A 123,226-nucleotide genomic window follows, 5' to 3' on the forward strand; every position below is an offset into this window, starting at 1 on the left:
CCATACAACCACCCAGAGACAAACTTACTCTAGAATGAATAATATAAAGCCTACTGTAAACCTGAAACATCTGGAGGGTTTTTGGGAAGATCAAAGCATCCAATACTAAAGATTAAAAGTCGGTAGATTTACCATACTTTGAGTACTCGTGTCATTCAATGCTAGCATAAAAGTATTGGTTAACTGCCAAAATACATGCCTCTCTCTCCATGGCTAACCGTATGCTACAATGTTTGTTTGACTGCATACTCAGAATGACATTCTATCTGTTAATAAAGTGCAGTTTTGATCATTAGAAAGCTGTCATTCTAACCCACCGAACCTTTACAAAAGACTATGCTAACTGCATGATGCTACATGTCTTTGTTAGCGTACTAATTCCACATTCCAGTCCCTGCATCTCATATCTCTATATTAGCCTTATCTCTGCACAACTACCTTACCTGATAGCACGCAAACTCCAGTATCCATTGACTGCCCCCTCACAGTGTTGAAAGGCTGTGTCTCCCAGATATTGCTAGGAGCATGCCCCGACTGTTTCTCATTGTGTGCTACACTTACAGCACACTCCACTGCACCTGGTAAAGATCTGTTGTAGGCCTACCCCCAGGCTCTATATTTTTGATTTGCCTCAAATCAGAGGGAGTTTACCGGTGAATGCTGAATGACCGAATGCCAGTGGAATTATCTATGAGGTCCATCATCGTGACACATACTAACTCCCTGTCTTCATCATACAATGAGGTAGTGTAACAAATGGGGCGGGAAACATGTGTTCCTCTGTCACCTGAGGATTGAAAGAACCTTTCATGTCACCATATAGGTTAGATCAATTCAGATGGATGAGATGTTATATACTCAGGCCCCCAGTGTCTGGTCTGGAAGTTACAAGCTCTGCTGGTCGGCTGCTGCATAGCAACCTGGCGGTGCCAAAATACCTGGTCTGCCCTAGAAAGCCTATGTAAATTAGAATTGCTCGAACAGCCCCCCAAAATGTGTAGATGCACGTTTTTCAGCTCTACAATTGGTGTATTATGACGAAGTTTGATTGCCACAGTGAATCATTTTAAAGTTCACTACAAATCAAGCTATTTAATTAAATAGTGATCCATTCTGACTACTACATTGGTCATCACACAGAACCACGTGCTGACACAGACCAATCATGGGCCGGCAGGGGGGTGTGGTATCAACAAGCCTGTCAAGTGGAGATGGAGGGGCTGACCAATGTCTATATGGCTGACAGAGGACGACAGAGCGGAGAACAGAGCATGGATATGAAGATTGCAATCCTCAATCACATCATGTTTGAAATATCAATTTAGTGTGCAATTATAATTGAATGCATTTTGAATTCCAAACTACATTTTATGTCTGAGTTTTTTTTAATGAGAAGTAATGCAATTACACAAATGATAAAGACAGATAGTCTACAATCATATAAAAACACAGAATCGAGATAAAATAATTGTATAATTTATATATAGTCCCCTTTTTTCTCATAGGGTAATCCAATCTAGCCTAACCGAGTTGTGATCGGTTGATGTGATGGTAGCCCATTAACTTTTGGGTCATATGATATCTAGACTAGATAGGGTACTCCCGCACACTTAACTTTGCGCCAATTTGAATTTGATTTTACATAGAGAGTCACCATCCTCTGTATTTAACTGTACTAATCATCACTCGAAAGAGTCCGGTAAATCAGTCGTAATTCGGATTATCATAGTTCATATTTGCTGTCCATTTTGTTTTCCTATGTTGACCTGGCTATGTTCTAGGTAATGCTGAGCTTTCAAGTTAACATTCAAATCAAATCAAAGTTATTTGTCACATGCACCAAATACAACAGGTGTAGTGTTAACACCTTAGTGTTAAGTAAAAAAAATAAAATTATAAAAGTAACAAATAATTAAACAGCAGCAGTAAAATAACAATAACGAGGCTATATACAGGTGGTACCGGTACAGTCAATGTGCGGGGCACCGGTTAGTCGAGGTAATTGAGGTAATATGTACGTGTTGGTAGAGTTAAAGTGACTATGCATAGATAATAAACAGAGAGTAGCAGCAGCGTAAAAGAGGGGTCTGGGTAGCCCTTTGATTAGCTGTTCAGGAGTCTTATGGCTTGGGGGTACAATTTGTGGCTTGGGTGAAGAAGCCTTTTGGTACCGCTTGCCTTGCGGTAGCAGAGAGAACAGTCTATGACTAGGGTGGCTGGAGTCTTTGACCATTTTTAGGGCCTTCCTCTGACACCGCCTAGTATAGAGGTCCAGGATGGCAGGAAGCTTGGGCCCCAGTGATGTATTGAGCCGTATGCACTACCCTCTGTAGTGCCTTGCGGTCGGAGTCCGAGCAGTTGCCATACCGGGCAGTGATGCAACCAGTCAGGATGCTCTCGATGGTACAGTTGTATAACTTTTTGAGGATCTGAGGACCCATGCTAAATCCTTTGTCTCCTGAGGGGGAATAGGCTTTGTCATGCCCTCTTCACCACTGTCTTAGTGTGTTTGGACCATAATAGTTTGTTGGTGATGTGGACACCAAGGAACTTGGCTCTCAACTTGCTCCACTGCAGCCCCGTCAATGTGAATGGATGCGTGTTCAGACCTCCTTTTCCTGTAGTCCATAATAATCTCTTTGTCTTGATCACATTGAGGGAGAGGTTGTTGTCCTGGCACAAAACGGCCAGTTCTCTGACCTCCTCCCTATAGGCTGTCTCATCGTTGTTGGTGATCAGACCTACCACTGTTGTGTCATCTGCACATTTGATGTTGATTTTAGAGTTGTGTTCCTGGCCATGCTGTCATGAGTGAACAGGGAGTACAGGAGGGGACTGAGCATGTACCCATGAGGGGCCCCCGTGTTGAGGATCAGTGTGGCGGATCAGTTGTTACCTACCCTTACCACCTGGGGTGGCCTGTTAGGAAGTCCAGGATCTAGTTGCAGAGGGAGGTGTTTAGTCCCAGGGTCCTTAGCTTAGTGATGAGCTTTGAATGCACTATGGTGTTGAACTCTGAGCTGTAACCCTTACCCTAACCCTTGTGAGTGTTGACCTGTTTAAAGGTCTTTCTCACATCGGTTACAAAGTATGTGATCACACAGTCGTCCGGAACAGCTGATGTTCTCATGCATGCTTCAGTGTTACTTGCCTCGAAGCGAGCATAGAAGTAATTTAGCTCATCTGGTAGGCTTGTGTCACTGGGCAGCTCGAGGCTGTGCTTCCCTTTGTAGTCTGTAATAGTTTGTAAGCCCTGCCACATCCAATGAGCGTCGGAGCCTTGTGTCACTGGGCAGCTCGCGGCTGTGCTCCCCTTTGTAGTCTGTAATAGTTTGGAAGCCCTGCCACATCCGATGAGTGTCAGAGCCGCTGCAAAGGTTTAAAATAGCAAGCATCAGGATCATAGACATTAAAACCAGGTTGACTTTCTCAGGCAGGATAAAAACAACTACATCAAAGATGTTCCTTTGCTAGTTATGGACACTTTCACCATGATCCTTAGCAATTTTGTTGTGCCATTCAGCAATATGGCATGCTTCAAATTTAAATACTTCCAGCTTCATGCACCATCTGAAGTTTTCCATAGGAATATGTGTACAGCGTATTTGGAAAATATTCAGACCCCTTGACCTTTTCCATATTTTTTTACGTTACATATATTTTTCTTAATCAGTCAAAACACAAAACCCATAATGACAAAGCAAAAACAGGTTTTTAGAAATGTTTCAGACCGTTTACGCAGTACTTCGGTGGGTATTACGCTACAAGCTGGGCACACCTGTATTTTCAGAATTTCTCCCATTCTTGTCTGCAGATCCTCTCAAGCTCTGTCAGGATGGATGGGGAGTGTCATTGCACAGCTATTTTCTGGTCTGTCCAGAGATGTCCAATCGGGTTCAAGTCCAGGCTCTCGCTGGGTCACTTAAGGACATTCAGAGTCCCAATGTCACGCCCTGACCTTAGAGAGCTTTTATGTCTCTATTTTGGGTTTGGTCAGGGTGTGATTTGGGGTGGGCATTCTATGTTCTATTTTTTATTTCTTTGTTTTGGCCGGGTATGGTTCTCAATCAGGGACAGCTGTCTATTGTTGTCTCTGATTGGGAACCATACTTAGGTATCCCTTTTCCCTCCTTTCTTTGTGGGAAGTTAACTTTGTTTGTGGCACATAGCCCTTAAGCTTCACGGTTGTTTTGTATTGTTTATTGGGGTTTTTTGCCGCTTTGGTCCAGTTCTTTCGACGGACGTGACACCCAAAGCCACTCCTGCATTGTCTCTCCCCAGTCTGAGGTCCTGAGTGCTCTGGAGCAGGTTTGCATCAAGGATTTCTATGTACTTTGCTCCGTTCATCTTTCCCTCTGTCCTGACTAGTCTCCCAGTCACTGCCGCTGAAAAACATAGCCATAGCATGATGCTGCCACCAACATGTTTCATCATAGGGATGGTGCCAGGTTTCTGCCAGATATGACGCTTGGTATTCAGGCCAAAGAGTTCAATCTTGGGTTCATCACATCAGAGAATCTTGTTTCTCATGGTCTGAGAGCCAAGCAGGCGGTCATGTGCATGTGCCTTTTACTGAGGAGTCTGGCCACTCAACCATAAAGGCCTGATTGGTGGAGTACTGCAAAGATGGTTGTCCTTCTGGAAGGTTCTCCTATCTCCACAGAGAAACTCTGGAGCTCTGTCAGAGTGACCATCGGGTTCTTGGTCACTTCAATCAATCAATCAAGTTTATTTTATATAGCCCTTCGTACATCAGCTAATATCTCGAAGTGCTGTACAGAGACCCAGCCTAAAACCCCAAACAGCTAGAATGCAGGTGAAGAAGCACGGTGGCTAGGAAAAACTCCCTAGAAAGGCCAAAACCTAGGAAGAAACCTAGAGAGGAACCAGGCTATGAGGGGTGGCCAGTCCTCTTCTGGCTGTGCCGGGTGGAGATTATAACAGAACTATGCCAAAATGTTCAAAAAAAACTTCCCTGACCAAGGCTCTTCTCCCCTGATTGCTCAGTTTGTCCACGAGGTCAGCTCTAGGATGAGTCTTGGTTGTTCCAAACTTTTTCCATTTAAGAATGATGTGTGATCTTGGGGACCTTCAATAATGCAGACATTTTTTGGTACCCTTCCCCAGATCTGTGCCTCGACACAATCCTGTCTCGGAGCTCTATGGACAATTCCTTCGACCTCATGGCTTGGTTTTTGCTCTGGCATGCACTGTCAACTGTGGGACCTTATATAGACAGGTGTGTGCCTTTCCAAATCATGTCCAATCAATTGAATTTCCCACAGGTGGACTTCAATCAAGTTTCAGAAACATCTCAAGGATGATCAATGGAAACAGGATGCACCTGAGCTCAATTTCAAGTCTCATAGCAACGTGCCTGAATACTTATGCAAATAAGGTATTTTACATTTTTTATACATACATTTGCAAAGAAAATCCAAAAACCTGTGCTCGCTTTGTCATTATGGGGTATTGTGTGTAGATTGATGAGAAAAACATATTTAATCCATTTTAGAATAAGGCTGTAACGGTATAATGAGCTGTATATACTCTGAGGGCATGCCAAAGTGTCCATATCTTACTCAAGGTCGATGATGCCTTTAGCCAGAATGTTCATTTCCCTTTTGCTTCTGCAGCAAGTTCTAGGGAAATGTGGGCAGTGCAACCAGGAAGTGACTGATGGGAGAAAACCATGAAAAGAGAGGAAAGTAAATTAAAATCTTTCATAGATTCACCAATAATTTATGTTCCAGGGAAAGTCAGTCGTTTTATGATGATGCCATGAAATGTTTCCATAAACTGCAGCACTGAGCTGAATATAAATATACATCTGAAGAGCTCTCAGTGATGTCAGTTCCTGCCACAAAATTGTTGGCTTTATCTCCAGGAAGCCACAGTAAACAGTGAGCAATTCCTAGTGATGTTGACATTCTTACCCGCTGTAAGTATATGATATTATCACTTGACTGTGACAAGCTCTATGGTTTCCCTCTCAAGGCCATACTCAACAACGAATGGCTTATTGCAGTGTGAGAGTGGGAATAAAATTGTTAGGCATATAAAAACAGGGTGGGAAAAAAACTTGATATCAAGACATGTCAGCCTTCATATAGCCTTCAGGAGCAGGCAAAGAATGAAGAGATATGATCATATTTCTACAGATATTCTTTAACCCTTAAGAGTCTAAGCCCTGTCTAAGCCGAGGAGTGGTTCTACTAAGCTATATGGAATTGTTTTAAGAAGGTCATGCCATTAGTCATTTTGTTATTTGATTTTGAATTTTAAGACCCCTTGAAGTATCAATTATGAATAATTGTTTATGAATAATTGTTTATAATTGTTTGAATAATTGTTGGCCCATACAATCGCATTGAATAACAGATTCACTACATGGGACAGATAGTTCCCCCCAAAAAATCTAAAGGAGGTTTGTTCTGAAGTGTCTGTCCTATATCTGAGAGAACATTTTTTTTTTTTTTTTTTTAGACATGTATTTAACACCTTATTTTTGGCACTAAACAGTCTCCATACAGTGCATTCGGAAAGTTTTCAGCTCTCTTGACTTCTACCTTTGTTACATTGCAGCTTTATTCTATAATTGATTAAATTAAACATTTTAATCAATCTACACACAATACCCCATAATGACAAAGTGAAAACAGGTTTAGAACTTCTTGAAAAAAAAAAAAAAAAAAGAAATACCTTAATTACATACTGTAAGTATTCAGACCCATTGCTATGAGACTCGAAATTGAGCTCAGGTGTATCCTGTTTCCATTAATCATCCTTGAGAGGTTTCTACAACTTGATTGAAGTCCACCTGTGGGAAATTCAATTGATTGGGAATGATTTGGAAAGGCACACACCTGTCTATGTAAGGTCCCACAGTTGGCAGTGCATGTCAGAGCATAAACCAAGTCATGAGGTCAAAGGAATTGTCCATAGATCTCCGAGACAAGATTGTGTCAAGGCAGCCCATAACAAAGAGGAAGACAACGCAGAGATAATATAACAATAACAAAAATAACAAAAATATATTTATTAAATACAGGAAACTATATACAAGTAATAATTGTGTGTGTAGTCAGTAGTGTAAGTGAGTGGATGCATGCATAGATAGTGATAATGAGGGGTGTTGAGAGGTGCCAAAGAAAAACGAACAAAAAGAAGCCACAAAATGCCACAACGGAAACAATACAGTGTGTCTGCGTGGTGAGTCTCCTCGATCCTCGATGTATGGGGGGGGGGGGACCCCGGAAACATACTTCCCTGGTTAAAGATACCCCACTCCCTAGCCAGCCTCGTCCTCCCCAGACCTTAGCAACCTTTGTGCACAGGAAGCAACCTTTTAAGAGGAGAGAAAAAAACGAGGACAGCAGGGAACAGATGACAGAAGGAACAGGACAACACAAAACCACAAAAAATAAACAGTGGCCGGTCACATCGACACGCATACGTCACAAAACTTGGGGACAACTCGCATGATAAAACACGTGTCCACCGATCAATAGGACCAGACGCGTTCAGGAACAGGGCGCACGAGAGAGAGTGTCAGCAATGACACTATCAGCCCCTCGGATGTGCCTGTAAGAACAAACACCATCTCATTATCCTCTGGTTAGGATACATCATAGACCTCAAGAAGGTGAGTGGGTTATGGTCGGTGTAGACCACAATAGGTACTAAACCCGTCTAACAGGCCTCTCAACACCGGACGCATCTGCTTGCAGCAGGACTGCCCCTGCCCCCACGTGACTTGCATCCACCTGCAAGGTGAATGACAAATCAACTTGAGGAGCAGCAAGCACCGGAGTAGAGGTAAGCAACTTCTTTGCATCATCAAAAGCCTGCTGACAGAGAGGAGACCAGACATAAACTGCCTTAGCTTTCAGAAAATCTGTCAGGGGAACGACTACGGTAGAGAAGTTCCTACAGAAACTACAATAACCAATCATTCCCAAGAAATGCATCAGTTATTTATTTAGTGGTTGGTCGTGGAAATTCACTGATAGCTGACCAAGATACAGGGAGAAGCCCAGCTGGAGAAAGAAGGCAATATCATTCTCCAGCATGTACCTGATCTCAGCATCCAGATGGCTAAGTTTCTCTGAAGAAGCTCTATACAACTGCTGACGGATGGGGTCAGCATCCCCAACGTCAATATCGTGTTCTATTAAGTTTGTATGTGTAGGTGTATCAGAAAACAAAACTGGAAAACTCAGAATTAGACCGACCAACTCATCTCGCCTATCAGCAGGTAGATGAGCGAGAAGGCTATCCAAAACATCCAGTGACTCTGAATTTGTCAATCTACCATGCAGTACACAATCGTCGGGACCAGGGAATCCTCCTCACCATGCATGGACACAGCATGACAAAAAGAAGAACCCAGCGATGTAACATTACAGGCCAAAACAACAAGTTTAACGTCCTCTGCGGACTCACACTGTTCAGCCCCAGAGGAATGTGCGCAATAGGGTTTTAGAAGATTTACATAGCACAGTTTGTGCACTTTCCTCCATTCCGGAGTGGCTAAACTAAATAGTTTTGCTCAGTGCACTGGCACACAGCCATATATGGACCTTGAAACTTGGCTTGAAATGGAGAACCAACAATTGGTAGCAGAGCAAGAACCTGGTCACCTGGACTAAAGTGACGACGCTCAGCTCGCCGATCAAATATTCCTTTCATCCTCCCGTGAAGACTACAGCTTCTCTTTAGCCAAATCACACACATAAGATAACAGGGACTAAGGTGGCTTAGGAGACTTCCAGTCATCCTGGAGCACTGCTAGAAGCCCACACACACTATGTCTGAATACTAGGTAATTCGGACTGAAACCTGTGCTCTCCTGTGAAACCTTCCTGGCGGCTAACAGTAACCATGGCAACCCCTCCTCCCAATCCTAATCCATCTCCGTACAATAAGCTCTCATCAAAGACGTAAGTGTTTGATGGAAACGTTCCAGGGTTCCGTGACTCTGTGCGTGATAGGGGCTAGCCAAATAGTGTTTAATAAGGAACTGTTGGAGAACCTGACCAAACAGATTAGAGGTGAAATTAGAACCTTTGTCACTCTGAATAACCTTAGGGATTCCAAACACTGAGACAAACTGAGTCAAAGCTTTTAGCAGGGACTTAGTTGTGATAGACCGGAGAGGATAGGCAGCAGGAAACCTGGCGGTCTGACATCACAGTGAACAGGTTACTACTACCATTCTTAGACTGGGACTTTGGGACTTTCACATGCACCTGGGCATGAGACGTGGTGACAGGAGTGAATGGATATGGGACAGGAGCTGCTAACGCAGTAGGTTAAGGTTTAACGTTAGCGCGAGTACTAAACTTACCTTTAGTACAGAACAGGACATTCATTTTTCCAATGACCTGAACCCTGACAGTAGTGAAACTCTTGAATGAAGTCAGCTTTGCCACGGGAGACAGGCTCAACCCTAGAAACTCTGCCATGAAGCAGAGTTTCCCAAATCTCTCCGAAAACCACCACTCACTCTGAATACGGGGCTCTGCAAAGCCACTTTGGTGAGTCAAAACATACTCGTCCACCAAAATCGCAACTTCACAGACCGTCTTCACTTTTCATTCGTTAATGTACGTGGCTATTCGGTCAGGGATTCTGTCCTTAAATTGCTCTATAATAATGATCAGATCACACAGCCCCTGGACAGTCTTAAGCGCAAAGGTGGAACACCAGCGATTAAACCGTGAAGATAATTCTCGCGCAAACTCAGTATGAATCTGTTTATCAGCCCATTTTAAAGTTGTAAATTGTTGGCGGTATTCTTTGTGAACCAATTCGTAAATCTGTAACACAGTCATTTTAACCTTAGCATAGCTGACTCTGTCGGCTACAGCAAGAGCTGAATATGCAACGAAAAGAACATCTCAGGGTCCTATCAAATGTGTCTGGGGCACGACCGAGTGAAGAGCGACCCCTAGGTAAAATCAGGGTCACCTTCCCTAAGCAAACTCTCCCCCAAGAGCTTTCCATCCCTAACCAATTCTAGACGCAGCTTGATTTAAGCGCACTCCAAATCCTTGTTAAATTCCAATTCCTTTTCATACTTAACACGATCATACTCTAGCTTAACACGGTCGTGCTCTAGCTGTAACAGAAGCAGTTATTTTTGCTGTTCAAAAGGAAGACTACTAGGGCTAACAGACGTAGCTGGTGGGGGCGACGAGTCCTCGGCAGAGGCTGCCGCAGTGGTAACTACCAGTATACCACTCTCCATCAGATTGGCCTTCAAGATCAACAGAATTTTTAAGACGATTATCACTCATTTTAACCTGGTAGTGTTCAACAATCTTCAACAGCTGTTCCTTAGTACATAATTCAAACAGTTCCTCCGATGGACCGCGAATGAACTCATCTACATTAGACAAAATAGTAAAAAATATCTGCAAATAACATCTTGCCCCTTTACCTAGTTAGAGACAGTTTGTGCTGTTCTGTGAAGGGAGTAGTACACAGCGTTGTACGAGATCTTCAGTTTCTTGTCAATTTCTCGCATGGAATGGCCTTCATTTTCTAAGAACAAGAATAGACTGAGGAGTTTCAGAAGAAAGTTCTTTGTTTCTGTCCATTTTGAGCCTGTAATTAAACCCACAAGCGGTGGTGCTCCAGATACTCAACTAGTCTAAAGAAGTTCAGTTTTATTGCTTCTTTAATCAGGACAACAGTTCTCAGCTGTGCTATCATAATTGCAAAAGGTTTTTCTATTGATCAATTACACAACATGCCATTGGAACACAGGAGTGATGGTTGCTGATAATAGGCCTCTGTACGCCTATGTAGATATTCCATAAAAAAAATCTGCACTTTCCAGCTAAAATAGTCATTTACAACATTAACAATGTCTACACTGTATTTCTGATCAATTTGATGTTATTTTCGGTGAAAAACAAGGACAATTCTAAGTGACCCCAACATTTTGAATGGTAGTGTATATAAGGAACTTCCCCGAATCCTACAGTAGCTCAACCATAGTCTTTGCGGCTTCACAGTGGGTAATTACGCACTGTAGACCCCTGCCCCTAGCATGGACCCCTCCAGCACGGCAGATACACACCCCCCCCCCCCCCCCCCCCCCCCCCCCCCCGAGCCAGGGATGTGCCCCCCAGACAACTGCTCTGTCCACGGACACCACACAAAAGTAACTAACAAAATAACCATTCCCAACGTATTCCAAAGTGGAACACACCGCTAAGCCTAAGAGGGGGAAAAAGAGACTATAGGTCCGTGTAGCAAATGACACTACCCTACCCAAATCTCCCACTGAGGTACACCGCAGATTGTACTCACCTCAGACCGATGTCCCAACAACGAGTTTCCATCCTGGGCAGGGGCCTGGAAACGAACCAATCTTCCTCACTCCATCGCAGCACATAACCACTGTCCGCTGCAGAAAACATCAACAAAAGGCAACCAACACTGGGCCTACCAAACAACGCAACTCAAAAAAGCTGTAACAAAAGATGCAAACAAAGCACCCACAGAATTTATCTATACACTAACTCCACATTTTCTCCCAAACAGAATACACTTACCAGTTAGCTTAGCGACACTAGTATTAGGCCTACTGGCATACTTTTCCAGGCAATGCACCTATTTGATGACATCACCGGACAACCAAAATCACTGATATGTCTCTAAGGCACTATACCAACAAGACTAGGCAGTGAATACCAACCAAAGCACATCCTAATTGGCATTAACCCATCGTAATGCAAAGAAATACTATGCGCCAAAATGTTAAGGAACCAACCTTATGTCCCAGACGAGCCCCCACTTGTTATGAACTGGCTCGTAGCCCGTAATAAAGAGGGAGACAACGCGGAGATCAAAGAATAACAAAAATATATTTATTCAATAAAGTTAACTATATACAGGTTGCAATGGTGTGTGTGTAGTCAGTAGTGTACGTGAGTGGATGCGTGCATAGACGCTGATAATGAGAGGTGTTGAGAGGTGCCAAAATAAACGAACGAAAAGAAGCCCTAAAATGCCACAACGAAAAAACAACAGTGTGTCTGCGTGGAGAGAGTCTCCTCAATGTATGGGAGGAAGGTATATTTATCCCCGGGACACACCCAACCCCAGATGTGTCCCATTTTGCTGACGACCCTCCCAGCTCCACCCACCGATATCCTATTAAGGAAAACAATAGCAGAGAGAAACAATTTGGCAGACATAGTGGGAGTGTCACGCCCTGACCTTAGAGAGACTTTTTATTTCTCTATTTGGTTAGGTCAGGGTGTGATTTGGGTGGGCATTCTAGTTTGTCTATTTCTTTGTTGGCCGGGTATGGATCCAAATCAGAGGCAGCTGTCTATCCTTGTCTCTGATTGGGGATCATACTTAGGCAGCCCTTTTTCCCACCTTCAGTTGTGGGATCTTGTTTGTGTGTAGTTTGCTTTCTGCACTGCATATAGCTTTACGTTCGTTTTTTGTATTTTGTTGTTTTTCGGCGTAATTTTTAATAAAGAAAAAATGTATGCCTACCACGCTGCACCTTGGTCTCCTTCCGACAACGAGTTTAACAGGGAGGGTCGTCACTGATACCAACACATTTATGCAGCATTGAAGGTCACCAAGAACACAGTGGCCTCCATAATTCTTAAATGAAAGAAGATTGGAACCACCAAGACCCAAACTGAGCAGTCGGGGGAGAAGGGGAGGTGACCAAGAACCTGATGGTCACTCTGACAGAGCTCCAGAGATCCTCTGTGGAGATGGGAGAAACTTGCAGAAGGACAACCATCTATGCCGCACACAACCAATCAGGCCTTTATGGTAGAGTGGCCAGACGGAAGCCACTCCTCCGTAAAAGGCATTTGGCAGCCCGCTTAGAGTTTGCCAAAAGGCACCTAAAGGACTCTCAGAGCATAAGAAGCCAGATTCTCTGGTCTGATGAAACCAAGATTGAACTCTTCTGCCTGAATGACAAGTGTCACATCTGGAGATATGTCACTCGCTGTGGAAGTCAAAAACAGCGTCCTCTGGCAACGGGGGCTTCTACCTTGGGTTCACATCCTCAGAGCTCCCATCCTCATCAGACCGTGAGGCTGTCTGAGACTCTGGCACATTCATCATCCATGATGTATACTACAGCTGGCTCGGGTGCATCGGGCCCCATTGCCCTTTAGTCCTCGAGGGGTTTGCAAAGAATGTCAGGACCTCCTCAGCCATTGCACCAGCTGTCATCATCGGCAGTTCGACACCTTCTGGAAACAAAGATTCTCTACAGGAATGACAGAGTCCATCCAAATGATCTTGGCTTCAGGACATGCATTTCAAGGCTGCGTTGAGACAATGACTTATCAATGACCCAAGACCAGCTCAGTTAATCCCTACCATTGTGTCACTGAGTTGTCATAATGCTGCAGCAAATGTACATCATCCCAGGGGACACAATGTAATTAACTTAATTTATGTCCCATTAACTGCTCTGGTAAAACATTGTCTGCATTAACATACGTATATAGCCTAAGAAACAAGGTTCATGAAATGAATAACTTGCTAGTTATAGATGATTCATATTCTGACATTATATATCTGAAACGCACATAGATAATACCTTTGATGATACAGTGGTAGCTGTATTGGTTATAACATCTACAGAAAAGATAGAAATGCCAATGGGGGTGGTGTTGCGGTCTATATTCAGAACCACATTCATGTAAGGCTTAGAGAGGATCTCATGTTAAATACTGTTGAAGTAATATGGCTACAGGTTAATCTGCCTCATCTAAAGCCCATTCTTGTGGGAAGCCGCTATACACCACCAAGTGCTAACAGTCAGTATCTGGATAATATGTGTGAAATGCTTGATAATGTATGTGATATCAACAGAGAGGTATATTTTTGGGGTGATTTTAATATTGACTGGCTGTCGTCAAGCTGCCCACAAAGCTTCAAACTGTAACCAGTGCCTGCAACCTGGTTCAGGTTATCAGTCAACCTATCAGGGTAGTTACAAACAGAACAGGAATTAAATCATCAACATGTATTGATACAACATCTTTACTAATGCTGCAGAAATGTGCTTTAAAAGGATTGGATCCTTTTTTTAAATTTTCACCTAAAATGACATACCCAATTCTAACTGCCTGTAGCTCAGGCATTGAAGCAAGGATATGCATATTATTGACACCATTTGAAAGGAAACACTTTGAAGTTTGTGAAAATGTGAAATGAATGAAGGAGAATATAACACATTAGATTTGGTCAAATTAAATATTAAGAAAAAAACAACCGTTTGTCACGCCCTGACCGTAGAGAGCTTTTTATGTCTCTATTTTAGTTTGGTCAGGGTGTGATTTGGGTGGGCATTCTATGTTCCCTTTTCTATGATTTGTATTTCTTTGTGTTTGGCCGGGTGTGGTTCTCTGATTGAGAACCTCTGATTGAGAACCATACTTAGGTAGCCTTTTTCCCACCTGTATTTGTGGGCAGTTGTCCATGTATAGTTGCCTGTGAGCACTACGTTGGCGTCACGTTTTCGTTTTGATGTTTATTGTTTTGTTGGCGACATCTTATAATAAAGAAGTATGTACCCTCACCACGCTGCACCTTGGTCTACTGTTTCCACCTTAGACGATCGTGACACCGTTTTATTTTTATTTTTTTGTAGTGTTAAGGCTCTCGTCGGAATGCGTAGACCAAAGCGCAGCGTGGAAAGTGTTCATGATTTTATTGATCAAAGAAACACTCGAACAAAGTAACAAAACGAAAGCGAACAGTTCTGTCCGGTAAACAGATACTAAACAGAAAATAACTACCCACAAAACACGGTTGGGAATAAGGCTGCCTAAGTATCATTCCCAATCAGAGACAACGATAGACAGCTGCCTCTGATTGGGAACCACACCACAGATGGGGATAATGTGATAACGGGATAAAGCGTTGCTATACCTTCTTAACAGCACTATCAACAAGGCAGTTCAAACAGGCTCTAGTTTTGTCGCACCTAGACTACTGTTCAGTCGTGTGGTCAGGTGCCACAAAGAGGGACTTGCAATTGGCTCAGAACAGGGAATCATGGCTGGCCCTTGGATGTACACAGAGAGCAAACATGAATAAAATGCATGTACATCTCTCCTGGCTCAAAGTAGAGGAGAGATTGAGAGATAGAGCCATGACCACAGAGATAGAGCCATGACCACATGAAACTCTATTCCACGTCAGGTAACTGATGCAAGCAGTAGAATCAGATTTAAATGGAACAACAGGGGATTGTGAAGCAACACAAACATAGGCACAGGCACATGCATACACACATGATAACGTACGCACTTTACACACACGTAGACATGGATTTTGTGTTGTAGATATGTGGTAGTGGAGTATGGGCCACTACCACATATCTCATTATGTAATGAATGTATTGTAATGTTTTTAAAATGGTATAACTGCCTTAATTTTGCCGAACCCCAGGAAGAGTATAGGGATCCATAATAAATACAAATCTAATTTCATGTAAAAGTCCATAATGAAACTGACATTAAATGTGGAGAAGGATACATTTGTGATAGAGCTGTGGCCATGATCACAATCTATAACTTCCAATTTAATTAACTAAACATGGTCATTAATAAGTGTATAATAACACAAGGCTAAAACAACAAACTCATGTTATAGGCTATTTATGGAATCTGTTTTCCAGCTACAGGTAGGCTACACAAGTGGCACAAATTGATTTGCAATGTCTCCAGCGATATCGTAATTTCAACATATTTACTGTATCAAATGGTATGCTACAGTAGCCTACAATGGCATAAAAATATGTGGCCTGCTTTAATGCCAGGGAGTTCCATAACTCGAACTCCATTTCAAATTTCCACTTGTGCAGTGCTGGAGACCCAAGGTTTCCCAGTTGACATTAGAATGCAGTTGACTCTAAACCACCTCTGAGCTCATTTATCTAAAGTGCTCTAGTGCACCCTAAGTTGTTTCCCAGTGCTTTGTCGACATGATATCAGTTCTAGCACGTGAATATGTTTCATGGAAAAAGGGTTGGAAATAGGTGTCTCCATAATTACCACTCTAAATAGCCTACCTACACTGATAAAATGTGGTCACAGTGTGTGTGCATGCTGCTCTGTCACCGTGATTCAGCTGCCAGCTGCAGCGCTCTCTCAACCAGTGCTCTCAACACACACACACCCCTCCGGCCCTCCCCTACACCACTCACTCACTCAGTAACAGCCTGCTCACTGCCTCCTAGTCAGCAGCAACAGGTCACAGTGAAATATATATTTTTAAACGAGAAATGCCATGGCGGCCACAGTGCAATTTAGAAGGAGCCCAAAAACCCACAACTAATACATTTTTACCTGCAACCTCATTTTCAAAGTAGCCCAATTTGCGTGACAACGACAGACATGGCAACCTTGCCCCCGTGCCTTTCATTAGCCAACCACACTCTTTGGAGGGTAGTAACCCATTTACTATTTGTTCATTCAAACCATAACCCTCTTTAGAATTAATATGATTGATTATTCGGAATAATAACGTTTCCAATGCACCACAATGGGGATTGTTTTATTGTGCTAATTCGATTTCCGCAGGGGCGCAGACATAGACCCTTAGGGGTTTCAATGTCCAGCTTCTCTTCTTATTTGGATGTGCCTAAATCAAAGGCTGACCAATTATCATGGGAGAATTACCATCTATCATAGATTGGTTAGGCGAAGACGTGGGCAAAAGGCTTCTTGGTGGTAGGGAGTTATGCCTCATACAACAGCAGAGACGACAGAGATTAGACTTGATTTCCTGTTCTGGACCTTGAATCTGTGATTGGCTCAGTGAGGTCTCACTATCAACCCACCGTATAAAACCTCAATGAGACAAGAAGAAGATGAGAAGGACAAGGGGCTTGGTTTATTGCACTAGGAGGATATGACAAACTGAGCTCTGCGAAATTGAACGGAACCTGCTGAGGTGATTGTTGATAAATGCCCAGGGTCAGCTGGGTTCAGACATAACAAGTGTGTTGATGCTAGGTCAGAGGTCGCATAAGCTGGAACCAATGGAATTTGAATTGGTATACTGAATCATTGCTCAACTATCAATAAAATTATTTTTTCACAGCTGAGGAAAGAGGCAGAAATACTAGTTGATATCACATATACATTTCTAGACCAGAGTATACAACTAATGACTTTGCAGCTGGCTAGATTAGTTTCTGGAGTGTATAACTAATGACTTTGCAGCTGGCTAGATGAGTATCTGGACTATACAACTAATGACCTTGCAGCTGGCTAGATGAGTTTCTAGAGTATACAACTTATGACTTTGCAGCTGGCTAGATGAGTATCTAGAGTATACAACTAATGACCTTGTAGCTGGCTAGATGAGTTTCTGGACTATACAACTTGTGACTTTGCAGCTGGCTAGATGAGTATCTAGAGTATACAACTTATGACTTTGCAGCTGGCTAGATGAGTATCTAGAGTATACAACTAATGACCTTGTAGCTGGCTAGATGAGTTTCTGGAATATAAAACTAATGACCTTGCAGCTGGCTAGATGAGTTTCTGGACTATACAACTTATGACTTTGCAGCTGGCTAGATGAGTATCTAGAGTATACAACTAATGACCTTGTAGCTGGCTAGATGAGTTTCTGGAATATAAAACTAATGACCTTGCAGCTGGCTAGATGAGTTTCTGGACTATACAACTTATGACCTTGCACCTGGCTAGATGAGTTTCTGGACTATACAACTTATGACCTTGCAGCTGGCTAGATGAGTTTCTGGACTATACAACTTATGACTTTGCAGCTGGTTAGATGAGTTTCTGGAGTATACAACTTATGACTTTGCAGTTGGTTAGGTGAGTTTCTGGAGTATACAACGTATGACTTTGCAGCTGGCTAGAGCAGTGTCTAGTGTATATAACTAATGATTACATAGCTAGATGTGGTATGACAGTGTTTTGATACACACGAATTTGGACATTATTGATCGATAGTCCCTATGGAAAGAGGGGGGGGGGGGGTCAGTGTAATAGTCCTGTGGCCATTTGATTAGTTGTTCAGCAGTCTTATGGCTTGGGGGTAGAAGCTGTTAAGGAGCCATTTGGTCCTAGACTTGGCGCTCCAATACCGCTTGCTGTGCGGTAGCAGAGCAAACTGTCTATGACTTGTGGTGACTAGAGTTTCTGACAATTTTATGGGCTTTCTTCTGACACCACACAGTATATAGGTCCTGGATTGTAGAAAACTTGGCCCCAGTGATGTACTGGGCCGTACGCACTACCCTCTGTAGCGCCTTACGGACAGATGCTGAGCAGTTGTCATACCAGGCGGTGATGCAACCTGTCAAGATGCTCTCAATGGGGCAGCTGTAAAACTTTTTGAGTTTTGGGACCCAGGCCAAATCTTTTCAGTCACATTAGGGGGAAAAGGCATTGTCGTGCACTCTTCACAAATTTCTTGGTGTGTTTGGACGATGATGGTTTGTTGGTGATGTAGACAACAAGGGACTTCCAACTCTCGACCTATTCCACTACAGCCCCATCGATGTGAATGGGGGCATGTTCGGCCCTCCTTTTCCTGTAGTCCACGATCATCTCCTTTGTGTTGCTCACATTGAGGGTCAGGTTGTTGTCCTGGCACCACACTGCCAGGTCTCTGACCTCCTTCCATTAGGCTCTCATCATTGTTGGTGATGAGGCCTACCAACGTTGTGCTGTCAGAAAACTTAATGATGGTGTTGGAGTAGTGCTTGGCCACGCAGTCGTGGGCAAACAGGGAGTACAGGAGGGAACTAAGCACGCACCCCTGAGGGGCTCCCATTTTGAGGATCAGCATGGCAGATGTGTTGTTGCCTACCCTTCACCACCTGGGGGCAGCCCGTCAGGAAGTCCATGATCCAGTTGCAGAGGGAGGTGTTTAGTCCCAGGGTCTTTAGCTTAGTGATGAGCTTTATGGACACTATGGTGTTGAAAGCTGAGCTGTAGTCAATGAACAGCATTCTCACATATGTGTTCCTTTTGTCCAGGTGGGAAAGGGCAGTGTGGCGTGCGATTGAGAATGTGTCATATGTGGATCTGTTGAGTCGGTATGCGAATTGGAGTGGGTCTAGGGTTTCCGGGATGATGGTGTTGATGTGAGCGACGACCAGTCTTTCAAAGCACTTCATGGCTACCGACATGAGTTCTACGGGGCGGTAGTCATTTAGGCAGGTTACCTTCACTATATTGGGCACAGACTACGGTGGTCTGCTTGAAACATGTTAGTATTACAGATTCGGTCAGGGAGAGGTTGAGAATGTCAGTGAAGACACTTGCCAGTTGGTCCGTGCATGCTCTGAGTACACATCCTGGTAATCTGTCTGGCCCTGCGGCCTTGTGAATGTTGACCTGTTTAAAGGTCTTGGTGACATTGGCTACGGAGAGCGTAATCACACAGTTGTCCAGAACAGCTGGTGCTCTCATGCATGCTTCAGTGTTGCTTGCCTCGAAGTGAGCATTAAAGGCATTTAGCCCGTCTGGTAGGCTCGCGTCTATGGGTGGGTTTCCCCTTGTAGTCCGTAATAGTTTGCATGCCCGGCCACATCCGACGAGCATCAGAGCTGTTGTTGTAGGATTCAATCTTAGTCCTGTATTGATGCTTTGCCTGTTTGATGGTTCGTCTGAGGGCATAGCGGGATTCCTTATAAGCATCTGGATTAGTGTCCCAGTCCTTGAAAGCGGAAGCTCTAGCCTTTAGCTTGGTGCATATGTTGCCTTTAATCCATGGCTTCTGGTTGGGATATGTACGTACAGTCACTGTGGGGACGACGTCCTCGATGCACTTATTGATAAAGCCAGTGACTGATGGGGTGTACTCCTCAATGCCATCAGAAGAATCCCGGAACATATTCCAGTCTGTGCTAGCAAAGCAGTCCTGTAGTTCAGCATCTGCTTCATCTGATCACTTTTTCATAGACCGAGTCACTGGTGCTTCCACAGTGTGAAACTGCAACAAACACAAAGTACATGTTTTCAGTTACAGTAGTACAGAATGTCTTACACAATAACTGCACCCACTGTATGAAATAAGGAATACAAGTACTCAATCTAGAGTCAAATATAAAATAAAGTTATTAGAATGCAATTGTATGCTTGATATTGCTAAGCTAGGTGTCCCTAGGGAGAAATAGCACTGAAGCTAATTGCAAAGTAGCTAACAGCTAACTCAATCGTTTACAGAAACATGAAAATGATAAACATTTATCTTGTATTAATAAACAAATGTATTTCCAGACATTGCGTCTTACAAAGCTTATGGAGAAGGATGTCACACTTGCACATCTTACACAAAGCTTCACTTCTGAAATGGCTTCCTGTCACATGACACAAACAGGTAAATTCTACTTTGTTGCACTTAAACTACCACTAGGGGGTGCTAAACAACTAACAGGTCCAGAACAGATATCCAGAAGCTCTTATAGGTCATAAGAGACGATAGCATTAACATTGTGTACAAAATAAGTTACAAACAATGTGAAAAAACACACAAAATAGCACAATTGGTTAGGAGTCCGTAAAACGGCAGCCATCCCCTCCAGCGCCATTATCAACTGCGAGCGAGTTCTCGTGAGTAATAGGCTGTTTTAAAACTCTGGAGCTGCAATTTTAAAAAAGTACCATCTTTACAATTTAAATAACAAGGTGACCCCCGGAAGCCAGATGGCGATGGGTAAATTAGACGCGCATTCGGTCTTTATATTACTGTAACATAGGCTATGTTGCAGCAAACATAGGCCATGATGAGATGATAGGTCTACTTGCATTGTGAGCTGTGCTCCATACTGAGATGGGCTGTCTGTCCCCACCCTGAGCATTGATTCATCATGCAGAGACCATAGAGACGCCAGATTTCGACATCTCATATATACTGAAATATATACAAATATACAAAAATATAAATGCAACATGCAAAAATTAACGGTTTTAACCAGTTACATTTCATGTAAGGAAATCAGTCAATTGAAATAAATTCATTAGGCTCTAATCTATGGATTTCACATGACTGGGCAGGGGTGCAGCACATGCCCACCCACTGGGGAGCCAGGCCCAGCCAATCAGAATTAGTTTTTCCCCACAAAAGGGCTTAATTACAGATATAAATACTCCTCAGTTTCATCAGCTATCCGGTTGGCTGGTCTCAGATGATCCCGCAGGTAAAGAAGCCGGATGTGGAGGTCCTGGGCTGGTGTGGTTACACATGGTCTGCGGTTGTGAGGCCGGTGGGGCGTACTACCAAATTCTCTAAAAATGAAGTTGGAGGCGGCTTGCGGTAGAGAAATTGACATTCAATTCTCTGGCAACAGTTCTGGTGGACATTCCTGTAGTCAGCATGCCAATTGCATGCTCCCTCAAAACTTGAGACATCTGTGGCATTGTGTTGTGTGACAAAACTGCACATTTTAGAGTGGTCTTATATTGTCCCCAGCACAAAGGTCTTCTTGATATGCCATACCTGTCAGGTGGATGGATTATCATGGCAAAGGAGAAATGCTCACTAACAGGGATGTAAACAAATGTTTGCACAACATTTTTGAGAAATAAGCTTTTTGTGCGTATGGAACATTTCTGGGATCTTATATTTCAGCTCATGAAACATGGGACCAACACTTTACATGTTGGGTTTATATTTTTGTTCAGTATAATTTAACAGTTCCTTTTCACGCCATGCTGTTCAAATAAATAATGTATTATAATTTACCGGTTTATTTATCCTGGGAAAGGGGAGTGGTTTTGGGTACTAAATCCCGGTAAATCTCGGTAACCGGGTTCCCGCCATTCATCCCTAGTGCTCATTCATCAGGGCAATGAATAGAGCCACATGACAAACATCAGCAGACACCATTTATCAACCACAATACCAGGCTGATAAAGTCCCTGGGACAAGCGGGAGAACTCAAACCAACCACATTAAAATATGGAGGAAGAGAAGAAGAGGAGGACACTGGATACCCAGCAGAACGAATGTCTGACCTAAGACATATTGGAACAAATCACTGCAGTCATCCCACTGCTAAACTGACTCTGGGGCCAGAAGCAGATATATGGATTAGGAGTATAGCTTTTCCATGACCACAGAAGCCCCCTGCTCATCAAATCGTTCAGGAGGGGAAACTGTTTAGACAGAAATGTTATCAAGGCATTCATTTACTGTCTTAAAAAACAAGCTGCATTTCCCTAAGGCCAGGCTGTCTTTAACTCAGATTTTTGCACGCCCTTTCTATAAATAAGTAACATATTATATATTAGCCACACACAGAGAAACTGTCTTTTATTATAAATGAAGGGTTTCTTTGTGGCCTTCTAAGGCTTAATTCAGTAACTGGGGTGTTATCTTTTGCTACCTGAAGCGCTTCTAAATTGTTCCTTCCTTGCATGCATTTTAAACTAATACTTAAAAGCTGTACTTCTATTTTTGCCTGGTAAGGTATTTCATCCTCCAGTCAGATTTACATACGAATATGCAGGCACAAAACAAAAGAAGCCAGTGAGTAATGAGTATGCTGAAGATATACAATACACTTCCTGATTCGGTAGTTCTGCCTATAGGGCAGATCCAGACAGCTTCCTTAGAGGACAATAGAGAGATTTACACACTGTTTACTTTTCTGGCTCTCTGCCCACCTCTGAATGGCTTCAGGGGCTCGGATTTAGAATCAAAGATAAAGCAAGAGAAAGGGGGGTAAATAGATAGAACTATAATTAGGTGAGAAAGAGTGAAAGAGAGAGAGAGTGAAAGAGAGAGGAAATTGGTATTGGGTGCACGGGAAAGGGAGAGAGAGAGAGTTATCTAACACGAAGAGTTATCTATCAAAAATGGAGATGTATTGGTAAACCACTTCTCCAATCGTTTTGGCTCTATAACAAGGAACAAACAGTAAAAACATATACAGTACATAATCAAATACAAATATTAAAATCAAATATTAAAGACTACCAGAACCCACAGTATTCTTCAACAAACTACAAACCCTCCCACCCCAAAAGGCCTGTGGTGTTGACAGTATCCTAGATAAGAATGTGTTATTTAACTGACTTGCCTAGTTAAATAAAGGTTAAAATTAAAATAAAATATATATATATTTAAATTGACAAACAAACCAACCAAAATGAAGGCAAACTCTTCTCATTCTTTGTTGATTTCAAAAAAGCTTTTGAATAATTTTGGTATGAGGGTCTGCTATGCAAATAGGTGGAACGTGGTGTTGGGGGGAAAAATACAACATTATCAAATCTATGTACACAAACAACTAGTCTGGGGTAAAAAATACACACAGGGCTGTGAGGTGAGACAGGGATGCAGCTTGAGCCCCACCCTCTTCAACATATACAGTGCATAAGGAAAGTATTCAGACCCCTTGACTTTTTCCTCATTTTGTTACGTTACTGCCTTATTCTAAAATTGAGTAAATCGTTTTTTTCCCTCATCAATCTTCACACAATACCCCATAATGACATCACAATACCCCATAATGACATCACAATACCCCTTGATGACATCACAATAGCCCATAATGACAAAGCAAAAAACTGTGTTTAGAATTTTTTGTGAATGTATTAAAAATATAAAATGAACATATTACATTTACATACAGTATATCAACGAACTGGTGAGGGCACTAGAACAGTCCGCAGAAACCTACTAAGAATCTGAAGTGAAATGTCTACTGTTTGCTGATGATCTGTTGCTTCTGTCCCCAACCAAGGAGGGCCTACAGCAGAAGCTAGATTGTCTGCACAGATTCTGTCAGACGTGGGCCCTAACAGTAAATCTTAGTAACACAAAAATAATGGTGTTCCAAAAAAGGTCCAATTGCCAGGATCACAAATTCCCTCTAGACACCGTTGCCCTAGAGTTCACAAAAAACTTTTGACTGATAGTGTAGTTTGGACACACCTTCTCATTCAAGGGTTTTTCTTTATTTTTACTATTTTCTACATTGTATAATAAGAGTGAAGACATTAAAAAACTATGAAATAACACATGAAATCATGTAGTAACATGATTGTTAAACAAATCAAAATATATGTGAGATTTGAGATTCATCAACAGAAGATAGCTCTATTTGGTAAAAGACCAAGACCATATTATGTCAAGAACAGATCAAATAAGCAAAGTGAAACAATAGTCCATCATTACTTTAAGACAAGAACTTTGAAAGTTTCTTCAAGTGCAGTCGCAAAAACCGTCAAGCGCTATGATGAAACTGGCTCTCATGAGGACCACCACAGCAATGGAAGACCCAGAGTTACCTCTGCTGCAGAGGATTAGTTCATTAGAGTTACCAGCCTCAGAAATTGCAGCCAAAATAAATGCTTCACAGAGTTCAAGTAACAGACACATCTCACCATCAACTGTTCAGAGGAGACTGTGTGAATCCGGCCTTCATGGTAGAATTCCTGCCGAGAAACCACTACTAAAGGACACCAATAATAAGAAGAAACTTGCTTGGGCCAAGAAACACGAGCAATGGACATTAGACCGGTGGAAAGCTGTCATTTGGATTTTTGTTTCCAACCGCTGTGTCTTTGTGAGACGCAGAGTAGGTGAACGGATGATCTTCGCATGTGTGGTTCCTAACGTGAAGCATGGAGGGTGAGGTGTGATGGTGTTGGGGTGCTTTGTTCGTGACACTGTCTGTGATTTATTTAGAATTCAGGGCATACTTAACTAGCATGGCTACCACACCATTCTGCAGCGATACGCCATCACATCTGGTTTGGGCTTAGTGGGACTATCATTTGTTTTTTAACAGGACAATGACCCAACACACCTCCAGGCTATGTGAGGGCTATTTGACAAGAAGGAGAGTGATGGAGTGCTGCATCAGATGACCTGGTCTCCACAATCCCCCGAACTCAACCCAATTGAGATGGTTAGGGATGAGTTGGACCACAGAGTGAAGGAAAAGCAGCCAAAAAGTGCTCAGCATTGATGGGAACTCCTTCAAGACTGTTGGAAAAGCATTCCGGGTGAAGCTGGTTGAAAGAATGTGTGCAAAGCTGTCATCAAGGCAAAGGGTGGCTGCTTTGAAGAATCGAAAATCGGAAATATATTTTGATTTGTTTAACACTTTTTTGGTTACTACATGATTCCATATGTTATTTCGTAGTTTTGATGTCTTCACTATTATTCTAGAATGTAAAAAATAAAGATAAACCCTTGAATGAGTAGGTGTGTCCAAACTCTTGATTTATACTGTATTTCCCTCAGATTACACAGACCCACAAATAATTCAAAAACAAATCCAATTTTGATAATCTCCCATATCTATTGGGTGAAATACCACAGTGTGCCATCACAGCAGCAATATTTGTGACTTGTTGTCAAAAGAAAAGGGCAACCAGTGAAGAACAAACACCATTGTAAATACAACCCATATTTATTCATTTTCCCTTTTGTACCTTAACTATTTGCACAATATTGCCACACTGTATATAGCCATGACTTGAAATGTCTCTATTCCTTTGGAAATTTTGTGAGTGTAATGTTCACTACTCATTTTTCATTGTTTATTTCACTATTATTTATTATCTATTTCACTTGCTTTGGCAATGTAAACATATGTTTCCCATGCCAATAAAGCCCTCTGAATTGAAGAGAGAGAGAGAATTCAAGAGAGAGAGAGCAAATAAGAGAGGAGGATCAAGGGGGGATGAGATTAGCAACCACCAATGAAAGTGTGGGGAGGGACTGTAACACTGGGCCAGATAAAAGGGTGCAGGGTTAACCCAAGCACCAAGTGCCCCCCCCCCCCCTCAATTGGCCACACATGCTTTTCATGGGTTAGTGGTGGGGGGGGGGGGGGGGGGGGGGGGGGGGGGGGATCTAGAGAGCGAAAGCTCACAAATGTTGAAATCCCTATGCATGTTGACCGCAGACATGTTACAGGGGCCAATGGCTTCACGACTGTACACACACACAACGACCAATGAGCGTGGTGCCAGCTGTTGCTGCCCATGTAACCACAGTCCTCTCTTGGGATTGAATACGCACACTAGCATATGCTATGGGTGTATGGATGCCTGCATGTGTGTATCTGTACGCCTAGCATGGCTAGCTAAGTATATGCATTGCACTTTGGTTTTGTTCACAATACTGTATGCATGAGTGTGTGTCCATACATGCGTACATGCATGCTGATGCTATATGTACTGTGCTTAATACCCTATACTTCTACACATATATGGGATGACACTGTATAGTTTAGCTGCCAATGTCACGAGAACTATGCACACGCTTCAATGGGGCAGAAGGCTCTGTGTTGTTGTGATTCTGGATGGCCAGATAGCTAGCAATAGCAATGACAAAAAGCTGCCATGTGGGGAATTGTAGGTGACTCATTTCAGCTAGTTTTATCTTGTTCTTGACACCATGTCTTGTGTTGAGGTGTTTCCGACTGATGTCACGTCTATGCTAGAATTCGCTGGCTAGCTAACCAACAACTGTAACGATGCAATTGAGAGACACCAAGGGCTCATTGTCCAAATGTATACATGTTTTTTCCGTAAACATTGGAGACGAAATCTAGTTTCCATGTTGTGAACAATCTAAGCCAATCCTGTCTGTTTTGCCCCATAGTTGCGAACGCGCCGGCTTTGTTGCTTAACAACCAACCCATCTATTTAGATATGGTTGGGATTGTGATGGGTGGGAGTGTGTCGGCTATGTGAGCATGTGTGTATATAGTGGGCCTGGGTAGTCTCCAGGCAGCAGTCCCAGCTAGCCTCATTAACTGTGGTCTCTGGCAGGGAGCTGTGCTCATTGCACTCTGGGTGTGGTGACAGGGAGAGAGCTAGGGTTTCAGCCATGATGCCATTCTCAGCTGTGAATGATCCCATAACCATATGCTAGCTCCCTCCGAAAACACGTACACCCAGGCTCCTATAACCAAACATACATGGGCCAGCTCTTTCCACAATGTGCCTGCTTACGGCTACTCTCAGATACGGCACATATACTGTAGGTCTATGCGCACACACACGCGCGCTCACACACAAATACAGGCATTCGAAAATTCACTGCCCTGAAAACCTGGACACTGACCCAGAAATATAAAAAACCATGCCAAGGCTATTTAAAGCCGGGTGTCTCACAAACGCATGGCAAAAAGGAAAATATGTAACACAATTCTTTCCCTAGTGTTGTTTCCCAGGTGGAGACATTCAAAACCCCTCTCTTCTACTCTCCTCCCTCGTTACTCCATCCTTCCCTTCTCCCAGGGTCGTTCCACCTCAAAAAGCACATGACACAGGATTTCAGATTGTTCTGAAATCATTTCTGTAGTTAGTAACAGAAACGATTAGCATTCCTGAAACATTATTTTGCTAAAATAATATTTTGAAATTCAACTAATTGATTGCACCTAAATGGATATTTACTGATTACCTGAATCCTATAATTGAAAATACCCAATTTTGGTGCAATCAATAAGCTTAATTTCTTAGAGATAAAATTACATTTCAACAAAATAATGTTTCAGGAATGCCAATCAGTTTTATAACTACAGAAAGATTTTCAGAACAATCCGAGATTGGTGTCATGGCTTGCTAAAATGACACGGAATGGCCAGTTCACCTCAGTTCAGGGGAAGTTGTATTTCGAGCGTAAGTGCAGAGACTGCCATTGTGGCGCTATTTGTTGGGATCGTTTGACAAAACGGAGCGCCCGTGGGTTGAGAGAGCTGTGATGAAGCAGCAGCATACAAAACACATCACCCTGTCACTGCAACCCACACGCACGCACGCACACGCGCAGGGTGGATGCAATTACAGAGAGCTTTGACAGGAGGAGCTCAAGATAAACTCTGACAATTTTTGTGGTGGAAAAAGTCACGCCTTTCATCTTTGAGTGGCTCCCTGCTATTTGAGAGAGACACGGAAGTTTCTTGTTTGAGTTGGTGATATCCTCTGTGACATAAAGCTCCTAAGTGTGGGAGGAGAGATGGGTGTCTGGGAGAGGATGATGAGAAGAAGTGAGGGAATTTAACACACCTGTAAAAATCTCTCAAGGTCAATGGAAGCCCATTGCTTTTACAGTGACCTCTTGGTTTGAGAGTGAGGGAGGAAGAGAAAGCAGGATAGTGTGTAAGCACGGTATGCTGTACCGTATGCTGTGTACTTTATAGGTGGACAGTATCCTTACTGGAAGTGCAGCTCAGTGTGTACCGGACTTGATGAAACGTCTAATTTAAATAGACTATGTTCTGCTATAAACTAAAGTAAATATTCATACATTTAAATGTGTATCCATTTAAAGCCAATGATGTGTAATCATGGCACCATCACCACCATGTGCACCAGGGCTTATTGAAAACATACATTGTCCAGGTGTTCCCAGTTGACACATGGTGATAATACCATGTATGCCTAATAGACAGACCTTTGCAGAGGAGAATAGGGGTTAGCCTGCCTAGATGGAGGCCTTCATTAAAGGAAAGGTTCACCCATTTTTAATGTTATATTGTTTTTGTGCATCTCTGAGTGATGTTCTATCGATTCCTTGGGTCATTTCATGTTTTCATGTGTATCTGAGTTATTGGCGATGAAGTAGACAGAAATCCGGACGGTATGATGTGATAAAGTCGCCGTCGCTACACTGGAAGTTAATAGGAATACAACTTTTAGATGGCGAAAACGTCTATCATACATGTCAGACTTCAATACTGACCGATGCCATAACTCGGGAGGATGTCTTCTCTCGAATGAGCCATTGATCATATTCCTACCTCGAGAAATGTGTAATTTAACGGAGGGTTTACAAAAATTTTCCTATTTATCTGCCTCTTTAGTCCAGGGTGACTTGCATGGTGCCATTGCCAGAGATATTATAGGAAGGAGATAGGAATCCAATGAATGAAGGAACGTATGATGCCCAGGCCAATCGCGTTCACATTGTCATGGTGTGTCACATGGTTGCTAAAATAATCTTCACGCAATACCTTCTCAAAGTCAGTGTATATGTTGAGAATGTGCCTATTTTCCTCTAAAGTACATAATGTAACGATTCCAAAACAATACAATATTACAGATAGCAAGTTAATTATCTCACATCTCAGAAAAGATTTGTAATGTTGTACTTCTTTTTGGCGAAATCCGTAAAGAGAGCATTGCATTGTGGGTTTTGTTGTCGACTTCAGCTGCAACAGATTTCCAGAATTGTTCAGAATGGACTGCGCGTTTCCCATCTCCTTAAAAGTATATCTGCTGTTGCAATTGTCAGACTCCACTCTGTGAGTCACATTGATCTGCTGGTTGAACATGGGCAGATTGTAGATTAAATTGATAGTGTAGTTTCTTTAGGCGATTTTACAGCTAACTAGCTACTTCACATGCTGATATTGTCTTTGCTATTATTGTGTGTAGCTACGTTTTCTTGCTTGCTGGCTAGCTAGCCAGTCTGCCCATAAACCCATAAGAGAGCTTTGCGTTGTGGATTTTGTAGTCGACTTCAGCTGCAAAATATTTCCATGTTGCTAGCAACCTTATTATAACACCATAATTAAACATTTGTTCACAAAAAATATTGTTCTCACATGTGAGTTATGTATTTAACACTGTAAATTAAAGGGATGAGTGGGTTTTGGGTGGATTTTTCCTTTAACACCTAGCTAACAACATTCTGCTTCCTCTCAGAGCAAAGAAATCCATGGCTTTGGTAACTATGTTGACCCCTGACCTGGCGCTCTCCATAGTTCTAGGCATCTGAATACATTTGAGACCGCCATTTGCTCTCAGCTCTTCAACAAGCACATCATGAACCAATAGAGGAAAACAGAGATAGAGGGTGAAGAAAAAAGGTGTCACAGTATCCTAAGGGCATGCTCATTCATCACTGGCCCCATCCCGAGGAATGGTTGCGGAGTGAATAGTCCTTGATAGAACCAGATAGATGTCGCCCCAATTTCCAGTCCAATTTCCAGCCTTCTTAAGTTCCCTCTTTCATTCTGCCGATCCATGGGATGGATAGATCTAAGGGCTAGTTAAAGAGGCTGCAGGGCGAGCACCCTATAAAGAGTGGCCTACATTGACACCCAGATGTTGTCTGTATCATGTGCGGTTGGAGGAGGCATGTATAATGTATAAGAGCTGTATAATCCATTGGTTGATGTATGGAGAATTGTAAAACACACTCAATTACTTTAATTTGCAGTATGGAAATCATAAAAATATATATTTATGGCTGATATATTCACATACCGGTATACTGTAAGTTACGGGTCATTGTTTTTTTTGGTTTAGGATAAGGGAAAAGTTGAGCACACAAGGGAAAAGTAAGGGATGATGCTTTTGGATAGGAATCCATGATATTTCCATATGTACTGTGGGTGGAATCATAACCTTTGGCCCTGCGTAAATTGAAGTTACGAATGCAAGACCTCAAGTCAGAATTGTGCCCTCATTGCCCTGTAAGCAGAGGAAGTAAAAGTACCAAAGCATAGTGTATCAATCATCTCGTATGGTCTTCATAACATCGCATGATGTACTGAACTATTCCACGTTCATAAAGTTGGTCTTCACTTAACCTTCAGGTCATTAATCACTTTTGTGAGTCAAGCTTCACTGTTTGTCTATTGGTCTCTGTAGACCTGCCTGTATGTAGCTCTAAGTTTTCTCACGGTAATTTAATAGTGCAGGTCACTCGATCACAACGAGACCACATTTACCGGCCCTGAAGAGGTAACAACGATAACAGTTAACGTTATCCTCACGCGCTTTGTTAGCCAATTTAGGCAAATGAAATCAATCTTAGTGCTCTTCTGAGTTTTGCTGTCTGTGTCGCACTGTATGACAACCACGTCTTATAAAAGAAAGGGGTCAAACAAATGGATTTTCATCAAATGATTAGGATTAAGATGGAAAAGGGTAAAACAGATAGATTTTCGTCCATTGTTTAGGATTAAAGAGTATTTCCAATAGGTAGAGGGATTATGTGTGCTGCAGATTTATATGATTGCCGGGAAACTAGATAAATGATGTCATTAATAGACGATTCAGCTCATTACCGTGGCTGTGTCTAATCCAGGGTTCCAGTAATGAAGTCATAACTATTTTGATTGCTTGTTTTTAATTACTAATGACAGAACGCCACAGCCACAATAGCAATGGAGACGCAATAGAGGACTGCATGACAACTCACATTCAATATCCAAGTCCACATTATGAAAAATCAAATCAAATATATTACAAGAGAAGACAGGGTTCATAAAACGACATGTGCTCACTCTCGCTCACACTGTCAACACGTTTCCCATTGTGGAGAAAAGTCTCATGGAGAAATAGAAATGAAATAGGAGAGAATTCTATAATGAGATAGGGAGACAGTGGAGAGAGAAAGAGACAGAGAGAGAGAGAGAGCTTGTGGGGAGAAAGTCACGCTGTTCTTTGTGGTGGTTGTGAAAGAGGAGCGGAGTGACATGCCGGGTCTGGAGATGATGCCTTCATGGTCCATGGGGTGAACTAGCTAGCTAGAGATCGCAGCGGGGGGTAGGGTTCATTGGAGCGCCTCAATGTGCCTGCCTGCTCACAGATGTGCTTCAAAAGACGACAGGGGGGAAGGAAGGAAGGAACGTCACATTCTGCAAAGCTATCTCTAAATCTCCACCCGCAGCTGCTGCTACCAACCAACATTTCTCTACCCCCCCCCCCCCCCCCATCTGTCCCACATAAAGTCATTGGAATCATTTGTCATGTGTGAAACATAGCCTTGATGTGGTTGGAACAAACAAAGCACGGGACAAAAGTTCCTTGCGGATCCAAAAATGCCCCCCACTCCCTTTGTATACCCACTGCACGCACAACTATGCACACACATACACGCACACACACAGACCCCCCCCCCCCCCTTCCCACACATACACACACTAACATTAACTTTCCCCATTGGCCACATGTGCTGTTTATTAGCACTGCTGGGATAAGCATCAAATCCCCAAAATCTTTCCACTGACACCTCTAACCTTTGACCCCTAACCCGTGTTTAACAGGCAAAGGAGTAACAAAAATGGTAAACCACCTGCAGACTCAGACTGTATCCACTTTATCACATAATAGGTGACTTACTGTGTCCCAGGCTGTGTACACAGATGGCATGGACTAATAGACTACTTTTGACCAGGGCACATTTAGGTAATAGGGTGACATTTGGGACACATCCATTGACATCCCGGTCAGTCCTCTACTATAACCTGAACTAAGTACCAATGACATGCTCTATCTGTTTGAGCAGCTCTGAAGAAACAAGGTTATATACATATATATATAACAATTTGAAGTGTTTCAAAGTACACTACACAAAAGTATATGGACACCAGCTCATCGAAAATCTCATTCCAAAATCATGGGCATTAATATGGAGTTGTCCCCCATTTGCTGCTATAACTGCCTACACTCTTCTGGGAAGGCTTTACACTTTATGTTGGAACATTGCTGTGGGGACTTGCTTCCATTCAGCCACAAGACCATTAGGGAGGTCGCGCACTAACATTGGGCGATTTGGCCTGACTTGCAGTCGACGCTCCAATTCATCCCAAAGGTGTTCGATGGGGTTGAGGTCAGGGCTCTATGCAGGCCAGTCAAGTTCTTCCAAACCGATCTCGACAAACCATTCCTGTATGGACCTCGCTTTGTGAACAGGGGCATTGTCATGTTGAAACAGGAAAGGTTCTTCCTGAAACTGTTGCCATAAATTTGGAAGCACAGAATCGTCTAGAATGTCATTGTATGCTGTAGCATTAAGATTTCCCCTTCACTGGAACTAAGGGGCCGAGCCTGAAACATGAAAAACAGCCCCAGACCATTATTTCTCTTCCACCAAACTTTACAGTTGGCACTATGCATTGGGTTAAGTAGCGTTCTCTTGGCATCCACCAAACCCAGATTTGTCTGTCGGACTGCCTGATGGTGAAGCGTGATTCATCACTCCAGAGAACGCTTTTCCACTGCGTTTCCACTGCTCCAGAGCCACCCAACGCTTGGCATTGCGCATGGTAAGCTAAGGCATGTGAGTGGCTGCTCAGTCATGGAAACCCAACTCATGAAACTCCCGACGAACAGTTCTTGTGCGGATGTTGCTTCCAGACCAGTTTGGAAGTCGATAGTGAGGACATACGATTTTTATGCACTACAGGCATCTGCACTCGTCGGCCCCGTTCTGTGAGCATGTGTGGCCTACCACTTCGCAGCTGAGCCGTTGTTGCTCCAAAATGTTTTTACTTCACAATAACAACACTTACAGTTGACCAGGGCAGCTCTAGAAGGGCAGAATTTTGATGAACTAACTTGTTGGAAAGGTGGCAGCAATGTTTGTCTACGGAGATTGCATGGCTGTGTGCTCGATTTTATACACTTGTCAGCAACGGGTGTGGCTGAAATAGCTGAATTCACATACTTTTGGCCATATAGTGTATGTCAAATCATAGTAAGTACTGCATGTGTTCAAATTTGTACTAATCACATAGTGTTATTTCTCATCATGAACTGTAAGTATGGAGAATATACACTGAGTGTGCAAAACATTAAGAACACCTTTGTAATATTAAGTTGCACCCCCCCCTCCCCTTTTGCCCTCAGAACATCCTCAATACGTAGGGGCATGGACTGTAAAAGGTGTCGAAAGCGTTCCACAGGGATGCTGGCCCATGTTGACTCCAATGCTTCCCACGGTTGTGTCAAGTTGGCTGGGTGTCCTTTCGGTGGTGGAACCATTCTTGATACACACAAAAAACAGTTGAGCTTGAAAAACGCAGCAGCGTTGCAGTTCTTGACACTAACCGGTGCACCTGGCACCTACTACCATACCCCATTCAAAGGCACTTAAAACGTTTGTCTTGCCCATTCACCCTCTGAATGGCACACATACACAATCCATGTCAGACTTGTCCCAAGGCTTAAGAATGCTTCTTTAACCTGTTTCCTCCCCTTCATCTACACTGATTGAAGTGGATTTAGTGACATCAATAAGGGAATATAGGCTGACCAGGTCAATCCAGGTGAAAGCTATGTCATGGAAAGAGCATTTGTTCTTCTTTTTTTGTGCACTCAGTGTACATGTACAGTGAATATGGAAAGTATTCACACCCCTTGACTTTTTCCACATTGTGTTACGCTACAGCCTTATTCTAAAATTGATTAAATCGTTTCCCCCCCTCAATCTACACACAATACCCCATAATGACAAAGCAAAAACAGGTTTGTAGAAAAACAAAACTAAAATATTACATTCACATAACTATTCAGACCATTTACTCAGTACTTTGTTGAAGCACCTTTGGCAGTGATTACAACGTTCTTGGGTATGACGCTACAAGCTTGGCACACCTGTATTTGGGGAGTTTCTCCCATTCCTCTCTGCAGATCCTCTCAAGCTCTGTCAGGTTGGATGGGGAGCGTTGATGCATAGCTATTTTCAGGTTTCTCCAGAGATGTTATATTGGGTTGAAGTCCGGGCTCTGGCTGGGCCACTCAAGGACTTGTCCCGAAGCCACTCCTGCGTTGTCTTGGCTGTGTGCTTAGGGTCGTTGTCCTGTTGGAAGGTGAACCTTCACCCCAGTCTGAGGTCCTGAGCACTCTGGAACAGGTTTTCATCAAGGATCTCTCTGTACTTTGCTCTGTTCATCTTTGCCTCAATCCTGACTAGTCTCCCAATCCCAGGCGCTGAAAAACATCACAGCATGATGTTGCCACCACCATGCTTCACCATAGGGATGGTGCCAGGTTTCCTCCAGATGTGACACTTGGCATTCAGGCTAAAGAGTTCAATCTTGGTTTCATCAGACCAGAGAATCTTGATTCTCATGGTCTGGAGTCTTTATGTGCCTTTTGGCAAACTCCAATCTGGCTATCATGTGCCTTTTACTGAGGGGTGGCTTCCATGTGGCCGCTCTACCATAAAGGCCTGACTGGTGGAATGCTGCAGAGATGGTTGTCCTTCTGGAAGGTTCTCCCATCTCCACATAGGAACTCTAGAGCTCTGTCAGAGTGACCATTGGGAGCCTCCCTGACCAAGGCCCTTCTCCCCTGATTGCTCAGTTTGGCCGGGCGACCAGCTCTAGGAAGAGTCTTGGTGTTTCCAAACTTCTTCCATTTAAGAATGATTGAGGCCACTGTGTTCTTGGGAACCTTCAATACTACATAAATGCTTTGGTACCCTTCCCAAGATCTGTGCCTCAACACAATCCTGTCTTGGAGCTCTAATGACAATTGCTTTTGCTCATGGCTTGGTTTTTGCTCTGACATGCACTTTCAACTATGGGACCTTGTGTGCCTTTCCAAATCATGTCCAATCAATTGAATTTACCACAGGTGGACTCCAATCAGTTCTAGAAACATCTCAAGGATGATCAATGGAAACAGGATGCATCTGAGCTCAATTTCGAGTCTCATAGCAAAGGGTCTGAATACTTATGCAAAATAGGTGATTCTGTTTTTCATTTTTCATACATTTGCTAAAATGTCTAAACTTGTTTTCACTTTGTCATTATGGGATTTTGTGTGTAGATTGCTGAGGAAAAACATTGATTTAATCAATTTTAGAATAAGGCTGTAACGTAACAAAATCTGGAAAAAGTCGAGGGGTCTGAATACTTTCCGAAGGCACTGTATACGCATGGATGTTTGAACTGCACGAAAGACTAAAATACATTTTTCCTGGTAGGATCACATGGTCAGGAAAAACTTCTGACCCTTCTTCTTTCATGTAAACACAATGCAGAGTATACATTAGGCTGGAGGTTTCTATTATTTGTGGCATGATGTATACTCTTGCCGCTGTGACTTTAAACCAGTCTTTCAGTGGTTCTCATAATACATTAATACGGAGAGCACAGTTGTTCCCGTTACACGAGGTGGTCTCTGGAGAGGATTAGCTGTACAATAACAGACCCTTAGTTAGGTGTGCATGCACACACACACACACACACACACACACACACACACACACACACACACACACACACACACACACACACACACACGTCATCCACTTCCTGCCTTTTCTATCATAATGTAAAGGACAGAGAGTTCTACCACCTGCCCTTGTTCCCTCTCAGTCACGACCTGAACCTCCATCCTGTTCCAGTCATCCTCTAGTCACATTGCTATTCTCTAAGATATAAATAGAGTGCATGACACCTTGAACTTGGTTGGCACCAACCCAAACAACAACGGGTCAAATCTCTCATGTGGTGTAAGGACTGTCCCCTCGAACCAATCCATACACACACAAACTAATTATAAAAGGCACACACGTGCTTGCATATACACACACACACATACCACATACTTACAAACACAAACAAAGGCATAGCAGCCCCACCTGTCCTGCTCTATGACATTTGTCCTCTACCTGGTCTGGCATCATGTGAGGTACTGTATATCTATACTGTACATCAATGACAGACAGTCATGTCCCTGTAAACCATGTAGTCAAGTCCCTGTAAGCTGCGACTAATGCTGTTTTGGCCATCACCCTATGAGGTCAGGGGGGACACGTGCGTTGGGAGTGGATGAATGTATGAGGCCCTGAGTGAGTGAGGGACACTAAGCCACCACTATGCTCTTAAAAAGACATGGAAATGAATGAGTCTGCCACATAATCAGCTTAGGCATGGGACCTGCACTTACGTAATGTGCTTCTGGAGGCCTTTCATTTAGAGGGCTGAGCAACTGATACCTCAACTAACTCACTGCTGCTGGAATGAAATGTACACTGGTGTAAGCAAGCACAACCGTGGCTGTGAAGGGACCCTGTGTGTGTGTGTGTGTGTGTGTGTGTGTGTGTGTGTGTGTGTGTGTGTGTGTGTGTGTGTGTGTGTGTGTGTGTGTGTGTGTGTGTGTGTGTGTGTGTGTGTGTGTGTGTGTGTGTGTGTGTGTGTGTGTGTGTGTGTGTGTCTCCCTCTCTGTACATGTGAGACTTTCAAAATCAAATCAAAGTTTTTTGGTTGCTTACACCGATTTGCAGATGTTATCGCAGCTGGAGCAACATTTTTCATCTTTCTAGCTCCAACAGTGCAGTAAGAGCTGTCAATAAAAAAGCAATACATACTGTCGTGGGAATTCTACATAGGGACACTTGAAGTCTTAAATGAATCATTGTTTATTAACAGTTAACTGGAAAGGTTCCAAAAAACTTGATGCACCATAGTCCCATTAGATCTCTTATATACTGCTTACAGACAAGTTACATAGGCATGATTTAGCTTATTCATCATTCAAAATTAATTAATCATTAACGTTTGGTTCATGCATGTGACCGACCAATTCTGGTTCATGCATGTGCCAGACCAATACCTTATGAAGCTTCTTCTCTCCAAGCTGAGAACTTGAAACTGAGATATATTTTGTCCTCAAAACAAGGTACTGCCAAATTGCAGATACCGATAGTGAGGATTCCTGCCAGGCACGATCAGTCACTTGAATGAACACAGAAATTGATTATTAGAAAAGCATAAACGTACATTTTCCATCACATTCCCTCCTCTTATCACTCAATCTGTGATAATTATCATTAAATGTTAATGTAAGCAATTATATTTTAGCTTCTATATCAAAATACATCATTATAATAAATCAAAATAAAAGGGTGTACTTCTATTAACAGGAGTGAATCTAATTTAATTCATACTAAAGCTCAAATCTACAATCAAAGTAATAAGTAAACAAAATCAATGCATAAAACCACAGACTTTCAAACCCTTCATTCTGGGTTGTACAATCCAATTTGTAAAACCACTGCTTAAGACCTTCACTTCATACAGTTACACATATGCTTCATTACACACTTTCATTTATGGATTCTGACAATGACATTTCAGCTGGGGCTTTTGTCGCGAGTGGCATGTTAAGGACAGGTCGGTATCTCAATGCAGTTCTTTGTCTAAATTACTATGAATTTCGTAGCGCATACCTCCACAATCAACCTGACATGACAAAAAAACTATTTTGGATGAGCCTAAATCATTCTACACACAATACTCCATTATGACGAAGCTAAAACAGGTTTTTATGTTTGCTAATTAAAAAAAAAATGAACTTAAATATCAGTATTCAGACCCTTTACTCAGTACTTTGTTGAGGCACCTTTGGAAGCGATTACAGCATTGAGTCTTCTTGGGTATGACGTTACAAGCATTGCACACCTGTATTTGGGGAGTTTCTCCCATCCTTCTCTGCAGATCTTCTCAAGCTCTGTCAGGTTGGATGGGGAGCGTTGCTGTACAGCTATTTTCAGGTCTCTCCAGAGATGTTCGATCGGGTTCAAGTCCGGGCTCTGGCTGGGCCATTCAAGGACATTCAGAGACTTGTCCAGAAGCCACTCCTGCGTTATCTTGGCTGTGTGCTTAGGGTTGTTGTCCTGTTGGAAGGTGAACCTTCGCCCCAGTCTGAGGTCCTGAGCTCTCTGGAGCAGGATATCATCAAGACTTTCTCTGTATTTTTCCCTATTCATCTTTCCCTCAAGCCTCCCAGTCCCAGCCGCTGAAAAACATCCCCACAGCATGATGCTGCCACCACTATGCTTCCCTGCAGGGATGGTGCCAGGTTTCCTCCAAATGTGATGCTTGGCATTGAGACCAAAGAGTTCAATCTTGGTTTCATCAGACCAGATAATCTTGATTCTCATGGTCTCAGTCTTTAAATGCCTTTTGGCAAACTCCACGTGGGCTGTCATGTCCCTTTTACTGAGGGGTGACTTACATCTGCCACTCTACCATAAAGGCCTAATTGGTGGAGGGCTGTAGAGATGGTTGTCTTTTTGGAAGGTTCTCCCATCTCCACAGATGATCTGTAGAGTGCTGTCAGAGTGACAATCGTTTTCTTGGTCACCTCCCTGACCAAGGCCCTTCTCCCCCGATTGCTCAGTTTGGCCAGACAGCCAGCTCTAGGAAGAGTCTTGGTGGTTCCAAACTTCTTCCATTTAAGAATGATGGAGGCCACTGTGTTCTTGGGGACCTTCAACGCTGCCGAAATGTTTTGGTACCCTTCCCCAGATCTGTGCCTTGAAACAATCCTGTCTCAGAGCTCTATGGACAATTCCTTTGACCTCATGGCTTGGGTTTTGCTCTGACATGTACTGTCAACTGTGGGACCTTATATAGACAGGTGTGTGCCTTTCCAAATCACATCCAATCAATTGAATTTACCACAGGGACTCCAATCAAGTTCTAGAAACATCTCAAGAATGATCAGTGGAAACAGGATGCATCTGCGCTAAATTTTGAGTCTCATAGCAATGGGCCTGAATACTTATGTAAGGTATTTCTGTTTTTTAATATTTACACATTTTCCCCAAAAATCTGAACCTTTCGCTTTGTCATTATGGGGTATTGTGGCTGGATTGCTGAGGATTTTCTATTTATTTAATCCATTTTAGAATAAGCCTGTAACGTAACAAAATGTGGAAAAAGTCAAGGGGTCTGAATACTTTCCGAAGGCACTGTATTTGGATCCACTTCAATTTTGGACACAGTTCCACGTAATGGAAACAGATTATTATTTTAGTTTACGTTGCCTTCTTACTTAAATCACTGGTCATACCCAAAGTATAGAATTGAGTAATAATCATTGGAAACGGTCAAAAACATCTCTTATTCAATTATTCATACCTCTGTCCTTTACAGCCTGTTTGAGTTCAGTTAATATCGATTGTTCCACAGGAAACTTATCTCTAACCCAAAGACACAGAAATTTGTTACTAGAAAAGCACAAACATAACAATTTCCATCATGACAGATAATTCCGCCCCCAAAATGTTTTTTTGTTTTTATATAGGATGAGCCATGACTAGAACAACAAGCTCTCACAGTTTCACGTCAGAATTAGACGTTCATACATGTTCCTCAACCTCAAAATTTCAAAGTTGTTCCAAATGTGAAATTTAAGTATTTAAGGTTAAGTTTAGGTATTAACTCTGCATTTTAATCTTAGGGTTAAGTTTAGGCATTAACTCAGAAATCTTTAGGTTAGGCATTAACTCTGAATGGTTAAGGTAAGTGTTAAGGTTTGGGATAGGGTTAAAACAAACCACAAAAACAACTTTCTAATTGCTGGATTCGAACATGCAAAAACAGAAGCAGATACTTACTTATGGCCATCCGCCATCCCCGTCCACAATGCTCTAACAAAACCGAAACCTACTTGAAGGTAACAGCGCTCACTGTTGCCTTTAGTGGCCAGTTTCCACGTCATCTCCCAACGTCCTCAGACATGGATGGACGTTGAATACTGGCTTGTATCACGGGTAACCTGGCTGGACTAGAATACAGTATACTGTATGCATGTAAAGTGGGTGAAACACTATGTAAACATTATTAAAGTGACCAGTGTTCAATGACTCAATGTACAGTGTCTTCAGAAAGTATTCATACCCCTTGACTTATTCCACATTTTGTTGTGCTACAGCCTGAATTTAAAATGGATTCAATTTAGATTTTTTTGTCACTGGCCTACACACAATACCCTATAATGTCAAATTTAGTTTTTAATTTAGTTTTTCAAATTAATAAAAATGAAAAGCTGAAATGTCTTGAGTCAATATGTATTCAAACCCTTTGTTATGGCAACCAAAAAATAAGTTCAGGAGTAAAAATGTGCTTTAACAATTCACGTCAACTCCGTGTTCAATTATAGTGTTTAACTGGATTTTTGAATGACTACCTCATCTCTGTATCCCACAGATACAATTATCTGTATGGTCCTTCAGTTGAGCACTGAATTTCAAACACAGATTCAACCACAAAGACCAGGGAGGTTTTCCAATGCCTCGCCAAGAAGGGCACCTATTGCTAGACAAAAAAAATCATTTAAAAAAGCAGACATTGAATATCCCTTTGAGCATGGTGTACAGTATTATTATTTTAGGACCCCTTTAGGTAGGATATATATATATACACTACTACTACTACTATAGCCCATAGAAACACATTGAATAACACATTCATAAATGGCAAAAAAAGACAGTCCAAAAATGTCCATTAATTTGTATAGGTTACCTTCAGATGAGTCCAGTAGAGCAAAATGGAGAACACTATTGTGTTCATATTATTTTGCAGGGCAAACCGTTTTCGTGAGAATACCGATTTTCTAGTACCAACCAACATTTTCACTTTCACATCAAAATGGCTTGCATTAAGCAATAGCCCTAGTTCCCACGGACCCTTACGTCACAACATCTGACAAAGCACATGCCTGCAATCCTTAAACCGTAGCATAGCAATAGAGTAGTTTTATCACTAAAGCCACGCCCTGATCTGTTTCATCTGTCCTTGTGCTTGTCTCCACCCTCTCCAGGTGTCGCCCATCTTCCCCACTTATCCCCTGGGTATTTATACCAGTGTTTTCTGTCTGTCTGTGCCAGTTCGTCTTGCTTGTTCAAGTCAGCCAGCGGTTTGTCTCATCTCCTATTTTCCCCAGTCTCTCTTTTTCTCGTCCTCCTGGTTTTTGACCGTTGCCTGTCGTGAACCTGTACCCACCCGCCTGACCACTCTGCCTGACCTGACCCTGAGCCTGCCTGCCGTCCTGTACCTTGGCCCCACTACTCTGGATTTTCAACCACTGCTTGCCTTGACCTGTCGTTTACCTGCCCCCGTCGTTACAATAAACATTGTTACTTCTACACAGTCTGCACTTGGGTCTTACCTTGATTCCTGATAACTATAGCACATTCAGAGATTGATTTATATCCATGAATCTAAAATAATTAATTGACCTTAAACAAAAAACCCGTTCTGTTTGTCATTTACTGAGAAGATTGATATGAGATGAAAGGCTAGTTCCAAACGAGTTCCGGAAGCTAAGCTAGAGCTCTATGTGACGTTCACAGCGATGGGGGCAGACATTTTGATCAAGGGAGACATTTAGAAAACATTAACATTTCTATACGATTATGTATTTTACAGTTACAAGGAAGGTGAAAACTTAGTTAGTCATTTTATAATTTGTTAATACTATATTTAGAAAGCATATAAGTAACTTCAAGTCTTATTCATACAGTTTTGTTGAATAGGAAATACATCATATAAAATATTTAATATTTGTATCATATTTGTACCTTGTAATTGAGCATTCGTCCTCAAAATTGACTACACCTCAGCAATTTATAACAATTTTAACCAGAAAGGTGAGATTTGAACCTTTCTTGGAGTATGCAGCATCTTAAAACCTGTCTAGGATGAGGGTGCCGCTAGCGGCACACCCCCCCCACCCCCACTGAAAAGGCAGAGCCGCGAAATTAAAAAAATATATATTTTTAAAATATTTAACTTTCACACATTAAAGTCCAATACAGCTAATGAAAGACACAGATCTTGTGAATCCAGCCAACATGTCCGATTTTTAAAATGTTTTACAGGGAAGACACAATATGTAAAGATGTAAATCTATTAGCTAAAAACACATTAGCATAATCCACCATCTTTTCTTTGTCCACCAACAACAGTAGCTATCACTAATTCGGCTAAACTAAGATATTTATAGCCCCTAACCAAGAAAAAAACTCATCAGATGACAGTCTGATAACATATTTATGTAATGGGATAGGTTTTGTTAGAAAAATGTGCATATTTCAGGTAGATGGCATAGGTTACAATTGCACCCACCGTCACAAATGGACTAGAATAACTACATAGAGCAACGTGTTTACCTACTTACTAATCATCAAACATTTCGTAAAAATACACAGCATACACTAATCGAAAGACACAGATCCTGTGAATACAGACAATATTTCAGATTTTCTAAGTGTCTTACAGCGAAAACACAATAAATCGTTATATTAGCATAGCACATGTGCAAACATTACCCCAGCATTAATTCTAGCCAAAGTGAGCGATAACGTAAACATCGCCAAAATATATTATTTTTTTCACTAACCTTCTCAGAATTCTTCAGATGACACCCCTGTAACATCACATTACAACATGCATATACAGTTTGTTCGAAAATGTGCATATTTAGCCACCAAAATCATGGTTAGACAATGGAAAAAGTAGCCCAGCTGGTGAGAAAATGTCCGTGCGCCATATTAGACAGTGATCTACTCGTATACATAAATACTCATAAACGTGACTAAAAAATATAGGGTGGACAGCGATTGATAGACAATTTAATTCTTAATACAATCGCGGAATTACATTTTTTAAATTATCCTTACTTTTCAATACAGTTTGCGCCAAGCGAAGCTACGTCAAAAAACATGGCGTCCTAAGCCACTAACATTTTGACAGAAACACGATTTATCATAATAAAAATTTCCTACTTTGAGCTGTTCTTCCATCAGTATCTTGGGCAAAGGATCCTTTCTTGGGTCTAATCGTCTTTTGGTGGAAAGCTGTCCTCTTGCCATGTGGAAATGCCAACTGCGTTCAGCATGAACTGGAAGCGTGCCCAGCGATTCACAGCGTTTCAGAAATAAATGTCCCAAAATCGCACTAAACGGATATAAATTGCTATAAAACGCTTTAAATTAACTACCTTATGATGTTTTTAACTCCTATAACGAGTCTTAACATGACCGGAGAAAGATTACTCCCAACACTAATGCTTGGAACAGGTGCGGGTCGGTGGTCTCCAGGCGCATGACGCAGCTCCAAAAGAGTGACTAGCTACAGGGTTTTTTAATTTATAGTGCCTGTGAACGCGCAATCGACCCCATTCAAATCGTCATCACGTAAAGGCATCCAGGGGAAGACGTAAGCAGTGTCCGTATACTCATAGGAATAACAGTGGCCTTTAAACTGACTCCAGATCAGGGGCCAAAATTTCTGAAATCTGACTCCATGTCAGGGAAATTGCTGTAGAATGGGTTCTGTTCCACTTAGAGACAAAATTTCAACTCCTATAAAAACTATAGACTGTTTTCTATCCAATAATAATAATAATAATATGCATATTGTACGATCAAGAATTTTGTAGGAAGCCGTTTCAAAAATTACACGATTAGCATAAATAGTGACAACAGCGCCCCCAGCCTCAACAGGTTATTAACTCATCAAAAAAAGAAACAGCCCTTTTCAGGACCCTGTCTTTCAAAGATAATTAGTAAAAATCCAAACATCTTCACAGACCTTCATTGTAATGGGTTTGAACACTGCTTTTTCAATGAACCATAAACAATTAATGAACATGCACCTGTGGAACGGTCGTTAAGACACTAACAGCTTACAGACGGTAGGCAATTAAGGTCACAGTTATGAAAACTTAGGATATTAAAGGGACCTTTCTACTGACTCTGAAAAAAACCAAAAGAAAGATGCCCAGGGTCCCTGCTTATTTGTGTGAACGTGCCTTAGGCATGCTGCAAGGAGGCATGAGTACTGCAGATGTGGCCAGGGCAATAAATTGCAATATCCGTACTGTGAGACGCCTAAGACAGTGCTACAAGGAGACAGGATGGACAGCTGATTGTCCTCGCATTGTTATACCACTTGTAACAACACCTGCACAGGATCAGTACATCTGAACATCACACCTGCGGGACAGGTACAGGATGGCAACAACAACTGCCTGAGTTACACCAGGAACGCACAATCCCTCCATCAGTGCTCAGATTGTTCGCAATAGGCTGAGAGAGGCTGGACTGAGGGCTTGTAGGCCTGTTGTAAGGCAGGTCCTCACTAGACATAACTGGCAACAATGTCGCCTATGGGCACAAACCCACCTTTGCTGGACCAGACAGGACTGGCAAAAAGTGCTCTTCACTGACGAGTCGCGGTGTTGTCTAACCAGGGGTGATGGTCAGATTCACGTTTATCGACGAAGGAATGAGCGTTACACTGAGGTCTGTACTCTGGAGCGGGATCGATTTGGAGGTGGAGGATCAGTCATGGTCTGGGGCGGTGTGTCACAGCATCATCGGACTGAGCTTGTTGCCATTGCAGGCAATGTCAATGCTGTGCGTTAAGGGAATACATGCTCCTCCCATGTGGTACCCTTCCTGCAGGCTCATCCTGACATGACCCTCCAGCATGACAATGCCACCAGCCATACTGCTCATTCTGTGTGTGATTTCCTGCAAGACAGGAATGTCAGTGTTCTGCCATGGCCAGCGAAGAGCCCGGATCTCAATCCCATTGAGCACTTCTGGGACCTGTTGGATCGGAGGGTGAGGGCTAGGGCCATTCCCCCCAGAAATGTCTGGGAAACTTGCAGGTGCCTTGGTGGAAGAGTGGGGTGACATCATTCAGCAAGAACTGGCAAATCTGGTGCAGAGATACACTGCAGTACTTAATGCAGCTGGTGGCCCCACCAGATACTGACTGTTACTTTTGATTTTGACCCAACCTTTGTTCATGGACACATTATTCCATTTATGTTAGTCACATGTCTGTGGACCTTGTTCAGTTTATGTCTCATTTGTTGAATTTTGTTATGTTCATATAAATATTTACACGTTAAGTTTGCTGAAAATAAATGCAGTTGACAGTGAGAGGACGTTTCTTTTTTTGCTGAGTTTAGTTGTTTTTTTATGGCCCTCATGCTAAATAATAACTTTTTGAAATTATGTAGATTACATTATTGATTACATTTAGTTACATTTAACTGGTTTAAATTGATGGATTTTGATGGGGATTTGTTTTATTATGTTACATAGATTGATGCACGGGTGCGTCAATAGACTCTTAAGGATTAGTTACACTTTGGATGCTGTATCAATACACCCAGTCACTACAAAGATACAGGCGTCCTTCCTAACTCAGTTGCCGGAGAGGAAGGAAGATGAGATGAGATTAATTCCCCTTTCAGCAGGACAATAGCCTAAAATACAATACCAAGTCTACAGTGGAGGTACTTACCAAGAAGAGAGTAAATGTTGTGAATGAGTGGTCGAGTTACAGTTTTGATTTAAATCTACTTGAAAATCTATCCCAAGACCTAAAAATGGTTGTCTAGCAATGATCAATAACCAATTTGAAAAACTGTTAGAATTTTGAAAAGAATAGAAAGGCGGAGGTAGCGATCCTGCTGCTGGGTTGTTGCCCTCCTACGGCCTCCTCCACGTCTCAATCAGTGTTGCTTCCTAATTGGACAGTTTGATTTCACAGAAGTGTGATTGACATGGAGTTACACTGTGTTGTTTAAGTGTTCTCTTTATTTTTTTGAGCAGTGTATTTAATCAATGTGGAACTCAGGCTGCAACACAACCAAATGCGCAATAGTATGAATACTTTCTTCTTATTTTTTTAAAATATATATATTTAACTAGGCAAGTCAGTAAAGAACAAATTCTTATTTACAATTGGCCCAGGAAGATGCTGGGCCAATTGTGCGCCACTCTATGGTTCTCCCAATCACGTCCGAGTGTGAGACAGCCTGGAATTGAACCAGAGTGTCTGTAGCATTGAGATGAAGTGCATTACACCGCTGCGCCACTCAGGAGCCCATTGTACGGTTGGGAATGTAGCATCACTGCAAAGACCTTACAACAGCTGAGTATTATATGATGCTAACAGGATGCTAACTTGAGACCAGTGAAGTCGATTGGAATAGCTGGACAAACCCTTCTAAGAGTGAGAGTTCTTTTCAACTCTTTTAGGTTTCAAATGTTGAGTGGAACTATTATGCCATGGATGTGAATCTCATGATTTTTATGATCATCAGAAAAATGTCTCCAGCATTTCTTGTTCCTACACATGGTCACTGCACATGGTCACGACACATGGTCATCCTATCATACAATACATACAATTCAGACCAGAAACAGCCCACTCTCAAACAGGCACAACATATATGAACTCCAGTAAACCGAAAGCGGAGACGAGGTGTACATTGTGACACATCACCCTACTGTTTGGAACACAGAGCGTCCACTCTGAAATGTCCCTGGCTCAGCTCATGACAGACTTCATTAGTCCAGTACTTTTCCATTTACCCAAAGTGCTTTTCCTCCCATCCCTCTTCATTAGAAAGCATCTCCGAGTGACATAACACGTCACAAATCTCCTCTTCCTCCCCCCAACACAGCAATGATTAAAAAAAGGCTGAGAAGGGAATGGGATGGGATTTGTGTCTCGAGAGCTGGTGTGTGTGTGTGTGTGTGTGTGTGTGTGTGTGTGTGTGTGTGTGTGTGTGTGTGTGTGTGTGTGTGTGTCCCTCTCTGTACATGTGAGACCTTCAAAATCATGTGTGTGTGTGTGTGTGTGTGTGTGTGTGTGTGTGTATAACAGAAATTCACTCTCTCACACACACACACTCATTCCCCAGCATAATTCAAGTACATGTGTGTTCTGTCCTTGTGAGTTGACATGAACATTTTTTTCCTCTTCTGAAATGTAGCGAGGTGAGCTACAACAATACATCCTTATTATGGTGTACTGTAGGATGAAGATGCCACTGAGGCCTGATCTAAGATCAATTATGCTTTCTTCCAGATTGTCTGAGTTTCTACATAAGTTCTGTAAACTGATCCTACATTTGTCGATATGGGCAACCTCTACTTTAAACAACTGTAATCCTCATCCACATGAAAAGCTAGGAAGATCGGAGACAGAACCCCAGACTCATCCTTGGTCCCCCTTGTGTAAGTGTGTCTGAAGTACGCCCTTATAGTACAGTTCAAGTCGGAGGTTTGCATACACCTTAGCGAAATGAATTTTAAACTCAGTTTTTCACAATTCTTGACATTTAATCCGAGTAAAAATTCCCCGTTTTAGGTCAGTTAGGATCACCACTTCATTTGAAGAATGTGAAAATGTCAGAATAATAGTAGAAAGAATTATTTATTTCAGCTTTTATTTATTTCGTCACATTCCCAGTGGGTTAGAAGTTTACATACACTCAATTAGTATTTGGTAGCATTGCCTTTAAATTGTTTAACTTGGGTCAAACGTTTCAGGTAGCCTTCCACAAGCTTCCCACAATGAGTTGGGTGAATTTTGGCCCATTCCTCCTGACAGAGCTGGTGTAACTGAGTCAGGTTTGTAGGCCTCCTTGCTCGCACACGGTTTTTCAGTTCTGCCCACACATTTTCTATAGGATTGAGGTCAGGGCTTTGTGATGACCACTCCAATACCTTGACTTTGTTGTCCTTAAGCCATTTTGCCACAACTTTGGAAGTATGCTTGGGTCATTGTTCATTTGGAAGACCCATTTGCGACCAAGCTTTAACTTCCTGACTGATGTCGTGAGATGTTGCTTCAATATATCCACATAATTTGATGCCATCTATTTTGTGAAGTGCACCAGTCCCTCCTGCAGCAAAGCACCCCCACAACATGATGCTGCCACCCCTGTGATTCACGGTTCGAATGGTGTTCTTCGGGCTTGCAAGCCTCCCCCTTTTTCCTCCAAACATAACGATGGTCATTATGGCCAAACAGTTCTATTTTTGTTTCCTCAGACCAGAGGACATTTCTCCAACAAGTACAATCTTTGTCCCCATGTGCAATTGCAAACCGTAGTCTGACATTTTTATGGCAGTATTGGAGCAGTGGCTTCTTCCTTGCTGAGCGGCCTTTCAGGTCATGTCGATCTAGGACTTGTTTTACTGTGGACATAGATACTTTTGTACCTGTTTCCTCCAGCATCTTCACAAAGTCCTTTGCTGTTGTTCTGGGATTGATTTGAACTTTTAGCACCAAAATACGTTCATCTCTATGAGACAGAACGCGTCTCCTTCCTGAGCTGTATGACGGCTGCGTGGTCCCATGGTGTTTATAGTTGCGCACTATTGTTTGTACAGATGAACGTGGTACCATCAGTCGTTTGGAAATTGCTCCCAAGGATGAACCAGACTTGAGGAGGTCTTCCTATTTTTTTATGAGGTCTTGGCTGATTTCTTTTGATTTTCCCATGATGTCAAGCAAAGAGGCACTGAGTTTGAAGGTAGGCCTTGAAATACATCCTCAGGTACACCTCCAAGCGACTCAAATTATGTCAATTAGCCTATCAGAAGCTTCTAAAGCCATGACATCATTTTCTGAAATTTTCCAAGCTGTTTAAAGGCACAGTCAACTTAGTAAACTTCTGACCCACTGGAATTGTGATAAAGTGAATTATAAGTGAAATAATCTGTCTGTAAACAGTTGTTGGAAAAATTACTTGTGTCATGCACAAAGTAGATGTCCCAATCTGGCCCTCAAACCATCATGGTCACCTAATAATCCCCAGTTTACAATTGGCTCATTCATCCCCCTCCTCTCCCCTGTAACTATTCCCCAGGTCGTTGCTGCAAATGAGAACGTGTTCTCAGTCAACTTACCTGGTAAAATAACGGTAAAATAAAAATAAATAAATAAATAACCGACTTGCCAAAACTATAGTTTGCTTACAAGAAATTTGTGGAGTGGTTGAAAAACTAAGTGCATGTAAACTTCCGACTTCAACTGTACGTTGAGCGTAAAACAAAACCTGACAAGGACGAGTGTTTCAAGTCATGGTGGCGCACCCATGTCTGTCGTCTACGGCAAACAAAGGTTCCATTCACTCCCTCCAACAATAGACTCATACCACCAGTCCACCTATGAGACTCAGAAGTTGGCAGACATTTTAGAGACGTAAACTCTACAATGTTACTCTCTGCTGGTTTATGCCCACTGACTGTGGGAAAGGTAAAGTTGTATCATGGGGGCCAAGCGGTAATGATGAGGGATGTTATTTCATACAATGTACTTTCTCTTGAAGCTATGGAGAAGCAGCAATCTGTTCTCTGTATAAGCCTCAAATACAGAGACTTACTGGTGTCTTAAGGTCCATTTGGACTTGTCAGAGATACCAGGGATCTTGGTTAACCCAGATGACATCATGGATCTTCGCCAGCTGACCAACCGTTTTCCCATCCTTTCTCAATTTCCTTGAAATAGAGTGTTATGGAAGTAGTACGGTGAGGGCAGCAAGGGTAACCTAGCAACAGACAGACTCTGTCTTAAGGACTTAGGGGTGTCATCTAGAGGTTACTAACCAACGGTGAGAGTGGGGAGAAATTAAGAGAGAACGAGAGAGAAAGGAGGGGGATAGAGTTAGGAGAGAAGGAGGAAGGTGAAGAGAGAGGGGGAGAGAGCTCTGTAAAGTGAAGGAGACAGAGGCAGAAAGAGAGAGGGCAGAGAAAATAAAAGAGAAAATGAGAAAGAGAAAGAGAATGAAACAGAAAGGAAAGTGGCCAGCCACCCTCTGCCATCACCTCCATTTCCTTTGGCAACTCCTGGGCTAGCGCCTCAGACAGCTTGGAGTAACTAGCGGGGCGGCCGGCCTCCCATTCCATAACATCCATAAAAGCATAATTTGGTGCTATTTGGCGACTTTCTGTTTTTATAAGCTGTCGTATTCAGCCGCTAGAACTTTCCAGGGCACTTCTTTTTATTAAAAAATACCTTTGCACATAGTCAAATTTTCTCCTTGAGTGAAAAGTTAGTGAAATTGGTGTTACGGAGGGTTCAAGGACCAAAACTTTGCTTCATGACAGGTTGTCATAAACGACAAACAAATATAAAAAGGATTTTATGCCCTTGGGTTGTTGTGTTAACCCATAACGCATAGGCAGCATACTACTTTACAATGTTTTTTTATGTTAAAGGCTGATGTTATGCAACATACTATTCCCTGGTCTATAATTTGACAGTCTCCATTTTCTTATGAACCAGACACTATGATTGTCACGCCCTGACCTTAGAGAGCCGTTTTATTTCTCTATTTGGTTAGGTCAGGGTGTGATTTGGGGTGGGCATTCTATGTTGTTTGTTTCTATGTTTTGGCCGGGTATGGTTCTCAATCAGAGACAGCTGTCTATCGTTGTCTCTGATTGGGAATCATACTTAGGCAGCCTTTTTTCCTTTTGGTAGTTGTGGGTAGTTATCTTCGTTTGTGCACGTATAGCCTTACGGAGCTTCACGGTCGTTTATCTTGTATTATTGTTTTGTTGGCGACATTTGCATAATAAAGGAAAAATGTACGCTCACCACGCTGCACGTTGGTCTATTCCATACGACGATCGTGGCAATGATAAATATAGTGCTGACAGTAGGGATAAAAGTAACTTATGCAACAAGATCACTTCGCTCATCCACTATTACATTACCTTCCCTGACACCACCAGTGAATCAAATATGAATTACACTCTCAAACATTCTGCCTATAAATTTGCTAGAAAATAATTAAGGATTTCAGGGTATTTTTTCAAAGGAACAATTGGATATGTGCTGATGCGTGTACACTAATCTCTAGATTAGAGCCACGCCAGTCAAGAAAAAGCAGATACTCATCTATTTTGAGAAGTGTCTAACATCTCCTATTGACTGTAGTAATAAAGTTCTGCTTTACATCGTGATGAACAGAAATGGGATTGAAAGTATGGATTGGTATGTACATTCCCCTACAGTGCCTTCAGAAAGGATTCATACCCCTTGACTTATTACACATTTTGTTGTTTTACAGCCTGAATTCAAATGCATTAAATATATTTTTTTCTCTCACCCATCTACACACAATACCCTATAAATACAAAGTGAAAACATGATTTTTAAAAAGTGTGACATTTTATGAAAATGAAATACAGAATTATATCAGTAACAGAAGTATTTACACCCCGGAGTCAATCATTTGTAGAAACACCTTTGGGGGCAATTACAGCTTTGAGTCATCTTGGGATTTGGTTTTTTTCTCCCATTCTTCCTTGCAGATTTTCTTAAGTTAGATGGGGAGCGGCGCTGATCAGCAATCTTCAAGTCTTTCCATAGATTTTCAACGGGCATCAAGTCTGGGCTTTGGCTGGGTCACTAAAGGACTTTCAGATTCTTGTTCTGAAGCCATTCCAGCTTTGCTTTGGGTTATTGTGCTGTTGGAAGGTAAATCTGAGCACCCGTCTTAGGTTGTTTGCACTGTGAAGCAGGTTTCCATCAAGGATTTGCCTGTATTTGGCTCCATTCATTGTTTCCTTTGTTTCCTTTGTCCTTACCAGTCTCCCTTCCTTGAAAAGCATCCCCATAGCATGATGCTGCCACCACCATGCTTCACGGTAGAGACGGTGTTAGACGGGTGATGAGCTGTGCCTGGTTTTCTCTAGACATAGTGCTTTGCATTCAGGCCAAAGACATTTTTGTCTTATTCTACCACAGAATATTTTGCCTTATGATCTTAGAGTCTTTCCCATGCCTTTTTGCAAACTCCAGGCGTGCTGTCATGTGCCTTTTTCTCAGGAGTGGCTTTCGTCGGGCCACTCTCCCATGAAGTCCAGATTGGTGAAGTGCTTTAGAGACTGTTGTCGTTCTGGCAGATTCTCCCATCTCAGCCAATGTCACGCCCTGGCCTTAGTATTCTTTGTTTTCTTTATTATTTTAGTTAGGTCAGGGTGTGACATGGGGAATGTTTGTGTTTTGTTGGTTTTGGGTGTTTCTATGGTAAAGGGGTTGTTGGGTGTAGTATATGGGTTTGTGTTGAGTTCATGTGTCTAGCGTTGTCTATGTTTAGTTGTCTAGGAGAGTCTATGGTTACCTGAATGAGTTCCCAATTAGAGACAGCTGATTTCGGTTGTCTCTGATTGGGAGCCTTATTTAGGGTAGCCATAGGCTTTCATTTGTTGTGAGTAGTTGTCTATGTGATACGTTTGTAGCCAGTGTGTGCACATCGTTGTTTAGCTTCACGATCGTTTTCTTGTTTTGTTTAGTGTTTAAGTGTTTTTGTTTCGTTTGCCTTCTTCGTTAATAAAAAGGAGATGGCTTATTTTCCTAAAGCTGCGTTTTGGTCCGTCAATCCTCCACACGATCGTGACAGAACTACTCACCATTACAGGACCAAGCGGCATGGAAAGCGGCAACAGGACCCACCTACACAGGATTCGTGGACATGGGAGGAGATACTGGATGGTAAGGGGCCGTGGGCACAACCGGGAGAATATCGCCTTCCTCGTGAAGAGCTGGAGGCAGCTAAAGCCGAGAGGAGGCGATATGAGGAGGCAGCACGGAGACAAGGCTGGAAGTCCGTGAGTACAACCAAAAAATTTCTTGGGGGAGGCCTTAAAGGGAGTGTGGCGAAGTCAGGTAGGAAACCTGCGCCTACTCCCTGTACTTACTGTGGAGAGCGAGAGTACGGGCAGACACCGTGTTACGCAGTAGAGCGCATGGTGTCTCCTGTACGCGTGCATAGCCCGGTTCGGTACATTTCAGCTCCACGTATCGGCCGGGCTAGACTGAGCGTTGAGCCGTATGTCATGAAGCCGGCCCAACGCATCTGGTCACCAGTGCGTCTCCTCGGGCCGGCGTACATGGCACCAGCCTTACGCATGGTGTCCCCGGTTCGCCTACATAGGCCGGTGCGGGTTATTCCACCTCCCCGCACTGGTCAGGCGACGGGGAGCATACAACCAGGTAAGGTTGGGCAGGCTCGGCGCTCAAGGGAGCCAGTACGCCTGCACGGTCCGGTATTTCTGGCGCCACCTCCCCGCCCCAACCCAGTACCACCAGTGCCTCCTCCACGCACTAGCTATATGGTGCGTGTCTCCAGCCCTTTACCACCAGTGCCTAAACCACGCACCAAGCCTCCTGTGTGTCCCCAGAGTCCTGTGCGTCCTGTTGCTGCTCCCCGCACTAGCCCTGAGATGCGTGTCCCCAGCCCGGTGCCACCAGTCCCGGCACCACGCACCAGGCCTACAGTGCGCCTCAGCCGGCAGGAGTCTGCCGTCTGCACAGCGATGCCTGAACTGCCCGTCTGCCAAGCGCCATCTGAGCCATCCGTCTCCCCAGCGCCATCTGAGCCATCCGTCTCCCCAGCGCCATCTGAGCCATCCGTCTCCCCAGCGCCGTCTGAGCCATCCGTCTGCCATGAGCCTGCAAAGCCGCCCGTCTGCCATGAGCCTGCAAAGCCGCCCGTCTGCCATGAGCCTACAGAGCCGTCCGCCAGACAGGAGCCGCTAGAGCCGTCCGCCAGACAGGAGCCGCTAGAGCCGCCCGCCAGACAGGATCTGCCAGAGCCGCCAACCAGACAGGATCTGCCAGAGCCGCCAACCAGACAGGATCTGCCAGAGCCGCCAACCAGACAGGATCTGCCAGAGCCGCCAACCAGACAGGATCTGCCAGAGCCGCCAACCAGACAGGATCTGCCAGAGCCGCCAACCAGACAGGATCCGCCAGAGCCGCCAACCAGACAGGATCTGCCAGAGCCGCCAACCAGACAGGATCTGCCAGAGCCGCCAACCAGACAGGATCTGCCAGAGCCGTCAGCTAGCCGTGAGCAGCCAGATCCGTCAGCTAGCCGTGAGCAGCCAGATCCGTCAGCTAGCCGTGAGCAGCCAGATCCGTCAGCTAGCCGTGAGCAGCCAGATCCGTCAGCCAGCCGTGAGCAGCCAGATCCGTCAGCCAGCCGTGAGCAGCCAGATCCGTCAGCCAGCCGTGAGCAGCCAGATCCGTCAGCCAGCCATGAGCAGCCAGATCCGTCAGCCAGCCATGGGCCGTCCCTCAGTCCGGAGCTGCCGTTCCTCAGTCCGGAGCTGCCGTTCCTCAGTCCGGAGCTGCCGTTCCTCAGTCCGGAGCTGCCGTTCCTCAGTCCGGAGCTGCCGTTCCTCAGTCCGGAGCTGCCCCTTATCCTGGTGCTGTCCCTTACCCTGGTACTGCCCCTTAGTTCGGAGCTGCCCCTGACCCTGGTACTGCCCCTTACCCTGGTACTGCCCCTTAGTCCGGAGCTGCCCCTTAGTCCGGAACTGCCCCTTAATGCAGTGGGGTTAATGTGGAGGGGGGTCATTTGGAGGAAGCTAAGGAGGCGGTTAGGGACTGTGGTGACGTGGGGACCACGACCAGAGCCGGAGCCGCCACCGTGGATGGAAGCCCACCCAGACCCTCCCCTAGACTGGTTAATGGTGCGCCCGGAGTTCGCACCTTAAGGGGGGGGTTATGTCACGCCCTGGCCTTAGTATTCTTTGTTTTCTTTATTATTTTAGTTAGGTCAGGGTGTGACATAGGGAATGTTTGTGTTTTGTTGGTTTTGGGTGTTTCTATGGTAAAGGGGTTGTTGGGTGTAGTATATGGGTTTGTGTTGAGTTCATGTGTCTAGCGTTGTCTATGTTTAGTTGTCTAGGAGAGTCTATGGTTACCTGAATGAGTTCCCAATTAGAGACAGCTGATTTCGGTTGTCTCTGATTGGGAGCCTTATTTAGGGTAGCCATAGGCTTTCATTTGTTGTGAGTAGTTGTCTATGTGATACGTTTGTAGCCAGTGTGTGCACATCGTTGTTTAGCTTCACGATCGTTTTCTTGTTTTGTTTAGTGTTTAAGTGTTTTTGTTTTTCGTTTGCCTTCTTCGTTAATAAAAAGGAAATGGCTTATTTTCCTAAAGCTGCGTTTTGGTCCGTCAATCCTCCACATGATCGTGACAGCCAAGGAACTCTGCAATTCTGTCAGAGTGGTTATTCAGTTCTTGGTCACCTCCCTGACCAAGGTCTTTCTGCCCGGTTGTTCAGTTTGGCCAGACAGCCAGCTCTAGGCAGAGTCAGGGTAGCTCAATATTTTTCAATTTCCCAATGATGGAGACGGCTGTGCTCTTGGAAACTTTCAACACTCTAGAAATGATTTGATACCCTTCTCATCACAATTATATCTCAGAGATCTACAGACAGTTCCTTGGACTTCATGGTAGAGTTTCTGCTCTGACATACACTGTCAACTGTAGGACCTTATATAGACAGGTGTGTTTCTTTCTAAATCATGTCCAAACTATTTAATTGGCCACAGGTGGACTCCAAGTTGTAGTGATATCTCAAGGATGATCAAAAGAAATTGGATGGGCCTGAGCTCAATTTGGAGTGTCATAGCTAAGGCGTGTGAATACTTACGTAAATGAGATATTTCTGTATTTCATTTTCAATAAACTTCCAAAAATATTAAAATTAAGTTTTCACTTTTGTCATTATGGGGAATTGTGTGTCGATGTCTGAGAAAAATATGTAATCAATCCATGTTGAATTCAGGCTGTAACACAACAAAATGTGGAATAAGTCAAGGGGTATGAATACTTTCTGAAGGTATTGTAAATACTGTTTTGATTTCTGTAGGGAAAGAGAACATTGGATGATTAGGCGACATTATAGTGCAATGGGACAAATAGCAGAGTATTAAATGTTACTCCCACTCCCTCCCACACTAAAAGGAAATGTATAGTTGGCAATTACTTACTGGCTTTGCGTTACAGAGAATGAGAGCTACGAAATGCATTATCATCATCAAGTAGGTCAGAGTACTAAAGTCAGGAGCCAAGGGCAGAGATACACCACTGCAACAGAACCACTTCCTATTTAAACTTTCCAACGATAAGAGAAATATAACTGGCAGAACAGCCAAACACCTCTCAACTGTTGTCTCACTACAATCAAACGTATAACATTATAAACACTCAAGCATAATAGACAAATCCAATGACAACCCAGAGAAATATGGCAAAACAGTAACCAACTTGGCACTTTGTTTCTGTGTGTGTGTGTGTGTGTGATAAAAGTCACCTTGTCCAAGAGAGATTTGCACGGTTATCAAAACATCACACCAGGTTAATCCTACACAAAACACAGCCTTTATTTTAAGTGTTTCTAATATACCCTATGGGGAAAATGAACGGTGGAAAACGATTGGAACCATTTCCCTGTTTGACGACTAGGTTTTATGGGTATTATGACTCATACTGTGGTACTCTATTATAGCATCTTGGATGACCATCATTCATATTCCATTCATCCAGCTCAATGTAACATACAGGTATATGGGTCTAGGCCACTACATGATACTCACATTTTTCCTTTACCCATCATGAGGTTGCTACAACCTAACCTATGAATGAAAGTTTACAACGTAGGTGCACAGGTCGAGAGAATAATTTGAGTTATCAAGGTGACAGACACATTCAATTCCACCTTGCACACTCTTGCCTGCATCTAGCTGATCTAGGGTGTAATCATTAGTCCAGCAGTGGCAAACGAGAGTTTCTATTGCACAAATTCAGGTATGTTTATCCCCGTTCGTTCAGTTTGTTTCCGTTTAAGAAACGTTTACCAACAGAATCGGAGGAATGAGCACACCCCTGATCACACACAAACACAGTTTACTTTCATAACAGTCACATACAAGCAGCATGATCACTTTGGACGTTATATAATTCCTTTTCGCATCTACGCGCTCTCCTCCTCTCACCTTTTCCCTTCGCTTGTGGACTTCAGTGCACAACAAATCAGCTGTCTGTTATGACCAGGCAAAAAACCTTTCTAAGCCAAACCTATCATAACACAAGGCGAGACCCAGATGCAGACACATGAGGCAGAGGGTTAGAGTCTTACAATGTTTATTAATCCAAAGGAGTTGACAAGAGAATGGTCGTGGACAGGCAAAAGGTCAAAAACCAGATCAGAGTCCAGGAGGTACAGTGGCAGACAGGCTCGTGGTCAAGGCAGGCAGAAAGGTCAAGCAGGCTGGCACAGAGTCCAGAAACAGGCAAGGGTCAAAACCAGGGGGACTAGAAAAAGGAGAAAAGCAAAAAGCAGGAGAACGGGAAAAACGCTGGTTTACTTGGAAAACATTACCAAGACGAACTGGCACGGAGAAACAGAAAACACAGGGGAAAATACACTGGGGAAAATAAGTGAATCCTGGAGGGGGTAGAGACAATCTCAGGGACAGGTGAAACAGATCAGGGCGTAACAGAACCTTCATAACATAACCGCTTCATTGTTGCCACCACATTAGCTAACGTCATAGTCACCATAGTTACTAGAACTAACGCATTAGTAAACCCGCTAGCTACAGTCATGTAGTACAGTGTACAGTCAGCAAGCAGTTTAGCATTTACACCAGCGGGTCCTGGTGGCAATAAATTAATAAAACCAAAAGCTTACCTTGACTTGGAAGAGTTCCAGTTTTGGTTAGCCATAGCCAGCTAGCTAATATAGCATCCCTCTCTGTTTGAGCTGGGTGTTTGAGTAGGCTAAACTAGCTAGCTGCATTCGCAAGCTAAGAAAGTGAAAGTGAAAAATATCTTGCTTCTTCTTCATTTTTGTATAACTTTAAGTCAACTACTGCTAGCTAGCACTGCAGTGCTAGCTAGCAGTAGCTTATGCTTTCAGTACTAGATTAATTCTCTGATCCTTTGATTGTGTGGACAACGTGTCAGTTCATGCTGCAAGAGCTCAGATAGGTTGGAGGACGTCCTCCGGAAGTTTTTGAATGTTTCATAATTTAAGTTTTTCTGAAATTCACTGAAGAGGATGGTCCTCCCCTTCCTCCTATGAGGAGCCTCCACTGGTGTGTAGTAAGTGTTTATACTGCATTTGTGAAATTATTTTGTAGAGGGCTTAATGTTGCTAGAACCATACCACAATTCCCGTTTAGATGGAGTATTTGGTTGTTTTGGCTGCCAGAGCCAATTTGCCTCTAAACATGTAAGGTCTTGGACTATAAGGAGTAACGTTATGCTCCTTTAGTCCATTATTGGGCTAGAGTAGAACATTATTCTCACTCTCATTGAACAACAAGTCTCTGTCTAGGTGATTTCCCAAAAGGAGCAACTCCTGAAAATCACACACAGAGTGTGGTATGAAGAAGAATGCAGATGTTCCCCCTTTCATGTTAGCTTTAAACACTTCTCTTTGACAAAGGTTATGCATAACTTCACAATGCAGTCCCGATGGCCTCCATTTCATGCATTCTTTTGACTTGCCATTCAGAGTCCCTGATGTGACTGTTTTTCCATTGCACATTTACATGCAAGCCTGCGCTCGTCAGTGCAAGCTCAATCAACATTTGAGATGGGACTTTTTGCACAAACACACACCCTTCTTTGATGTCCATAGTTACTGTGAAATACAAGTGACCTTTGTCTGGCTTCGCAGGGAGGGAACACAACACAAAAAGTTATTAGATACTGGCTTTCATATTCACATGAAGAAATAAATGGTTATTTAAAGCATTATTGAACAGTTTCTAAACCATTTACAATCGTGATTTGTTCATGTTTATCAACATACATGCATAGAAATAAATGTATAAACCATTAATTTCAAGGACCTGTAATCATCATGAATGACAGTAACACAAAGTTTCAAAGCTGCAGTTCTTACCTTTTGTATATTGCTACAGTATTTTACGAACATTTCCTGAAATCCTCCCTGTAAATGTTATTGTACCCTGAACTAAAATCAATCCTTTGACTTTAACTGCCAATATTGTTGATCAGACTTACTTCCTGGTCCTTTAGAAATGGACCTTTGAACTTTCATCCTATGCATTTTACTGGATATTAATGGACGGATTCCATTATGCTGAGCCGCGGGGCACCAGGCAAAGGCACATCACGTCATCGGGTAAAAGCGGGAATGGAGGAGCGCTATAACCTGTGACGCTCTTTAATTTTGTCGACAAGGCAGCACGGTGCATTTTACAGAAACATACAACACACCTTTTTCCATAAAATACGTGTTAAAATGTTCTAACTAGATTTCATTCGGAAGGCAGATAAAGCCTTTTTTTATCAAAAGCAATCACTTTTGAATGGGAAAACACGTAATCCTAATCTTTTCTACGCATACTTAATTACGTCACTTTTGTTTTGAGACAACTTCGCCGTGGGCTTTGAACGGGGCACCTGGCTCATGCCCGGTGGCAGTCCGGTTCCAAATCGAATGCAATCAACTTTCAGAGGATGCAAAACACGGCTCCACAGGCGCCCGGGCGAGATTAACCCCTTTCCTTTCTTGGGCAGAGTGACTTCTAATTGGCTGAAAGTTACTTATGGGAAAGTTTCCATAAAACATATGTACCTTCAGGGGTTATCAACACCGTTTTAAAACTTAACTGCTTTTTATTAATGACCAGTGATTCAAGTAACTAAAGACCCACATTGTATAGACAGTCAAGTGTTATATGTTTAGTTAATTTAGATCTCAAAAGACAGATAAAAAAAAGTGCTTATCTTTCGGAATCCACCAAGGAAAACCCATTAAATGTATATTTCAAACACCCATAGTTAAATCACATTGGTGTTTTACCAATTTTATGCCAACTTGAATATAAATGCCTGCCGAACTGCTTATTTGATGAATACGTCATTTAAAAATGGCTTGTTCGCAAAGCATTCGGCAGCTCCACAGGACTTAAAACCCTTTGAAATTGCTTTGGCAAGCTGCTCAATGAGAGGAGCAATAAAAAGGGGGAAATAAGTCATTACGGGAAATTCCTTTATATTCAGTCTGAAAACACTTTGGAGCAGCCTTTTTCTCCCCACACTACCTATTTGGAATAAGTGTTGATCTCAGTCATTATTGACCCACCCAGCCATCTCCTAAACTAGCCATTGACTGAGCTAAATAGGTGCAGCAGATCATTCACCCAAAATTATACTGCTCCCAAAGAACAGCTTTATAGTGTGTTACAAGCAATGCGAGTAAAACTACTTTGATGAAAAAGTCTAGAGTCACAGACTAGGGTTGTTGAAAATGAAAAATGAAAAAGCACTAGTTGTAGCAGTTAGGCAGAGGCAATATGGGAATAATAGTCTTATCTAGGGACAATATCGTTAAACTGAGTATCAAGATGCCGTCGAGTTACACTTTGTGTGAAACTGCATGTTGAATGTGATTGTTATACTTCTATATATTCTCCTACCATCTATGGATGAAGTATCGCAATGTCGTTATGAATGCATACTTCATGTCCATCACAGTTATCATCATCGTGATTGTCATCATATAACACGGCATGAATGATGGCCCTTCTTTATTTAGTTATCTTCGGAACATTCTCCCCTCTCTGTCTGGACGTTAGGCCAGGTTGTTTGTTCAGTGTTCCTGGATAGCCCTGAGGTGTGAGGTGTTCCAAACCAGTGCCTAAACCTTCTGTACAGGTACTCATACAGACAGAGAGAGGGAGAGAGAGAATGCACAGAGAGAGAGAGAGAGATATAAAGAGATGACACTAAACCATGCTGCTGCACTAATGTTTTCTTTCAAGACGTTCATCTCTCAATGGGCGCCCTACAAACACAGGGCCGGGATGAAAGGGGTCTAGACCCCTCTCATTCTACACACCGGCTCGGACCCTCCCCAGTCTCCCTTCCTCACCATGCAACCAAGTGTTACATTTACACATGCCATCCCCAGCCGGTTAAACACAACATCACATGATGATACATGGAGCCTATAAATGGAGAAAAAAAGATTGCAGAATCAATTATTCATTGAATTGACTGTATATTTCCATAGAGATGCATTATAGAGTTGCCTCTCATTGATAACACACACTCGGTTCAAATGAAAATGAAATCTATAGTATAAAAAATTATTCTCGATAACGTGATATTAATATGCGCCTTAGGATATGAATTCATTGTAGTTCAACGTATGGGGGAGGGGTACACAGAAAAAGAGAGATAGAGAGAAGGAGGCGGAGCAGGCGGAGGAGCAGGGGAGTGATGGAGAGGAGGAGGAGGAAGAGGAGGAGGGGAAAGATGGAGAGAGGAGGGAGTACTGTAAAATAGCCCCTGGACTCACTTTGTCGAGATAACAAAGTGCCACTGCCGCAGCGCTGTCACCGGAGTCGACGGACAATCGGCAGCACTTTCCCAGAATCCTACGGGGGTTCCATCTCTCTTTTCTGCCTCCCTCCGTCCCAACGACTCTATCCTCTATCCACACATGTATGCACCAAAGTCCTGTAGGTAATTAGACGGGTCCTGCGTGCTTAGTTAAGGTTAACACATGATCCATATCCTGATCATGGAGATAGAGAGAGGGAAAGAGGGGACGGGAGAGGGAGAGAAGGCGATGGAGAGCATAGCATCTTGGGCGAGACGTAGGGCCCTTTCATGGACAAGCATGGCGTGCTTCAAAAGCCTTCATCAAAACCTCGCCTGGAAACCAGAAACCCCCTCTCCCTCTATTCTTCTCTCTCCCTCTCTCTCCCCTCTCTCTACAGTGACAGAAGGTAAAGAGGGAGTGAAGGACAGAGGGAAAAAGAGGAGAGAAAGAGGGAGATTAAAGAGGAGAGAGATCAGTCAGACAACGAAAGGAGTCTTCGGCGTGGATAATGTATTTTCTTAGGAACTGTTTTCTCTTGTGGTTGCTCATGAATGCCTCTGAATCCTTTCTCATCATCTTTTGTTATGCTCTATGGTTAGGTTACAGAAAGAACAATAGGTGTGCATGAGCATGAGTGAAGAATTTAAATTGGATCCCTGCCAATGGTTAAGGATGGTCTGAGCCTACTGTAGCTTGTCTATGTCATATACAGTGCCTTTGGAAAGTATTCAGACCCTTTGACTTTTTCCACATTTTGTTATGTTACAGCCTTATTCTAAAATGTATATATATATTTTTATTCCTCTCATCAATCAAATTGAATTGGTGTAGACCTTATTGTGAAATGCTTAATTACAAGCCCTTAACCAACAATGCAGTTCAAGAAATAGAGTTAAGAAAATATTTACTAAATAAAATAAAAAGTAACACAATAAAATAACAATAACAATGATAATATACTGTAGGTCCTGGATGGCAGGAATCTTGGTGTACTGAGCCATACGCACTACCCTCTGTAGCGCCTTACGGTCAGATGCCGAGCAGTTGCCACACCAGGCAGTGATGCAACCAGTCAGGATGCTCTCGATGATGCAGCTGTAGAACTTTTTGAGGATCTGGGGACCCATGCCAAATCTTTTTAGTCTCCTGAGCCTCTGCCTGCCCTTGACCTGTCGTTTGCCTGCCCCCTGTTTCATAAATAAACATTTGTTATTTCGAACTGTCTACATCTGGGTCTTATCCTGAGGTATGACACACACATGCGGAGATCATCCCTTCACCTACTCTGCGTATCACAAAGACAAGGCGGTTGGAACCAAAAATCGCACATTTGGACTCATCAGACCAAAGGACAGATTTCCAAGGGTCTAATGTCCATTGCTCGTGTCTCTTGGTCCAAGGAAGTCTCTTCTTCTTATTGGTGTCTTTAAGTAGTGGGTTCTTTACAGCAATTCGACCATGAAGGCCTGATTAACGCAGTCTCCTTTGAACAGTTGATGTTGAGATGTGTCTGTTACTTGAACTCTGTGAAGCATTTATTTGGGCTTCAATTTCTGAACTTATCCTCTGCAGCAGAGGCAACTCTGGGTCTTCCTTTCCTGTGGCGGTCCTTATGAGAGTGCTTGATGATTTTTGCGACTGCACTTGAAGAAACTTTCAAAATTGACTGACTGTCAAGTCTTAAAGTAATGATGGACTGTCATTTCTCTTTGATTATTTGAGCTGTTCTTGCCATAACATGGACTTGGTATTTTACCAAATAGGGCTATCTTCTGTATACCACCTCTACCTTGTCACAACACAACTGATTGGCTGAAACGCATTAATAAGAAGGAAAGAAATTCCACAAATGAACTTTTAACAAGGCACACTTGTTAATTGAAATGCATTGCAGGTGACTAGCTCATGAAACTGGTTGAGAGAATGCCAAGAGTGTGCAAAGCTGTCATCAAGTCAAATGGTGGCTATTTTAAATATAAAATATATTTTGATTTGTTTAACCCTTTCACACGTACCATCACACGGGTGTGATTAGAACATTTATTTAGAACGGCCAATTTCGAATGACGCAACAATCATCATCTGAGCTGGCCACAGTTTTTTTTCAGAAACATTTTTCAAAAACACAGTCCTTACAAAGTTATGTCCAGAATGCTTGCAGTTTATTTTTTAATGCACTATTCAGACATTCACAGAAGTACCTACAGCATAACACAATCATCCAAACTGGAAAAAATGTAGGCTACATTTGTCCTAGCGCTAACTGAGGAAAGATTTATGTAACACAAGCGGTCATATTTAGATAACTCTCAGCTGACATAAACTACAAAATTAATTAGCTAATAGAAATTGCTATTTATTATTAATCACATCACGGGTGAGCTCACCATTGATTGAAATAATTGAGTAAAACACTCTAGAAATTGAAAGTCATCCGACGATAGGTAGTTTCTGCTCGCTGCCATTTTTCTTTCTCTCACAGAAACCAAAGATAATAAGAGAAGACAAGATGAGTTTGGTCTGTTTATAGTATGCATGTTGAAGGGGGTGTGTCGTCTGTCATTGTTCACATTCCACCATTAATTTCCGGAAGTTCTCAAAAAATTTGTGAACCCTCACTCACCTCATTTTGTTGTAACATCTTTGGTCTAACAGACGATTACGTGGAACCCAGAATGCATTGTATGTCAACAAACATGGCCCCACACATAGCTAGAATTAGCTAAGCTCATCATAATCAGTACAACCTTCAAAAAACTATTTTACACAAATAATATGTGCCCTTTACAAGCTATGCAAGAATTGGAATGCATGATTTGTCACCGGTAATTGAAAACGTGAATAAAACATATATATAAATAATTACAGCACAAAACATTTTATGATAGTGATTTATTGATACTAGTGGTGTGTGCCGGCAGTCAATCACGTAACCTCTGACTCCCACTCTGAGCTATTCAGAGTTGTTGTTTATGTATGTAGCTAAGCTGTAGCATGAGCAATGTCTTTCAAAAGGAGATAACTCACAAATGCGGAAATTCTGGAGATTTTTATAAATTCTGACAATGAGTCTGAAAGTCAGGAATCAGATTCGGACAGTGAGGAGCTGCCCCCCAACCTTGTAGCCATTGAGAACCCTGAATCTGAGGACTCCTTGTCCACTGACGAAGTCACAGGTCCCTTTGAAGATGCTGGTGGTGATGGAGGCAGACCAACAGTGGATGAAGTACAGGAGGTCTGTCGTAGCTGGAAGGCCGCCAGCCATTTCACCCCTCCTGGCCCTGCTGTTTGCTTTGATGAGCCCCAGTCTGGAGTGCAAGTCTAACCGCTTCAGATACCAGAACTAGAGGCCTGTAACTTTACTAAACCCTGATTACAAAATTACCAAGTTTCAAGTGTGACTTATACAACAAATACCCATGGGTTCTAAGCTCAAATCCATGACTCTCTCTCGCTCTCTCTCTCTCTCTCTCTCTCTCTCTCTCTCTCTCTCTCTCTCTCTCTCTCTCTCTCTCTCTCTCTCTCTCTCTCTCTCTCTCTCTCTCTCTCTCTCTCTCTCTCTCTCTCTCTCTCTCTCTCTCTCTCTCTCTCTCTCTCTCTCTCTCTCTCTCTCTCTCTCTCTCTCTCTCTCTCTCTCTCTCTCTCTCTCTCTCTCTCTCTCTCTCTCTCTCTCTCTCTCTCTCTCTCTCTCTCTCTCTCTCTCCCTCCCTCCCTCTCCAGAGCCTACGACTTAATTAGAATATAATGATTATAAACGGTCCCATCAGAAAGGCCTTATTAATCAAAACAAAACGTTCATTTTTCAAAATAGGCCTCCAATGAGCTAGTAGTATTAAAAGGAAGCGCACTATCGTGCTTCTTGGTAGGGGGAAGATGAGAATGCTGCCGAGCGTGTTGGGCGGATGATGATTTCTAAATCCTATCAGGGGGAACCAAGGTGGCACATTGGCATTCATTATCAGTCAGTGTTTAATCAAGAGCCGGAGTGATTAAGTAGCAAATTGAGGAGCTTGTCATTTCTCGAAATTGAGTTTGTTGTGTGTGTGTGTGAGCAAGGGTTATTATTCGTTTCCAACTCACAGCAGTTCTATGAGTAAGGTTCTAATTATTTTATTTTTTACAAGACTAAAGTAGTTTCTTTAACAATCCCGTTTGACATTTGAACCAAATTGGATTGCCAGATTAAAAGCTGCAATATGTAACTTTTTTAGGCGACCCGACCAAATTCACATAGAAATGGGAGTTATAGATCTGCCATTCTCATTGAAGGTACAGTAAGTCTAAGAAGTGGTCGATCTGTTCTATGTGCACTATGCTACCTGTAAATTTAGTTTTTGCGTTTTTTTAACTTTCAGTCGAAAACACAATATTTCTGGTTATTGAAAGATATATTCCCCAGTGGTTTAGATGGTTCAATGAGTAAAGGAGTTATAGCCAGGTATGTGATACATTTACACCATCCTCTTCTGAGCATCAGAAACGTTCAAAAACCCTTGTGTATCAAGCGAAATCTGTAAGCATAATATTGTCATTACCGTAGGTTCATCTGAATACGAAAGCCATTACAGATTTCAGAGATCACCAACTGTGTTATTCACAGGGATCTGACACTAAACGTAGCTTCAAGTAGCTAACTGTTCAAATGATGATGAAAGCCTTGCCTGGAGAAAGACAGTGCGTGATATATGTGCTATAGAAATTGTTGCGCAACCTTAGATCACACCATTCACCATATCCATACATTTCTTGTGTCTCTTTGGTACAATCAACAGGGAGGAAAAAGTAGTTCACCTCCCCACAGGGAACATTATGCGGGGGAAGACTTTCTTTTCTTTTCCTTTTCACTTCCTCGCCTGTCAAAACCTGAATCCAATAAAGTGTCTCCGACAAATCAACAGCTCTTTCAACTAATTCCTCGCAATCCTGAGAATAAAGAAACGTGGGCAATCGAGAGAAGCGTTCGGACACCATGAGGGATGTAGCAGCAAAAACAAGAAGTACTATTATGTACTTCAATGGTAGAGGCCTTAGTTTGCTTAGTGTGCTTTAGAGGGTCCAGTAATGGCTGAGGTGCAGTCACACACCTTATTACCACATTTTCAGCTGACTTTGGTATTAGAACTGTCTGGTCTTTTCGGGTGAAGTATCAGTCCAGTAATGCAGTCATTTAGGTACCTTGCAACTTGGCAGAGAACAGCTTAGAACTGAACTCCACTGATACCTAGTATGCATTCATTCTATCCACCTCTTCTTGGCACAGACGTTTGGCAGTGATAGGTGTTGTCCGGTAAGGTTCCTGTGGTGTTTGGTATAGACACACATCCAATCCTGTAATGTCTGACCCAGTTTGTGGCCATATAGTACTACAGTGCATTGCAGTGGCCCAGTGGAGTGTCGGTTTGGTTCACTGAGGTGCTACGTCTCCACGCCGGCCATGGCTTAGCCTCCAGCCATGAGTCTTTATGAGGCTTGACAGCGTGTTTACTTTGGACTCCATTTCCTAGAAGTTTATGCATGGTTTGGCGCTCACTAACAGTTGATGGCCGGGCCTCTTTATTGAATTAGTTCTGTCTCAGAGCATGAGAGACGTGGTGGTTTTTGTCCCCTGAAAACATCCACCCAAACCCCTTTCCCTAGTCTCTCTCCTAATGAAAGGGTAATAAATGTATGTTCTACACTCTGACATAGACACACACTGACCCTAACCCCAACACAAACATCAACAGAGTCAACCATTCAGGGGGTTATAAATTGTGGTCACACCCAGACACAAAGGCACACAAATAGAAGTGGGGAAACTGGGTGGATATGTAGGGAATGGATCGATCAGTGTTGTTGAGCAAGAGTTGGAGAGAGATTCTCCAATTGGCTCGTTGCTTTATCCTATTGAGATGCCTCTCTTTGGGATGTGTCGTACATACATCGTTCTTGGGCAAATATCGCATACTTACATGTACTGACCTTGTTCTGTATAGAGAAGCGTATCCGCACAGCGAAAACAACGCGTGCCTTAACTAGTGATAGCATGGGTCTGTTAACCCATTGATCAAGCGAGCAAAGACACACACACACATGCCCACGCTACCCACTAATGCACACACATCCCCCCCCCCCTTCCTCCTTTCCTCCCACTTCTTCCAAGAAAAACACCAAAATATGGTGTCTTCCATTTCAACACTTTGAAGTGTCGGGGGTCGTCACGACCATTGCTCAACTAAGGCCTTAATAAGCCCACTCTGAATTAACTAACTTCGATCACATGCTAAAGTAGTTGTAGCGTGATAGTGCTCTAGCCAAGATTTGACTTGCTCTTAATCTCACCATCCGTAAGAGATCCGGACGCCTCAGGAACACTTTGGCACTACCGTACATCTCTGCGACAGATATGGAAAGCAGAGGCAGGATAAATCTCCCAGTTAGCACTTTACATCCCCATTATACTAATCTCAATTCAGAACCCATCAGATTAGTTCCGCAAAATGATAATGCTTCATCCATCACTCATAAAGATTAGTCATCAACACTGATAATCCCAAATCAAAGCCCAAACCTTATTTGATGGTTATCGGGTGGTGATATACAGTGTGCGCTAATAGATAAGTAATTGATGCTTTTATGGTATATAGATCATGTTAATCATTACCGAGATATCAGCATCTGTAAAATGGCGTCTTGGGAGACCAGTATACAGTATTCCTCAGTCATTGGTTGTGGCCTGAGGGAGAAGAAACAGTGAGGATAAAGGACACAGGGATCAATAAAGAAAACCCACACAAGATCGATATTAGGCCACAATGTTTATTCAGTAGTGTTGTTTCAACGTATAGGTACAATACTGTCTGCTTTTGTAAGACTAAAAAAAAGTGACCATTACAGTCATCTGTGCTCACAGAATGCCAGTCATTATCATCATCCTCCTGGTGTAACGTACGCACCTCCTTACGCTCTCCGAGAGAGCAAGTACATTTCCAAATGGTAGGCACTTTGAAGGTTTAAAACATTTGTGAATATGCATTTATATATATAATATATATCTTTTTGTATACTAATAAGCAATTGGACTCAATGGTCAAAGTCTCTAATAAAATAAAAAGCTATAAAAAAAATGAAGGAAAAGAAAATGAGAGAGTAATGTGGCCATAATGGGAATAAGTTCAAGCAATGGTGAGAATACTGTTTCTTTGGGTTTTGGTTTGCAGTTTAGTACCTATCTTTTCTATGATGATAATATGAGAGAGAGAGATTGCAGGCAGAAGCCGGAGGGTATAGCAGAAATGAGGGAGAGGAGGGGATGCAGGGAGGAGGATGGCCTCATGTGGGTGGTTGTGAGTTCAGACGTCTACTTCACATTTGTGTACAGCTCAAAAGGCAACTTCATAACCTGTTGTACCTTTCACGCAGAGGTGACCGTTTCAATGCGAGAGGATGGCAACAACAGGTCAATCCCATGGTGTATTTCTCTATGTCTTGTTCCTGGTAACCAACCTCACGCTCTCTGAGAATCGCTCAAAGGAGAGCTCCTCGCCGCTAAACGGACGAAGGTGTCATCTGCAAACTGAGGGCCAGCACTTACGTTTTCTCTTGGACTTAGCTCAAGTCAAAATGCTGTGACTGACCACAACACGTGAGAAACCTTCGGAAAAAGGATCCAAAAGTTCAATTTTCCTCTAAAGACTGGATCGGAATCACAGTGGTCCCGCACAGAACCGACTCTTTTCAATGGGCAGCTGGTGTGTATCCAGTAGCACAGAAAAGTCTGTCGGAGAGGATCTCCGGGCTAAACCATCGACACAGGGGAGACAAAAACACTGGCAACACAGTGGAGTGAGAAAAAGGGGGAGAGGCCGAGAGCTTACGTGGAGGAGATGGAGAGAGTGCTGAGGATGAGAGGGAGGAGCAAGGGCAGATGGGACAGGCAGAGTAAACTAGGGGAAAACATTGGGCATGGCAGGGGGCCAATGCCCCAGAGCCAAATTTAACCCCAAAGATAGTAAACACTCAGAGCTGAACGAGACCAGCAAAGAAGCAATGAGGTGAATGTGCAATATGAGAAGTTGTATGCAATTAAATAAAATTGAAAAAAAAAAAAACATCCACAAGACATACTGTAAAGTAAGTCTTGTGTTTTTCTTGAGCCCCTGCTGACACATCTTAGCTTTTTAAGACCGATTACTGTGTTTTAACATGTATGCTGTATAATAAATGGTTTTGACCAAAAGAAACATTGAAAGAAAACAAACAAGACGAACAAAAAATAACTGAAACGCTCAAGTTCAACTAGAATGATTGACATTGTAACCTGAAGGGAGAACATTTACATTGACAGTTATCAGCGTTAATATGAAGATGAAAAAGCTTCATGAAAACTACAAAAGGCATATATATATTTATTTTTTTACATCTGAGAAAAAAATATAAATGAATGAAATACACCTTTTAAAGATCAACGCCAGACATGCTAGGACAATATTTTTTTATAGGATTGATACAGAATAATTATATTCAATTATTTCCACTTTTAAAACATTTCTTTACAAATACATACTGCTACAGTTAAATAGTAGTCAGCGACTAAAAACAGCTCCTTTGACAGAAGACAGATGCAATAGCTTTTTCTCACCTTAACAGATTTTTTAAAATGTTTTTATATTTTTTTGCCTTTTCAAATAATACACAAAATGTTTAAATACACTGAGATATGCCATAAAATAAGCAATGCTTGGCTTTTCATTAAAAAAAGAAAGAAAATGTCTTAATTACAATACTCTATGCAAAAGCTTTCCTTTATGTAATTTTTCCTCAATTAACTTTTTTCTTTTTGTTGTTGTTGTTACAGTATATTTGAACAGGTTTTTTCTCGTTGTCATGGACTGCTTGCTATAAACTGTCACTCCGATTTGTCTATCTTCTCATGAGGGGGCGGGGCTTTATGCATAAAACTCCTTGGTTGGGGCCTTCTGATAGGCTGCCCCAGAGGGTTTCCTCTCTCCCAGGTCGTAGCTGCCCTCGTCCTTCTTCCTCATGCGGTAAACCAAGAGGAGGATGAGGAAGATGGCGAAGAGGAAGCCAATAACTCCACCCGCAATGACAGCTGTGGACAGAGAGAGGGTGAGGTCAGAGGTTAGAGGTCAAAGGCTAATTCAGAGGACATTAAAGCTTATAGCATCTAGAGAGGGAACTTTGAATGCACCGTGCCCTTTCTTACACAATCCCCCTATCAAGCTACTCAACATTACTCCTAGGACATGCCCTTGTTTCCTGCATGCTAATTATTTCCATAGGATTTCATCATTCTTCCAATTATACTTGTATAAGGTTTCTTTACAGCCCTTAATCTGTTTTAGGGCTCTTGTGGCGAAACAATCTCCCCTCTGCTCTAGTTTTATTTCCACATGTTGAACTGGCGCCTCGGCCCCATGGGTAAAAAGATATCTGGCACGCTTACCAGCCAGAAACCGTCCGGCTCCTCGGCGTGGAGCGGATAAATGTAAATTAGATTACAGACAATTTGAGTTTGTGGGAGCCATAAGGGACAGGATGAGGAAAGGTAGGAGGTAGAGAGGACAGGAGGAGGTTAGCTAGCCAGATCTGTTTCCACACAGTGGGCCTGGGCCTCCTGAACTCAGAGTTTTACATTACTCTAATCCACAGTATATACAGCCCTGTCAAGGCCATGGTTTTAGTGGATGTGGCCAACATGACTATAATTGAAAACAGAAAAAAGTAGTGTAGCTAGCAGACAGTTCGAAAAGTCAAGGCCTCACATGTCAACATGACCAGTCATTTGAGCAATTTTGAGATACAATAGTTAGCCAAAGTTTCCTACATTGCAAACTTTGGAATAAACAACAAAATCCAAATGAGCAAAGGCGGCTGACTGGTTGGATGTTTGTGGGATATATTTCCATCACGGCTGTATTGACGTCCCTATTTGTCCTCAACCATGTCACTTTTTCACAGTAACTATCAGATGGGTGGCAGAACAAAGGGGAACTGAAGTGCCAATCCATTTGTAACACTCTACATGTTTATCGCCGACACTGAAAGGAAAAACAGCATCAGAGAGTGCGATTGCCAGTCAGATCACTTTCCTAGTTTGGATTTCATTAGAAGTGAATTAACACTAAATTGGAGCAAAGTGCGCTATGAACTCTGGAAGGTCCCACTGTGACGGGTAGAAATGTATTTTATACATTATTTTCAGAAGCTGTAGAGAGCATGAGAGACACGGGCAGAACATCATGACTAAGGAATGTGGATCTGATCAGGAAATAAACACAATGTACACTGAGTGTATAAAACACTAGGAACACCTGCTCTTTCCATGACATACCGACCAGGTGAAAGCTATGATCCGCTACTGATGTCACCTGTTAAATCCACTTCAAATCACTGCAGATGAAGGGGAGGAGACAAGTTGAAGAGGCAATTGAGACATGGATTATATGTGTGCCATTCAGAGGGTGAATGGGCAAGACAAAAGTTTTAAGTGTATTTTGAACGGGGTATGGTAGTAGGCGCCAGGCTCACTGGTTTGTGTCAAGAACTGCAACGCTGCTGGGTTTTTAACGCTCAACAGTTTCTCGTGTGTATCAAGAATGGTCCTCCACCCAAAGGACATCCAGCCAACTTGACACAACAGTGGGAAGCATTGGAGTCAACATGAGCCAGCATCCCTGTGGAACGCTTTCGGCACCTTGTAGAGTCGATGCACGACAAATTGAGGATGTTCTGAGGGCAAAAGGTGGTGCTACTCAATATTAGGAAGGTGTTCCTAATGTTTTTTAACACTCAGTGTATAACAGCAATGTTATAGCAATTATATTACAGATTATTAGGTGTTATATGGCAGAGGATATATGAAGTTGCTGCACAAGCTAAAGATGCAGCAAAGATCCAACCAACAAAACTCGCCAGACATCCAAATGCAGATTTCCATGTCATCAATCTCGGCAGCAGACCCACTTTAGTGTCGCTCCAGACCCGCCACCTGACCTACTTCATAATCAACGTTGTAATCAAGAATTCAGAAATAACACGGCAGTGTCATTACCTGATGTGACAGAATTTCCCATACAACAGCTCACAACCCATAATCAACATTCAGATGTGTAGACACAGGTGTAAAGACTGCACACTGTTGCCTGCGTCGAGTGTGAAAATGGTGAACCCCTGTTCTGCTGTTGCCGTACGTACCTGCCAGCACCTCCGTCCTCTGGAAGAGGTTTTCCGAGCGAACATCGATGGGCTCCAGGGGGGAGCTGAGGGTGCTGGCGATCTGGTTCTTGCGCACGTCCTCGGTGACGGGTACTGGGGGCTGGGAGGAGAGAATGGAAGGATACGATGGTGGTATATCGTTTTTTTTTTACAAACATAACGGCCAGGAGAATGGAAGTTAGAGATGGAGGGATATAGTTTAAGTACTAACATAGATGCCTGGCTCCATATTTGGGTCTCTAGCTCCGAAACCAGGGCCAAGTAAAATCACCTGCCCTACACCTTCCGTGTTAACAGATCTGAAAAGACTGGATAGGAGAAAGCAACATGGCAGAAGCCACACTAACACTATTGGGGGGTTTGGTGGAGTCGTCACTGTATTGCTGTCACCTCCCTAGTGTCTTCATGTGTAAATATTGAACGGTAAGGGATTAGGGGAAGGGACCACAATGGAACCAGGCCAGAAATAATCTAGGCCATCACCCAACACACCAAGGGAAGGGGGGAGGGGGGGGGGGGGCCAAGAGCTGATGCTGTAGTGTTCTAAAACGGGAGATTATGTCTGTTTGATTCAGTAATCCAGCATAACGTACAACAAACCAGAGCAACATCAGGAGCCTAGATGACTGCTTGATCCTCATCCCCAGAGGAACCTCTTGGAGGGCATTATCATCACTGCATTAGAGGGATTTGATGACATGCTATGTCAACGAGTTAAGACTTATGGCTGATGGTTTATACTCTGTGGGGAGGTCAAAGAGCATAAGATCACTGTCTAGCAAAATGCTAGAATATCAGTGTGTTATTAGGGCTCTATTACCAATGACTACTTTTATGTATAGCATTCCAGCATCGGGGTCAATGCATGTTCAACTGTTATTTGGGGAGGGGAAAGGCTCCCACAGAATAGTAGACAATTTCCAATATCTACCGTACGGGGGGGGGGGGTGGGTACTGGTCCTAGGGCAGTTCGGGCAAATGCCCAATGGGCCGGTCCATCTTTAGCTTAGTGGGCCGGTCTAAAAGGTTGTCATGTTCCCTCACCTCTGTTCTGACTGGCTTCCTGGGCGTTTTTCTAGGCAGGTCTTCTCTGGGCGTGTCTGTCTCCGCTCTGGGAGTGAAGTCTTTGGTGGAGTCCTGGGTGGGTTCTGCTTTGGGCGCAATGTACAGCGTGCTCCCGGTCACCGTCTCCTCGATCACCTCCTCAGCAATGCCTGCAGAGCAAGATGAGGAGACGGCACTGTTGTACTACTTCACCAGCACTCAATGACTTTCAGTTGGTTGTCAGTCTATATCTAAGTGAAATCCGGCTTTTTGTAAAAAGGGGCTTCAATGCCTAAGGAAGACCTCAGTTCTACAGACATGCCCACTCTGGTTGAAAAGCCAGTCTCAATGAATCCTTTAAAAAGACACAGTATTGAGAAATGACTTTTCGTGCGTGCCAGCCTGCCTGTGCGTGTCAACCCAGTCGAAGGCTACTGTGACCAGACTCTTACCTGACCCTGACCCCGAGTTAAAGTCGTCGTCGTCCTCAGGGTAGTAACCCCCGGACCCTGTGTCGTCAATGAAAAGTTCATCCACTTCGGAGGACGACTTGGCCGCGTCCGCTATCTGAAACGGAGAACAACAGAAATCTAGACAAAGTATTGGGCATTTAGACTGCTCCGAGACCACTTTCCAATGCGCAGGTCCAACATAACTTTCTTACAGTCGCCACTTTTGACTTTGAAATACTTCTAGCAGTGAACCCGTTCCTGGATACCACGGTCTGATTGTTTGGTAGAAAAGCACTGAGATTCAATGAAAAGTGAACACCAAAAAGGGCTTATCACTTGACTCAAAGCCATAGTTGACCCAAAGATAGCTAGTCGTTTCAGCACTCCAGTATGTTCTGCCAGGCGGACCTACCGTTATTTGCTTGAACATCGTAGTCCATGTACCACAAGAGGGCACTTGTCTCAACAAACCACGCTGGACTATATCACTGTGTCAGAGTCAAACAACCACTCTCTAAACAGATTAGACGTCTAGCTCCCCCCACCATTGTTGCCAGGGTAAAAGTTCATAGAAGTGTGTGTGTGTGTTTGTCTTACAGCTTAACGGACTGGCCAATAGTAAAGCTGAAATTGAACAATGCTGTTCGTGTGACTTGCAAAGACATCAACCCCCTCAAGACTATAGAATGCTAGTTTATAAAATGTCATCCGTCCTCAATTTCCTTTACAAACAACAACAGTGAAATTACTGCACAATGGGCAAAACATTGCCATCATTGTCATGTGTGTGTGTGTGTGTAGGTGAGTGCGCACCTTCGTGCGTGTGTGCATTTAGTGGAATAGCTAGGTAGGACCCATGGCAACCTCCATTCAACCTCAGTCTGAGTCCGAGTGTGATGTCCCCTCCATACTGATGCTGCTTTAGAAAAAGGGCCACAAAAGAGGGCCAACAATAAATCATCCCTGCTTTGCTAGTGCTTGTGTGGTGCTGGTGGTGCTCGTTGGTTTGGTGCACCAATGTTTTTGTCACGTTTCAACCCTGCTCTTGTGCTCTTCAGCTGATATACTTGGAAATAAATGACCTGGGATCAGTTTTACACTCGTTGCTTTTGCGGAAAAGGCCGGGGACGAAAGAGAGTGAGGACATAACATACGGGACGACACATTTCTCAGAAGGAAGCTGTGATAAGTAGGTTTGTGTTGTTGTTGTGTGTGTGTGTGTGTGTGTGTGTGTGTGTGTGTGTGTGTGTGTGTGTGTGTGTGTGTGTGTGTGTGTGTGTGTGTGTGTGTGTGTGTGTGTGTGTGTGTGTGTTCTAACCATGTGGGGACCATTTCCCACATCCGCATGAGGACAAAGGCTATTTTAAGGTTTGGGTTAGAATTTTGAATGGAATGTTTGTCTCGGTCCTCACAAGGATAGAAGAACAAAACCTGTGTGTGTGTAGGTGCGTTTGCATATGTGCGTCTGTGTCTATGCACGGTTGCCTGTTTCACTTTGACTGCAATAGGTGTACAACTGAGTGTATAAAACTGCAAACTGAGCCTATGGGAATGAGGGTGAACATAGCCCCTAAATGCCTCGGGCTGTGGGGGTAAAGTGTGTGTTTTGAAGGTCTGTCTGCCTCTCTTCAAAGAGCAGCCTGACACTCTCCGCCGTCACAAAGGGGCAGGTCTGCGGTGGAGAGCGTTGGTGAAAAGACAGGGGATGATAAAACAGAACAATATCTGCCCCCCCCCTCCAAAAAGGAGCAATGACTTTCCAACAGAAAGGTATTCAGGTCAGGGCTGGCTGATCAAAGGATGAATTTGATCAAAGCAACTTTATTTTAACCTCGCTGCCTATTCTGTTTCACCAACCCTCCCTCCCCAGTTCAGTTCACTAGCTGGGCCCACACACCACTATGCATCAGCAATAATACAATTAACGAACCAAAGGATGGAGCCCACAAATCAAGCCACAAACAGCAGAGCCTAATGAGATAGAGGCAATTGAGGCCACACACACTCACACCCGAACGCGCACACGCTCAAGCGCACACGCGCGCGTACCCACAGTATTCAACACAGCACAAATCTAAAGAAAGTGAAAGTAAACAATGCCGTTGCTATAGCGTGCATGGCACAAAGAGCGAGACAAGGAGTGAATCAAATCAGATGTTCATTCTGGAGCGGAAATGGTCCGTAAACTCCTGCCTCTTATCACTATTGACATGTTTAACCTTCGAGGAGGACTTGCCTTTGAATCCTTATCCCAAGCTGGGAGTTCAAGCCTGGAACCCCATAACAAAGGAGCACCCTCCTCATAGAAATAGGATTTCTAGAATTAGGCTACTAGTAACTCCATTTCTATGGCCATTCTCTCGCGGATGAAAACCCTCTTCTCCTTCCGGTCCATTCTATCTGTTTACTTTCCTTCCGCAGAAAGTGAGAGGCCAGACAGAGCGTTGGGTTATCTTTCAGCTCGTCAACTCCACTCGTGTAAATTGCAATTAGCCTATTATAGTAACTGACGTTCAAGATGTGGTAATCGTGTAATGGGACTCCATAAAAATCACCCTCTGGGTTCTGTTCCCAAACAAAGCCTAATCTACACATGCTTTGACTACTACGCACTGGCATTATTTGAACTCAAGAGATAAAGGGCTTCTTCCAAGCAGGCTATTTAAATAACTTCTTCCTTTAGAAAGACTAACGGACAGACATCTGTTAATGCTTCAAGCGCACACACACACACACACACACACACACACACACACACACACACACACACACACACACACACACACACACACACACACACACACACACACACACACACACACACACACACACACACACACACACACACACTGTGTGCTTGTAAATACCCCCCAAAGTGTTAATGACTAGGTCTGGGGGTCATTGTCCACTTCCAGGTATGACCCTAACTAATACAGTGAGAGCTGGCAGATACAGCTCATGTAGCTCACTGGTATGAATGAACGGGGAAAAGCCCATAGAGAATCCATCCAGCCAGACAGAGCCTTAGCCGCCTAATCCTTAGCCGAGACCCTAACAAGCAACAAGCAGCACCTAGCCTCGCGCCTGACTGACAGCGAGACTGCGATAACGAGCGGCACCGTGGCTTTTATTAGAACAGAACTACCGTTCCTACGGTCTGTCTGCACCTAATGAACAACGAGTGACCAGCAGGAGGCTGGCTGGTGGATGCGGTCAGTCTCCATGGAGAACGTCTACAGGGAAAGAAATATTATACGCAAGAGGAGGAAGAAGAGAGGAGAGGCAGAGACGAGCGAGAGTGACAAGGAGGGAGAGTGACATAGAAAGAGGAGAGAGAGAGACTGGTAGGAGGGAGAGAGAGAGAGAGAGAGATTACGCGCTGCAGTAGACAATCTGTGGCCTGCAGGTTGCTTTGCTAAAAGCTTGTTAAACAGCCAAGCCCATGGCTGGCGGTGTCCGAAAGTCAAAGAGGCTCTCTTTATGGCGTGTGCAGTTAGCTGTGAGCTAGCGCTATCGTGAGAGGAGGTAGTTAGAGTAGGGTGGGTGGCTATGGATCATGGGGGTAGTGTAGGGTAACTTGGGTGAGCCATCTTGCCCCGTCTCTAATCCGTGTAGACACATTGCATTCACTTCGTACACGGTCAATATTATCCCACGCCAACACAGGGGAGGAAAAAAAGACACAGGAAAAAGCTCACACACGCAAGGGCTCGTACAAACAGTAAGGCTTACATCATTGACAGGAGTGGAAAGCAAGAGACAGGGGGCAGACAGTGCCTCGGACATTCCTTGTCTGTCTGTTGCTCTGCTCCCGCTCAAAAATATTTCCTCAAGAGAACCTCGAGTTAACTACGAGGGCGAGAGAGAACCATTACAACATAAAGCACTTAAGACTTGCTATGCGGTCATTTCATCTTTCTTAAGGATATTCCCTGATGTCAGTCATTGTACCTCACAGTACTTCAATGGTCATTGTTCAGTATTGTCCGCTTCTGTAAGACCATTGGGTACCACTGTACTATCAAATAGAAATCAGTCTCCTCTCCCCAGGAAGGGGGAAACAAAAGTGAACCCTGAAAGTCAATGATTTTCCGAAGGGAAAAAGTGTCTGAGTGTCTCTGCGTTAAAGAAGTGCAGGTAGATGTGAGTTTATCTGTAAACTCAGCGAGCCACGGATCCATACGGTGATCAATACTGCCACCACTCTGGCCTGGCCTCCTTCCCATCTCTCTCCCACAGGCACATTTACAAGGTGGCTTTTTTATCGGCCCTGAACGGATGGATGGCTACGGCTTTTCCCGGTGCCGGACCTGGCTGGGAGGAAAGGATTAGAGGTGACTGGGTGAGAGCAATTGGCTTGAGTGGGCTAGAATGGCTGGATTCGAGACGCAGCGTTTCAATAGTGAAGATTTGACTCTTGTTATCGGCTCTATGTGGTGTTTAGTGTGTCACTTGTTGTCTTAAGAGATAACGACAACAGCAATGGACGGCTAGGTTGGCACCTGTTTGGCGGCCATTTTGTAGGCTAACGCTAGCACATACTAATGCTAAACAAACAACCCGGGCAGGAGCAAGCTGGCTTCATAATTGATGTTTTGTTGGTGAGGATTTGGTTGTCGAATGTAAATGGGGTTGAGAAATGAGTTCATAAAGGCTACAAGTCCACAGCAACGAAGTGGGAGTTCAAACACTGACCCACAAGCTAAGCAAACGGCTGTGGTGGTGGAGGAAAGGAGGGGGAGGAGGGTGGACGGATGTCTCTCCGCGCTCTTCAGAACCTTCAACTTTTATTGCCCTCCTGGGATCGTAATAAGAAACAAATTGATGGTCTTTGAGACACTGGAGGGGAGGGGCTGTTACTGCAGGAAGTTGACACAAATCAAACTCTCCCTAAAAACCAGACTGTGTGCCCTGGAGCTATTCCCGGAGTGCGGGGGACAGCTTTGTAGCTTGGTGTGTGTGTGTTGACATTTACCACAAAATCCAGGAAACAGAATCTGTTCATCTGGCTCTGTCGCTAGCAGCTCACTTTGCCACATGTTCCCTTTTCATCAAGCATAACAGCATAAATAATGCATCCACAATAGGGCTTTCTTTTGAATGATCGATTTGTGTTATTTAAGCCTGTAAAGCCTTTATAATCCTAATTGGAATACAAGAGACACAGTTAAGAAGAGCTACACAGGCGAGTGTTGACAGTATGTCGACGACTAGCTTTTGAACAATTGATCGGCGGTTGATCTGAGATTCCCGAAACCGTCACCACTCGTACTAAACTGAATGACGAACACCGGAATGAACCCAGCCGAAGAGCTCCTGTGGAGAGTTCAGGAAGTAATCCAGATGCCGTGGCTCCTTCCTGTTTCGAAGCAGTGCCACACTTGGGTTGACGTGGAGAGTTTATAGGTGGATGTGTTACCTTTTTCATTTCGGGGTGCAGTTGGACTCCATCATCAAATGAATGGCGGAGAGCAGTCATTTACGGGTGCATTAGTTGATCTTTATGTCCCCATAAAGATTGAGTAAACTGTCCGGGACTGTGCTAGAATTAAAACCAGCAGACCTTGCTGCTCTATGGAACTGGATCAGCTCACCACATACTGCTGGGTAAATATGCTCCGTACTTTCAGAACCGTTTGACAGATCGGTTTCTTTAGTTCTACACAATGCTAGGACATTCTATACCCCCAAAAAGGCCGTCAAGTTCTGAAGTTCTGAAGTTCTGATAAGCTTTGCTTTAGTTCTCCAAACAAACATGTCAAAGTCCAGTCAAGCAGCTCAAACTACCTTAAACTACATCCATATGTGAACAAACACAAGCTGCATACGCTGGCTGGGGAAACGTTTGTTAAAGTTTGACCAAAATAAGACCAGGCTCAAGAGTTTTCACAAACATGTCTCACAGACGAGAACAGAGAGCTTGACTAACTCCGTCCTCACATACACTGACCATTCATCTACCTCAGACTGCATAAATATAACATGAGGCAAGAATCATAAAGAACCTGATAGTACAGACTGTGCAAAATAAAAAATATTTTATTTTATTTTGCGCCTGTGACAAAAAAATCCAATGTTTTTCCTACAGACGCCCAATAAGAGACAACATCCTGAGGAAGAAAGTCAATTTCATGGTTTCCAACGAAAACAGACGCTCACTGATAGTCTGGCCGTGGGACAATAGAGTAAACCTACCTGCCTGTACAATCCTATTTACGCAGTTCAGCAAGATAGAGTAAGGCAAGAAATGTGTATTCTAATGGTCTGAATGTAAACCTGAATGAGACCATAAATCATAACAAGCCATAACACAATTCACGAGACACAATCATTTTGCAATGTTGCAATATAACATAACATGCGACATATGTGCCAATTTCGCTGTGGTATCGGTGTGTCAACGTGTGTGAACGCTCACACCCGCCGCAACACATTACAGGCTAATTAACTTCATCTCAGACCACTAAATATTTTACTCGCATTCCAATTAAAGCCTGTCTGCTTGACTCATTCGCTGAGGCCCCTGATGAACCTCATGTAAAGTTAAATGTAAACCTTGAGTGAAACAATAAGAAGCAAATGTGACTCACGTGGTCTCAACATGTACGTTTTTTTTGTGAATACCTCAGCTCTATCGCATCTAAGCCTGCAGAAAATGACAGAGTTCTTTCTGCACACAGCCCTCTCTGGAATCCCAAGTCTACCATTTGGAATACTGCCTGCCCCCCCCCCCCCCCCCGGGTTGGGAATTGGGAAATTCCTCAGCCCCGTTAAACATCTTTTGATACGCACAGGAAACCCTAGATTCTTTGTCAGCTCGGAAACCCAATATGCTGGGAAATGGGCTTCACCTGCGAGTCATTTTTGGGAGGAGGGAAACTGAAAGATTTTCCGCGGCGTGGCAGGTTTCGTCCCTCAAGTCGCAGTGGAAATAGGAAGCTGTAACAGAGGCGAGGCTGAACAGAAACGAGCACAGGGTGGTTTTAAGTGCTCAGGCCTGTATAAAAACAGGTCTAACGTTCTATAACTCTAAAACCTCCTAGCTGTAACAAAAAAACAAATTGAGTTCAGTAACATCAGTAATCTAGAATTCCCACATCCAGGAGCAACGTTCTTACTTGACTACCATTTATCAAGTCCACTATCCACACAAATAACCCTGGGCCAGTCAAAATGGCGCCCGTGGAAACATGAACGTTAGGTCTCTTCAGAGGGCAGATCTGTGAGAGGAGGATGTTGCTTATTTTAACACGAGTGGGGAGAGAGGGGAAAGGGGCTTAGAGAAGTTTCAACCCTCAGCAAACCACTGACCCCCTAATTGACATCGTCTCAAGTGGGAAAGTACCACGCCGTGTTCCCAAATTCACCATTTTGACCGGTTCTGACTTGTCTGAATGTCGTTGGAGACGCTCTGTTCTTTCGCCCTGCCTTTGTACCCGCTTGGCGTTCATTTCACACATCCCCGACTAACTCGGCAACGCGCACTTCATCACAAAGAAACGTTTCACGAAAGGTTTGGAACAGATCTTCCTCCCGCCTTCCGGTTCGCCGGAAAATAACGCATTTTCAGCAACATCCTTTCCAAGGCCACATATTCATGCAAAGCCCTTTAAGGCAATTAAGGCAATGACTGCTGGTCCTCAAACGTCTCCAGCAAAATTACTATGAGGATGATAGCGGAAGAGCGATTAACAAAATGTCATCTATTCAGGTTATAGGCGCTGAATTACCCCTCCAGCCAGTTAATCATTGGCCTTATTCATCATGGCTCATATCACCTAAAGAGAGGTTGATGAGGGGAGGGGCAAAGTGAGAGAGCGTTAAAAAAAGGAGAGAGCACAAAAGAGAAAGGAGACGAGGGGGCATTTGAAAGCCTCAGGTAAGAGCAATTACTGCAGCCAACACACACACACACGCACACACAATTCCAACGGCGTCATCAGTTTCACCTTTAATTAATAGCCGGACCAAAACTGTCTCACACGGTAACCTCTACTGAAGTACTTTTGGCTAGAGGCACATTAAAGCAAGATGAGGCCATTTCAGTCATGGGGAAAATGAGCAGGCCTGCCCCGCGGTCGGCTCCACACAATCACGCTGAAGAAAATTAACACTTTCCCAAGAGCTCATTCTCCAAGTCCGAGTAACTCTACCGTGACTCATTGATCTTAATATAACACAGACCGGATTTCCATTCCTGTAGTAAAATCCCTGGTGGCCGTGTGGAGGAAAATGTTGAAATGTCCTTATGGCCTCAAAGACGTAGATTCCACCTCCTTTCTGACTTCACATGCAGCACATGAATAATGTCCTACTTAGATTTTTATCCTACAGGTGGAAGAGAGGCCTGCTTTTTCTAGAAAAAGGAAATGAATACTTTTTTCTCCCAGGTTGACAGGTATGCTTGACTATTCTCGATGGGGCCTGTGCACATTAGGGAGAGTATGCAGGGTGGATATTGCAGGAAACAGGCCTTGGGTTCTGTTCAAAGCGCTCATCTCTTTGGTTTGATATGCAACACTCGGGTACGATTGGGTTCTTCCTGAACACAGGGCTGGCTTACAAGCACATGGTCCAGATTCGTACCGTTCCGCCGGGAGCTGTCAGTGACTGAAAGGCATTCCTGCCTGATGAAAAGCTATCGGAGGAGGAATGCTGAGAGGATCTGCCAAGTCCTCTTCTTGGAGAGAGAAAACAGGCCATCGCTTTTTCCTTATGTCTTAACACGAGCCAGAGGGAGGGAACGGATGGGGATGGATACGTTTCACCAAAGACGCGTCCCCGATTACTGCATTGTTTGAAGAAGAAGAGCAATGTACAATTTGACTTTGACAAGTGAACCAAATCCTCCTTACAGTATTCAGTTTCATATTCCAAGGACTCGATTCAAGGTTTTCGCAATGAAAACAAGTTACGTAAAACGGCAACAAACACCCGGTTCACGGGGGGAGCTACCCGGCAGACCTTGACAGCACACTGCCTTGGCACACAAACCTCCAAGCACGCAGAGAGGCACAAACAAATGAAGCGGCATGTGTCCGCACATGCACACAGACACAGGGAAACATGCTCCCTCGCATGTCCCAGCCCCCCCGACCCCTCCCTGACCCCTCTATTAGTCGGGGTGTTTCAGGCGCTCTGCAGGGCTCAACAGCAGGAGATGAATGTACCCTTTCAGGTCACAGCCTGTCTGCCATATCCACCATTCCTCTACAAACACAGGTGCTGCTAGCTAGCTACCCCCTGGATGAGTAAATAGGGGGGGGGGGGGTCATCTCTCTGCTACAGCCTATATAAGCACTCAAGAGGACCATATGGTATCACCCGGACCCATGTTCTGCACTGCTGACTGCACATTGTAAACAAAGCATGGGCATGTGCGTGAGAAATTCATTGTACAATATGTATTTTGATGCCTCCCCCCCCCATACTGCCCACACAGTAGCATAATACATATTTTTACATTTATTTCCATTGCCTCTCCCACTCCAAAAGGTATACAAAACATTTAAAAGTGGAGATGAATCTAATACCTTCTCAAGGCTGACCTATTTGTATTGTATCCCCGTTCTGAGCCTTTTCCACAATGGCATGCTTGGAAAGAATTTCAGACACAAAGGCGACCAGAGAAGTCACCAGTCACCTCGCCCCATGTGCTTCAGCCTAAGCCAGCTATACTAAACCACTATGCTAACTAGCAGTACCTCTGATCCACGCCACTGTTGCCATCGTGTCACAAGGCACTTCTCATTCACACTTCAAACAGTCTGCTATCCCCTTCGGTGTGTCAGGATAAAGGCACGGCTTCAATCGGCATCGCTCAAAGCCTTTGTGTTTGGTTCCCCGGGCCCCTAAAAGAGCTATGGCATCCAGGGAGGGGGGGGGGCGTGATGGATAAATTAGCTTCTGGTTCAAAGTTTAATTTAATCCAGATTCTAAGCCTCGGCCAGAGTGTTGAAAAAAGTTGCTGTGTGTGCCTTTGTCCGGCTTCCATCCAGGCTTTTAACCCTTTTCTTAACAGGAAACTCATGAGTATTTCAGAGCCAGCTCATTAACCCCATGCAGCCAGGAAGGGCTGTGACATGAAAGAGCTCCTAGGAGTGGTGGGGGGGGGGGGGGGGGGGTCAAAGGTGACCTGATCACAATGTCATGTTGTCTTTCTCACAACATAAAGCAGAAAAGTGGCTCGTTGGGAGGGTGGCTTTCGGTGTCTCTTCGTAGCCAAGGCGCAATGTGACTTTGGAGGATTTGTTTTATTTATTTACAGGCATGGACAGGCAAGTTGAGTCGGCGTGACAAGATTCTTTTCCAAGTGTGTTAGGTCATAGTATTTAGAGTTTGCTGTCATTTCCAATCTTATTCCTTTCATTTACAGCAAGAAAACTTAAGAACGGACCGGTGGGATGCGAAAAAGTTCATGCTCTTTCACCCACACTCAAGCTCATTTATACATATGGCCTTTTCCCCACCCACTTATCTATTCGTGCAGAAAAAATTATGACCTGCCAAATTCCTCCAAAGCTCAGTCCATCTCTCACTGCCCACTGCTGCAAATGGGCCCTAATCTGGGTAGGTATGGGCCATGTGTATGGGGGGTGATTTCACCGTTTCAGTGGCTGATCTGCTTCAATCTTAACAGTGCAGCAATTGAATTCCCATCCAACCCTCCCCTTAAGAGGATTTGTGTTCACGGGAGTCAGGAGAGCACTACACTCTGGTGGGGGGGGGGGCGACAGTAGGGAGAGAGTGGGCCGTGAGAGTTAAAGATTGGCCAAGATGAAAGAAAGAACGACGAGGGAGAGAGGTAGTGGAGATAGAGTTGCCATAGCGGTGATGACTAGTTCCTCTGAGAGCAGTGTGGACCTGTTTATCTGTTAGTGTACCTGAGGGCATCACTATGATGCTAACTATGAAGAGGAAAATGAATGTTGAGAGGTTGATGAAGAGAGCGACACACAGTCAGTACCGGCAGGGGGAGGAAGAGAGAAGCAGGCGGTGATCCCTGATCCCATTATCCCAAGCTAATCCAGCAGAACACAAAACCAACGCTAGCACAAAATTAAAAATATGACTGGAGCACCAACCCGGGTCTCAGCACAACCTGCAGGGACTGTGATCCAGGACCAGGGGGGTTAGCCATTTTTTTTGGGGGGGGGGGGGGGGGGGGCCATGCCCCATCACTGCGTTCATACACTGATTCAGAGACAGGTCTAAAGTTTCACACTGGGGCACTTAGCCCTCACCGCAAGCTACATACACTGACCGCACTACGCAGGTAAGATGGAAACAATAACAGCCCTAAAGGCATGCTCAAGCCAAGTGGCAACATACGAAGAGTGGGAGGCCAAGAGTCATCTAATAGCCAATTAATGAGACAAGGCCCTGGGAGCTGGGCGAGCTACCTTATAGGTTTGCACAGTCACAGACTATTCAACAGTGCATCACGAAGACATATTGAAACATTGACCGTAACCTCAGATTCTCATAGAACAAAGCGGCTCTGAATGATGCCACAGCTTTAAATATGTAGCCTCTTCCTGTTTTGGTAACGAGAAGGTGCGGGGGGGGACACACCTACAGTACATACTAACCTTTCACACAGTCACACAATTACTGGGTGGATTATCAGTTTAGGAAGTGGCATATGCTGAAGATTAGCTGCTATAGCCGGCGTTCAGGGAGCGATTCAGGCCTCGTACACAGGAAGGGATCAAACACTATTCTACAGAGAGGAAGCCATTTGAGTGTGTGTGTGTAACGCTTGACAGACTACCGCTGCTCCATCCGATTTGGTTTCCATGTTTGTTGAAACAAACCGCTCCACAACAAAAGGAAAATAATTCTCCCCTCCATGTTTTATGTATGCCAGCTGCTGGGATTGCATTCCTAGCTAATCAACAGAAAAACAATGTAGCCACAGTTAGCTCACAAAGCAAGGGTAAACAACTCACGCGGTTCTGGACAATATCATCTCCAGCACATTATGTAGACAACTTTTGTAAAACAGCTGTAACAGACCAGGATTTTCCAGGTCTCTGTTTTTTTGTATTCCGCGCAATAAAGTTATGAAGTCACAAAACCCATAGGCATATAAGCTACCCTCAATATAAATATCAGGGATTTTACAAAAAGCGGGTTTGCTTGGTTTCTATGGAGCTTTTGTCTGACTGTTCAAAGCAGCGCTCTAGCCCTGAGCTCATATTTGAGAAAGAGGAGGCAATTCATATTCCATTCTGTGGATACAGAAATAGGTCCTTTACCAGTACCACGTCTTGGCTGCTTTCTCCATCATTAATGATTGTGTGGCAGAAGGAGCATCTTACCCCCTCTGGACCCTTGGAGAAGCCAACTTTATCAACACAGAAAACACACTTTCGACCGAGAGGCACGCACACATGCACGCGCACACACACGGCCAGAACCTCCTAAATGTACCGTTTTGTCCTCCGTCAGGAACCAGCGATTGTCAACGGTGCAGCTAAAAACAGCTTTAACGTATCTGCCAAATCTTACTCTCGCTACGCAGCCCAATTCTATCCCTCTGCTGTAATTCCTGCAGTTATGAAATCTGCCATCTAGCCTTCCCTGAGTTCCTGAAACGACACAAGGCCACCCTGTGCTCCGCCATCTGTCTTACTGTCTCCATATGGATGGGCAGAAGATGCTTAGGATCAAGTCGAAGAAGCATTCTGATTGGTCCCAGAGACACACCAAGCACCTAGCCAGTGTTTTCATTGGTTACCGGAAACTTCAAGGCACAACTTTTGAGCCTTTGAATAGGTCTCAGTAGCTGGTGCCCGGGAACACTTTGAAGGCCGGACCTCTAAGCAGGAACAGCGCCTTAAAGCGCCTCTCCAGCGCCTTAAAGCTGGAGAGCAGAGATTGTGGTGGTAGACACCTCACTAAAAGGGGAGATGCTACTATACCCCACACAAGTGCAGATGTCTTCAAAGCATTTGTAGCCTAGACCCCAACAAAACCTGTCAAGATGCCTTATGTGGTCGATAAGTCAAACATAGCGATGTGAAGCCACGCAAAAAGGGGAACACAACGCTTCAGAAGATGCCATGAACCCGTGGAACATTTTGAAGAGGTTCTGGAAACTTTGTCCCTAATATCTAAGTCCAGGCACCGGCGGGTATGGTAGGTCAGGTCTGGTATTTTACCAAGCCTTGGCACTGAGGAGGAATTATTGGAGACAGCCATGAGGCTTCACTGTCTCTGCAGGACATCCTGGGTCTGGAGTCAGGGCAGTCGGCCCTCATTCCAGCCAGCCACTGAATCACTTGATTAAACAAATGATCATCATCAAAGTCATCAAGCCTCCCTCCTCCATTACGTCAGGCTAACAAGTTTAGGCATAGCATGAAAATGCCCAGATTCAAATAGCAATGACCTTGTCCCAGTCTCTCCGAAATCAGGGATGGAAAAAAAAAAAACGGGGAGCCGATTATATCAGAGATATGATATACACACTATCAAAAGGTGACAGATTTGGAAATGCCCTTTCACATGACGTCATGGGGGGCCAAAATTCATCCGACTGTGGAACGCCACCCATTCGACTCTTGGTTGTTTGGAGGCTTTCATTGAAAATGTTCCTCCCATTAGTACTGTGCAGTCGCCTCAAAAGGACAGCGAGAAATGAGCGTGTCAGTGGCATTTGCATTTCAAATCAAAATGGATTCCATCTGACACGGTTCCCTAAAGCCTCCTCCCCTGTTGAATAAGAGTGCCCTCGTTCTTTCTCTCTGTAATGGGAGCGCTACGGGACACTGGACATGGCTATCTGGCTGCGCCAGGTTTACAGTTGGTGTTTAGCACATAGATGGGTGTTAACAGAATGCATTAGTAAAGATTAACGGGCTCGCAGGACCCGGTGCATTAATGCGTCTGAGCACGTCAAAGACTTGGTTGAGGTCAATTTTGACCTGCGGTAATTAAAGACCCACCGAATCTCTTTCTGTCTCGTCTAGCCGGGCTTTACATCTGACCTGTACTATGTTGATCCCATGCCATTGATTACTGTTGGTTTGCCTTTTGCTTGGATGCCGCATTGTCTGTCTTTCTTTGATGATGTGGCCAGGGTTTAGGGCTTTGGACAGTGTGGAGAACCAAACTACAGAATATTTTTTGAAAGAGTCTTTCAATCATGACATCATGGTTGTCTTCTGGATACAAATTAGAAGACGCAGGAAGCTCTATTCTAAAAACGCCTATGATTAAGGATAATAATGTAGCTATATTACAAAACACCAAAGGTGAAAATGTCTTTGTACAACTGAACCGAATCTGAATTGGAGGCAATTTTCCTACACGCAAGAAGGAGAGCAAAATAGTAAAAAAAAAAATAGCTGTGCCTTAGAGAGCAATTATTGGTTTGAAAAGCATTTCCCTACGGTGCGGTGTAACTAGACAGAGAACTAAAGTACTTCCTGTTTTTATAAAACTGTTCCTATGACAACCACTACTCTGCTGAATATTCATGAGTGCGCCATCAGGGACTTTAAATGCAGTACCATTGAATAAAAGAGAAAGGTTTGCACATGACCACAGCATTCGAATGAGAGGTGTTATTTTGAAAGACCCTAACAACTTTCTATCCATTTCATTACGGAAGTTCCTCAAACGCCTTTGGAATCTGGGAGATTTCTCATGAAAACATTACGAGGTTATAAGGTATAATTTGTGGTCCCTAACACACCCTGATTAGAGTGCACGATTTACACCCGGCAGCTGATTCAGTGTTGCATAGAATCAAGCCATGGAAAATAATGGAAACACCAGACATTAAAGTACATTCTTCTGCTTGGCGGAGCACAGTACAGGTTTCAATTAGGAGCTTTTTAGAACTGATAAAACGGGCTCGTAAATATGAGTGAGCACAGATGTGTTAAATGCACCGTGTCCTTTTCCAGAGCAATCTTGGGAGTGAGATGGAAAAAGTGAAACCTGACGTCATGCCTTCATATATCCCCCATTCTTTGGATAACACCCCACAGATGGAGCACATTCCCACTCAGATCCTTGTCTATACAGCAGAACAGAGCCAAAAGGGATAAGGAGAGGCCTCCAAGCAACGTTTGATTCAGCAGGCAGCAGATATACAACGGCAGACCAACAAGCTCGACCGCAAACTATGAAACTGGGAGCCAACAAGATTTCTGTCACTTTTGGTGTGGCGTGCGTGTGCCCAAGTCTGAGCAAGGAGTTGGAGAGTGTTGTTCCAACGTTTCAGTTTTGACTGAAGTCACTTGAGAGTAATTCCACGGCACCTAAAATATGATTTGAGTGTGAAAGGAGGCCCAGATTAAAGAATGTGCACCCAGATGTATTCCTCTTGACTGAACCTGAAAAACCAAGGAGATGTCCTTCCTTTAAATGTGGCAACAGTAAAAACACAATTTTAAACAATCACATAGAGTGCATTTGGAAAGTATTCGGACCCCTTGACTTTTCCCATATTTTGTTACTTTATAGCCTTATTCAAAAATGGATGGAAAAAAAAAAAAAAAACTTAATCCCCATAATGACGAAGCAAAAAAATGTTTTAGTAATGTTTGCACATTTATGAAAAATAAACTGAGATATCACATTTCCATAAATATTCAGACCCTTTACTCAGTACATTGTTGAAGCACCTTTGGCAGCGATTAAAGCCTTGAGTCTTCTTGGGTATGACGCTACAAGCTTGGCACATCTGTATTTGGGGAGTTCTTCTCTGCAGATCCTCTCAAGCTCTGCCAGGTTGGATGGGGAGCGTTGCTGCACAGCTTTTTTCATGTCTCTCCAGAGATGTTCGATCGGGTTCAAATCCGGGCTCTGGCCGAGCCACTCAAGGACATTCAGAGACTGGTCCCGAGGCCACTATTGCGTTGTCTTGGCTACGTCCTCAGGGTCGTTACCCCAGTCTGAGGTACTGAGCGCTCTGGAGCAGGTTTTCATCAAGCATCTCTCTGTACTTTGCTCCGTTTATCTTTGCCTCGATCCTGACTAGTCTTCCAGTCCCTGCCACTGAAAAACATTCCCACAGCATGATGCTGCCACCACAAATGCTTCACCATAGGGATGGTGCCAGGTTTCTTCCAGACGTGACGCTTGGCATTCAGCCTAAAGATTTCAATCTTGGTTTCAACAGACCAGAGAATCTTGATTCTCATGGTCTGAGTCCTTTAGGTGCCTTTTGGCAAACTCCAAGTGTGCTGTCATGTGCCTTTTACTGAGGGGTGGCTTCCGTCTGGCCACTACCATAAAGGCCTGATTGGTGGAGTCCTGCAGAGATGGTTGTCTTGGAAGGTTCTCCCATCTCCACAGATGAGCTCTGTCAGAGTGACCATTGGGTTCTTGGTCACCTCCCTGACCAAGGCCCTTCTCCCCCGATTGCTCAGTCTGGCCAGACGGCCAGCTCTAGGAAAAGTCTTGGTGGTTCCAAACTTCTTCCATTCAAGATTGATGGAGGCCACTGTGTTCTTGAGGACCTTCAAGGCTGCAGAAATGCTTAGGTACCCTTCCCCAGATTAGTGCCTTGACACAATCCTGTCTCGGAGCTCTACAGACAATTCCTTCGATCTCATGGCTTGGATTTTGTCTGACATGCACTGTCAACTGTAGGACCTTATATAGACAGGTGTGTGCCTTTTCAAATGTCCAATCAATTGAATTTACCACAGGTGGAATCCAGTTAAGTTGTACAAACATCTCAAGGATGATCAATGGAAACAGGATGCACCTGACCTCAATTTTAATTAATTTCTATCACGCTGCAATGCTGAACATCCGCGATATGGATTGAATAAAGCCCTGAGTCTAAATAGCTTTCAAAACAACATGAGATAATAGTACGCAATCGATTGTTGGATCATACATTTTTCATTTCAATGAGGGAAAGCAACAAATTGCTTTTTGACACAATACAGCCGTTATCACTCTTGGCAACCCAGATTTCTTGGGGATATTATCAGGCAGATCTGTGATGATGTGTTCAAGCCAAACACTTAACTCTCATTACTGTCCTAACTAGCCCAATCCAGTGCCATCCTGCTCGGCACATGGGTCTGCCATCACCCCCCCCCCCCCCCCGCCAAGTCAGATGGACTCACACTTTCCCCCGCGGTAAAGCACCAGACAGAGGGAGATTTGTTCGCCAGAAGGGAAACCAAATTCACACTCTTCACTTCCTTGAAAAAGTGTAACCAGGCTGCATGCAGGGTAGCAAATGAAATAAGCAAAGAAAACACAGGGTTTTCCCCTCTTCTCTTCGTCACAACCACAGAACCTCCACCGCAATCCACTGAAGGAACTTTCCATTTGTTCTGCTAATCAAGAGAGCGCGGAGAGAGACTGCTTTATAGACAAAAGCTGCTATGAGTTACTGTTTTCAACAAAAACTTGACATCCACGTTAAGAAAGATGAGGGGTCACTAGTTTGTCAAATTGCGGCTCCTTGCTGCACCTGCCACATGCATGGTAGAAGGGGCCAAAGTTAAACCACTGCCCATGTGCTGCCTCTCCCCAATGTGTTTTTCCCATTCCTAGAAGGCTGGACTGTCTTTTGGAAACACACACAACCTCAGCCTCATGAAAGAATCCCTTACAACCAGTCGAGAGGCGTGAGGGGGAGAAGCTGTTCCTTTCAAAACAAACACACATACGTCGTGCAGATGTTCGCGACGCCGACACAAACACTCGCTTCTCGGGCGTCCACAAAGCAGAGTGCGTTGCTGCATCGCTCTGTTCTTTATAAAAATACAAATAAACTTTTGCCTTCATTCTTTTCAGCTGTCTTAAAGGGAATAGTCATGCAACTGTTCTCAGGGCAACTCAAGACACAGCGGTAACGACAAGCAGAATCTTAGCTTCGGGGTTGCGTCTACAAATCGGGGCTGCGTGGCTGATGACGAAACATGAGCACAAGGGATGGACGCCTTCCTTCAGAGGCCCAAGGAGCCTCGGCCTGTGGAATCCATTAGAGATTACATCATTTTTGTCAGATAGGGAGCAAATGAATACACCCCCGGAAGGGGCTTGAAGTAGATTCTGCACACAGCAAGACATGACTATTCCCACTGGTCACTTTAATAATGTTGACATACTTTTTTACCCACTTCACATGTATATAGTGTATTCTAGTCATGGCTCATCTCATATAACCACTGCTGTACACACCTTTCCTATTCACATACAGTCCATACACACCATTCACATACATATTTATTTATATTCCAGGCTCTGGTCTGGAAGCTAAATTCCTGCAATTCTATCCATTTTGCCATGGGGTTTTGTAGTGTGTATTTAAATACTGTATTCTCAACATAGTTCATTCTATTATTACTACAGTATATTGCATTTTAGTTACACTGCTTATACACACCACATATTGATTTTTTTCCTGGATTCTTCGAAAATACTGTATCTACTGATGTACATATCATTCGTAGTATATATTGTGTAAATTGATGTGGTGTATATATGTAAAGATTGCATTAGTGTTACTGTTAGTGCTATTTAGGTGAATAACATTAATTCCGACATTTCAAAATTTCTTGTAAAAAAATATATAAATATTATTATTTGTGTACTTGTTGACATTTTACTGCATTGTTAGGAGCTAGTAACATAAGCATTTAGCTGCACCCGCTCTAACATCAGCTAAACTGTGTACGGGACCAATAAATGTTGATTTGATGTGTGGTAGGTTTATAAAAACACAGTCCACAAACTCAGCCTTGGTTTCTATGTGGCTGTATGTACCTAAAATGCTTGCTCCCAGATAAAGACTGGAATGTTCCAGATAGGATGCGATGGGAGGCTAAGGAAAGTGAATATTTTGTCCACTGCAAACACACACTTTATTTATTTATCATGCCTTAAATTAGAGATGATGCTCTTCTTAAATAGCTTACTTTTTTAAAAAGAAGGATGATAAAGCCCTCCTCTACTCACCTTAAAAGAGCCTGGTTCTAAAATTGCACAAAGACAAATTTCAGTGGTTCCCCACTCATTGTCCTTGAGTGTCCCAAGATTCCATGGCAAAGGCCATTTCGGAGTTATTCCTTTGAGGTCCTGCTTCAGACACTGACGTGCATCTAGTGCATTGGATGAGAGTAACGGCTCTACGTAATCTGTATCGCTGAAGCGTTACAGATCGCAAGATAGAAATGTAAAAGGTCATTTCAGATTGAGCCGACACATGCAGCGTTTACCGCTAATGCGGGAACATTGCCATTAAATTTCAATCACGCTGCAATGCTGAACATCCGCGATATGGATTGAATAAAGCCCTGAGTCTAAATAGCTTTCAAAACATCAACATGAGATAATAGCATGCAATCGATTGTTGGATCATACATTTCAGTGTAACTAAAAAGTAGCTGGCTGGCTCGTTAGCTAACGTTATGTGTATAATCTGTGTAGTAATATTATTCGTATATCAGAGCCATTTGCATTGCTAGTTATAGCTTGAACCTAGTTGGTTAGATTTAGCTACCTGCAGATTCATGCATTATGAGTTGGGATTTTGGTTAATTGTTTAGCTAGCTAGCCACTATGCAAGTAACCATTTCACTGTACCTTTTACACCTTCTGTATCCTGTGCATGTGACAAATAAACATAGATTTTATTGGATATAATATGTGTTTACCAAAGACGGTAATGTGAAGAACAACATGAACTGCAGCAAAGTTAAATTAGGTTATAACGTTAAGCCAACGAGACAGTGTCCATGTTCTAAAATTGCTTTAATTTCGTCACACTCATAACGGTCGCCAGTTGGACGGTGTTTCCTCCGACACATTGGTGCGGCTGGCTTCCCGGGTTAAGCGAACAGTGTATCAAGTAGCAGTGCAGCTTGGCAGAGTCGTGCTTTGGTTACAGCGACGGGACAAGACTGTAACTACCAATTGGATATCACGAAATTGGGGCGAAAAAGGGGTAAAAAATAATTTAAAAAAAACAAAATGTAAAAATATTGAATGTTCACACTGACAACTGTCTAGAGACATGTCAATAGACGTACTATAAACGAGCCTTTAGTCTTGAAATCTTTGGTTGTTTAGTACACTACTGTACTCATTATGTGTAGTACATGGCCTCACATGTGAATCCTTAAAGATATGGGTGAGGCAAAGGCTTAAGAGGGTGTGAAGGATGCTGAATGGGTGTAGACAAAGAGCTCTCCAGTAGGTGCACCAAAAACATTCAAGGGCCATTTTCTCAAAAGTGGGGTTACAAGTTAATCAACTTTCAAAGCAAAATTACTTACCTAATGTTCCTCAACTGTAAGGTATGATATACAATTTTCTAGCTCTGAGTCTCTAGTTTTATCTAAAATACCATTTCAAATTTTACTACATAAGACTGTGTAGCAAGCCGGTCGGTCACTTATGGCCAACTTTCCAGATGGCCCATCTAGCGGAAATCGCTCAATTCTACCTCCAGGGCAAGATTCATGACAATAAACGGCAACCTTCAAATTAACACATAGATTTTTCTGGTGGTTATCAGCCAAACCACTTGATTGCCATGCCAACATTGAGAATCAATGCCACGTGACGAGTTTCATTGAGGCGGATATCTACGCCCCCTCACTGCAAGGGAAATACAGATAGAGAGAAGCAATAGATTTATAGGGGAGGGAGAAGGAGGGGGATTATGATAGTCAACCATACATGGTTCTGTAGAAATTAATGTGTGTGTACCGTCTGCTTCCAACTCACACCCTCAAACACCTAGATCCCCTGTACGCAGCTCACTTTCCAGCTCACTCTCAAACACCTAGATCCCCTGAACGCAGCTCACTTTCCAGATCCCAATCACCTGAATTCTAATCACCTGTTCACACACCTGTATGTCATTATCACACACTATTTAGATCAGTTCTTTGCGCCCCATCACTGTGAGTTATTGTTTGTTTTGTGACACACGTCTTTCGGAGCTCTGTTTTTCCCCCGTAATTTACTCCTCCCGTTTATGATAGTGAGGCAGGCAAAAACTAACGACGCCTTTTGCCTATTCCCTGCCTGTTATCTACCTATTGCCTGATCTCCCGGACTACGTTACTTGCCTGTTCCCTGCCTGTACTGTTGCCATTTTGGACCCCTGTGTATGACCTTCAGCCTGCCCCTGGATCCAGCTACATGTCTCCTCCTGTGGTCCTCTGCGACAAACACCTGCTGCGCCTTGCGCTTGAAACCAGCTCTCTGTCTCCATTACAGTGTGAGCAGTTGGGCCTGTAGTTGTCATGCCCACACAACCATGGATCATAACTGGGTAGGCTACATGCAACCCAAAGGGTCAAAGAAAATGACTGTTTGAGAGGCTCTCTTCACAATTGCCTGATCACAACATTCTTTGAAACAACAAAAATGCACAGTAACATAGCCACGTGTGTTTTTTGTCAGCTTTGAGCTTCTCCCCAATCATATCCAATGGAGTGAGACTTCTCCCCGATCATATCCAATAGAGTGAGACTTCTCCCCGATCATATCCAATAGAGCGAGACTTCTCCCCAATCATATCCAATGGAGCGAGACTTCTCCCCAATCATATCCAATGGAGCGAGACTTCTCCCCAATCCTATCCAATGGAGCGAGACTTCTCCCCAATCATATCCAATAGAGCAAGACTTCTCCCCAATCATATCCAGTAGAGTGAGACTTCTCCCCAATCATATCCAATAGAGTGAGACTTCTCCCCAATCATATCCAATGGAGTGAGACTTCTCCCCAATCATATCCAATGGAGTGAGACTTCTCCCCAATCATATCCAATAGAGTGAGACTTCTCCCCAATCATATCCAATGGAGTGAGACTTCTCCCCAATCATATCCAATGGAGCGAGACTTCTCCCCAATCATATCCAATGGAGTGAGACTTCTCCCCAATCATATCCAAGGGAGTGACACCTTGAGTCAAGCAGACATAAGGGCTTCAGGTTAAGGCTCATCTATTAAAAAAACGTGCAGTCTGGGAGTGACCTCACGCAAAACTATGACTCGTTAAAACACTGATGACTGAATCAGCTAATTGGACAACCATTCATAGAGGAGCGGAGTCAAGTGACAAGTCTGTAAGCCACAGAGAAAACAGCGGGCACGGTGAATAAGAGTTCAGTTACAGCACCAACTACTTGAAAGACACAAATGCTCACTGGTATCCATGCCGGCATTTTAGCCAATGTATGGGATAAACAGTGTGCCCCAATTGAATGACTAAACATGATGATATAGAAACAACATAATCACATAATAGTAAGTTTGGACTTTATCATTTAAAGCATACTATACATATTTCTAATAGGTTGGACAATAATGCTGCTTTTCGACTAACACCAGCGTTACACATGTATTTGTAAGTCGCTCTGGATAAGAGCGTCTGCTAAATGACTTAAATGTAAATGTAAATGTATACACCTTTATACTAGGGAAATTCTTTTCATAGCTAATGGTGACAGTGAGGACCTGTGAAAAGCAGAATCAACCTCTGCATAATCAAAACAGTTGCCTTCTGAAGTGTTAAAGTTCACAATTAGCTGAAAAGTACCAGTGGCCTGGCTTTGGCCCCGAGTGAGAGCAGGTCCACCAGAGCCATGGCACAGTGACTCGGGTGAGGCCCGTGTCCATGGAAACAGAAACGTCTGAGCCTTTTAGGGAACACTGGGGGTAAATCCTGTAATGGAAATGTGTCAAAACAACTTATTTAGCCCTCACTGAAGTGAATGTAAACATCACAGTATCTTGTTGGGTCGCCTGGAGTTATGTCTGACTCTGATAACCAAGTAGTAAACTGAGCAGCGCAACATAACGTAGCATAGGGATAGGACTATAGCTAGGTTACTTTCCTGGTTTAGTTTATGAACAGGTCCATAGCCACAGGTCAGTAGTTTTGGGGGTGGGCAGTTCAGCTTAGCCTATTGTATGGCAAAGTGGGGGGTGTCAAAATACACCCACCAGTTGAAGCTCATTTACTGTACTTCTACACAATTTTAAAACACTAAAATCCTATTTGGAGAACAGCAAAAACAAAACAAAATGCCGGTCATTATCACCACAATATTAGGTTTATATTAGGTTTAAAGGTCTGTGGAATGTCGTCTACAATATACGACTCAACCTCATCATACATAGGCTACATTTACTAATTTAGCCTACGTATGGAACAGTGCATACATACCGCGTGCAACATGACATAGATGCATAACACACACTATCAAGGCCCACTTCAAATACCCACATCAATGTGAAGGTAACCAGAGCATAAAACAGCTGACTGGGAATGCATTGAAATCCACATGCGTTGAAATAGAAGGCATACATCGAAAGAATTACTTCGGCGTTCAATTGACAAGGACGCATACAGACAAAGAAAGTCGACCAAGGAATCTACACTTTAAGGAGGCACCCGTGATTCAGCGACGCTGAATCGAAAGCGCCTCGGTACAGGCAGGCGTAGTAAGCTCCGTGGAGTGTTGCTAGTAGGCAGCTAGAATTCGGCTATTCAGTTTGTGGGCAATTAGACATTTTCTGGGCACAGTTGAGTAGCCTACAATGCTTATATGAAAATCATAACTGGCACGTAGATCTTTAGAAATTGTAGGATCAATTGTAACTTGCCACTCCTATGAAAAAGGATGCCGACCCCCTGCTATAGGGTATATGAAGTCACCCTGGTGGTACGGTGTATACAGTGTACTGTGACAGTGTCATTGTTTCGTGCGCTACCCACCAAAATTGTTCCTTATGTGTGCACCCAGCTCATTTTTGTATATGCCCGTCTGCATTATTCACCAGGTAAGGGAAACATTCTGCAAATATTGAAGCGTTGCATCAATGAATGAGGCTGCACTGAGAATATTGAAACATTTTGTAGCAAACCTAGAAGCCAACGTGGAGGCGGCCATTGGAAATGTTTCACCGGGCCAGCTTGTCTCTGTCTGATATTTGTGTTGCCTACACAGCATCTGGGTGCTCATTATATACAAAAAAAACAGCCCCACATCCACACTATATCTAAATAACTTTGTCAGATTTTATGATTTGCCAGCAAGATTGATCTGTTAGAATATCAAATGTTTTAATTCAGGAAGATGGACAAGCAAGACTGATATAGTGAGAGGTAGAAATGCATTATAACAGAAACAGGTAGGCTACAGATAGGGATGCAGGTAGGCTACAGGTAGGGGTGCAGGTAGGGATGCAGGTAGGCTACAGGTAGGGATGCAGGTAGGCTACAGGTAGGGATGCAGGTAGGCTACAGGTAGGGATGCAGGTAGACTACAGGTAGGGATGCAGGTAGTGTACAGGTAGGTAGGCTACAGGTAGGCTACAGGTATGGATGCAGGTAGGCTACAGGTAGGGATGCAGGTAGACTACAGGTAGGGATGCAGGTAGGCTACAGGTAGGGATGCAGGTAGGCTACAGGTAGGGATGCAGGTAGGCTACAGGTAGGGATGCAGGTTGGGATGCAGGCAGAGGATGATGATGTTGGCCTACAGCAAGAAGTTAAAAAGTTAGCCCAACTAGGTAATCATTAAGGTTATCTAAATTATCATTCTGTCAATGTATGACAATGCAAATGTGTTATAGCCTACAATTGTTATTGTCTTTGATGCCAAACACATGACATATATTCTGGGGAAATGCTCTAAAAAGCATATTGTTCAGTTGTTACTTTTCATACCAATAGGCCTACATTAAACCAACATTGCACTAGCCTACTGGGAGAATAAATAAAAAACAATTAGGCCTACAGCTACCACAGCCCGTATTGTAATAGAAATAAAACAGATTTTGGTTTCGAATGGTCACCAAAAAGGAGGGCTCCCCACCTCCCAATTCCCAATTAAATCAACCCCTGGCTATAAGATTACAACAAGGCTTACAAGGCCATGTTCAAATGCCAAAACCAAATTCAAAGCAATCGGTGCAATGCCTAGATAGCTGACAGGCAAAGCAAATGTCACTCTCTCTGCCCTCTGCTTTCTAAAAGTGACAGAAATGGTGCTCTACTTTTCCATTACTTTCATGAAAAAATTACCCCCCCCCCCAAAAAAAAATAAAAAAATATATATATAAAGTACCAGTCAAAAGTTTGGAAACACCTACTCATTCAAAGGTTCTTCTTTACTTTCACTGTTTTCTAAATTGCAGAAAAATAGTGAAGAACTCCAAACTATGAAATAACATGTGGAATCATGTAGTAACCCCAAAAGAGGGGGGGGGGAAAATCTAAACATATTTTAAATTCTTTAAAGTAGCCACCCTTTGCCTTGATGACAGCTTTGCACACTCTTGGCACTCTCAACCAGCTTCACCTGGAATGTTTTTCCAACAGTCTTGAAGGAGTTCCCACATATGCTGAGCACTTGTTGGCTGCTTTTCCTTCACTCTACGGTCCAACTCATCCCAAACCATTTCAATTGGGTTGAGATTGGGTGATTGTGGAGGCCAAGTCATCTGATGCGGCACGCCATCACTCTCCTTATTGGTCAAATAGCCCTTACAAAGCCTGGAGGTGTGTTGGGTCATGGTCCTGTTGAAAAACAAATGATAATCCCACTAAGCCCAATCTAGATGTGATGGTGTATCGCTGCAGAATGCTGTGGTAGCCATGCTTGTGTGCCTTGAATTCTAAATAAATCACTGCCAGTGTCACCAGCAAAGCACCCCCCCCCCCCCTTCACACCTCCTCCTCCATGCTTCACGGTGAGAACCACACATGCGGAGATCATCCATTCACCTATTCTGCGTCTCACAAAGACACGGCGCTTGGAACCAAATATCTCAAATTATATTTGTATTATATTATAATCTCAAAATATCTCCGATTTCCACCAGTCTAATGTCCATTGCTTGTGTTTTTTGGCCCAAGCAAGTCTCTTCTTATTATTGGTATCCTTTAGTAGTGGTTTCTTTGCAGCAATTTGACCATGAAGGCTTTATTCACACAGTCTGCTCTGAACAGTTGATGTTGAAATGTGTCTGTTACTTGAACTCTGTGAAGCATTTATTTGGGCTGCGATTTCTGAGGCTGGTTACTCTAATGAACTTATCCTCTGCAGCAGAGGTAACTCTGGGTCTTCCTTTCCAGTGGCGGTCCTCATGAGAGCCAGTTTCATCATAGTGCTTGATGGTTTTTGCGACTGCAGTTGAAGAAATTTTCTGTGTTGACTGACCATGTCTTAAAGTAATGATGGACTGTTGTTTCTCTTTGCTTATTTGAACTGTTCTTGCCATAATATGGACTTGGTCTTTTACCAAATAGGGCTTCTGCATACCACCCCTACCTTGTCACAACACAACTGATTGGCTCAAACACATTAAGAAGGAAATAAATTCCACAAATTAACTTTTAACACCTATTAATTGACTACCTCATGAAGCTGGTTTAGAGAATGCCAAGAGTGTGCAAAGCTGTTGTCAAGGCAAAGGGTGAATTTGAAGAATCTCAAATATGAAATGTATTTTGATTTGTTTAACACATTTTTGGTTACTACATGATTCCATATGGTTACTACATGATTCCATATGTGTTATTTCATAGTATTGATGTCTTCAATATTATTCTACAATGTAGAAAATAGTAAAATTAAGAAAAACACTGCAATGATTAGGTGTATCCAAACTTTTGACTGGTACTGTATATATATTATTTTCAGGGGGTGCTGCAGAACCATCCGCACCCCTACTTCCCATGGCTATGAATAGGCTAGGCAGTTTAGATCGGCTACATGCAGCAATAGTGTTTATTTGCATTTCACAATACGATTTTATTCATGGCCAATTCATAGGTTAACGACAAAGCCTCATAAATGGAACCAGGCTGGGTTTTATTACCCCCAAAGACCAACTGATAACAGATAGCTTATACGCAGTGATTTGTACAACTATGCTCGTTGACATTTCCATCCAGAAAGGGTTCCTCTATTTTTGACCATCAACCTGCCACGTACATCGAAATTATAGTTTGAGATGTTAAAATACTGACATTAAACTAAAACTCTAAAAAGAATGTGTATCTGTTCAAAGCAAACTCTGAACGTTGAAACATTGTCAACATCGACAAACTTGACGTGCAAGTACTGTTCCCAGACCAAGAAAAACAATTAAAAATAATATTGACTAGAGTTCAAAAAATAACTCTGGCCGAAACTGAATTGACATTGCTCTTAAGTTATAATATGATAGACTACAACGTGTCAAATTCAGGACAAGAATAGGCTACATTTACAATTGCGCCGAGTTCTCTAACCTTACAATGCAACAATCAAGAAAGTGTGGAGTGGTCAAAGACTCGAAGTTGTTCGCTTTCCCAGCTACCCCCTCAAGCAACTCGACATTGTTCGCTTTTAAAACTTACCCTTTCCCCCGAGAGAAAGGCTGTTATGCCGAGGGTCAAAATTATCCAAATGTTCCTCATTATTCCTTCAATAAAATGTGTAGATACGGCAAAACATACAAAATCTTTCTCCTTCTCTCCCTTTCCTCTTCTGTTTGTGACTATCCCCCTCTCCCCTTGCACCCTCGCGTTTCTCTACTCTAGAATGGGAATCCCACCGGATACGTGTTGCGTTTTGTTATTCCTCCACGCACTTTTCCGTACAAAAAAAAATGTAGTTCGAGTCAAATTGCTGCGTAGCACACTTGACTTGGATGTTTCACAGTTGAATCCGGACTTAATAATACCCTGTATTCACTTGAGTACAGTAGAAACGCAAGTTAGATGTTCCGCTATAACGCGCTAGGATTCGGCCATGTCACACGTAACACAAACTCAACCGCATTGCTGTATGCAGAGAGAGTCGGGAAGAAAATACAGGTCATATGAGAGAGAGCTCGTGCAATGATTGACAGTAACTCCGACCATATGGGAGCATTGTTCAAGCCAAGAGCTTTGCCTATCTGCAAATCATACAGTATCAACGGACTGCCATCAAATGAATTGCCATCAAATCAAGTGTCCTGTTGCTTGCATCTACAATTATTTTAAGCAATAAACTTTATTGACATGATATACCTTTTAATAGCCTACATAAATGTTCCAGAAAAGTCCCGTTACCATTAGTCAACGATAACATTTGTCATCTTAATTTGTGGGTTACAAATATCTGCATCTTCTGTCCAATGGAGAGGCATAAATAACCATTAAATCACTGCAGACATATCATCAGATATTATTTCCCTGTAACAAAGTATTACTTTACTGAAATGACTGTGACAGCTTGAAATTGTAATACCAACTGTTTTTCCTGAGGGCCTCTATAGTCCAATAGAGCAGGTCTTCTAAAACTCGGTCCTGGGGCCCCCACCTGGGTGCACACAATTTGTTTTTTTGCCCTAGCACTGCACAGCTGATTCAAATAATCAAAGCTTGATGATGAGTTTGTTATTTGAATCAGCTGTGTAGTGCTAGGGCATGGACCGAGTTTGGGAAACCCTGCAGCAGAGGATCATTTCAAGGAATTTTCCAGTCAGTCCATCTCTATGGTTCATTTCAATGCAAAGTCTCCCCCTACTGGTATAATTCACTCCTAAATGGTAGAGTGATATTATATGGCGTCCAGTGTTAGTAGGCTTACTTTATGAATCATAGAATCATATCACGCATAGAATGTCAGTAAATGACAGTTTGAATCTTGAATGAGCACTATGTTTAAATTGTGTGACATTCTCATACTGTGAATGGCAAACGTTGTCGCGTTGTTGCCAAGTAACCATGCATTCAGTCTTTGTATCAGGTTATATGCTTGTATATTTGCCATCCTCGCTCAAATCGAATGACATTTTATTTCTCACCAGCGCCAAATACAATGGGTGTAGACTACCGTGAAATGGTTGCTTACGATCCCTTCACCACAATGCAGTTTTAAAAAATGTATAAAAACAGCAACACAAAAGGAATAAAATACACAACAATTAAGGTTTATACAGGGAGCACAAGTACCAGATCAATGTCCACGGGTAAGAGGTATTTGAGATAGATACAGTGCCTTCTGGAATAATTCACACCCACTTTTTCCACATTTTGTTGTGTTACAGTCTGAATTTATAATGGACTCACAATGTGTGCAATAGTGTTTAACATCATTTTTGTATGACTTCCTCATCTCTGTTCCCCACACATACAATTATCTGTAAGGTCCCTCAGTCGAGCAGTGAATTTCAAACACAGATTCAACCACAAAGACACAAAGGTTTTCCAATGCCTCGCAAAGTAGGGCACCTATTGGTAGATGGGTACAAATAAAAAAGCAGACATTGAATATCCCTTTGAGCATGGTGAAGTTATTAATTACACTTTGGATGGTGTATCAATACACCCAGTGATTGTCTAGTAATGATCAACAACCAATTTATCAGAGCTTGAGGAATTGTCAAAAGAATAACAGGCAAATATTGTACAATCCAGGTGTGCAAAGCTCTTAGAGACTTACCCAGAAACACTCACAGTCGTACTCGCTGCCAAAGGTGATTCTAACATGTATTCAGTCAACGGGTTGAATACTTATCGAATCAAGATAAGTGTTTTATTTCTCATATTGGTCTTCCACTTTGACATTCAAGTACTTTGTGTAGATCTTTAACAAAAAAATGACATTTAATTCCATTTTAATCCCACTTTGTAACACAACAAAAGGTGGAAGAAGTCAAACGGCGTGAATACTGTCAGAAAGCACTGTACAAAGTCTTGTTAGTGTGCATAGAGTCAGTGCAAGACAGGATCAATGCAGATAGTCTGTGTAACTAATTCATTAATTATTTAGCAGTTTAATGGCTATTTAGCAGTCTTATGGCTTGCGGGTAGACGCTATCTCGGAGTCTGTTGGTCCGAGAGCCGATGCTCCGGTATCGTTTTCTCGAACCGTAGCAGAGTGAACAGTCTATGGCTTGGGTGGCTGAAATCTTTGGCAATTTTTCAGGCCTTCCTCGCCGCCTGATATAGAAGTCCTGGATGGCTGGGAGCTCGGCCTTGGTGATTTACTGGGCTGTCCGAACCACCCTCTGTAGTGCTTTGCGGTCGAGAATGATGCATTTGCCATACCTAGTGGTGAGGCAGCCAGTCAAGATCTCTTTGCAGCCTCCTGAGGTGAAGCGGCACTGTCATGCCCTGTTCACGAATGTGTGTCTGTCTGTGGACCATGTTAAGTCCTTACTGATGTGGACATTTCTGACCTCCTCCCTGTAGGCTGTCTAATCGCCATTGGTGGTCAAGCCTACCACCGTCATGTTCTCAGCAAACTTGATGAAGGTGTTGGAGTCGTGCGTGGCCACACAGTCGTGGGTAAACAGGGAGGTGACTAAGCACACATCCCGAGGGGCCCCCATGTAGAGGGGTCAGTGTGGTGGAGGTGTTGTTGCTTACCCTCACCACCTGGGGCCGGCCCGTCAGGAAGTCCAGGATCCAATTGCAGAGGGAAGTGTTCAGTCCCAGGGTCCCGAGCTTGGTGATGAGCTTGGAGAAAAATAAATATTGTCACATACACCGGAACGCTGAGCTGTAGTCTATGAACAGCCTTCTCACATACAGCTGAAGTCGGAAGTTTACATACACTTAGGTTGGAGTCATTAAAACTAGTTTTTCAACCACTCAACCACAAATTTCTTGTTAACAAACTATAGTTTTGGCAAGTCAGTTAGGACATCTACTTTGTGCATGACACAAGTTATTTTTCCAAAAATTGTTTACAGACAGATTATTTCACTAGGCAAATTGAGAACACGTTCTCATTTACAATTGCGACCTGGCCAAGATAAAGCAAAGCAGTTCGACACATACAACAACACATAGTTACACATGGAGTAAAACAAACATACAGTCAATAATACAGTGAAAAATAAGTCTATATACAATGTGAGCAAGTGAGGTGAGATAAGGGAGGTGAAGGCAAACAAAATATATAAAATATATATATACAAATAAATAAAAATATAAAAAAGGCCATGGTGGCGAAGTAAATACAATATAGCAAGTAAAAAAAACACTGGAATGGTTGGTTTGCAGTGGAAGAAAGTGTAAAGTAGAGATAGAAATAATGGGGTGCAAAGGAGCAAAATAAATAAATAAATACAGTAGGTAAAGAGGTAGTTGTTTGGGCTAAATTATAGATGGGCTATGTACAGATATATTGAAGCAACATCTCAAGACATCAGTCAGGAAGTTAAAGCTTGGTTGCAAATGTGTTTTCCAAATGGACAATGACCCCAAGCAAACTTCCAACATTGTGGCAAAATGGCTTAAGGACAACAAAGTCAAGGTATTGGAGTAGACGTCACAAAGCCCTGACCTCAATCCTATAGAGAATTTGTGGGCAGAACTGAAAAACAAAGCATGTGTGAGCAAGGAGGCCTACAAACCTGATTCCGTTACACCAGCTCTGTCAGGAGGAATTGGCCAAAATTCACCCAACTTATTGTAGGAAGCTTGTGGAAAGTTACTTAAACATTTTAAAGGCAATGCTACCAAATACTAATTGAGTGTATGTAAACTTCTGCCCCACTGGGAATGTGATGAAAGAAATAAAAGCTGAAATAAATCATTCTCTCTACTTTTATTCTGACATTTCACATTCTTAAAATAAAGTGGTAATCCTACCTGACCTTAGAAAGGGAATTTTTACTCTGATTAAATGTCAGGAATTGTGAAAAACTGAGTTTAAATGTATTTGGCTAAGATGTATGTAAACTTCCGACTTCAACTGTACGTAGTTATTTCCCCTCTTGTCCAGGTGGGAGAGGGCAGTGTGAAGATTCATTGAGATTGCGTCATCTGTGAATCTGTTGGGGCGGGATGCAAATTGGAGTGAGTCCAGTGTGTCTGGGATGATGGTGTTGATGTGTGTCATGACCAGCCATTCAAAGCGCTTTAATAAATACAGATGTGAGTGCTACGGGGCGATAGTCATTTAGGAAGGTTACCTTGGAGCTCTTGGGAACAGCGACCATGGTGGTCAGCTTGAAACATGTTGGGATTACCGACTGCGACAACAGATGCCTTGTCACCTTGCTTCCAGAACTTTCTCTCACCTCAGTCTCACTATCAGCTGAGAAAGGACTCTGGCAAACTTCTGGGGAGTTTTACATAACACTCTTTAAATTAGGAGTGCAATAGACCTATACCCTTTAACAGCCAGCACTGTATAACCTTTAACTTTATGAAACACAGTTTGCCTAGCCTCTTTCCTACAATCCCAAGCAGGGTGCTCTGCTATTGGTTGTCTGCCTCAAACAGAAATCCCTTAACATCGCCTGTCATTGTTTAATATGGATTGTAATTACAGGCATGGCTAGTTCTTTACAAGAGGTGACATGCTTCAACTGCAAACTATTTCAGAGGGCATAGACTTTAGGACCGCAATGTTCTAAAGAGCAGGGCAGGGGCCCTAATGTATGGAGAATAGAGGAGAATCGAGGCTTTGTGGGAATTTATTGAACTATGAGTCAGAAACAATGAGTGAAAATAGTTCATAAAACTAAGATGATGTATTGGCTCAGGACAAAGATTTTCTAAGATGAAATGTTAACTATAGCACCAGCAACAACTCTGATTTAGTATATTGAACTCATAATGTTTACCAGAATTTACCAACTTAGGTTTCTCTTTTTTTTGATTGCTTTGCATACAGCCATGCAACTTTTTGGCCTACAAATTGAATCGCTACTCTCTATACTTATTACCTATACCGTGTGTCATTTTTTCTTTACTACTATTTCAATAAAACTTGGAATCTTTGATAACCACTATGTCATTACTTAGCTATACGTGGTACCTGCAGAAAGGCTTGAAACAATGACTGAAATGTAAAAAATAAAGGTCCCCGTTCCCACAGTATCTGTGTAACTTAATATAAAGTGTGACCCTCTGTCACTCTGCCAACTGTGCCAATATCCTTTCCCATGCTTACTTCTTACAAGGGGATCTTCTGACTTCGGAGTCTGGAGCGCGGCGTAATCCTGCCATCTTGCCTTTCTGGTCAGATCCAGCCCTTATAAAGGAGGAGCCATGGAGGAATCACGCTCCAGCCTCTCTCCAGCGTCCCCCTCCATCCCTGTCCTCTGTGCCCCATCCCCCAGTCTCCTGAGCAGGCTTAGCTCTCGCTCTGGCATCCCAGATTACCCAGCCAATTAGGGTGAAGGCAAAGCCCCTTCTGCCACCGCGGCTGGTGCTGCTGCAGCATGCTTAGTAGATATGGCCCTCTGCTATGGGAGGGTAGGATGCAGGCAGCATTGACTGGAAGGCTTGCAAGTCACCCTGGGGGGAAGAGTCATGGAAGCGGTCTTACGTCAAAGAGGATGTACTGTCTATGTCAATGTGACAGATGACGCAGGATTTGCATACTGTAGCATGAGATTTACTTAGTAGTTGCATATGTCGTGAATGTTAGTGATGCATTGAATACATACAATGGTATTTGGTGATCCTTATATATTTTCCCAAGCATTGAGTTTAACCTGAACTGTGTACAATGATGATGGATAGATTGTACCGTCTTGTATGAGGAAGTCCCATTTCATTATATCTCAGACAACAGCTCCACCTGGTGACAAATAATAATAGTTCAGAACATCCAAACACATTTTTAGACAGTCTACTGGGGGAAACTGAAAACACAGGATATCAAAATGATGTTTCAAATGATAGCCCAGAGATGTCAGACAGACAGACACACACACACGGTGTGCGGGTAAAATCACTGGGGAAGCCAATTCAGGAAAAAAACCATATTACAACCTATGTGTTGTGATAATTGCGTTTTTTGCTCTATAAATCATTTTATAGTTCACACCCCACCGTGATATACATTGTGAACAAAACATTAGGAACACCTTCTATTTCCATGACAGACTGACCAGGTGATTCCAGGTGAAAGCTATGATCCCTTGTTGATGTCACCTGTTAAATCCACTTCAATCCGTGTAGATGAAGCGGAGGAGACATGTTAAAGAAAGATTTTTAAGCCTTGAGATCATGGAGACATGGATTGTGTATGTGTGCCATTCAATTGTAATGAACATGGGCCAGCATCCCTGTGGAATCCTTGACAGCTTGTAGAGTCCATGCTTTGATGCTGTGAATTGAGACTGTGAATGAGGGGTGAATGTTATGTACACTAAGTGTATAAGGCCGAGACGACAAGAAGACAATAGTCACACAGTGGGCAGAATCAGTGGTGGAAAAAAGTAACCAATTGTCATACTTGAGTAAAAGCAGATACCTTAATAGAAAACGACTCAAGTAAAAGTGAAAGTCACCCAGTCAAATCTATTTGAGTAAAACTCTAAAAGTATTTGGTTTTAAATATACTTATGTATCTTAGGTAAATGTAATTGCAAAAAAAAAAAAGTATAAATAATGTCTAATTCCTTATATTAGGCAAACCATTCGGTACAACAATTTTATTTTTTGTTTTATCACTAGCCAGGGGCACACTCCAACACTCACATAATGTACAAACTAAGCAAACTAAGTCTGCCAGATCAGAGACAGTAGGAATGAGCAGGGTTGCTCTCTTGATAAGTGTGTGAATTTGACAATTTTTCTGTCCTGCTAAGCATTCAAAATGTAACGAATGCTTTTGGGTATCAGGGAAAATGTATGGAGTAAAAAGTACATCATTTTCTTTAGGAATGTAGTGAAGTAAAAGTTGTCAAACATATAGTATAGTACAGATACACCAATAAACTACTAAATAGTACTTTAAAGTATTTTTACTAAAGTACTTTACACAACTGGGCAGAATAAATTCAACCACACGTTTGTTTCACCACAAAACCAGAGAGCCATATCTGTCCGGTGAAGTCCACAAAGCATATTGCATGTAACAAACAGGTAGATGACCTACAGCAGGGATGGGCAACTGGCCGGCCGTGGATCAATAAAAATAAATAATTAAGAACTCAATTGAGGTCTCAACTTACTGTTGAGAGTTAGAATAGTAGAATATACAGGGTGCCATTTTGAAAATGTAGTGGTTGTCACGCCCTGGCCTAAGTATTCTTTGTTTTCTTAATTATTTTAGTTAGGTCAGGGTGTGACATGGGGAATGTATGTGTTTTTGTAGTGTCTAGGGTGGTTATATGGAAAAGGGGGTGTTGGGTGTAGTGTATGGGTTTGTGTTGAGTGAATGTGTCTAGCTGTGTCTATGGTTGAGTGTAGGTTCTAGGAAAGTCTATGGTTGCCTGAATTGGGTCTCAATTAGAGACAGCTGGTTATTGTTGTCTCTGATTGGGAGCCATATTTAAGGCAACCATAGGCTTTAGCTGTTTGTGGGGAATTGTCTATGTCAGAGTGTTTAGTGGCAGCACTTATGTTTGTATAGCTTCACGGTCGTCTGTTTTGTTGTATAGTGTTCGTGTCTTTCGTCTTCTTTCTTTAATAAAGAAGATGTACTTTCCACGCGCTGCGCCTTGGTCCTTTCTCAGTCCCGTTGACGATCGTGACAGAGGTGCATCAGAAGTTTTTCTCTTGTTATGTCAGTCACTGATAGTCACTCAATTAGCCCATGTCAGCTAACATTTTTTGTTAGTCTAATGTCCAGCTTTCTAAACTTGTAGTAATCATGGTCAAATTACCAACTGGGGGCCCCCCATTGATTTAATTAGTCACTCACAAAAAATATGAAATATTAAAAACTGCAAACATTACTCTCCAACCTATGGCAAAATGTGTAGAATTGCAGAAAATGTGATGTAAAACTGCTACATTTTCTCTACACCCCATGTGAAAATTTGAAGAAATGCATGGAATTTGTTATGAAATTGGTAAATCTTCTGTTTGGCCCATGGCAAAATGTGTATAATTGCAGCAAACTTGCTTTAAAATGCAACATTTTTTTCTACGCCCCATGGTCAAATTTGTACAACTGCAGGAAATGAACTTTAAAACTTGATGTTTTTCTTACAAAATGTCTGACTACTAAACAATTATTGATTTAGAACCACAGAGAGTTATCACAAGTGGCAAAAAAAAACAGGAGAGGCCTCTGCTAACGTAATTCCACCACCATTTCAACTTCAAAATCATCAAATCACCAATCATTTAATAGAGTAGCAACTTAAAGATACCAAAAACAATTTAGTCCAATCAACATAAGCTAAATAACATGTGGCTGTCCATAGTCCTGATTGTGTGTGTGTGGTGTGTGTGTGTGCGCAAGTAGAAAAAACAATGATTTACCTTACTTGTAGAGGAACGCCAATGCAATCCTCCTCTCTGTCATACAGTAGGCTACACACTTTTAGTTTTTGTTGTCCTAGACTAGGCTACATGGCTAAAAGGCTTGCCAGCTAGCCTAACTTAATTTCAAGGGCAATGATGAGCCAGCTATTTAACGTTAGCCTACTACATCTAGCAACATGTTGAACTTCCACCCCCTCAGACCAGGGGCACAATGTATGCATTGATGGTTGGATCAGAATCACAGTTATAATCACTGGCTGGTACACAAAGTCCACAAATACAAATCCTTATCTCCGTCCAATTTTTCCTAATCTCCATCCGAGCTAATTTATAAAAGACAACGACACAACGAGATGCAACAACGCACCTTTCTTTGTCAATGCTTTTGAAGCAATGTGATTGGTGTGAAGTCAAATCCAAACTAGCTTCCATTGACACTTTTTTTGGTGCACCAGGACCATTCACAATTGAGCTCGCTCAGTTTAGCTCAATGCTGATGGGTTATTCTTTTATTTAAACATTATCAAGGGAGGCAAAATGCTTGCTAGCTTCCCTTGCTATTAAACTCAATGCTACGGGCAGCAACAATGGCATACTTTTTTGGACAGATAGCATCAGATAGATGGGCTACATATACTGAGACAGAGGGGCGCCGTTTCGCTCGATCGGATGCTTTCTCTGGTGAGATACATTCAGCCACATGCAAAGAGAGACTAAAGATACATCATTTTATGTTTTTGTTCTTTTTTTATTGGTCAAATTTTGGGGGACGCGCACATACTCTCACTCTGTGTCTGAGGACACTCCCTCTGTGGTGGCCCGTGAGATGACTGTATTGGCGCGGCTGAGGCTGCCGCGTTGGTCCACTGCTGATGCGACAGGTCTCTGAGCCATGAAGGTGTTCTTACTGCTTTGAACATGGACGCCGGAGTCTTCATCATCGTCATCCTCATCATCCTCCTCCTCGTCTTCGTTGTTGGCTCCCTGGGGCATAAGGGTGGTGCAGCTGAACTGGCTCAGAGGCTTCCCCAGAATCCCAAAGCTAGAAAAACAGATTTCAAAGTTCAAACATACACTCTTAGAAAAAAAGGTGCTATCTAGAATCTAAAAGGAGAACCCTTTGAATTTTGAATTGTTCGTTCCAGGTAGAACCCTTTTGGTTCCAGGTAGAACCCTCTTGAGTTCCATGTAGAAGCCTTTACACACAGGGTTCTACATGGAACCCAAAAGAGTTATGGTGATGGAGAGTTATGGTGTCACCTATGGTGACAGCCATTTTTTCTAAGAGTGTAGCAGACATAGTTCAGGGGTGTGGAAATACAGTGCTGTGAACGTTAACTTCATGTACAAGAGATATTCATACATTTTTGACGGACAATTAAAGTTCAATAGAATGTTTGTAGTGTATATTATCAATCTCTTACACATATAGTGTGTTATTTTCATTCAACCTTCTGATATACTTTGTATCACTCAAAATGTCATGCTTCTGCCTCTAACCCTATGAAACTCTTTTCCACCTTCTCCTCCCTCCTTAATCCTCCTCGGTTCTTGGCCCTCTTCTCTTCCCTCTAAACACCAAGTCACTCGGCTCCGTCATATCCTCACATGTTCTCTCCTATCATTGCTATGCAGATGACACAAAACTACTTTTCTTCTTCCCCCCTTCGACACTCAGGTGGCGACACGCATCTCTGCGTGCCTGGCAGATATCTCAGCTTTGATGTCGGCCCACCACCTCAAGCTCACCCTCATCCAGATGGAGCTGCTCTTCCTCCCGGGGAAGGCCTGCCTGCTCAAAGACCTCTTCATCACGGTTGACAACTCCACAGTGTCGCCTTCCCAGAGTGCAAAGAACCTTGGCGGGACCCTGTTGTTCTCTGCAAACATCAAAGCAGTGATGCAGGTTCATGCTCTACAACATCCGTAGAGTACGAGCCTACCTCACACAGGAATCGGTGCAGGTCCTAATCCAGACACTTGTCATCTCCCGTCTGGACTACTGCAACACGCTGTTGGCTGGGCTCCCAGCTTGTGCCATCAAATCACTGCAACTTATCCAGAAAGCTGCAGCCTGCCTGGTTTTCAACCTTCCCAAGTTTGCCCATGTCACCCCGCTCCTCCGCACACTCCACTGGCTTCCAGTCGAAACTCGCATCCACTTCAAGACCATGGTACTTGCCTACGGTGCAGAGAGAGGAACCCCCCCCCCCCCCCCCCCCCCACCTTCAGGCTATGCTCAAACCCTACACCCCAACCTGAGCACTCCGTTCTGCCACCTCTGGTCTCTTGGTTCTCCCACCCCTCCGGGAGGGCAGCTCCCGCTCAGCCCAGTCCAAGTCATTCTCTGTCCTGGCACCTTCCCCCTAAAGCTAGGACAGCAGAGTGTACTTACTATGCCTGTGATATGTGGTTGTCTCACCTCGCTATCTTAAGAATGCACTAACTGTAAGTCACTCTGGAGAAGAGTGTCTGCTAAATGACTAAAATGTAAATGTAAAATGTATATAGCAAACATATTCCTTCCCTAGCCTGGTCCCGGACCTTACTAACAGTTGGTGTGACAATGACCATAGGAGTTGGCAAGACAGCACATACAGATCTGGGACGGAGCTATTCCCTCCCTGTGCTGTGACTGTTAGCTACCTGACAGAGGCCAGCTGCTCTTTGAGCTCCTCCATCAGAGTCTCTGGGTTACACAGCTTGGCCTGGCTCGGCTTCCTGGGTCTGTAGCGACGGAACAGATGAGGAGCCTCCTCCCGCGGATATGGCAGCAGGGACACCATGACCGGGGAGCGCTGGGTCACAATCTTACTCAAGGCCGGACGACGCTGGGACTTCCTGGGGTCAAAGGTTAAAGGTCAAAGGACGAGAAGCAGAAGACTGAGGACCAATTCCAAGCTGGCGCCTATTCCCTAGGGCCTAGGCACTAGATATGCATTGATTTAGATTTGGGCATTAGAGAGAAGAGTCATTAGGTGCAATCCTACAGTGGAAGGACAAAATCTCACAAGTCATACTCTAGAATTTCCTTAAGCCGGGAGAAAATGAATGAAAGTAAAATACCAGAGCATGTCATTCTAATACATAATATTATAAATATATATACAGCTATACTATTAATCATCAAATATGTAGACAACAGCTGTGAAAATATCAACAAAATAAACTCCCCACATATGATTCATTTGGTTCTATTTAGGGAGTGCAGACTTCAAGACCAACTTGGCCTAGACCTGACAGCATAAGAGCAATAGACCTGAAACCGCTTACAGAACTGTCAGTCATCTGTCAGATGTTGGGAGCTGACATAAAACGGCCTGTCACTCTTATCTGACAAGTCATGAATCTGTCTCAGTCAATCCTATGGTCTTGGAGCTAGATAGACAGCATTCAAGCAGAGATGGCTTTGCAGCCTAAACCATGTTGTTCTTTACTGCAACATATCATGTCAGTCAGTCACTTGAGCTAGTAGAAACTATTGTCCGGAAAAACATTTTTAAAAATGACTCAAAATGGGAGCTGATAGATAGCAACACACCACCCCAGCCTTCCCCCACACCTTTGCTCTGGGGCGTTGTGGCTCTGTGTGTGCACTTTGGACTCAGTCTGTCCCTCTTTGGTGGAGGTGTCCTGGGCCAGGGTGTCCTCTGTGGCATCTATCCTGGTCCTGAGGGCGGGGTTGAAGGTGTCAGAACGCAGCAGGCGCCCCACCTCCTCCTGTATGCCCCTCAGGTCCTTCCTACTGAACGTCACCCACGCCACGTAGCAGAAGAAGCTGTACAGACACTGGTGTAGATAGGACAGATCACAGAGATGAGATGCTACAGTTGCATTTGATGTCGGTCATTTGTTAATATCTAATGCTGATGGCTCCATCCTCTGGAGATAATAATAATAATAATAATAATAATAATAATAATAATAATAATAATAATGTTTAGGCCTGTTCATTCATTTAATCATTCATTTATTCATCCAGCCATTCAGGCAGTCAGCCAGCCAGCACGCCAGTAATTAATTCAAGGTGCTAAAGCTGCGTCTGGGTCTGTGACACATCATCATTCTTTTTTCCCAAAATACATTTACAAACGTCAAAAAAGCTATTCTGGTACTAGATGCAGGCACACAGGGTGCTGAGTTACCCTAGAATAACCCTGTTACACTATACCACCACCTCTGGTTAAACAGTACAGTAAACAGTGTCAAAGCAGTAGCCTCTGTTGGGTGAACATCTCCTCTGGAATACACAGTCGCAAAAGTCAAATCACAGTTCTGTGGTGTTCGGTACTAACCTCATACAACCGCCTGTCTTTGTAGGTCAGTGACACACGGCTCCTGTAGAAACAAAGCACTTAAGGTGATAGTTTAACGCAGCAAGTGAAATGTTTTGTGCATGGAGATTAGGCCGCTACTCACAATTTCTGGATGTATTAGATGTTGTGTATAATCTATGTATATTATTCTGAATATAGGCTTAACTGTCAATCGCTTTGGATCTAAGGTATCTGCTTAATAACCAAATTTGTATCTATTCCCTTGACTCTTGTCACTTCCCCTCCTTGCCCCTGCAGAGCCAAAATGGAGGCGAGATGACTGACCTGCCACAGGCCATGTGGTGCTGCTGGGACAGGCCCAGGCCCAGGACCAGGCTGGAGTAGCAGAAGGCCAGCTGCTTCTGGGCCAGCTCCACCTTAGCAAGGGTCTCCGCCATCACCTGCTTCTCTGTGATACTCTGCTCACTGACACAAATCAATACATTATAGAGAGGCAAAGTCATGAGAAACATCAATATATGCAAATTAAGAGTATCAAGTCTATATAAAATGGTAATTATTGTAAACACACACATACATACACACAAACACACACGGCACAATGAGTATGGTACTGACGCCATGAGAGGCTTGGGCTTCTTCTCTAGAGACTTCCTCTCAAAGTAACAGGACAGGTAGAGCAGGAGGGCAGCCAGGAACGCATCCAGCTCTCTGCTCCTAAACACACACAGGGCAATGTCAAAGAGCAATCATAAAGCCTAAGCAATATACACTCCCGTTCAAAAGTTTGGGGTCACTTAGAAATATCCTTGTTTTGGAAAGAAAAGCACATTTTTTTATCCATTAAAATAACATCAAATTGATCAGAAATACAGTGTAGACATTGTTAATTTTGTAAATTACTATTGAAGCTGGAAACGGCTGTTTTTTTATGGAATATCTACATAGGCGTTCAGAGGCCCATTATCAGCAACCATCACTCCTGTGTTCAAATGGCACGTTGTGTTAGCTAATCCAAGTTTATAATTTTAAAAGGCTAATTGATCATTAGAAAACCCTTTTTCAATTATGTTAGCACAGCTGAAAACTGTTGTCCTGATTAAATAAGAAAGAAAACTGGCCTTCTTTAGACTAGTTGAGAATCTGGAACATCAGCATTTGTGGGTTCGATTACAGGTTCAAAATGGCCAGAAACAAATGATTTTCTTCTGAAACTCCTCGTCTATTCTTGTTCTGAGAAATGAAGGCTATTCCATGCGAGAAATTGCCAAGAAACTGAAGATCTCGTACAATGCTGTGTAATACTCCCTTCACAGAACTGTCTGGGAGGCCCCGGTGCACAACTGAGCAAGAGAACAAGTACATTAGTGTCTAGTTTAAGAAACAGATGCCTCACAAGTCCTCAACTGCCAGCTTCATTAAATAGTACCCGCAATACAACAATCTCAAAATGATTTTCTAATGATCAATTAGCCTTTTAAAATTATAAACTTGGATAAGCTAACACAACGTGCCATTGGAACACAGGAATGATGGTTGCTGATAATGGGCCTCTGTACGCCTATGTAGATATTCCATTAAGAAATCAGCCGTTTCCAGCTACAATAGTCAGTTACAACATTAACAATGTCTACACTGTATTTCTGATCAATTTGATGTTATTTTAATGGACAAAAAAAATTGTTTTTCTTTCAAAAACAAGGACATTTCTAAGTGACCCCAAACTTTTGAACGGTAGTGTACATAAATGGATGTAGCATGGATTGAAAACATAGCCGTAAAGAGAGGTTAGTGTGTGTGTGAGAGGGATTGAGAGAAAGAGGCAGACAGACGGACAGACAAGAGAGAGAAGGCAGATATACTGTGCAGTGGGTGCTTCCTTACTTCAACACAGACAGGAAGCAAAGTGGAATGGGGAGTGCATCATTCTCCTGCAGCAAACTGAGTGCCACCTCTGCAACACAGACAGACATACATACAGTGGCTTCAGAAAGTATTCATACCTCTTGACTAATTCCATAATGACAAAGTGAAAACATAATTTTAGAAATGTCTGCAAATTTATTGAAAATGAAATACAGAAATACCTATTTCACAGTATTCACACCCGAGTCAATACTTTTTAGAATCACCTTTGGCCGCGATTACAGCTGTAGATATGGCCTTATGTTTTAGGTTGTTGTCTTGCTGAAAGGTGAATTCATCTCCCAGTGTCTGGTGGAAAGCAAACTGAACCAGGTTTTCGTCTAGGATTTTGCCATTGCTTAGCACCATTCTTATCCTAAAAAACATCCCAGTCCTTATTAACGATTACAAGTATACCCATAACATGATGCAGCCAACACTATGCTAGAAAGTATGGAGAGTAGTAGTCAGTAATGTGTTGTAATGGATTTACCCCAAACATACCACTTTGTATTCAGGACAAAAAGTGAATTGCTTTGTCACATTTTTTGCAGTATTACTTTAGTGCCTTGTTGCAAAAAAGATGCATGTTTTGGAATATTTTTATTCTGTACAGGCTTCCTTCTTTTATTTAAAAAAAACAACAACATATTTCCACTTTGATTCTATTTGTGTAAACCAGTGACAAAAAAATATTCTCAATTCAATCCATTTTAAATTCAGGTTGTAACACAAAACAATGTGGAAAAAGTCAAGAGGTGTGAATACTTTCTGACGGCAAACTCCTAGAGCATAACCTGGTTCAGTCTGCTTTCCAGCAGATACTGGGAGACAAATTCACCTTTCAGCAGGACAATAACCAAAAACACAAGGCCAAATATACACTGGAGTTGCTTACCAAGATGACATTGAATGTTTCTGAGTGGCCTAGTTACAGTTACGACTTAAATCGACTTAAAAAATGGTTGTCTAGCAATGATCAACAACCAACTTAACAGACATTGAAGAATTTAAAAAATAATAATGTGCAAATAGTGTACAATTCAGGTGTGCAAAGCTCTTAGAGACTTACCCAGAAAGACTCACAGATGTAATCACTGCCAAAGGTGATGCTAACATATATTGAATCAGGGGTGTGAATATAAATGAGATATTTCTGTATTTAATTTTCAATAAATGTGCAAACATTTATAAAAACATGTTTTCACCTTGTCATTGTGGAGTATTGTGTGTAAATGGGTGAGAGGGAAAAAAATATTTCATCCATTTTGAATTCAGGCTGTAACACAACAAAATGTGGAGTAAGTCAAGGACTATGAATACTTTCTGAAGGCACTGTACATACTGTACATACAAACAGACAGACAGACAGACAAAGACCATATATTCAACTAATCTATAACATAGATCGGTATTGTGTATGACTGACCAACACCTACGTTTCACATCCTCAATGGTCACATAGTCCCTCTGACCCCGTTTTACTGAGGACTTGTAGGCATTGAGTTGAGCAGGACCCACAGTCTTCCTGCTGCTTTGTCCCCCCCTCTTGGCCGATGACTGTGTTTGCCTACAAATAATAGACAAAAGTATTTGTTGAAAGAGTTCAGAACACAGTAATGCCCTTAATTATGTGTCAATCAAGGATACATATCACTTGTAATATAATACATGCTCTATCTATTAATATCATTGCTAGTTGAACAGCATGGATAGGAAAAGTGCTGTTGGCTTAGGCTAGAAATGAACAGCTAGCTACCTCTCTGGACGCTTGCTGGCAAGATCTTGAAAATTGACAGGTTTAGTCTTTTTTCTCTTTTCTTTTACCTCCACAGATGTATTAAAACTGAAAATAAAAGGACGAGAAAATAGTTAAATACTTATCAACAGGTGCATACTCAATGATAAGTTAATTAGATAATAAAATACATCGATATACACCCGCAAATAATAGTGCGAAAACGTTTGCACAAAAATAGGTTCAGAAAGTATTTAAACATTTGCTACTGCTATAGCTGCCCATTAACGTTACCTGGTGAACTCAAGGGCTTGGGTTTCATCATTCCAGTTCCATCGCCCAGGTGGAGGTATGCTGATCTGTCATATGAAATAGCCATTGTCATTACATTAAAATGAATCACTGACACGTCATTATTGCAGCAGGTGTTCACTTGTTAAAATGTTGCACTCGAGCTCTCTCAGGCAGCTGCTACATCTGTATCTTGTTTGTTGTTCTATTTGTGGCACATCGTACAATTGCTACATTGTGACATTCACTAAAACTCAACGGCAACATTGGGCCACCCTTGTCGCATTTAACAAACGTACCGTTTCCTTTTGTGGTTTCGGCATTTCTCCTTTCTGAAATTGAGCTTATTTTCGTCCCTGATACCCTCGCTATGTTTACTAAAAATGTAGGTCTAGTATCTAGGCAACAGCCAATCGGGTCTATGTGACAGCACGTGAAAAGAGAGAAGCGCATAATCCAATGCAGTACCTTGGTGTGGCTAATCGGATGTTTGCAATGAGGTAGCCTATGCATTTCAAGACCGTTCAGAATCAGTATAACAATTACTATGGAGTATCTAATGTATCTAAAGTTTATAAAAGTTCCTTGCCTTCACTGTAGAGAAATGTTTTCAATAAGACAAAATATCTATGATACAAATATGATACAAACTAACAATAAAAAGCAAAGGCAATATGTCTGCAATTTTATATTAAAATGAAATTCAGTTCATTTTCCATATGAAAGAATTGACTTGGCATATTTCGACATTAGGTAATTTCCAAACTGTCAACAAAGCTAATAACAATACATCAAATACAATAACAGAACACCAAATATCCTGACAATCATTTTCAATGCACTATGTCTCTCAGATATCGCTCCCTGTAGTCTCAGAGAAGCCCATTAAATCAGGTTTGAGGCCTTTGGTGTGAGGAGATGAACTCTCTCTATGAAGACATCCAAGCCCCATTCCTTATCCTTAACCTCTGGGAGAGCATTTGAAGACTGTATAAGCTTAGTACCACAACTCCTCCCTGGAATACATGAAAAGAAAATACCATAAAACTACCTTACCACAATTCTCTCGTACGATATCTTCTTATATTCCATTCAATTGGTTTCTATGTTAAATATCAAATTCAGTTCAATGACAGATATTTAAAAAAGTCAGTAAGCATAATAAAGGTATTATCAATGACAAATGTAATTGTATTAATAAAACTCACTGAGAAGTCTGTTAACTTCCTCATCAGTCACATAAAATGGAGAACCTATAGGGAGGTGTTAAAGAATGATAATGGAATGTTAATGACATACATGCATACTGTACTGTTTGTTTGAATCAATATGTTACACTTGCATGAATCTAGAATGAATGGAAGACAAACAGAATTTCCGCTGTTATTTCAGGAAACATCGTACCTTTGAACAATACAGGATTGTATTAAAAAAAGTGTCCAAGTGGTATCGGCAGTCCTTGTCTATTAACGACATGATCAGTGCCGCATACCTGTAGCATAGAGTGAACAACAGACAGAATTTATAATCTGTCAAAACAATCTGTGCTTTCTTGTTGAATCACAGAGGGAAGTCCAGCTCATGTGGTCATGCTTTTCTCTGTCCCGTGGGTTGATGGCCACCAAGGAGCCTCTGTCCAAAATCCCTCCAAACTCACCCTCAATGGCACTGTTAAAAAGCAAACATTCATAGATTTAGAAAACTTGAAGGTCACTCTTTAACAGGTAGCCTAGTGGTTAGAGCGTTGGACTAGTAACTGAAAGGTTGCAAGATCGAATCCCTGAGCTGACAAGGTAAAAATCTGTCATACTGCCCCTGAACAAGGCAGTTAACCCTCTGTTCCTAGGCTGTCATTGAAAATAAGAATTTGGTCTTAACTGACTTGCCTAGTTAAATAAAGGTAAACATTTTATTTTAGGAAATGGGTTACTGTTCAAATAATCTTTAGCTGGAGAATTTGTATAGGTCACACTGGTACAAGGATATCTTTCCATCTGAGCTCTGAAAGAAAGGCACATTTTTTTTCAGTGAAGGCATAATCAATATGAAGTGATTACGTAGAGGGACAATCAAAATAGATTGGTCCTCAGAATGTCAACTGAAGAGCATCGTTTTCCTCATACCTCGTCTTCCTCATACCTTGCCATAAGTCGGCAAAAAAAACATAATGAAATTATTGCCGGCAGCACAGTGACAGTCATCAATGCTCTAGAAAGCATGAAATCAGCCTAACCAGTTCTGCTATAGCGAGTAAAGTGGTCAGAGTGAGGTGTTCTCTCATTTGTGTCTAGAAGTAGCTAGCAAGCTAGCCAGCTTTACCAGTCAGCTTGGGTGCTTGACTGTCGTTGTGCGCTCTGAACGCTCAGAGAGTGAAACGCTCGGAATTTACAAACAGACAATATGACAATGCTCTTAATTTACATTTACGAACGACTAGAGCGCACTCTGACCGCACCCTGGAATCGCAGTGAATTTACGAACAAACATTAATGTTGTACCACTGAAAAACGAAGTGAACACCATCTCCGTAATTTCACATATTTTAAAATCACAGTCTGTAATCCTTTAAGAACTACTTGAGATTCAGTAGTAGACAATAAGGTATTTACTTGTGCACGGGGTACTGATCTCCCCCTCCTTACTCCCATTCTCCAAGAGTCCTCACTGTCAGCCTGAGCTTCCATTCTGTAATACCTTCCACCCAATCAGACATCAAGAGAATAACAAATGGATGGAATGCCTGACCCAATCACTCTACAGAATTGAACGGAAACTTTACTGCTGATAGGCTACACTACACAAACACATACTACAGGCAGCTACAAACAAAGAATGAGTCATCCAGATTCCATTAAGCCATACAATATTATTTATTCATTCATAGTGTCTCATCAGATAGTGCATGTGTGAAGCTGGATGATAGTACTATTGACATAAGACAGGAGTAGCTGTATACATGATGAATACAAGGGTAGAGAAATATATTTAAATTCAAATGAATGTGCCTCTGCACCTGTATTGAAACATGATTTTGCCAGAAGGAAATCTTCTGAACCAGCAGGCTTAGCAACCCTGTTCATTATTCATGAACTATTGCAATATAAAATGTATACTCAATCTTTATTACAGTATATTCTACTACTGATCCATTCAGGTAAACATATTTAGAAACGGTTTTTACAATTACTTTTTCCCCTAATCAAAAACGAAATCCTGGATCAGTTATATTAATTGAGTCTGGAAATGTGTGACTTTTAAAGTTTACTAATGAGTAAAGGATTTGAGTTTATTAATTTAAAAAATGATTTATCTATTCCAGCATGAGAAAAATGTATCACCCTCGTCGAGGTACAGCGTGACACTAATCCTCCCCACTAACCATCCCAACCAAATGCAAAATGTGAAACCTAAATAAGAGTCATAATTGGTTGATGAAATGTTCCATAATTGGTCCTTGGAGTGATGGAATGCACTTTCCTTGAAGAAGTCCAGGCCCCAGCCATCTCGTCATCTGTCAGGGCCTCCATGGACTGCAGCATCTCTATATCACAGGTCTTTCCTGGAATTAAAAACACATCTAAATGCCCAAACACATACAGGGCCTTCAGAAATTATTCACACCCCTTGACTGTTTCCTCATTTTGTTGTGTTACAGCCTGAAAATAACATTTATTAAATAGATATTATTTTTGTCACTGACCTAAACACAATACCCCATAATGTCAAAGGGATATTAAGTTTTTATACATTTTCACAAATTAATTAAAAATGAAAAGCTGAAATGTCTTGAGTCAATAAGTATTCAACACCTTTGTTATGACAAGCCTAAATAAATTCAGGAGTAAACATTTGCTTAACAAGTCACTTAATGAGTTGCACGGACTCACTCTGAGTGCAATAATAGTGTTTAACATGATTTTTTAATGACTGTCTCATCTCTATACCACACGCATATAATTATCTGTAAGATCTCTCAGTTGAGCAGTGAATTTCAAACACATTCAACCACAAAGATCAGGGAGGTTTTTATGCCTCGCAAAGAAGGGCACCTATAGTATTGGTAGATGGGGGAAAATTATAAAAAAGCAGACATTGAATATCCCTTTGAGCATGGTGAAGTTATTAATTCCACTGAATCAATACACCCAGTCACTACAAAGATACAGGAATCCTTCCTAACTCAGTTGCCGAGGAGGAAGTAAACCGCTCATGGATTTCACCATGAGGCCAATGATGACTTTAAAACAGTTACATAGTTGAATGGCTGTGATAGGAGAAAACTGAGGATGGATCAACAACATTGTAGTTCCTCCACAATACTAACCTAACTGACAGAGTGAAAAGAAGGAACCCTGTACAGAATAAAAAATATTCCAAAACATGCATCCTGTTTGCAACAAGGCACTAATGTAATACTGCAAAAAAAAAATGTGCCAAAGCAATTCACTTTTTGTCATGAATACAAAGTGTTATGTTTGGGACAAATCCAATACAACACATTACTGACTACCCCTCTCCATATTTTCAAACGTAGTGGGGGCTGCGACATGTTTTTCAGGATAAAAAGTAAACGGAATGGAGCTACGAACAGTCAAAATCCTAGAAGAAATCCTGGTTCAATCTGCTTTTCACCT

General features: G+C 42.8%; 2 protein-coding genes and 1 long non-coding RNA gene across 7 annotated transcripts; all 3 read right to left on the minus strand.

The window, feature by feature from the left end:
• Positions 1-68,274: 68,274 nt before the first annotated feature.
• Positions 68,275-102,006, minus strand: LOC129819633 (syndecan-2-A-like). Its single transcript, XM_055876047.1, has 5 exons — positions 101,565-102,006; positions 74,210-74,324; positions 73,758-73,927; positions 72,693-72,813; positions 68,275-70,587 (listed from the first exon to the last, which is right to left on the minus strand). The coding sequence occupies exons 1-5, from the start codon at positions 101,622-101,624 to the stop codon at positions 70,424-70,426; spliced, it is 630 nt and encodes a 209-aa protein (XP_055732022.1). The 5' UTR covers positions 101,625-102,006; the 3' UTR covers positions 68,275-70,423.
• A 1,221-nt stretch (positions 102,007-103,227) lies between these two features.
• LOC129819634 (uncharacterized) lies at positions 103,228-107,512 on the minus strand. The gene is made up of 2 exons (XR_008754103.1): positions 107,107-107,512; positions 103,228-104,657 (listed from the first exon to the last, which is right to left on the minus strand). It is a non-coding gene; the product is annotated as an uncharacterized LOC129819634 (long non-coding RNA).
• Positions 107,513-111,103: 3,591 nt separating this feature from the next.
• LOC129819635 (protein phosphatase 1 regulatory subunit 36) lies at positions 111,104-121,307 on the minus strand. 5 transcript variants are annotated; one of them, XM_055876049.1, is made up of 14 exons: positions 121,202-121,307; positions 119,997-120,260; positions 119,801-119,845; positions 119,649-119,695; positions 118,596-118,660; positions 118,323-118,409; positions 118,003-118,133; positions 116,543-116,612; positions 115,277-115,375; positions 114,983-115,123; positions 114,677-114,719; positions 113,944-114,170; positions 113,028-113,222; positions 111,104-111,423 (listed from the first exon to the last, which is right to left on the minus strand). In XM_055876049.1, exons 4-14 carry the CDS (start codon positions 119,682-119,684, stop codon positions 111,165-111,167), a joined length of 1,353 nt encoding a protein of 450 aa, XP_055732024.1. In that variant the 5' UTR covers positions 119,685-119,695; positions 119,801-119,845; positions 119,997-120,260; positions 121,202-121,307; the 3' UTR covers positions 111,104-111,164. The 5 variants fall into 5 exon arrangements, with proteins under 5 accessions (XP_055732024.1, XP_055732027.1, XP_055732025.1 ...); XM_055876051.1 differs by lacking the exon at positions 119,649-119,695 and adding an exon at positions 118,892-119,608 and having other exon boundaries at positions 111,105-111,423; XM_055876052.1 differs by lacking the exon at positions 119,649-119,695.
• Positions 121,308-123,226: the final 1,919 nt, after the last annotated feature.

Source organism: Salvelinus fontinalis, chromosome 22, assembly GCF_029448725.1.
Source record: "Salvelinus fontinalis isolate EN_2023a chromosome 22, ASM2944872v1, whole genome shotgun sequence".
Taxonomy (NCBI): Eukaryota; Metazoa; Chordata; class Actinopteri; order Salmoniformes; family Salmonidae; genus Salvelinus; species Salvelinus fontinalis.

Excerpts from the sequence above, each read along its gene's own strand:
- LOC129819633 (XM_055876047.1), bottom strand. The coding sequence starts at position 101,624 with ATGAGGAACATTTGGATAATTTTGACCCTCGGCATAACAGCCTTTCTC. Across the intron at positions 74,325-101,564 it reads CCTTTCTCTCGGGGGAAAGG|ATAGCGGACGCGGCCAAGTC; the intron begins GTAAGTTTTAAA and ends TCTCCGTTTCAG. Across the intron at positions 72,814-73,757 it reads GGAAGCCAGTCAGAACAGAG|CCCCCAGTACCCGTCACCGA; the intron begins GTGAGGGAACAT and ends CTCTCCTCCCAG.
- LOC129819635 (XM_055876049.1), bottom strand. The coding sequence starts at position 119,684 with ATGGAATATAAGAAGATATCGTACGAGAGAATTGTG. Across the intron at positions 114,720-114,982 it reads CACCACATGGCCTGTGGCAG|GAGCCGTGTGTCACTGACCT; the intron begins GTCAGTCATCTC and ends TTGTTTCTACAG. Across the intron at positions 113,223-113,943 it reads CACAACGCCCCAGAGCAAAG|GAAGTCCCAGCGTCGTCCGG; the intron begins GTGTGGGGGAAG and ends CTTTGACCCCAG.